At 40.7% G+C, this 134,461-nt stretch overlaps 1 protein-coding gene and 1 pseudogene across 3 annotated transcripts; one reads left to right on the top strand and one right to left on the bottom strand.

The window, feature by feature from the left end:
• Positions 1-19,278: 19,278 nt before the first annotated feature.
• Positions 19,279-98,935, top strand: Htr7 (5-hydroxytryptamine receptor 7). Of its 3 annotated transcripts, none has more exons than XM_060388563.1 (4): positions 19,279-20,454; positions 87,518-88,273; positions 93,036-93,132; positions 97,045-98,935. In XM_060388563.1, the coding sequence occupies exons 1-4, from the start codon at positions 19,907-19,909 to the stop codon at positions 97,054-97,056; spliced, it is 1,413 nt and encodes a 470-aa protein (XP_060244546.1). In that variant the 5' UTR covers positions 19,279-19,906; the 3' UTR covers positions 97,057-98,935. The 3 variants fall into 3 exon arrangements, with proteins under 3 accessions (XP_060244546.1, XP_021486936.1, XP_060244547.1); XM_060388564.1 differs by lacking the exon at positions 19,279-20,454 and adding an exon at positions 21,012-21,078; XM_021631261.2 differs by lacking the exon at positions 93,036-93,132 and having other exon boundaries at positions 19,285-20,454; positions 97,045-98,931.
• Positions 98,936-116,839: 17,904 nt separating this feature from the next.
• LOC132651961 (small nucleolar RNA SNORA17) lies at positions 116,840-116,964 on the bottom strand (annotated as a pseudogene).
• Between the last annotated feature and the right edge of the window lie 17,497 nt (positions 116,965-134,461).

Raw genomic sequence — 134,461 nt, 5'->3', positions numbered from 1 at the left:
GGATAAAGCAGCATGGAGGTCAGCCACCTGGTGACTAGTGTCCATAAGCTGGGAAAGGGAACTTTAGAAAAAGTACTAAGAGACACAGAGCACTGGTTAGTGAGTTTCAAGGCTCTGGCCAGTGTAGGAATGGTTAGTCGTTTGGGAGTTAGGCCTTAGAAAGGCAGGAAGATCCAGTCGAACATCAGGGATCTCAGCTAATAGAAACTGCTCTAGGGGGTGAAAAAGTTGCAAGAAAAGGCACATTAAATGGTGAACCTGCCTTCCCCAGGGTAGTCCCCTAGCCAGGTTCCTGATTTGGCAGATTTTGATTGACCCTTAAGAGAGGAGCCCAGGGCATATCTCCACCTAGAGGCAGACTTTGTTCTTCGTGGGGCTTCCTTCCTTTCTCATATTTTCCTTCCCAGGCCCTCATAATTTCCCATGTTACTATCCTGCCTTAGCCTCACATTAAAGGTGAAAACTAGTTGTTGTCCAAAGACAGGTGAGCTCAGAACTCAGGAAGAGCTGGAATTTCAATTTGAGTCCACAGAGGGAAAAGCTAATGTCCTCACTCACGGTAGTCAGACTGGAGGAATTTTCTACAGGGTGAGGGAACTCAGTTTGCATAAGCTTCACCTTCCACAGACTGGATAAAGCCAGACCTCAAGGAAGGCAATCTGCTTTACTCAGTCTTCTTACTAAGATGCAAACCCCATGGCAAAGCACACTTACAACATAAACTAGAATGCTGCCCTCCCCATCCACAGGTCAGTCAAACTGACCAAACCAAAGCAAAACTGAAGAGAACCAGCAAAGCAATGCTGCTCTACATCCCATAAAATCAGTCGCTCAGATAAACCTTTTCGTGGTGGGTAACTTTACATTAGGTGTTTCTTAAAGACAGAGAAGGCCATAAGCAAACTAGCATTTATAAATGTAATACTTAGAAACTCTGTTGCTTAGTATGTTGTAGTGTGGCTTAGACCTCAAAGGATAGGGCCCATAAAAAAAAAAAAAAGAAACCTAATTTATTTCTGGCATTTTTCATTTGTAGCTGAGCATGAGTGTATAGATGCCTAAAGTTACTTGTGTCACTGAGAATTTTACTTTGTGTTTAAATTATGTGTATGAGTATGCATCTGTGCAAGTATGTGTCATTGCCTGAGGAGGCCAGAGGTGTCAGATCCCCTGGACTTGCAGTTATAGCTATTTTGAGCCATCCAACATGGGTGATTTGAATCAAAGATAGGTCCTCTATAAGAGTAGTAAGTGCTCTTAACTGCTGAGCCATCTCTCTTCAGCCCACGTTGTGGAAATTTTGACAAGACTAAAAGCCTTTCAGAAATGGTGCTCCTCAGAGGTACAATCTTAGAAGTAGCTTATTTTTGTGTAGGGAGAAGAGTTTCGAGAATTTGAAAGTAGACTCCTCAGAACTGGTAACCATGACAACAGATGGGTTTCCTGCAGGGGTCAGTATTCACTTTAGACTCATGGAACACAAGCACAATATGATGTGGCTTCATTAAAGTACAAAATTTAAGTCAATTATTATACCATTGACCGAGAGCCACTTTGGGCTCTAAATTTTAAAGCCGTACAAATAATAGCTAAGGCATTAAGCATAACCCCCGCACAGAGTTTATGCTCCAAATAACTATAGTGAATGTTGAGTGATGTTGGAACTGTCAAAAGAACTTTACTTGTAAATGTCGTCAAGGATACAATCCCCATTTTAGCGTATCAGTGAAGAATGGGTCAAAAACTGGGTTTTGAGGTTGATGACACTGAGGCCCCTTTAAAAACTCCAAGTACTCTACCTTTCAAGGAAACATAATTTGCTCATATGCAGTAAAATTATGTCTTTGGAAAACTCATTAGACTAGCAGTAACTTAACCTATTTTCTTAACTGTAACTCATTTTTACATAGGAAAATAGGCTCACTTCCATTGCAATGCATCTTGGGAGTGATATTGCTAGATATGGAGGTTTGGTGGGTATTTGCCAGGAGTTCTAGGTTTTTGTGTCCCAGAACAAGGAATTGAACAGGCATAAAGTTATGTCAACAGGGACAGGGTATTAAGGAAAGATTCATGTCCAAGGGACTTGAGCAAAGAGGAAGTTCAGGAGCTCAGACAGCACTTGTGCACAGAATCATGGTTTATATGTCTCATAATCTGTGCTTTAAGGGTCGTTTGCCAGGACTTTCTGGCACACGCTCTGCCTGCCTCCCTGCATCCATGTGTCATTAGCTTCTTAAGTCTCCACATAGAGGCATACGGTTTTGGTGTTATAATGAATCATAAGCCACCTTCAGATACTCTGGAATGCCAGCTTTCACAAAGTCTGTCAGAGGTAGAAGAATGATGAACGTTTTCATTAGGCTAACACTACCCTGGTACTAACGCCAGACAAATTCCTCACAATAAACAGTACTAAAGAGTAGCACCTCCTACAAGTATGGATGTGATAATACTCCACAAATCTAAATGTAACAGCATATTAAAAGCATCGTATGCTAATGGCCAAGAGGGATTTACCTCAGGAGTGAAAGGATGGTTCAAAAAAGAAAATCAATGAATGCAATATTGCACATCAACAAAAATCACACGATCATCTCAATGTCAAAAGGCATAATCTTAATTTTTTTCAGGGTTTTCCACTTTCATTTTTCTTATACAGCGTTTCACTGTTTGAGTAATTTTTGTCATAGCAAAAATTTTATAATCCAAATTATATTTCCTTGCTCAGTTATCAGTTCTGTTGCTCAAAAGAGAACTGACCTCCCAAGCTATTCCACAGTAAAGAATTACACAATTAAAGAAAGGAATATTTTGCATTTTTGTACTCTGCTGAACATTTCCTCCCAGGTCTGTAAAACATTAATTTTCGTGTGTGTCTTTTGCTATTTTAAAATCAAGTAGTGTAGAATTAGCATTGTTTGCTAGACCTGGCATTTGCTCTATGAGATTCAGTGTTGTTGTTGTTGTTGTTTTTTTCTTGAATTGGGTTGCAAGACAATAGGCTTATTGTCTTATATTTTTGTCATATCCCCTTCGTTATGATTAGCTTCTGACCCCTCCGTGCATAAATATTTCCATACCATAAGTCATAATTTTGATGATAAAATTATTTAGCGGAAATAAGAACACTAAGGAGTTTATTGACCTGTGTTTAGTTAGGGTTGCTATTGCTGTGACAAAAGACCATGACCACAGCCCTTGGGGAGGAAAGGGTTTATTTTGCTCACAGTTTCATGTAACAGTTCCTTCTCAAAGTCAATGAGGACAGGAACTCAAGCACAGCAGGAACCTGGAAGCAGAAGCTATTACAGAGGACACGGAGGACGGTTGCTACTGGCTTGCTCAGCCTGCATTAAAAAAATGATTAATTATTTTTTATTAATTACAGTTTATATGTATCACTTTGTATCCCAGCTGTAGCCCCCTCTCTGAATTTCTCCCATTCCTACCTTCCCTCCCTCATCTCCTTCCATGCCCCCTCCAAGTCCACTGATAGGGGAGGTTCTCCTCCTTTTCCCTCTGACCCTAGCCTATCACATCTCCTCAGGACTGGCAGCATTGTCTTCCTCTGTGGCCTGGTAAAGCTCTTCTCCCCTCAGGAGGAGGTGATCAAAGAGCCAGCCACTGAGTTCATGTTAGAGACAGTCCCTGTTCCCATTACTAGGGTACCCACTTGGAGAACGAGCTGCCATGGGCTACATCTGAGCAGGGATTCTAGGTTATCTCCATGCATGGCTCGTGGTTGGAGTATCAGTCTCAGAAGAGACCCCCTAGGCCCAAATTTCTTGGTTCTGTTGCTCTTCTTGTGGAGCTTCTGTCCCCTCCAGGTCTTTCTATCTCCCCCTTCTTTCATAAGATTCCCTGCACTCTGCCCAAAGTTTAGCTATGAGTCTCAGTATCTGCTTTGATACCCTGCTAGAAGAGTCTTTCAGAGGCCAACTGTGGTAGGCTCCTGTCCTGGTTCCCTGTTTTCTCCCTCTTCCAATGTTCATTCCATTTGCCTTTCTGAGTGATGGTTGGTCATCTTACCCAGGGTCCTCCTTCTTGCTTAGCTTCTTTAGGTGTACAGATTTTAGTATGTTTATCCTATATTGTATGTCTAATACCCACTTATAAGTGAGTATATATCATGTGTGTCTTTCTGCTTCTGGGATACCTCACTCAGGATGATCTTTTCTAGTTCCCACCATTTGCCTGCAAATTTCATGATTTCCTTGTTTTTAATTGCTGAGTAGTATTCCATTGTGTAAATGTACCACAATTTCTGTATCCATTCCTCAGCTGAGGGACATCTGGGTTGTTTCTGGATTCTGGCTATTACAAATAAAGCTGCTACAAACATGGTTGAGCAAATGTCTTTATTGTATACTTGAGCATCTTTTGGATATATGCCTAGGAGTGGTATAACTGGATCTTGAGGAAGCACTATTCCTAATTGTCTGAGAAAGCTCCAGATTGATTTCCAAAGTGGTTGACAAGTTTATATTCCCACCAGCAGTGGAGGAGGGTTCCCCTTTCATCACATCCTCTCCAGCATGTATTGTCACTTGAGTTTTTATCTTAGCCATTCTGATGGGTAGAAGGTGAAATCTCAGGGTCATTTTGATTTGCATTTTCCTGATGACTAAGGTCATTGAACATTTCTTTAAGTGTTTCTCTACCATTTGATATTCCTCTATAGAGAATTCTCTGTTTAGCTCTGTATCCCAGTTTTTAATTGGAATACCTGATTTGTTACTTTTTAACTTCTTGAGTTTTTTATCTATACTGGATATTAACCCTCTGTCTGATAAAGGGTTGGTGAAGATCCTTTTCCAGTCTGCAGGCTGCCATTTTGTTCTGATGACAGTGTCTTTTGTTTTAGAGAAGCTTTTAAGTTTCATGAGGTTCCATTTATTGATTGTTGCTCTTAGAGCCTGTGCTGTTGGTGTTCTGTTCAGGAAGTTGTCTCTCGTGCCAATGAGTTCAAGGCTTTTTCCATTTTTTCTTCTAACAGTTTTAGTGTGTCTGGTTTTATGTTGAGGTCTTTGATCCACTTGGACTTTAGTTTTGTGCAGGGTGATAAATATGGATCTATTTGCATTTTTTTCTACTTGGAGATATCCAGTTAGACTAGCACCATTTGTTGAAGATGCTGTCTTTTTTTCCATTGTATAGTTTGGGCATCTTTGTAAAAACCAAGTATCCATAGGTGTGTGGATTTATTTCTGGGTCTTCAGTTTGATTCCATTGATCCATCATTCTGTTTCTATGCCAGTACCATGCATATATTCCATTTACCAAAATTAAATCAAAATCAGGTAAATATATAAAACAGTCCTATATTTCCCAAGGAAATAGAAACAGTTATCAAAAGTCTCCCTCTAAAAAAAAGCCCAGGGCCAGTGCAGAATTCTATCAGATCTTCAGAGAAGAGCTAACTCCAATTCTTTTCAAACTTGCATAATAGAAACAGAAGGAACATTATCAAACTCATTCTATAAATCCACAGTCACCTTGATACCTAAACCGCACAAAGACACAACAAAAAAAGGAGAAGTTCAGACCTATCTCTCTTATGAACATTGATGCAAAAATACTCAATAAAATACTTGCAAACAGAACCCAAGAACACATAAAAGATATCATCCACCATGACCAAGTAGGCTTCACCCCAGGCATGCAGGGGTGGTTCAATATACAGAAATCCATCAATGTGATCCACCATATAAACAAACTGAAAGAGGAAAATCACATGATCATCTTTTTAGATGCAGAAAAGCATTTGACAAAATCCAACACCCATTCATATTTAAAGTCTTGGAGAGATCAGGGTTACAAGGCACATACCCAAACATAGTGAAGACAATATGTAGCAAGCCTATAGCCAACATCAAACTAAATGGAGAGAAACTTGAATCTATCCCACTGAAATCAGGGACAACGCAAGGCTGCCCACTCTCTCCGTATCTCTTCAACATAGTACTTGAAGTCCTAGCTAGAATAACAAGACAACTAAAGGAGATCAAGGGGATACAAATCGGAAAGGAAGAAGTCAAAGTATCAATATTTATAGATGATATGATATGATAGTATACATGAGTGACCCCAAAAATTCTTCCAGAGAACTCCTTCAGCTGATAGACAACCTGCTTCCTTATAGATCTGGACTACGGGCTCAGGGCTGGCAATACTCACTATGGGCTGGGCCCTTCCTCACTGATCACTAATCAAGAAAATGTCTTAATTAAAAATTAATTAAGAAAATGTCCTAAACCAGATCTTACAAGTACATTTCCTTAGCTGAGACTTCTTCCTTTCTGATAGCTTTGGCTGTATCAACTTGACACAGACTAGCCGGTACAATCTGACAAAGCCCATCTTTTAAGAAAGCGCAGCTGGCGTCACGCTCAAATGCAAAATACTGAAATGTTGACCCCTGTCCTTCCCTTGGAAAAAGTGGCAGGATGAGGATGCAAATTTTGCCACTGCTATTCAATATTTCACTGTAACCTTATGAACACAAGAAAACGGAGTTAAAGGCATCCATATTCCTAGGTGATTTTTATCTTATCTATATGTAAAATTCTTATGAGGCCACACACTGAAGTTTCTAGCGTTATAAGAAAGCAAAGCTCTGGCATTTGAGATCAATATTAAAATTAGTTTTATTTTTATGCACCCACAACAGTTAATTCAAAAATGAAAAATTTAAAAAAACACAGTATTATCAAAAAAGTAAAATAATTAGGAATAAGGAATAAATGTAACTGAGGTATTGCCAGACTTTAATACAAAATTAGGGGAGTATTAAAAAAATTAGGTAAGACCTAAATAAATGAAAGATGTTTATAAAGACTTTCTCTTTCTCTCAAAGGCCCCATTCTGCTCTGTCTGGTCTGATGCTCCATCTCTTTTAATGCTCTCATATCATGTCCTTCCTCTGTGTTCACAAGGTTCTCTCTCTCTCTTCCTCCCTCCCTTCTCCTCCCCTCTCTCTATTTTTCTCTCCACATAATGATCTTTCTGAAAGGCAATTTCATGTCACCCACTTTCTAAAACCAACTAACCTATTTTGTCACTAGAAAATTTTTGGGGTCCCACCTGGGCTGCCATATGTTTCCTAGGAAACTGGGGTCCTCTCAGGGTTCTTTGTCTCATTAAAAATGATTTAATTACAAACTCAGAAGTAAGCTTGGAGACAACTTTATTAGACTTTAAAAGAAAAACCACAGGGCAGGCAAGCTGTCAATTTTGGTAATTGTCCAGAGAGAGATAGAGAAAGGTAGAAAGAGCCTTGCCATTTGTAAGCAGTCACATGGCAGGGAGGAGGGCTTCAGGGACACGGTGAAAGCATACTGAGGCTGTGTCCAGAACTCAAAAGCAAAAGATTAAAAAGAGAAAAAGGAAAAGTAATTCAGAAAAGTGGCCAGGGTTAACTCGGCTGCATGGCTCTGGTTACATAGTGATTGTATCAGGGGCAGGATTTCTAGGAAGGAAAAGTACATCATCTCATTAAAAGGATCATTATTTCTCTCACGTCATTAGCGTGGCTCCTGGTGAATGCAGGAAAAATAACTGAAGTTGTTTCTATTGAGTATATTATCATAAAGATGCAAAAAAGTAATAAAAACAATTTTATTTTTTACCTATGTGTGTCCATACATGTGTGTACTTATACCATGGTGTGTGTGTGTAGAGGTCAGAAGGCAACTTGCAGGATTCTATTCTCTTCTTCCACTATGCAGTTCCTGGGGATGGAGCTTAGGCTGTCAGGTTTGTAGGCCAGTACCTTTACCCACTGAGACATCTCTACAGTCCCTCGAAGCATTCTTGTTTCACAGAAGTAGGAAAGCCAAGCTTAAAATTCATATTACATTGCAAATAGAAAACCTTGACGGAGCAGGGTGTATTGGAGGACACACACTTACAAAAAAAAAAAAAAAAACCAAAACAGTGTGGCAAATTGTAGAATGGAGAGAGCTGAGAGTATGAGAGCAAAGGCTTGTGTATTTTCAACTGGGTGCTAAGACCATTTCATAGGAAAAGAAAAATCTTTTCAACAAATGATGCTGACACACTGAATACTCAGATGTACATGAATGAGTTTCATTCATATTGTACATAGAAAGTAACTTGAAATGAGTCAAACACCCAAACATAAAGTTCTTAGGAAGAAACATGGGTGCAGATATTCATGGAGTCAGGTTAGAAGATACTGAATTTTAAAGAGATGCATTCATTTATTTCATGGGTCTGAGTGTTTTGCCTACATGTGTGTATGTACACCATGTGTGTTTCTGGCATCTGTAGTCAGTAGAAGGTATTGGGTGCCCTGGAACTGGAGTTATGGATGGTTTGAGCTGCCATGTAGGAGCTGGGAACTGAACCCCGTCCTCCATAACAGCAACAAGTACTCTTTTATTTTAAGGCTTCTGTTTATCTTTTTATTGTTTTATTCTATTTTAAGATTATAATTTAATTACAACATTTCTCCTTCAAAATTCTTCCACGCACCCCTTTTCCACTAATCGTTAGTGCATGCATATATGTATATACATATGTATTCCTAATATAACCTTCTTGTCCGTATAATGTTATTTGTGTGTGTGTTTTCAGGGCTGACCGTTTGGTACTGGACAATCAATTAGTGTGTTCTTCCCTGGGGAGGACCATTTCTCCTGCTCCCAGCTTTCCTCAGTAAGAACAACAAGTGTTCTTAGTTGCTGAATTATCTCTTCTGATAGTTTTCTTAAACAGGGCATCAAAATCCCAAGGGAGAGAGGAAAAAAAATAACAAATTGATTCTTCTCAAAACTAAGAATTTTCTGAGATTAACAGGGTTTATGTATCTTGGGGTGTCCTAGAAATCCTTATGTCTCCCAAAGCCTATGTGTCAAATATGTGTCATGATGCCAGGCTAAAAGCAAAAACTTTGTATGTTAAAATACATTATTGAGAAAGTGAAAAGTATTACTCAAATAATTGGAAAAAAGTTGGAAATCATATATCTAAGTTGGGTCTTACATCTAGAATGTGTAAAGAATTACAAATCAACATCAAAACATTAACAGCCCCAATTTTTCCTCAGGCCTAATGTATCTAGCTTTATTAAAGACACTTTCCATAAACAATCATGGTATTTCAGACAGGACACGGGCAGACAATCATTAACAGTATACAAGAACTTCCAAACTCCCTTCTTGTATAGACTATGAAAATCAGAAAGCCACTATAAAACCTAATGAAATCTTCATTCAATGCTTTGAAAAAGGGGAAGCAGCTTGGAGTGAGGGTTGAAATTTCACATTAAGGATGCTGTCTAACAACTTTTCACAAGCCAACCCTGGCTTTCAGGAAATGAAAAAAAAAATAGCATTTTTTTAAATCAATCTGAAGATTCACAATTTTTTATAAAAGGAACCACCACACTTCTGATGACGCTTAATGATGTCACTGCAAAGTCCAGATCACCCAATAGACTGGAAACCCCCTTTTTGGGTTAGGGTTCCAATAGGTCTCTGGTTTTAAGGGAGTCAAGTTGATGTTGGTGGTACAGGGGAGGAAGGATACAAAAATGAATTTAGAGTTTTCCCATACCACAAGGCATTTTGTGCCATGGTGACCACATATGTCAACACCAGGACATCCATTCTGGGAGCCAACAGGAGTCTTTGAAAATTACCAGGAAAAAAAAATGTTTTCTATCATCAATCCAGCTTGGGAGAGATTTTGTTAATGACATATGTTCTTTTCCCCAAAACAATGAAGTGTGTGCTAACATCAGAGCTTAAAAAAAAAAAAAAAAAAGTAAAACAAAATTCTGCATTTTTATAAAACTTGATAAAAAATAGTATTTCAAACTGTTCGGTCAACCAGAAGCACGCAGTTCTCAGAAATGCAATGCACGTCAAGTGGCATCTCCAGCACCTTCAGCTTTCTGCGCCTGGTCTGTTTGGGAGTCTCTGTTTTCCGCCGGGTTATTCGGGTTATTCGTATCCTTGCCAGCACATCATCAGCTTTCCCTTTCTTCCCCCTGGGCTACCTCCTTTCCCTTCTCTGCAGGGGCCTTTTTAGTCTTGGGCTCTGGCTTTGCCGGAGCAGGTTCTGCAGACAACCTTGCAGCTCTTCCCCGTGGCCGTCCTTCACCTTGGCTTTACCTCCTTTTGCCCTTCTTTTGGACAGGCGGGGGAGGGGAACGTTGGCGGTGCATGCAGGGATACGGCAGCAGCGCACAGGTTTGGTCTGTCCGGGGAGCCACTCTCGCTGCTTCTTCACACTGTTCCAACAACCCAAATTTAAAAGGGCAGATGGACTTAGATTTAGGTCTCTCTCCCTGTAGACAAACAGTGGGACAGGATGTTCTCACTACCATTGATCATTAGATAACTTTACGTGATGCCATAATGAAATACCATTTCATAGTTACTGGGATGTCTCTAATTAAATAAAGCAAAATCAAGAAAGTAAAAAGAGCTGATGACGGTATGACAAATTGTAAGCTTCATAATTCCTCGTGAGAAGGTAATATGATGTAGCTCACCTGGAAAACGTTTTGAAGCATTTTCAACCTTTACACAAAGAGGTATGTGGTCCAAACAGTTCTGCTCATAAATATGCAAGGTAACCAAAAAGACAAGTTCATTCAAAATGTTATATACAAGTTTTTATAATAACACTTCCTTAATAGTCAAAAGGTGGAAACTTTCTAAATGTTTATTAGCTGATAGAAAGCTGAGTGAAATTTGGGTTTCCTATTCCTTGAGAAATTACTTAGGAGTAGAAATACTGCAAGTCTCACCATGGGAGTGCACTGAAAATATTTTTTGCATTAAAAACAAACAAACAAAACCAAACAGACATTAACGGGCACAAACTGCATCATACTATTTATATGAAATGCTCCAAACCAAACAGAAAAATCTGTAGAGACAGAAAGCTGGTTAGTGATTGCTAGGCACTGAGGCAGAGGAACAGGAGAGGGACCCCTTGACAGGCATGCCATTTCTCTTTAGCGTGTTGAAAACTAAACCTGGTGATGTAATCATCTAGAGGTTTGTACAACTTGATGAATGTATTAAAAATCACCGGATTCCACACTTTCAAATACATGATATTCAGTTATGTGAATTTCATGTCAATAGAAAATCATAAGCTTGTAGACTGTCAGGAGCATTTGGCAGTACCTGTGTGAAAAGGGCCTTTGCAAAGATGGAGTATTTAAAATCTCATTACAGAGCATCATTAAGAAATGAACATATTTCATTGCTTTGATGATAGGAGATCACCAGTTTTGAACACCAATTAAGCAAAATGTCAGCCCTCAGAATGAATGACATTCTTTTCAGTAGTAAACCTGTATTACAAAAAAAAAAAAAAATTTACAATGTACTATTCCTGTAGTTTGAATTTCAGTTAAAATTTGTGGAAATGTTTTTCTCCTTAGCCACTTAAATGCCAAAAGAGGCATGATTTTGCAATTTGATCTGAAAAGCCTAAAATATTAGCATTCTGCCTCATAGTATATATGAATATATCTATGTAGATATATTTACATCTATGTGTGTATATGGTATATATGTGTGTATATGTATATATACCATATATATGATTATAAAACCCATTGTATAAAAGAACTACTCATTTCAGAAGTATTTATATTTCCTCACAATCTTTTTTGATTAAAACTAAATATTATTTCCAGTTATAGGCTTCAATGCAGGATTCTGTATAATAATGCAAATTAGTACAAACTAATGATAATTATGGTAATGACAGTGATAAAATAAAAAGCCCTGTGTGCTTCATTTTGTCTTAGGATAAGATAGTATCAATTTTCCACTCTAAGCTAAAGAAATACTGAATTTCTTTTACAAATAAGCTAATGTTTTATTCCTCACTTCATACATTTTCAGTTGAAGTGTAATCTATAGCATGAGCCTTATCTGTTACACAAAAGACATCTGGGGCCAGGTAATCGTGTTACAGGGTTTGTCTTGAGCTTGTGTGATATTCTGAAGCTCCTCTCCCTGGTGGGCAGTGTCAGATGCTCGGAGCGTCTCTCTGGTGTTAGCAATGAAAGATGTTTCCAGACACTGCTGCAAGAGTCCCAGAGGGCAGAATTCTGGACCACTAACCTAACAAGAAACAACTATAGGACCAGTGTCTCCCCCTCCTCCTCCTCCTCCCTCCCATCCCCTCTGCCTGCTCCACCACCCCTTTTCCTATTATTATGTGTTGAGGCTAAAACCCAGAGCCCTGTAAATACAAAGCATAGGCTGTTCCATGGAACTACACCTCACTGTGAATAAAAATTCATGAAAAGAAACCGTGTCTGGTTATGAATAAAATACTCCTGGAAGAAGTCTGTGTCTGCGGAGACTGAGGGACCAATTGGATTTTCAGTACTGTGAAGACGTTAGAATGTTGCAGGTTCAGAGGCAAATTACCTTGATCTGGGCTAGTTTTAGTCTTTCAGAACAGCCATTCCTTGCCCTGCTCTGTATTGGAAGTAACGTCTTGTGACAATAGATAAAATTCTTTTAGAATCTATTGACTTAACAGCACACTACCAAAGAATGTCATCAAGCAGCATCTTAGTTCTACTTGGTACCTCCCCTGCATCTCACCGTACTCACCAATCTACTTTAAATTCACCTCGATTTATGGCTCTCTTTGTTCTGTGAAACCATAACAACTACACGAAACTGCTTCCATGTTCGAACATGGAACTTTGGGGTAACCTAAATCTGTTTCCCCAGACCATGGTCACTCAAAATGGGTCCAGAATAAACTATCTCTTATTCCCTGAAGATGAGAACTGTGGATTTTGAGTCCGTACCAGCTTGCCGATTTTCATCTCAAGTATGATTTTTGAAAAATACAGGAGACTTAACATGTCAAAAAGCTTTAGAAAATATACAGTTAGAAGCATCCCAAGTCTTCAGTAAAGACTCCCTTTAACATTTCTCTTTATCACACATTCCTATAGCTTTTGCTTGAAGTGCTGGCTCCCACATTTTGGAATAAAACTACCAAAAATGTTTCCTGCCATTGTCTTTTTTCCTATTCTTGAATCCATTCCCATCTGTTTTTGTTCTGACCACCTCACTGAGATAGTGTTCTTGCCTTTCTTAACCTTTTCCCTCTTTGTTGTGGTTTGAATGACAGTGGTTCCCATGGGCTCATATTTTTGAATACTTGGTTGGCTAGCTGGTGGAACTGTTTGGGAGGGATTAGGAGCTGTCACTTTGTTGAAGAAGGCAGGTTTAGTGGTGAATTTGAGGTTTCAAAACACTGGTGTTATTCCCAGTCTCTTTGTGTCTTTCTGTCTGTCTCTCTCTGTGTGCATCTTTGCTCCCCATGTCTCTCTGTCTCCCTTTCTCTGTCTCCTCTTTCCTTCTCCTCCCTCCTCTCTCTGTCCCATAGCTGTGGATCATGATGTGAACTCACAGCCATTTCTTTCTCTGCCACCATGGACTCGAATCTTCTGGAACAGTAAGCAAAATTAAATACTTTCTTTTATAAGTTGCCTTGGTCATAGTGTTTTACCACAGCAATAGAAAAGTGACTAAGATGTGCTTCTTTGAAGCATATTCTTTGTTCTGTTTTAGTTGTTCACTCTCTGTTGGTTCTCCATATGCTCTGACCTCTCCCAAGTCTGTTTCAGCTTCTTTTCCTTTCCCGTATCTCAGGACCTTGGAGCATTCTCAGGCTGCTTCTCTAAATTTTCTCTTGATGTATTTTCCCTTGAACCTTTGCCTGCTTACTTGACATCTGCATTTGAATATCCTCCAAGATAATATCAAATTAAATTTGTTGTATGGCTAATTTTATCTATTACTTTAAAACTTAGGAGCCTAATTTCTGTTTTTATTAGATTTCTTTAGAACTATGGAATATGTTCTTTAGCATTTTTTTTTTCTTCAGTGGCTTTCCTTAGACATTCTCTTTGTAGAAGTTTGTTGACTAAAATCCCCACTAGAGGGTGTGCATGTATTACTTATATGTTAAAAAAAAGGCCTAGTAAGGGAAAATACTGAACAATTAATAAAATAAGCGCCTTTGAATGTAGCTGTTCTCTGACTTTCCCTCTCTCCTTCCCTCTTCTTCTCTTTCTTTCTTTCTTTCTTTCTTTCTTTCTTTCTTTCTTTCTTCCCATCTAGCCTGAAACTTGCTGTGTAGGCCAGACTGCTCTTGAACTCATGATGATCCACTTTGTGTCCTGAGTATTAGTGTTACAGGCATGTGTCACCATGCCCACCGGTTTCTTGATTTTCTAGTCTTCTTGCTTGAAAGAGGTTTGTTTGTTTGAGACGCAGTCTTACTATGTAGCTCTGACTGGCCTGGAACTCACTATATAGACCAGGCTTGACTAGAACTCACAGAGATATCAAAGGTATGCTTGTCTCTGGCTTCACAGGGCTGGAATTAAAGGTATGTGTCACCATGCTTGGTAGAAGAAAAAAAATTAACGGTTACAAATGTAAACTCTCTTTTGTATAGAGAATGATCAGTCTTTCAACAGAAGGAAGAAAATACATATTGAATGTTTGAAGATCCAATGCAAATGAAAGTAGCATGATTACAGGCATATGTCTGCACTACAATTCTTCCGATTTCTGTGGGGACCAGGCATGCATGTCACGCAAAGACATGCATCCAGGTAAAGTACTCATGCACATAACGATAGAAATGCATACAAACATAAGATATAACGCTATAGTAAGTACTAACAAAGATCCAAAGGAAGCTCCCTAAGGGCCTAAGGGGAAAATGAGAGTAACTATGGCGACAAGGACTGTCACAGAGAAGAGAACATTTGTGTATTCCAGACTAACTGGCTTCATCACGAGGCCTCAGAATGTCTTTGCTGGCAGATGTGTGTTCTGTCTCTAGAACATGTTCTGTTAAGTGGTACTGCTGCAGAGCTCTTCTAGTGGCCACAGGGTAGGATTAGATATTTACCTCCAGTAATCCCAGACAGGTTTAACCTCTCCAATATGAAAATCTGAAACCCAAAATGTTTCAAAAGCTGGAACTTTTTGAATGCCTGTATGACAAAAATTTCACAGCCAAGATGCAGGTGCACTGAACGCATCACATAGAATTCCCTTTAGGCTTTGAAGCTAATATGAAACATGAGGGAGTTTCATGTACAGACTTAGGCCCCATCCCTAAGATATCTCAATATGCATAGACAAATAATCAAATAATCTGAACTCTTTGTGGTTCAGATTATCCCAGATTATCTGCCCCCTTTAGCATTGAACACAGTGCTTACGAATAGGGAACTGATACATGATTATAGAAATATTAAAAGAATGTGCCAGGAATGGCTTCTCTTTATACATACAGAAATACAAAATCCAGAAAAACGTCTAAAATGAGAAGTTTTTGAGTCTCTGCGAAATAAAGAGATACCCAGCTTATACTATACCTATTTCACCTTTTCTTATTAATTCTGGGGCCAAAGGACACCCATATTATTAATTCATTTGAGTTGAGCAATGGGATATTAAAATGAAAGGCTGAAAAATTTGGAGAAGGGAAGGAGTAGCCTTATACCAAAGAAGCCTGCTGCTTGAGTCTGGGAAATCACTGGCACCCCAGCAGGCAGTCATGAGCATGCTAGACTGAGTGATGGGTTGCCATGAGCCCTTTGGCAGAGGGAGCTTTACCTTTTGTTCCTTAAGTAAGCCGAGATTGCCGGAATGTTCTGGTTTATGGAAAAACAAATGGTCCTAAGCTTATGTCCTAAGTACGGCCATGTGGGACACGTGTTCAGATGAGACAGCTGAGTACCTCGAGGGAGGAAGGACACATAGAAAAGATGAGAATTCATGCTGCAGAGCTAAGGGTACATAGGAAAGATGAGAATTCACATTTCAGAGCAATGTTCTTCTGCACTCTCCCAGAGCAGTTTGGAAAGCAGGAGACTGCCAGCTGGAAACATCAGAAAGCTGTTTTCCCAGGTGCCTTCGTGGACAATTTCATGAGAATGATTTTTATAGGCAATGAGTTTGCTTGAGGATTTGTATCTTTTAAAGTTGTGGTTTCCCTTAATGAAAGGAATAAAAAGGGATAAAGACTGAAGATGTGATTTGATTTAGATGCCAACATTTCACTTATTATCTCTAGTAGAAGTGACAGAGTGAGGAGGGGGGAGGAGACAGGTAGGAAGCAACACCTTGGTTCACATGTTAAACAGACCCAGGGACTGAAAGGATGGCAGCAAATTCAGACAAGTGCCTCTGTATTTTGTGAATATTTTGTGAATCCAGATCTTCAATTTTCTTCGTAAGAAAAGCATTGAGAAACAGATGCAAGATTTTAGCATTTTTATTAGGATACAATTATTTGTCCGTGAAGGCTGGAGGAAAACTGCAAGAATTCCAGATTGTTCTGTCAGAATTTCAGAATAATACAATGATAGATGAAACTTAAAGTCAACATACACAAGGTAATGCTGAAGAAGGCAAAGGTTTTCAATGACCATGTTTATGCATTGTGACAGCTTATAAATTAAAAATCTAGCAAATCTTAGGAAACAGACTCCACCACGAGTAGGGATAATATAATAGAGGTGACTGTTCTCTAAAAGGGCGAGTTTGGACCACATGCTATATTGACAAAAGGAAAGGCATTTTGAAAAAAAAAATCATGTTCCATGATTTCTTAGAGTGTCTGTATGTCATGTAATTTAAAAGTTGTTATAGACTAAACAGGTCTTATTTATTTTTTTCTTCCTCAAATTCTCATGCTGAAATCCTGCTACCCAGTGTGGTGGCACTAAGGAGACCCTCTGGGAGGTGGTTAGGTCACAGCAGCAGAGTCTTAATAGGATTAATGTCCTCATATAAGAGATGCCAAAAGGCCCTCTCATCCTCACTACAGTATGAGGACAGAGCGAGAAGGCTGCCTGTGAACCATGCCTCTGAGTCTGCTAGCCTTTGGTTTTTATCCCTGGATATCCAGAGCTGTGAGAAATCACCCCCCTCTCCCATAAAGTTAGTGTTACTATTTATTTATTTATTTATTTGTTATATCAGCTTGAATGAACTAACACAAAACAAAGGCAAGAACCAGAAGCGACTCGCAAATATTACTGAACCAGGCAAGTGTGTAACTGGAAAAATAAATTGACTATCCATTTCCAGTATAAAAAGTAGCAATCACCAAAGCTTTGTATAATTCACCATTCACCATTCTAAAATATAATTTAAATCATTAAACTATAACTTGAATAATTGTGTGTATGGGGGGAATGGGGAGTAAAGAAGGAACAAAAATAACAGAAAAAAAGAAATGAGTTAAAATCAAAAAAAGCAAAGGTGTCTTGTGAGATGAACCACTGTGAGGGATTTTTTTTTTTTTTCAGAAGCCCAAGGACAGGTCTAAACGTCCAAAGGAAAGATAGACACATTTCAATGTAGTCATACATAATCCTGGACAAACTTGAACTTTCCCCAGCCCCTGTTTTCTCCTCTGTATAGACGGGTGAGCAAATGGTCCCAAAGTTGCCTTCTAGGTACAAATTATTATTTTTGTTTGAGATTAAATATAGCACTACATGAAGTTGAAGAAACTTCATTCTCCTTTAATGTTAGATAATACTGTTTTGTGCTCTAGAGGAATTTTAGTCCAGCAGCAAGGCTGCTTTGATCACATCCAGAGACCTAGGTCAGTGTAATCCTGCTGAAATGCAGACACACCCTTAATCCCAAATGATGAAAGTAAGATTAGTTTGTAGAACTAAGCAGCTGTGTTTGAAAGTGATGTCTAATTGAGAGGCAGGCGAAGTGAGGAATCAGAGAAAGAACTCTCAGCTCACAAGAACAGAGAGGAAAGAGGTGACTTAAAAGATCAGCACAGAGAGATAGAGAGAGGATGGGGAGAGGAGACAGTTTTACCTGGACAGTTATGGAGAGAGAGAGAGAGAGCAAGCTAGACACAGGTGAAGACAGAATGAGCCAGAGAATAAGAAGCCAGAAGATTAGAACATATCTCCAGTTAGCTTGAGGCCAAGCAGAGCAATTCAGTCCGAAGCTGAGAGAAGCCAGTTTGAATCAGTCGGCTTGGCGCTGAGTTTCAGCCAGAGCAGCTGAGTTGAACCAGCCAGCCAGAATTCAGAAAGAACTAAAAAAGGGTGAGCTTATTCAGCAGTTAAGTCTCAGAGGCTGAAAACATTCTAGGCCTAGATTAGATTGTATGGAGGCTAGCAGCTTCCAGGACTGGGTCTAGGGTGGCAGATGAGGCAGTAAGCCTCCGAGAGGACAATCACATCAAGTGAATATAAGATAGGGTGATACTTTTACATTGCATCCTAGACAGACAGCCTTGGACTGTGGACCCTAGCAAAGGTGCTGTGTGCATTGGGCTGCCGTTTAGAGCATATGTTTTTCTCTTTAATTTCTTTCAGTTTACAGGGCAAGATTGTAGACCCGGCAATTAGCCAAGCCTGAGTTTGAATATAGTAATTACTTAATCAGGGGATTGCGATAGTAACTCTCCTCTTATCTGCCAAAATAGCGCTATTACCTTGAAAAATGAGAGTATTATTCAGTACTCAGATCAATATATTTAGAGGTTTTTCTTATTATTATATTGTAAATCACCGGGGCTTAACTAAAGAAGAAAAGGTATTTGAATTTTTTTTTTTTTTTTTTTTTTTTTTTTTTTTTTTTTTTTTGAGCCTTGAACTATAGAAATCACCGTGGCTTCCAATAAAACTTTCAAACAGATGGAATGAAGCAAAGCCTCGTGGGTAATAAAAACCAATCACCCTGACAGAGTTTGAATACCAGAGGGGGTTTTAGGCCATAGACACCTCCAGGATTACCTCCGCAGAACATTATAGCTGATCATTCTTTGCGTGTGTATGCAAGACATCTAGGGTGTGACGGGAAATTCAAGCCACATGTCGATATTGTGTATTTGGAAATTAGTATAAAGGCATGTTTTCAAGCAGAGGCCTGTCTCTAGGTTGGGTAGAGTTGAAGCCCCCAGGAAGCTGGTGCCCAGTGCCAGCCTGCTCAGGCACTGCTCTCCCCCTTCCCCCTTTTCTTCTCTTTCTGTTTTCCTTTTCATCAGAGCTCCTACACCCACCCCATCTGGCTGCTGGCTGCTTCTTCTTTTCCATCTTCATTTTCTCTCATAAGTGGTCAAAATGGGAAACGGAAGTATCAATTTGATGCGTGGCGTGGTGCTCAAAAGGTTATTTAATTTTTTTTTTTTTTTTTTAATGAAAGGATCTTAAAAATTTCTCCAACGAGGTTCTTCACCGGCTCACGCACTGACCCCCGAGTCTTATCGCAAAGCAAACAGCTCCCACCAGCTTGTCATCCGCTTCAGGGCTGAGGCCAGGGGGTCTGCGGCAGGGCGAGCCGGGGCTGGGCGTCCGCCCGGTGCAGCGCGGCGGGGCTGCCCGGCGGGGGAAGCCCGTCCCGGAGCGCGCGGGGCGCCGGTGGCGGCCGGAGGCGGCGGCTGGGACGCCGCGCGGCTGCCGCAGGGGAGCGGCGGCGGCGGCGGGCGCGAGGGGCGGGGCGCACTCCGCAACTTCGGCCGCGGCCGCCCGGCGCTCTCGGCCCCGGCGCGCGCCGCTGCGGGGCTGCGGGGGCTGCGGTGCGGCCAGCCCGGCCCGACCCGGGGCCGCCACCCCGCGCCCGCCGCGCGTCCGTCGGGGACCTCGGGCGCCTCCCGCGGGGAGTCCTCGCCCACGCGTCACCCGCCGCGGCCGGGGGGACCCTGGGACGTGCGGGGGTCGCGAGGCCGAGCCGGGCGCCCCCCAGTGGCCGGCGCCGGCCCCCATGGCTGGGCCGCGCGGAGCCGAGCGGGCAAGGTGAATCCAGCCCCGGGGCGGGCAGCCGGGCAGCCGGAGCGCTTGGCGGGGGCGCCGGCTCCATGGGCAGCGGCGCTGGGCACGATGATGGACGTTAACAGCAGCGGCCGCCCCGACCTCTACGGCCATCTCCGCTCGCTCATCCTGCCGGAGGTGGGGCGCGGGCTGCAGGACCTGAGCCCCGACGGTGGCGCCCGCCCGGTAGTGAGCTCCTGGATGCCGCACCTGCTGAGCGGCTTCCCGGAGGTGACGGCTAGCCCCGCGCCCACCTGGGACGCGCCCCCGGACAATGTCTCCGGCTGCTGGGAGCAGATCAACTATGGCAGAGTCGAGAAAGTTGTGATCGGCTCCATCCTGACGCTCATCACGCTGCTGACGATCGCGGGCAACTGCCTGGTGGTGATTTCGGTGTGCTTCGTCAAGAAGCTCCGCCAGCCCTCCAACTACCTGATTGTGTCCCTGGCGCTGGCTGACCTCTCGGTGGCCGTGGCGGTCATGCCTTTTGTTAGTGTCACCGACCTCATCGGGGGCAAGTGGATCTTTGGCCACTTCTTCTGCAACGTCTTCATCGCCATGGATGTCATGTGCTGCACGGCCTCTATCATGACCCTGTGCGTGATCAGCATCGACAGGTAAGGGCCGGTCAGCCCCGTCCCAGGCTCCGCTTGGGGATGTGCTGGGCTCTGAGCCCGCGCCAGCCTTTCCTGGGAGGATCGAGCCAGACTTCGCCGCGGGATGAAGGGCTGAGCTTAAAATACAACCCCACACCCATCACCCCTACACCAATCAAGCAACTTCAAGCTCAGGCTAAGCATACCTTTAAAAAGAAACCTGGAAATATTTCTGGTGTAGTGTAGCGATGGTTCTAAGACCAGAGTTTTTTAAGCACTAGCAATTCCACCAGGGGGTCCCGTTGCTTGTATTTTGTTTTCTTGGGTATTTTTTTTTGGGGGGGGGGGGGAGAAATTGGTTTGATGCTCTCTAGCTTGACAAGCCATTGCTGTGACCCATAAAATCATTTCTCTCTTTAAGAAATCAGTCAGGAGGGAAAAAGGCATCGTGCTCCCCAGATTTTAGGAGCTACTCTGAAGGATGAAGAAAGGCCCTTGAATGGTCCTAGTGTTGGGCTCTTAAATCCTGCACTCTTACGAATGCTAATTCTGAATCTTGTTCTCGTGGAAGTCTGGTTTCAGTGTTTGGCCATGCTGTTGGTCTCCTGCAAGCTTACCGACTGGAGCCTTACTCCTGTCTGAAAGGTTGGTTCTAGTCTTTCGTCATATTCCTTGGGAATCTAGGAATATATTCTCGAGAACTCCCAGTGGAGTAACTGAAGCACCAGAGGTTGGGAAAGAGAGAGAAAGAGAGAGAGAGAGAGAGAGAGAATGCTGCTTTAGCTCTCGTGGTGGAGTAGGAGAATCCCCGGAGTTTCTTCAGACTCTAAGAACACAGAAATCTGAGGTGGAGCAGGTCTTTGGCCTTAGGCCTATGCAAATGACAACTTGAAGTATGGTTTCAATACTCCTTGGCTACAGAACAATTCTGTTTCATTGGAAACTAAAATATTAAGCCTTAACATACACACTTGGAATTCTGCTGTGATTTCAAACCAGCACAGGACTATATACCCTGTTGTGTTTAATGATACTGAGACATAGTTGCTCATTTTCTTAGCGGACCCGCAGAACCTTTAAATGTGGAGCCCTTTTAGCATGGGGAGAATAAGTGAGGCTTCTGCATTTAAAATGACAGTGCCTCAGAGGGCACCCTGGCGCGTAACTGAGATTTCCTCCGGTTTTTTCTCCTTGAAAACATTGCTGTGTGTGCTTTGTTATGTTAGAAATGTTCTACTTCGCTGCTTGACCAGACTTTATAATTACTAAATAAAGGGGACAATAGGAAAGGAAATGCTTGTCAAGAAAAAGAAACATTGTAGTTGTATTTAGGTGGTGATTTTGATTTTTTTTTTTTTTTTGAAAAAAGGATCCTGCCACTTTATGTGTCATGACAGGAGCTTCTGAAAGCAAACACGGAATTATTTTAAGTGTGGAGCATGAACTGCCTATGTGAGAATATTGGCACCAAACTTGGCAGCTGAAGTTCTGAATTACTGTAGTTAAAAAAAAAAATGACAAAAAACATATGTATTTACAGTCTGGCTGTGACAACAGGAATTTGGAGAGTGCTCTCAGTATACATAATAAGTGTATCCATGAGTTACATGCGTAGACACCAAATGCTCAGCCAACCAGAACAGTTCTTCCATGAATGGAGACCTTGTAAGCGGACCCGAGTGTAATAAAACAAATATCAATTCATGCTGCAAGCGATGCCTTTATAACCCCTTCTTCATCTCAGAATTGGGAAAAATGATAAACAGCATACTGTGCTAACTTGTCAGCCTGTGCCCCCGTTGCTGCGGGCACATCCAGGGTTGGCTGAGCTCACCCTGCAGTTCCTACAGGGCATCCTTCATTCCATGTGCACATGCAATTTAGTCCCAGGAGGGATGCCCTGAATGCAGTTTAGAGGTTAATTCATCTTGGCGAGATTCTCAGGTTTTCACTAACTCTATCCTTGTGATTGTTAGAAATCATGGCAACGCAGGCACATCTTGTATCTTTGGTTTCTCCCAAGAATTGACCCATTGGTAATTTTTCCCTAAATGGAATTTTATATCTGCATACTATTTCTTTTTATAAAATAAAGAGTTGATAAAATTGGCAGAAGTATTGATTTTTTTTTTTTCTCAGAAGAATCTCCAAAGCTAGAAGTTGGAAGAAGATGCATTTATCAGTAAGGTGAATTAGTTCGGGGAAAAGTAGTTTCTTCAGCTCTACTGTAGAACATGCCAGGTAACACAAAATGAAGCATCAAAACAATTTATTCTTCTTCCGTTCCCTGAGTAACTGAAGCAGGTGGCATTGCTCTTTGTGCCAGACAACCAGGGATGGGTAACACTGGTCTTTTTAGCTCTCACCACACTAACCTTGCCAAAGTGAAACCTGATATTTTTCTTCACCATGTCCTATAACGGTGGTCTCTTCTCCCTGTTGTTTCTGATGCAAAAGCATTTTGTATTCCATAGGCCTCAATATTCCCATCCTGCACTTCTTTCAGAGAATGACTCACGTTCATAAAAAAAAAAAAGTAGCAACCATTAAATTAGAAAACTCTTTTTCCATCCCCTTCCTCTCAGAGACTTGGATTTGGATCAGTGCATCTACTTTGGTCTGTTTGGCTTTTCTTCTCTACTAGGGCAATTTCAGTCTTCCATTTTTAAGAACTCCCCGTTTTGGGACTTATTTCGTTCTCTGGGTTTTATACCGCTTTCTGGTTACACTGAAAGAACAGTATTCACAGTTTTTTTCTTCTCTACTGTTCGTTACATGAGTTCTAGATCACCAAGGCTGCTGTAATATTCAAATTCAGCCTTCTAGTTTCATTTGTCCACCCCCATTTATTTCCTATGAAGAACCTAGACTGGTCATTATTATTATTATTATTATTAACATAGATTTATTTTAAAAAGTGATAAAGAACTCCTGAAAATGAGATTCCAGGGAAGAAACACTCTAATCTTTGAAAAAAATATAATCTTAGTTAAGATAAAGTTGGACATAATAAAATACATGTTTTTTTTTTTCCTCCTGTTGAAACAAAGTTTTACTATGTAGCTCAGGCTGGACTTGAACTCATAATCCTTCTGCCTTCACTTTCCAAATGCTGAGTTACATCCATGAACTGACAATTGGCTAAGCGTAAATATCCAACCCAACCCACGTGATCAACAGTACAGGAAAGACACAGTTTTGCCGTCCTGCAAAGCTCCCTGTGCCTTTCTCGGAAAGTCTCCTTTATAAAGTCACAGCCAAGGGTGGCCTCAGAGTTACTGTGTAGTCCCAGAGTGGCCTGGATATCCTGACCCCCCGCTTCTGCCTTCCAAGTGCCCAGACTGTGGATTGTGCCAACACACCCAGCTTCAAATTACTTAACATAAAGAGCTTTAAAACATGCAGGATAGACTTCATTTGTTGCTTTTGGACCTTTATACAAGAAATATAAACCTTAAAAAGGTAGCTGGGTGGTAGTGGGGCATGTCTTTAGTCCCAGTTCTCGGCAGGCAGAGGGAGGAGGATCTCTGAGAATTCAGGGCCAGCTTGGTCTACAGTTCCAGGAGAGCTAGGGCTAAACAAAGAAACTCTGTTTTGAAAAAGCTGAAAAAAAAAGATACAGAAGTTTAAAATAGTACAGAGGCTTGATGCACATCCAGCTCAGGAGAGAGGTTATCTCTGGTAGGTGCCATTCAGAATCAGTATCCATCAGTTTTATTAAGATTTTGAAAAATGTTTTGGAGGTAGACACAATCTTATTTGTATAGCTTCTCATACATCTGAAATGTATTTTAAAATTTACCTTTTGAAATACCTATAGAGCAGTGTACAACCTATGTGTAGAGCTTGGTAATTTACTGAGTCAAATTATAGTCAACAGTATAAGAAATTTTACGGTCTTCATGGTCAGCAGTATGAAAAACACAACAGCGTCAACCTCACAAAAGTCTCCCCCTTCCCTTTTTTCTTCACAAAGTGCATTGTAACCTCTATTATGCACTCAGGAGAGAATAAATGAAGAGTAAATTGTTTTGTCGTTTTCATAAGGAAGCCAATGACATCATCATAACATGGTTTTGCTTGACTAGAACTTTTAAAATGGTAGAACTGGAGTTGTATAGTATATGCTCTTTTGTTGTTGGTTTTTGTTTGTGACATGTATGAGTATATAGCTTCAGCTGGCCCAGTCCTCCTGCTCCAGTTTCCCCAGTGCTGGGATGATAGGCTTGTCTTTCATGCCCAGCTCCAGCACACATTCCTTTTGTCTCCTTCTTCTGCTCATCATTATGTCCATAAGATTAATCCATAGTTTTTAGCCTATTAGTGATTCATTTATTTTTATTTCTGAGTTGTTTCTTGTTGTACAATGATGCACTCATTTGTTATTAGTGTATATATATATATGTTATATATAAATTAAATTTCTAGTTTGTGCTATTATGTATGAAGTTGCTCTAAATGATGATTTTCATCAAGTCACTTTGTGAACCTTGTGTTAGTTTCTTTTCTATTGCCAGGGTAAAACACCATGACCAAGGAAACCCATAGAAGGAAGGGCTTATTTGGGCTCATGGTTTCAGAAGGCTAAGAGCCCATCACTGTCATGGCAAGGAAGCATGGAAGCAGGCAGGCATAGTGGCTGAAGCAGCAAGCTGAGGTCTCCCTTCCTGAACCACGAACAGGAAGCAGAGAAAGCAAACCTGGAATAATGAGAGTCTTTAAGTTCTCAAAGCCCACCTCCAGTAGTAGACTTCTTCCAACAAAGCTACACCTTCCAAGCCTCCCCAAACAGTGCTACCAGCAGGGGACCAATAATTCATCTGCTCAAGTCTATGTATCAAAGGATGAGCTATAGATAACTTTTTATTATTGTGACAAAATACCTGGTAGCAAGTAACTTAAGGTCGAATAGGTTTGTTTTGGCTTATAGCTTGAGGGTGTCGCTCATCACAGAGCGGAAGGCATGGGGATGTAAAGCAACTATTTACATCATTTTCACAGTCAGGAAGTACTTTCCCTTTGTAATTCAGTCCAGGACACCAGTTCATGATACAGTGTTGCCCACATTGATGGTGGGTCTTCCCTTTTCAGTTACACCTTTCTGGAAATATTTTCACAGACACACGCAGAGGTGATGCTGAATTCAATCAAGTTGGCAATGAAGATAACCATAAAAAACTCCTTTCTAATTCATCATCCAAGCATATAACTTAAATTATAACATTCTACTACTAAAGCCTGACTTTCATCTTAATACAAACTGCATTTAATCCATCTCTAAAAAAGTCTTCATAGACTTAACAGTTCTAACACTGTTCAGAAGTCCAAAGTGTGTTCTGAAACTCAAAGGAATGGCTTAACTATGATGGCCTATAAACAACAACCAGCACTGCAAAAGCCTCAACCACCACTGCATCTGCTTTCAGTATACAGTGTCAGAGAGTGAACATTCACATGCCAAAAAGGAGGAATGGGAAGATAGTAAGGACCAGAATCAGAACAAGGATCAGATCAAAGCAAGACTGAAACCATTCAGGGCAAACACCCAACCCTGTAGCTCCATATCTACCATTTGGGACTCATGACAGAATCACCTGGGCTCAAACTGCCTTGGTTCTGCTATACAGGTTTTCAGTTTGGGTCTGGGGAGAGGAGGGCAGGCCCCCTCTGTGATTTTTAGCTTTCCTTGGTTGATGTCCCATGTCTCTGGCATCTCTAAAGCTCTGGAATCTCTCTTTCAACTTTAGCTTCACATTCCTAGCTTAATGAAATTGTCTCCTAGGCTTTCTTGTGTGGAATCCAGCTTTACTACACATTGCCTGGCCTCATTTGCTTTCTAGAACCTTAGCGAAAGCCCATGAGATTCCATTCCCTCCTATATCTCTCATGCCTGAAAAATCAGTATCATGGATAAGACAGTCCCTCTTGAGATGTAGCTTGGACCCCTGGGATTTTAACTGCAGCACTCCTTGCATGCTTTTGAGGCTGACCCTGGAGAAACATCTCGGTAGATGGCCATTTTGGAACAGAAAATCCCTTCTCTGTCCAGTCTCTGACCTTTTACATGTATTTTCACTATTACAATGCATTATTCAACGGATGGGGTCTTGCCCGCAGAGCACTTTTCTATCATCCTAGTGCGGAGTGAGAGTTTTCCCACTGTGGAGCTAACCACTTCAACAATTACAGCTTATTTTCAGCACCCTCCCTTTTCTCTACTTTCAGCTCTCTGATGCCTCTTTCCTCACCAGACTGCACACACATTTTTCATATATTTCTGCTTCATTTGTTGTCTCTCACTGCAGAGCCTGGATAAGGGCAGTAACTGATAACCATGTATCAGTCTGTTAGTTATCCTATCTTGAATTTCCTCTCACAAACCAATTAGTCGATTATTTAAAAACGCATCCTCATTCACATTCTCGTACAAGGGCAGAATGCCACCAGATTCTCTGCAACATGAATGACCTCCAGCCTAGGTCCTGATAGAATCCTTGTTCCACTCTGAAACCTCATGAACGGAAGCATCCGCTATCCACAGTTCTCTTAGCATTCTGGTCTTCCAGACTTTTCCTGGAATGGTTCACTGAGCTCTATTTACAGCATCTAAATAGAGGGCTTCTGTAGCTTGAAGCTCCATACTCTTCCATTCTCCTCTGCAGATGAGTTCTAAGTGCCTAGGTCAAATTTATCATGGCAACAGTTGCACTCTTGCTACCAACTTTTTTGTTGCTGTGATCAAATTACCACCCCCCCCCCCAATTTTTTTTAAAGGAGAATTGCTTTATTTTCAGACAAAGTCTTTCATTAAACCAGGAGCCCACCAACTGGCTGGCCAGCAAGCCCAGGGGATCCACTTTCCCCTGCTTCCTTAGCATTAGGATTACAGACACAGGCTATTACACCTGGCTTAAAAAACAAAAAACAAAAAAAAAAAAAAAAAACAAAAAACAAAAACAAAACAAAACAAAAAAACCCTAGGTCCTGGGGGTCTGAACTCAGATCCTCAGATTTGTTTAAAAAGCATCTGACCAAGCCATCTCCCAAGTCCTGAGCATGGGTTTAGTTTGGGGGGATAAAATTCACTGCAGAGTGAAAATCATGTTCAGTGTCATGATGCAGCTGATGGTCTATGTTCAGTCAGGAAACAGAGGTGAACACTGGTCACTCAGCTTACCCTTTAGTCTCTTCCTTCCCTTCCTTCTTCCCTCCCTCCCTCCCTCCCTCCCTCCCTCCCTCCCTCCCTCCCTCCCTTCCTTCCTTCCTTCCTTCCTTTTTTTTTCTTCTCTGTGTAGACTTGGCTGTCCTGGACTCACTTTGTAAATTAGGCTGGCCTTGAACGCAAAAGCAATCCACCTGCCTCTGCCTCCCTGAGTCCTGGGACTACAGGTATGCACCCTGCTTACGTTTTTTAAATTTTATTTTTATTTTCTATTAAGTCCAGCATACTAGCTCATGATATGATGCTGATTGGACTCAGGGGATCTTTCCTTTTCAGCGAAACTTTTCCAGAAACACCTTCTTGACACAACCAGAGAATGGTTCCATGGTGATTTTAAATCCAATCAAGTTGACAGTGAAGGCGGGCTATCACAAGCTGTCCCCCAAAGCTGCTGAAGTGCCAGGACTGGCAGATGCCCCTTTCTAGGATGCAGCTTTCCCAGGATTTCAGCTCAGAGATTTGGGTGTTCTCAGTGACTTCTCCCGCTGGCTGGCTTATATTTTAGTCTCTTGAGAACTGCAAGACTGTCAAAACTCCCACTGAAAACTTTTAGAATGGGAGCTTTCCGGCTTCTTAGCCTCTCGCTCCAGAAAGCTTCCTTGGCTCCAGAATTCAGCAAATGTCTTGAGTGGAATGCCAGATTAGTGCTCGCCTGGTTTTCTGGTCCTCCCTTCCCTTCCCACTGGGATCTTGGCCTCTCAAGTCTCTAATTTTTGTCTCTCTGGTCCCAGAAGATTGACAAAAGCTCTCCTGGTGTTTTTGACTCTTAAAAGCATCTCACTGTGTAGGCTCTTTCCTGGATTCTCGGCCCTTCAGGCCTGACCCAGTTTTGGCTAATGAGCCAAAGGGATTTTAGCCTACCTTCCTGTCTTCTGTAGTGTTTTTAGTCCTGGAGACCTAGTGTTGTAACAGCTCAGTGATACCTACAAGAAGGGATGTGTATGCTTTGTGTTATAGCAAGCTTTTTAAAGTTGCTTTAAGTGGAAACATTGGTCAGAAACATCTGAAAACCTCATTACAGCTAGAAGTGAATATGTGCCTGAAATAGTTCAAACATACAAATATAGAAATGGCATCATGTAAATTTCTTGCTTAAAACCCATCATTGGCTTTTCATTTCATTTAGAATGAAATTAAAACTCTTTTAGCATATCTACAAGGACCTTGAATTGTCCCTGTCTCACTCCTCAACATTCTGTGGAATATTATGTCTTACTCTCTACATTCTGGTCATATTGATCTTTTGTTTGTTTGTTTTCTTTTCTCCACAATACCAAAGGCTTTCCTATATCAGCCCTACTCCATGACAAGCCATTAAGTAATATCCAAGTCATGTTGCATAACAACATTTAAAATGTTTTTAACTTTTATTTTTATTTTCTGTAAGTGTGTGTTCTGCCTATGTGTATGCCTGTACATAGTACGTGTGTTGAATAACTTGGGACTGCAGCTGTGAGATACCATGTGGCTGCTTGGAACTGAACCTGGGTCTTCTGGAAAAGCAACCAATGCCCTTAGTCCTTGAGCCATCTCTCCATCCCCCCGTAACAACATTTCAGTCAGAGATGGACTGCATATGCAATTTTAGTCTCGTAAAATTATAACATCACTTAGTTATAATTTGGGCGAATAATGTGTTTTCCATAATGATAAAATTGACAGATAATGTGTTCCTCAGAATGTATCTCCAATCTCTGCTGTTAAGCCATGCTTGCCTGCGTTTGTTAAACTGATTTCATATTTGAGGTTCTGTTCACTAATGGGTGATTTCATTTTGCTCTGCTTTTTTATTAGTGAGGTAGGATCTTGCAACACAGCTTGGTCTGCGTTTGAACTGGTGATCCACATGCTTCAGCCCTTCAAGTGCTGAGACCGCATGCATGTCCTACCGTGTTGCACAATAGTTAACTTGGATATTAAGTTAGAAAGCTTAAAAGTGTTCACCCTTCCAGATGATCAATAATTAAAATGTCTGAAAAAAAAATACTGAATGTTGGCAAGAATGAGGGGCAAAGAGAACTTTCATATGTTAGCAGTGTAGTGGTGGACTGGTGAGTCATGGAGCATGTTTTCCTGTTGTCCTGTGTTTCTGGCAGCACAGGTACTCCACGCCTCTGTTACTTCACTGCAAGCGCATATGAGAGAGACTTGTCTATCAAAAGCATTCTATAAAAATGTTGATAGTACTCGCCAACCTAAAACTCCTGAGCTTGAGATGAACAGTACACATATGTGTCAATGATAGAATGAGCAAATAAATTGTGATTCGTGTATTTGGATAAATTGACTATAAATCAGAACCGCTTAGAGAGCTTTACTAGAGCACACAGTGCCAATTAAATAAAATCTTAGGCGTCTTATGATTTTAACAATTAATACTGTAGGGTCCCATATATAATGATGACCAGAAGGAGAAGAGAACAAAAGAATATGTGATTCCATGCACAAGAAAAGTAAGAAATAGACAACATTGTGTAGGGCTGTGTATTACTGGTAAGTTAAACAAGGAGGGATGGTGGCTAAGGAGAACAAGAATAATTATCCTTTCTAGCTGGGAAAGAGATTAGGATCCAAGTGACATGCTTCTGGGATACTGCAGTGCTCTCTTTCTTGACAGGCGTTGTAATTAGAGCTTGAATTTATTGTTAAAGCATCCATATATATTTTAGGCATTTTTCCTAGCACAAACACATCACTTTTGTAGCAAAAGAAACAAAAGTGTTTATTTGATGACAGCTTGTGAAGTACATTTGGCTCTCTTTCCAATACATGATTAGTCTGAGCAGATGCAGTGATTGTTTAAGTACCATCAGCAGTCTCGTGAGTCCAGCTCCGCATGTGGGGGCGGGGGGGTCATCCTTGGGTTGTTCACAGTTACAGGAAGTCATCTGGTGCTTTTCCAAGAGCCACCGTGTTTAGTTCTGACTGGTGTCTGGCTCAAGTCTTGTTTCCTTGCCAGGTACTATGACTCATTGCCTTCGATGATCTGAGTTCTGCTGTTGGCTTTTGTTCTGCTGTGATCAGCAGTGCAGGGGCATTCTGGCCTCTCCAGATCGCCTTCCTCTTCGAAGGAAGTTCTCAACTATCATTAATTCGCAGCTTGTACATACATTTTAAGAACTGTCGGAACTTTCTTGCTTTGAGAGAGAAGAGACAGAATCCTCTGTTCTTTTGGGAGGTAACACTTCCCACAAGCAGCTTTAATTTTCTTTGCATGTTAGCCAACAGGATTGCTTTTTTTGTTCAGAGACCACTTCCACATTCCAAATCTCCTCACACACTCCCTGCAGCATTATGAAGTGATTGTTCTTAGCCCCACGTGCTGTTAGAGGAATCAAGGGATCAGAGATCACAGGTGACTAGTCTAACTATATATGGTTTATACAGATAGAATAATGCTTCAAACCAGTTCAAGCAATGCGTATTTATATGTTTGTATACATTTTATATATAAACATGTTATATATATATATATAAACATATGTATTTGTGGAAAATAATAGAAAAAATTATTTGTGGAATATAATAGAAGTTGCTATATGGGCCAGTGGTATGGGTAAATCTTGTCTTAGATCACAGTCAAATGTAGAATTAGACTGGTGATGAAAATACCAGAAAGTATCGCAGGCAAAAGAAAAGCACTCATGAATGGAGGTTGTTACTTAGCATGTGAGTGAACTCAGAGGAGGAGCAGGGAGGGCTTCCAAGCAAAGAGATATCAGGGAAGATGCTTAAGTCAGTAAGACTTTACCCCTTGTTGCTGATTCTGCCTGTGCCCTCCCCAGTCTCTTTTCTCTCCTTCCTCTTTAGTTATAGAAATACTCCACCCAACCCAAGCTCCGACTTCCTAGAATAAAGACTATTTCCTAGCTTCTCTCAATAGGAAGTAGGTGTGGTCACTTTAATTAAGTCTGGCCCAAGAGATGCTAAGAGAAGTATTAATATTTTGGCTTTCTTATAACTTCCCCCCCACCTCTTTCTGTCTTCTCTCCCTTCTTGTTGCCTAGAATAGGAAGCCAGTGACAAGAGGTCTGGTTGTTTTTGTCCATGGCCATGCTTTAGAAGGAGGAGGAGAATGAAGGAAGAGTGTCTTGGCTCCCAGATTAAGAAATACTGGAGTCCTTGAATTCTTCCTAATAATCAGTTGCCACTGTGCTGTCTATTATGTGGTTTAACTTATTTTGAACCACTAAATCTAACTACCAATTTCTTCCCCAAATTGATCATCTTTTTTACAAATGTTTTCACATTTCTTCACATCTCAGTGTAGATGTGACATCTTACTTTGTAAATATTTCAGATATAACCTACCATTTTGTGAGTGTTTCTTATGTTACTTAAGTTTATAGACACATAACAATAACCAATAATACCTCATTGAATATTCTTAGCATACTTGCAAAGTGTATTTATTGAGTATACCTTTATTATATATTTATTTTATTATATATTTATAATGTATTATATATTTATTGAGCATATTTATTGAGTGTATCTTCTGAATAAAAATGAACATGACATATAGGACCACTCTCAAGACTAATCTGTAGGTGAGGGTGCTGAGGACACTCAGACACATTGCATATAGCAAGAACTGTCTGAATCCAAAGGTCATTTGATTCTTTAACATCAGATGTATCTATTGCCTACTATGTGACATGTTAGGCATCCCTGGAATCCCCAGAGTTAGATCATTCTGCACTTTTTCTGTCTTGCAGTCACTTCAGTTTGTAATTAAAGCTGTGATGAATTCATGATTCATGGGCTTATCTGTCCAATCTACATGGCAGGAGCTGGGGTAGTCTGGCTAGAAATTGCGTTTCTAGTTCCCAGCAGAATCTCTGGGAGATAGCGAGCGCTCAGTTGTCTTTGTGGGTTGACTGAAGAAAAGAGGGAAGGAGGCCATGAAGAAGGAAGAAATGGTATTGCTGATTTCTGAATCCACGTATCTGGGCCTAACTCCTTGTCCTATAGAACATTCCCCTTGGTGAAAGTGGAGTTTACTTGGGAAAGCAAATTAGGATGAAAGAGATTGTGTGGTGAGAACAGAGAAAAGTGTAGGCAGCAACAATGCCAAAGAATGGTCCTCCCCAAGGCATTGTAAGCTGTGAGTCACTTATGGCTGTCTGCACCTGTGGAACACAGACATTGACAAGTTGCCAGTAATGTGAAAGGCTCAGCAGCTGAAAGCCAGGGATGACTTTTACCATCATTGCTGCAGATCAGGATAAAAATGCAAACAGAATTAAATGAAAACTGCAAAGCTTTTTCTTTCAGAGAATCAACACATTTTCAACTAAGCTCACAAATCTCACAAAGAAAGTAATAGGTGTTAGGTGAGGGCAGTAGGTGAGGGGAATGCCTGGGCAGAGAGAGCATCTGGGAGGAGAAATACCATTTATTGTGTGTGTACTCTATACCAGGACCATTGACAGGAGATTTACATGATTCATTTTATGTAATCCCATTTAATGATTCTGATTCTTTTTATAAGGAACTCAAACTCTTCTAAGGTGAGGGAGAGAAGTTCAATATCTAACCATCATGGGTGAATATTTTTTCCCTAGGGATACACAGAAAGAAAGAAGCAATTGTAAGGTGTCTGTGTGTGTCTGTGCTCTGACATCTGGTCTTTTGAGCTTGCTGCAGGTCCTTTGGTATTGGCATTGTGAGCATGATATGTTAAGCCGTCAACAACAGAGCATTTTCTCCTCCCTTTCAGACAAGATGATGAAGATATTAAGGACAACCATAATGATAATATTAGCATAATTTCTTAATGTTATATCTGAAATCCTTTGGGCCAGCTGGATGTATTTCAGAGTTCTGAAGTTTTTTGGAGTTTAGAAATGCAATTCAGTGAATGTGTATTACAAAGCGGCTGTGACAGTTAATTATGAGTCATCTTGATTATATTAAGAGATATCCACGTAAATGCTAAAAGATTTTTTCTGGGAATGTTTTTTTTTTTTTTTTCATTTGTTGGAGAAAACTAAAGTCTGAAAAATTAGTAATATCAGTTCATGTTATATATTGCAGCCACGAAGGCTAACTGGCAACTTAGCTGGAAAAAATTTTTCTTTTCCGAGTAACACCTTTGTACAAATTCCTAGACCCTGTAAACATACGACTGTGTGTCGTAAAAGGGTCAGGGTAGTGAAGGTAGCAGGTGGAATCAAGATTTCCAGCCAGTTGCCCTGAAGGTCGAGAAATTCTCTTGGATTGCCTGGTCACACCAATATAATCATAAGGTTCTTTAAATAGGAAAGAGGAGGGAAGAGAGGGAAGAAAACGAGGTGAGGCGATGGGGTAGCAGTTGTAGCAGTATTCAGTGGGAGGGGGACCCAAGCCGCCACCGCTAGCCTTGAAGGCGGAAGGGACCACATGCCAAGGGAGGGGAGTAACTTCCGGAAGTCAGACAAGATGGAGAGGAAGTGGGTTCTTCCTGAGTCTTGAAAGGACTGCAGCCATCTCAGTGTTAGCCAAGGAAGGGACATTTCACACTTATAACCCAAATGACTATTGAACAATAATTCCTTGTTGCCGTTGGGTGCTAAGTTTGCGGCAGTGGGGAATCGGATACAATCAGTGTAAAAGAAAGATCTGATTTCGGGGCTTTTGGGTGTCAGGTTCCTAGATAAGAATCAATTGTGGGGATGAAATTAGTTTTAACTCGCAGTTAACATGCTGCTGCACTGACTTAACCCTTTCAGGAGCCCCGTGTGAAGGGGCTTTCATTAGTTCCATCTTACGGTAGAGAAATCCAGGTCTAGAGGTTAGCAAACATTCCTAAGGTCACACAACTAGTGAAGGCAAGCCTGGGACTTGAAGCCGTTGGTGTTTTGGGTCGGTGAGGGGGTGTCAATACTAGGGATTTAATCTAGGCTCTTGTGCATATGAGTCTGAATTATATGCCTGGTCCTTTGGTAAGATACAAGATACTTATCTATAAAATTGGTAATACTAAAGCTTCATTTTGTAGGTTTTGATAAACTGGGTGGCATGTGGAAAATCGTTTACACAGTTTGAGTCAGTCAGCTTGGAGAAGAGTTTAGGCCAGAATGGTTAAGTTGAACCAGCCAGCCAGAGTTCAGAAAGAGCAAGAAAGGCTTTAGAATGGCTCTCATCTCAAACACTCATCTGAGGAAATAAAAACAACATTTATACACACACACACACACACACATACACATACACACACACACAGATACACACATAGAGACAGAGGCAGACAAACAGACACACACACACAGAAAAATGAGGTGGGGAGGGCCCAGAAGACCGGAAGGAAAGTTGCAAGATTGAATAAGAAAGCTAGAGGGGCTATATTTAATAAGCAAATCTTTCTCCCTTGCTTACTAGGCATTCGAAGATACAAAGCTGAATAGAGACACAGACCCCATATTCCAATGCTATCTAGCAGAGAGTTTCAGGATTATTTTGTTCACATATTAGAAACTTAGGAGCTTGAAAAACATTCATATTATAGTACCATTAATTCCTGTGCGGTATGACTTTTCTTGAAGGAGTTATGAATAATTTAGCTTCTAGTTGCAAACAACTGGGATTTTTTAACTCTATCAATAAAATCCAGGTATCAATAAAAGCTGGGGGGTTCACTGAAAGGCTTTTTCAGTGGTTCAGGAAAGAGATATTTGTAGTTTGAAATGCATTTGGGATAGCAAAAATGCAGACAAGTAGGGATATCCCAGATGTATCTTTAATTGCCATGGTAGGTCTTGCTGATGGGTTGGATATGAGAGCTCATTATTCTTGTGATTTTAGTTCAAGAAATTCAAGAGACAGTGATGCTGCTGATTGTGATGTGACAGCAGTAGATTCAGTGATCAAAGAAAAAGTTGTATTTTAAATGATAAATTTGTATGAGCAGACATTTGAATGTACAACCCTAGAATTCTAGGCTAGTGACAAACAGAGATTTGGGTACTGTGCTGGCTAGTTTTAAAATGCCTCAACCATATTCACCTGTGGGCAAGCCTATGGTTCATTGTCTTGATTGATGATACAGGTGGGAGAGTCCAGTTCACTATGGGTGATGCTACTACATACGGGCTGTTTTTCCTAGGGGCTGTAAGAAGGCAGGTTAAGCAAGCTGTGGGGAGCAATTCAGGAAGCAGCATTCCTTCATAACCTCTGCACAGTTCCTGTCTCCAGGTTCCTGCCTTGAGTTCCTGCTCTGACTTCTATGAATGAGAGAAGTCAAGCTATCTTTGTATAGATACAAGCTATACAAAGAAACAACCCCTTTCTGCCTCAAATTGCTTATTGTCATGGTGTTTTATCACAGCAATAGAGACCTTACTACGATAGGTGTCACAGTAGTGATTTTAGATAGACACAGAGAGAGAGAGAGAGAGAGAGAGACAGACAGACAGACAGACACACACACACACATACACACAGATAACAGTCATAATATCAAGCCTCTGGGAGATAAAGTCGTTTGAAGCCAAGAGAAAAGGAGCCAGCAAAGTTTAGGAAGGGATGGTCAGTAGGATATGAGAAATGCCTGGGTTGTACTGTGGAAATTAAAGGGAGGATATTTTGGTAAAGATGGAATGTAATCAGTTCACACACTTGGAGGTCACTGGTGATCTTGACAAGGGTAGTTTTGGGGAAGTGGTGGCAGTGGGGTCCAGGAGATGCAGGTGACTGAGAATGGAGGAAAGAAGTAGAAAGAACCATTAGCAACAGCATTTCCAAGAAGTTTATCCATCAGTCACGCATCGAGGAACCCAAATTCCAACTCTGTGTCTGCTGCAAATTGCTTAGGCCCATGTCTTGAGTTCCATTGGCACAGGTAAGGACTTCAACATTATTCATTTCTACCTCCCAAGTCTCACTGAGTTCTGTGCACACAGTAGGTACTCAGTCATTTTAGTTGAATGAATGGATGACTTTAGGAGTATCTGGAATAGAAATACCTTAGACTTGAGACAAATATATTCCTGAATGAAAAAATGAGTCTGATGAATCAGGTTGTAGAGTAGGGAAGCTGCCTGTAGGAACACTCAGAGATGGGAGATGTCCAGACCAAGGTTCCTGGAGCAATGGGTATGACCCAAGCCTGGAGTCTCAGGTAAAAGAGCTCTGTTGAGTTGGGAGGCCGTAGACTCTTCTAACCTTGACTGATTCCCCAATTGTAACTGTATATGTCATCCTTTAATTTTAAACCCCATTTTCCACAATTATATCTCCATAAAAGTAGTGTGACTTACTGAGATAATATCAATAAGGAGGTTAGCCAAGCATCTGACTCTTAAGAAACATCCACTCATGATCAACATTGCACTAAGGACTTAGGTTCTCCAGTCAGGACATCTGGGATTAGACAGTTGCCTGAATCCGAGGACTCAGTGATGCCCTTGTTGTCCCTTTTACTGTAAAAGGGATATACAAACAACGAGAGCAACAGAGCCAAAAAAAATCTGGGCATAGGGGTCTTTTCTGAGACTGATACTCTAAACAAGGACCATGCATGGAGATAACCTAGAACCCCTGCACAGATGTAGCCCATGGCAGCTCAGTCTCCAAGTATGTATCCTAGTAAGGGGAATAAGGGCTGTCTCTAACATGAACTCAGTGGATGGCTCTTTGATCACCTCCCCTTGAAGGGGGAACAGCCTCTACCAGGCCACAGAGGAAGACAATACAGCCAGTCCTGATGAGACCTGATAGGCTAGGGTCAGAGGGAAGGGGAGGAGGACCTCCTCTATCAGTGGGCTTGGGGAGGGGCATGGGAGGAGATGAGGGAGGGAAGATGGGATTTGAGGGAATGATGGAGGGGGCTGCAGCCAGGATACAAAGTGAATAAACTGTAATGAATAAAAACATTTAAATACATTTAAAAAGATTTATCTAAATGAAAAGCCTTCCGGGGTAGTAGTTGTTGGGATGCTGTCCTGGGATGGGTGTTTCTCCCAGGCTTTCCTATGGTTAGTACAGCAAGCTTCATTTTCTACCATCCTTCTTCCTTTTTTATCAAGTGGTAAGACCCTTGGTGGCATTTTTTTTTCCTAGCTCCTACTGGCATTTGGAAGGTATTTGATACACACTCGCTGGATTTGTGAATGATTATATAAGTAAAAAGTCAAGTAAGCTGATAGTGACTATTTAATAAACTTTTGAGTGTGAAACAGGTAGCCAGGGGTAAATGAAAAGACGTGGAAGGCACACCATCGATGATGACCCAGTTCGGACTTGTTGGTCCTGTTTTCTTCCCTCCCTCACAGCTGCCAGCAGCATTTGTCTGTGACTTTGAAAGCACAGTTGTGCTTCATATGATTTATGAAGACACTGCTGATTTTATTCCCAAGACATTCTGTCAGCAAGGTCTTCCTGTAAGGGCAGTCATCGTAATGGGGTTTCACCTGCATATCTCATTACAGGAACATCCCCAGAAGCCTTCCTGGTTAGCTTCTAAGCCTCAGAGACACAGCTGGACAGTGGAAATAGTACAGCAGGAACCATAGCATAGATCTTTCCAATATGTCTTCACAACATGGGAAATCAAATGGTGAACTCATTTTATCTTCAGAACCTTCCTAAACACATTGCTCACTTGGCTGAACTGCAGACTTTATTATTATTATTATTATTATTATTATTATTATTATTATTATTATTTTAATATGTGCGCTAGCTCCTGTCTCCTCCTCTGACAAATTTCTTGGAGATTGGTCTGTTTCTCTTCAAATGTCTCACTTGTATACAGGCTTGTGATATGCTGTGAAAATGGTCTTAAGTTCTTTCTATCCAGTATGGACAGCCCTTTAAAAGTATGACTTTGTTGCCTTCCCGAGTGGGTTGTAGGCTCGGCCTTAGAAACTGCTTTAGCTAATAGAATTTTCACAAACATGATGTGATTTGAAAAAGATGCCCATTTCTCCAGTTGCTGCTTTGGGGACTCTGTGAATCTAGTTACCTTGGGAAAAACCCCAGGTTGGATAAGAGACCCATAGCTTGCCTTTTTTTTTTTTTTTGGATGCTTGTTGCCCATTACATGAATGAGGTTATCATAAATTATTCAGACACCAGAAGATCTACCACCTGACCACAGACATGTAAGAAAACCCAGCTGAGATGAATCAGACCTGCCTGGACCAAAACAGTGAGCTGAATAAATAGCGGGTGTTGAAGCCACAAATTTTACAATGGTTTCTTACTCTGCAAGAGCTAATTAATGAATTTACTCTCCTGTCTCCTGAATTTATGTTCCCATATTGATTTGTTCATATTATGGCACAATGCCCGTTATACAATCCAGATGGGTAAGTTTAGAGTGTGTGTCTCTAGAAGACCTGGGGTACTCCAATGACTGGAGCAGTGCCTGCAGGAGAAAAAACAAACAAACAAACAAACAAAAATAAATAAACAGACTAAAACAAAACAGGCCTATGTAAGTCCAAGTCCTATGCCAGGCACAAACATGCACTCTAGAAATGTAAATAAATATAGGCAAATAAAAACCGGATAAATACTTTTTTAATTAAATGCTTTTGCATTTGCTGTTTGCTGATTTGCTGGTTACCTGGACTTCTGGATTTCTGGATGAATGATATTGGTATTGCCTCCCAAAGAGTCCTACGACCCTACCCAGCGGGAAGTAGCAAGAGAACTTCGCCCCCTGTCCCCTCTAACCTTCTTTGCCTCCTACATGGTGTTGAGGGGTTGAAAGGGAGGTAGGAGCATTTAATTACCCTGTATAAATTAGATTTGTTAAAAAATCAAGGTCAACAGGGCATATTATCATTTTGTATTTTCACATTCTCTTTTGCAGTTATTGTGCCTTTGTTCATCCTTACAACTTCTAAGTGTACCCCACAGATGAAAACAAATCCCCCAAGTTAAAAAAAATTGGATTATATAGCCATAAAAGATATCAGCCAAAATAAAGCCTTTTAGTAAAAGCCAAAGTTTCCTTTTTCTAATTTACATTTTCAAATGGTGTTATAGGATGATTGATATTTTTAGATATTTTCTTTTCAATGCAAAACACTTGCACTTGCAAAATGAACAATTTTCCTATTGAAAGTTATTAATTTCATCTTGTCTAAGGTGATAACTTTTCAAACAAATTCATTTAATGTGTTGCTTCACTACAAATTGTGGATCAGTTGGTAGCAATTTGGAAACCCCGGAAGTCAAGTGAAAAAGCTTCCAAAGTCAGAACTGAGGCAAAGGAAGGCAAAGGCAACTCAGGTCAAGGCTATTAACGAATTTCCAAGAATTACTTGTTAAATAAATGCCCAACATGGGATTAATAATAAACAATAGCATTTATTAGCCAAATCCTGTGCTGCATAATGAACACTTATTTAATCTTTATAACAGCTCCACATGGTAGATTCTAATCTTGCCATTATACAGATGAGGAAAGTCTTAGCGAGTTTAATCAGGGTACACAGGATAACTTAGGTTATGGAACCAAACACTGATGTGTCTGATTTTAGATCTGGTATCTTAATCCTTGAGTTTCACAGGAAAGGGAATGCAAAATATCTACTCATGATGAATCATGTATTTTTCATGTTTTAAATTCTGTAGTCTCTTATTTTTTACACCTTGTTCAGTCGTGGGTCTCTGTGTTAATCTGTATCTACTTCAAAAAGAAGCTTTCCTAATGAGCTGCACTTATCTATGGGTATAACAATAAATACTTAAGAGTTGGCTTAATACTGTGTCTGTCTAGCAGAGTACTCGTAGCATGTCCTTTCCTAAGGCCCATGATTTGCCTAGCTTATATGTTCTTGGCTTTAATAGTGATGGTAGGTATGGCCCTACTTTTGAAGTGGGCCTTAAATCCAATCATAAAGTGATTGGTTGCTCTCACAATATTCCTGCCACTATTGTACTAGTGGTCATGTCTCTCCAGGGCAGTGATTATTGAAGTTGATGAAATTCACAGTTGGGTAAGAGTGATGATTACTTCCCCACCCCCTGGTATCATGCATTATACTTTCTAGCACCATGAAAGCTAGCCAGTACGGATGAGGTTTCCCAGTGAGTACCAGCTTGATTTCTTCATGTTGTATGACTCAAATATTTGGTATCTTCATCAACAGGGTCTTAACCATCATGTTCTGGAGAATAATCAAGAATACTGGCAATATCTTGTAATGTTTTGGGTTCTATGGGACCTCATTTGTCAACAGTGCTGTAAGAGGTAACACATTCCTCACATTGAACCTTTTATTTGTTAATCTATAGTGTTTACCAGGGGCTTTGTCGAACATTTTAAAAATGTTTCTCAACCATTTGTGTTTTGTCCCCTGAGTGCATTTTGTTTAGTTCCATATTCCATTTTAAACAGAATTGTTTGTTTTTTTGATCTTTAATCTCTTGAGTTTTTTGCATATTCTAGACACTGTCTGTCAGGTGTATAGCTTCTGGTCATGGTTTTTGTTCCCATTCTTTTGACATCTTCACTCAGATGTTGATATCTTTTGCTATACAGAAGCTTTTCAGTTTCATGAGATCTCACTTATTAATTGTTGGTCTTAATCCCTACTCTATCTTGGTCCTGTTTGAGAGTTCTTTCCTACCAACAAGTTCAAGACAATTCCCGACTTTCTCCTCAATGATATGCAAGATAGCAGTTCTTAAATTGAGATCTTTGGTTAGCACCAGAAGAGGAAATGGGGTCTTCATGGGAGGTGATTTGGACTTCTAAGACTACTCACAAATCAGTAGATGTTTAGAAGTTAAGAGAGAGTGGAGTCAGCTGGTGCGGTGGATCACACCTGTAATCTTAGCACTAGGGGAGGCAGAGGCAGGTGGATCTCTGTGAGTTTGAGGCCATCCTGGTCTGCAAAGTGAATACAGGACAGCCAAGGCTATACAGAGAAACCCTGTCTCGAAAAACGGGGAGAGAGAGAGAGAGAGAGAGAGAGAGAGAGAGACATAGATAGAGAGAGAGAGATTGGACCTTGTTCAAAGCAAAGGTCCCAATCTTGGCAGATTCTGCAGACATGAATTCTAGCACAGAGTTGATAAAGATGCAGAGAAGGTATAGAAGAAGGACCGGGAATTAAAATGATATTTTCCCCTTATGTTTAAATTATTTTTGTTGCTTAACAGATTTAGTAAGATATAATCTATGTGGCACAAAGTTTACTCATTTAAAGCATACTGTAACTCGATAGACTAGAGTGTGTGAGTGAGAATGCTGTATATCTACCAGTACAGTCTTTGACATTTCCAGCATTCCCCAAATGCCCAATCCATACCAACGTACGCTTGCTTTCTAGACTCAACTATGCATCTGCTTTATGTCTCTGTAGATTTGCCTTTTTCTGGAAATTTTGTGTAAATGGATCAATATAACATAGAATGTGTATGTTTGGCTTCACTCATTTGGCATTATATAGCTTTAGGTTCATCAGTATTGCAGTGTCCATTGATAGCTCCCTTTCTGCTGAATGGATTCTAGTGTATTGGTATACCCCATATGCATTATCCATTCAATATGTGGGAGACATTTGAAAGGCTACTCCTTCCACTGTAGTAAATACAGGCTGATTGCATTAATCCAAAACTTGAAAGTCAAGATTACTCCCAAATCTAAACATTTTTGAGCTCTGATATGTTGATAAATGAAAAATTCCATATGCAACACAAATGTCTGTTAGAACACCGCAGTAGATACATTTTACAAAATTGCCGTCTATGTATATTTGTAACGTCTATATCAAGCATAAACAGATTTTCATATTTAGGCTTGGATCCATTCTCCAAGACATGACATTAAGTGTTGCAAATGTGCTAAATATGAAAAAATATCTAAAATCTAGGTTTTCATCTGGTTCCACAGATTAAAAACAATTTAGTCTATCAGCCTTTCATGAAGACTTGCATATGGGCCTTTGGGTGTGCAGTGGTTTAATTTCTCTTAGGCAGAGACCTGTGAGTAGAAATGCTATTATCTATGTGTAACTTTGTAAGCCACCTACAAACCTTTTTCTGAGGCCATTGTATATGTCCAACATCAGTTCCTGGAACCTTCAGTCTTTTCTATTCACTTCATGGTGGATAATACTGATTGTCAGCTTAATAGCATCTAGAGTCATCAAAGAGACAAATTTCCCGGCAAGTCCAGGAGAGAGTTTCTAGACTGGGTTCATGGAGGTGGGAAGATCTAACCTATCTGTGGGTGGCATGAATCTATGGTCTGGAGTCCATACCAAGGTGAAAATGAGGGTGGGCACAACAGGCAAAACCACTAGGTGCTTGCCAGACGAGGCTGAGGACTTGAGTTCAATCCCCAGGATGCATGTGTGCTAGTTTTTTGTTTTTTTTCCCCCTTTTTCGTCATCTTGGAAGAGGAAATGTCGGTAGAGAAAATTCCCCCATCAGAGCAGCTGTAGGCAAGCCTGTGGGCATTTTTCTTGATGAATGACTCATGTGGAAGGTCCAAACATGGGCAGTGTCCTCTCTGGGCAAGTGGTCCTTGGTTGTTGTATAAGAGCAGGAGACTGAGCCAGCCATGGGGAGTAATTCAGTAAGCAGGATTCCTCCATGGTCTGCGGTTCAGTTCCTGTCTCCAGGAGTTCCCGCCCTGCTTCCCCTTCATGATGGGCTGTGACTGGGACCTGCACACTGAAGTAAACTCCTCTTCTAGTTGCTTTTAGTCATGGTGTTTAATCACAACAATAGAAAACTCAGTTAAGACACCATATGAAGGCGGAAGGAGTGAACACACTGCACAGAGTTTTTCTCTGACCACCACATGAATGCTGTGGCCCGGGTACCCCCTCCCATTAGACACAAACACATACAATAATCTAAAAGGAGAGAACGAGCTGAGCATCATCATTCATCTTTCTGTCTGACTGTGGATTCAGTGAGACTGTCTCAGTCTCTTGCCACTATGACTTCCCTATGATGAAGAATTTACTTGCCAACTGTGAAACAAAATAAATCCTTCCTTCTTCAAGGTGCTTTTCAGAGGTATTTTATCAAAATAATAAGAAGTAATAATGACTAATTAAAAATTGGTACTGAAAATATGTCCATAACTGCGATAAGCTTGGCCATGTGCTTCTTGAGTCATTGGAATTGTTTAGGGAGGGCGATTTGGAAGAGTTTGAAGCTTGAAGCTACAAGACCTTAGAATGTTGTAAGCAAATATTAATGGGACCTGATTAGCCTGGAGGGAACACAGAGGCTGGTACAACTGTGCCCTAAGGGGGACAGTCAATAAAAATATCAAGTTATTAATGAACTTGGCAGTATAGTACTAGTCTTACAGACATGATAGATGTGCGACTGAGAGGGTAAAGGAAGCTTGTTCCAAGGTTCCAGAAGGCCACTGAAAGCAAGCAGTATGCATCAGGGTTATATTCCCTGCAAGAAGGCCCTGAGAATTCAGTGTGTGAGGCTGTGAAGTTTCCATGGAGACCCCAGGATGTTAGAGATCATAGGATATCTGCCAAGAAAGCTGCAGGCACGGAGAGGAGGCATGCAAAAAGAGCCTGTGTGTGCTGAAAAGGTGGCAGTGCTGGTAGAGGGGGGCGGACAATTTGGAGCCCAGATGAGCTTTTATGAGCCCCAGATGCTGTACGTGGAGCTACAGGATTTGTGCTTGCCTTGCTGGGTGCCAGTCTTGCTTTGGCCCTATGCCGCAAATTTTTCCTTTGGGAATAGGAGTGTCTACTCCATGCTCTTTTATGTTGGAAGTATATAACTTGCTTTTTAAAATGTTCCTTAGGCTCACAGTTAAGAGAATGCCTCAGTTTCATAGTGACTCTGCATTTATACTTTTGAACACTGTGGAAACTGTGAAGATGAAGGAGGGCATTTGACGTTGGACTGAACACATTGTGCATTTTTGTGATGTTCACCACCTTATGGTGACAAGAAGTAGAAAGTAATAGCTTAAATGTGATTATGTTTGATTATGAGATCGACAGGGAGCAGACCTGTGACGGTTAATACAGATTGTCAATTTAATAGGATCTGTAGTCATGTAGAGGAAAATCTCTGTAAGAGATTATCTAGATGGAGTTAATTGGGCTGGGGAGATCTGGCTTAAGTGTGAGTGACACCATTTCATGGGGGTCCAGGACCGAGTAAATAAATGTAAGTGAATTGCGCTTCAGCGTTCATTGTTCTGTTTCCTGACTATGGGTTCTAGCTCTCTAATCCAGCAATCTAGCTCTCCAGATCCTGTTAGGGATCTATGAAGACAGGTATGGAGGATCAGTTTGTATTGAAGGATTTTTCTTTTTTTAATTTTTTAAAAATTTATTTATTTTATAAATTACAGTTTATTCACTTTGTATCCCAGTTGTAGCCCCCTCCCTTATCCCCGCTCAATCCCACCCTCCCTCATCTCCTTTCATGCCCCTCCCCAAGTCCACTGATAGAAGAGGTCCTCTTCCCCTTCCCTCTAACCCTAGCCTATCAGGTCTCATCAGGACTGGCTGCATTGTCTTCCTCTGTGGCCTGGTAGAGGCTGCTCCCCCTTCATGAGGAGGCGATCAAAGAGCCATTCCCTGAGTTCATGTCAGAGACAGTCCCTGTTCCCCTTACTAGGGTACCCACTTGGAAACTGAGGTGCCATGGGCTAAATCTGTGCAAGGGTTCTAGGTTATCTCCATGCATAGTCCTTGTTTGGAGTATCAGTCTCAGAAAAGACCCCTGAACCCAGATTTTTTTGGTTCTGTTGATTTCTGAAAGGTTTTTCTGAGACATTGAATCCAGTTCAGACTCTTAAGGGAATAATTTGGAAATCACTCAAAACATACCTATTTATAATTTTCACAGTCCAAGGGATCTCTCCATAGTCTTCTAAAAATCTCCTGGTGATTCAAGTGACATCAACTTTTGAGAAACTTCATGAAGGGCACACTGTTACTTTGAGTGTGATTGCACTTAGCTTGGAATGAACTGCAAATAAGAATTGCATTGTGTTAGCTTTTGTAAACACAATTCCTTCTTGAACAAAAGTAAAAGGAAGACAGTCTCATTTTTGGAACATTCTTTTAAACATGTAACCATGTTCAAGGACAATGACCCTTCCAGGTAAGGCTGATTCTTTTTTGTTTTTTCTCCTGTGGGAAAACCAAGGCATAGAGTTAGGGGACAGCTCACCCCATCATACATAAAAGGAGTCTCTCATTCTCAGAATATTAGGGTTCTTCCTGTGAAAGGCCTGAGAGCATGTATGTTCTGCAGTGAACCTCCCCAAACAGAAAGATTAAAAAAAGATCTGTCCAACTCAGCATGGTATACAGCCCTAGAGAACACTGAAACTCTTACTGGCAATTCTTCCAATAGTTCCTCATTTGGATTATGGTTATTTCTGGTATGATTCTAACAAGGTTGCTTATCTGGCTTCCCAGTTGTCAGGTTAGAAGTAGAATATCAGGAAAGGGAGAGGAGCAGCTCACAGCAGGCACCTTAACACATTAAAACAGCAGAGTCGGAGCTAGAGTCCCAGTGGAAAAAGGGAAATGTCTTCCTCCTCTGAAAAGATAGTGGGTTGAGCCAGTAAATCTCCACGTCCCTTACAGCTCTAAAATTCAGTGTGTTTAAGATAAAAGCTATAAAAAGCTGGAGAAAACCATTCAAGAAAGAAAAACCTAGAAATCTGGGCCTGGCATGGGGGAAATGTTCCAAGCTTCACTGCTCTTGAGGGCAGGGCTGAGCCCCACACAGCATGGTATGTGACTTTTGTGCTAATGATGCTGAGTCATTAGATGGGTTTGTTAATACAGATCCCCTTTCCAAAGGCTAGACAGCACACAAGTTACTTTAGGAAGAGTGCACTTAAAAACAATTCACCAAAATTTTTGTGGCTTAAACATCCTCTTCTTGTAAAAAAAAAAAAAAAAAAAAAATCTTTCAAAGGACTGTTTCCCTGATACATTCTTTATTGTATCTTTTTCTCTTTGACAATTCAAATAGTTGTGACCATATCTTGCATCTTTGTATTGTTTTATGTTAACTCAAAGCATTTGAGTTAAGTACACCCAGATTGTACTTTCTACTTTGACAAGATTTCTAGTCCTTCTTGTGTATCTTATTGAACTTGAACTCAACCTTTAAAAAAAGGGACTCAGCTGCTTTTTACTTGGTTTCTACCAAACATCCAAAAATGAATGGATCTTAGATAAATAACTGAGTCAGGGAATCAGTGAATGAGTGAACTGCAAAAGAAAGATGCCCTTCACCCGCTTTTAAGCCCCAAATACTTGTCTTTTTTTTTTTTTTCCTTTTTTTAATATCAGTACTTCCTCATTTACCCATTCCCATCACCACATCCTGCCTTTACCCACTGCACTCAGGCTTACTTTCTAATATTAAACTGCCTTTACCTTCCTTGGATTCTCTTCCATAGTCATTACTAAGGATTCTTTTAGTTTATTTAAAGTTCTATAAGTTGTGTTGTCACAGATTTTTTACATTTCAATATGTTATTCATCTTACCTTGACTTTAGCAAAATACTGGAGACAATCAAGTTAAAAAGAGGCAAGGCTGATTTTGGGTAATAGTTCTAAATGTTTTAATTTATGGTTGGTTGACTGCATTGCTTTTGGTTTCATGAATCATTGGGAGAATGAAAGCAGAGAAAGCTCTCACCTTGCAGCTAGAAGTGAGAAAAAGAGTTTAAGAGCCAGGGACCCACATATCCCTTTCAAGGACCCACCTGTGATGACTTACAAAGTCCACTAGACTACCTCTGGAAGGTTCTGCCTTCTCTTAGTAGCACCATATGCTGAGAACACAATCATTTAGCATACTGGCTTTTGGGTACAAAAGTAATAGTACCTACTACAGTTAGTTTTTCAATGGACAGAATGTAAATTCCATGATGGAAGAGGGTACATATTTTTTTTCTTGTGTTTTAGCATGGTGCGTGGATCACAACTGGCTCTTTGAAAATGAGAGATTAAGGAACTGGTCTGTAGGTAATTTTTATGACTGGACCCATCTAGGGCTACTTTAGATTTGATTATAGGGTAATATTAACTTTGTAGTTTTTTATTTACTTCTTTAATCTATGCATTGAAAAGGAACTTTAAATTCATTTTTAACTGTGGTAAAAACACAGTGTAAGATTTACCATTTTGAATATTTTTTGTTTTGTTTTTTTTTAAATAATTTTTTATTTTTATTTTTTAATACTAATCACAGGCTATTTGTATCCCAGCCATAGCTCCCTCCCTCATTCCCTTTCAATCTCACCCTCCCTCCTTCATCTCCTCCCTGCCCCCTTCCAAGTCCACTGATAGGGGAGGTACTCTTCCCCTTCCATCTGACGCTAGCTTATCAGGTATCTTCAGGACTGGCTGCAATGTCCTCCTCTGTGGCCTGGCAAGGCTGCTCCTCCCTCGGGGGGAGGGACATTTTGAATATTTTAAGCATATAATTTACAACTGTATTTAAACTGTGGAATAGACCTTTAGACCGTTTCAACGTAAAAGCCTAAAGCTCTGCATTTACTGAGTGATTCAGCACTTTGCTTTCCCCTTCCTAGCTCCTGGCAGCTGCTATTCTCTGACTTGGATTGTTTTAGGTACTTCATAAATGTAAACACATGTATTACTTGTCTTTTTGTTGGAGGATTATGTCACTTAACATATCATCCTCCAGGTTCTTCTGTGTCATAGCGTGTAACAGCACTCATTTCCATTAGGGATTAAATAAATGTTGCATTGTTGCTGTTTTAACTTTCTTTAACGATTTGTCGGTGCATGTACATAGGGATAGTTTTCACCTCTTGGCTCTTGTAATTAAAGTTGAAATGAAACCTATGCAAGTATGTCTTCAAGATCCTGTTTTTCTTTCTTTTGGATATCCCAGATGTGAGACTGGGAGATTACATGATACCACAACTTTAAATATCATGAAAAATGCCCACAGTGTTCCCCATAAGCTTCTGTTTCATTTGTATCTCCACTGGCAATGGACAGCTTGAGATTTCCCTGTATTTTTCTCCACTTTTAGTCTACTTTTTGTCATGTTGCTGATAGTAATGGGAATGAGAGGCACTGCATCCGCATTTCTCTATTATTGTGGTAGTGAATGTATTTTCTCATTTTTACTATGTTTGTGAGAGTGTATTTCTGTATGTATCCATGGGCGTGTGTGTGCGTTTAGAGGTAATAGATTGACATGTGTCTTCCTCTATCACTCTTCGTTTTATTTTTGAGTTGGAGTCTCCCATAGAACCTACAGCTTGCTGATTGGCTAGATTGGCTTGCCCAAGAGCCCCCAGGAATCTGTTTCTCCCCACCGGTGCTAGAATTTTTGCCATGCCTGTCACTGGACCAACTGAACCCTATCCCTGGCTACTGTGTATCTTCTTTGAAGACATGTCAGTTAGTTGTTTGCTCATATTTTTTTTAAATAAAGTTTTAAGAGTTCTTTATATATTTTGGGTATTAAGTTTCATCAGATGTATTATGCAAAAATATGTTTTTCCTCTATTTCCCCAACGACCATTTTATCCTCTTGATTGCTTTATTTGAGGCATAGATTTATAAAATATTATGTTGTTCCTTTTTTTTTTTGTTGCCTGTGCTTTTGGTTTCATAAATGAAGCCATTGTCATTGGGTTCACTGTGATGAATTTGTGCTTTTCTTAGGTATTAGGTTTTGAGATCATTTTGAATTGGTTTTTTTTTTTGCACATAATGTAACAAAAGGACCCTTTTTTTTTTTTTTTTTTTTGAGCCTTAGATAGTCAGTTTCCTCAGTTTCGGTTGTTGATGAGACTGTCCTTTCCATGGAATTTGTGGAACTCATTTGACTATTTGTGCCCAAGAGCTTGTTTCTAAGCTATGCATTTAATTCTGTTGGGCCACACGTCTGTCTTTATGCCAGAGATGTACTGTTTTGACTATGGCATTGAAACCAGGAAACATAGGTCATCCTGCTTTGTTCTTCTTCAATATCAATCTTTCTATTTGATATGCATACTAAGACTTGACAAGAATGCTACATTGCATTTTTCTATATCTGCAAAATATATCATTGAGATTTTGACAGACATTGCATATAATATGATTATTGCTTTTACAACATGGGATTTTAACAATATTAGTTTTTCTAGTACATGGGTATGGGGTGTTTATTTATTTATTTTTGTCATCTTTAATTTGTTTCAGTAGTGTTTTGTGGTTTGAAGTATACAAGTCTTTTCGCTCCTTGACTAAATTTAAAATGATTTCATTAGTTTTGATTGCCAATGTAAACAGAACAAGTTTTGAAATTTACTCCCAGATTGTTCATCAATAGTACTTAAAAATGGAGCTGATTTTTTTAAAGATTGATTTTGTATTCTGAAACTCTTTTTAATTTGTTCTCTGTAACAAGATTCGTTTTTCTAAAAAGGAAAACATTCAATCACTTCTGGATAGAAGATTACTTTATTTCTGAATACAGAGTTATACCTTTTCCTTTTCAGCTCAAAAACTGTTTACCCTAATTTCTCTGCCTAAGACAACAGAGGATTTTATGTTGAGTGGAGGTGGCTATACTAGGCATTCTTGCCATGTTTTAATCATAGGAAAAAAAACACAACTTGCAGTCTTTCAGTATTAATTGTTGTTATGATGTGAATGTACATGCCCTTACGGGCTCATGTGTTGAAGATGTTGGCCTCAGGTGTTGATGCCATTGAGAGGTGATTGTATCTTGAGGGTGTGAACTTTATCAGTGGTTAATCCTCCAATAAACCATAGCAAATGGATTATTAGGAGGTAGGAGCTAGCTGGAGGAGGTCACTGGTGTGTGTGTGTGTGTGTGTGTGTGTATACGTGTGCCTTTAAAGGTTGGTGTCTTGTTCCTGTGCCTTTAAATGTGGTATCTTGTTCCTGTGCTTTCTCTTGAAAAATCAGCCCATCAACCAATCTCTCTTTCTCTTCATCTGTCTCCTATCTCTTCTTCATGGTTGCCATAATGTCAGCAATTTTGCTCTTTTACACTCTTCTCCCATGACACTTTTTGTTTTACCACAGCTGAGAAACAACAGAATTGGCTTATGATGGGCTGAAACTATTAGCCAAAACCAAAATCTTTATTTTGGGTATTTTATCTCAGCATCAGGCAACTGATCGATTGACAAATGTGATAATATTTGTGATCTCTTAATATACAATGTTTATTATGTTGTGGTGGTTTTCTTTTATTTCCATGTGTGTGTGTCTGTATTTGTGTCTGTGTGTGCTTGTGTCTATGTGTGATCATGAAAAGTGTTGGATTTGTTTAAGAGCCTTTTTGTTTTTTGCATTAAGTAAGAAGATTGTGTTCTGGGACCTTCATTCTGTTAATGTGCTGTGTCATAGTGATTGATTTTCATAAATTGAACCATCCCTGCTTTCCAGGGATAAATATTACATATCATGTACAAACCTATTAATGTTAATTGAATTTAGTTTGTTAGTAATTTGTAGATATCATCCCATCAATATTCATGAAGAAATCTGGTAGTTTTCCTTCAGTATTTTTGCACTTGGTGTGTTTTGACAATATGTAAAGAAACATCAGTGAATCCATCTTGTCCCAGAACTTTTAAAAAATATTTTCTGTTTATTTCAGTATTTAGTTATCTATTTACAAGGTCTACTGATTTGGGAAAATTAATGTTTCTCACATACATTGCAATTTGGCTGAATTTTACATTCTATAACACCCAAAGTAAATATGGTGACCTGTGAAAGCTTTATTTTATCTTTGTTTGCCTGGTGTTTGTCCTTTGTCTTTTTAATGAGTTGCATTTTACTTCTAAATACCTGTGATCAACACACATATAAAAACAACTTAAAGGAGGGTTCAGTGCATGGTGACTGGGCTGTTGGCACTTGGGCAGACAGTCATGGCAACAGGACTGGGGAGAGGGAGTCTCTTTCTGGTATGGTGGAAGTAGGGGGCAAGGAAAGGGGTAGACTAGGGACCACTTAAAACCTCCAAAGGTGTGCACCCAGTAACCTACTTTTTCCAACTAGCCTTTCCTACTAAAGTTTCCAAAATTTTCCCTGAGCTGGGAACTAGTCCAGCACATGAGCCTGTGGTATTTGCTGGCGGCAGACTACTCTCTTGGGTGACACTGCAGTGAATGCTCTAGGTTTGGCCTTCTCTTTTCATGGGAGCTGCATGAGAAGGTTAGCCAGGTGCCATTTTGTGACATTTTCTAACACGAAAACAAACCCTTTCCTTTTAATTTTTATTTTAATTCGGCCTAGCTTTTCTATCTGTCAATCCCCCCCCCACCATGTTACTTTGATCATTGATTTCCCTGCTGAAAGGCACAGGAGACAACTTCCTGAACAGAACGCCAACAGCTCAGGCTCTAAGATCTACAGTTAATAAACGGGATCTCTTGAAACCGAAAAGCTTCTGTAAAGTGAAGGACACTATCAATATAATGAAACAGCAGTCTACAGATTGGGAAAATATCTTTACCAATCCTACATCTGGTAAAGGGTTAATATCCAGAATATATATATATATATATATATATATATATATATATATATATCTCAAGAAATTAAGCAACAACAATCCAAACAATACAATTTAAAAATTGGGATACAGAGAATTCTCAACAAAGAAACATTGAATGGTAGAGAAGCACTTAAAGACATGCTCAACATCAGGGAAATGAAAATCAAGGATGACTCTGAGATTCCATCTTACACTTGCCAGAATGGCCAAGATCAAAAAATCAAGTGAAAGCACATGATGGTGAGGATGTTGAGAATGGGGAACCCTCCTCCATTGCTGGTGGGAGGGCAAACTTGTATAACCACTTTAGAAATCAATCTGGTGCTTTCTTAGAAAACTGGAAATAGCCATACCTCAAGACACAGCTGTACCACTCCTGGGCATACACCTCAAAATGCTCCATCACAACAAGGACATTTGCTCAGCCATATTCATAGCAGCTTTACTCATCATAGCCAGAAACTGGAAACAACCTAGATGTCCCTCAACTGAAGAATGGATAAAGAAACTGTGGTACATTTATACAATGGAATACTACTCAGCCATTAAAAACAAGAAATCATGAAATCTTTGATTTCATGTGAATAGATGAGCTAGGGTGTTTGGATACAGGGGTTCCCCTATTTTGAGAAATAGGGGAGAGGGGGTATAGGAGGAAGGGTGGGACTGGGAAAAGAGGAGGGAGGGGACTATGAGATGTAAATTTAATTAATTAATTAAAGAAGAAAAGATCTTTACTGCCCCCTCTCTTCTTCAGAATAAACTTTGATGGCTTTTAAAGTTTTCTACTTCTGTATATGTCTTGTATTTTTTTCTCATGAAACGCTGACACAAATTAACTATTTTAGTAGAATTGTTTTCTCACACTCCTTTACCTACAAACCTTCACTGTAACATTTGTTTGCTTTGAAACAAATTTCTCATTATTTGGTATATACTGGCCCTGACATCCCCATGGAGCCTGAATGATGTTGGACTGTCAGCCTCCTGATTTCTGGGGTGATAGGCATGTGTGCTGCCATGTCTGTAATGCAGCCTCTGTGTGTTTTATTTTTGTATGTTTGGACTTTGTGTAAGATTTCATTTTCATGTAAATATTTTTTTTCCATATAACACAATCATACCAAATTATCCTTGGCACAAATTAACAACTCTTTGTGTCATGCCTTTGGTTTTGCTTTGTTTTTGTTTGTTAATGAAATGGTTTTTAATTCTTGCATTAAAATATTTATTTATTTTTATTTTTATGTGTATGAGTGTTTGGGATGCATGTATATGTAGAGGAATTTTAACCCAGCCACATAGCTGCTCTGACACGGTATCACATCCAAAGACCTGCTGGGTCTTTGTGTTCCAGTAGGAATGCAGACCCACTCTGGATTACAGTATGTGCTGGCTGGAATACAGACACTCCCTTAGTACACACTTTTAATCCCAAATGGTGAAGGTAAGGGTAGTTTATAAAAGGAAGAAGTTGATAGTGACATCTAATTGAGGGGCAGAAAAAGTGATGAATCAGAGAAAGATTTGACAGAATGTGTCAGAGATAGGGTACCCCCAACTCTCACAAGAACAGGACAGGAAAGAGAGGCTGCTTAAGAGCAGTGCCAGGAGAGAGAAGAAAGATTTTTACTGAGTTTTTCTTTTTCTTTTCTTTTTTTCAACCAGGACAGTTTTACAGAGATAGGTTACAGAGAAAACAATCTAGGCACAGGTGGAGACAGAACAGCCCAGAGATTGAGAAGGAGCCAGAAGATTAAAACATATTGGCAGAATTAGTTTGAGACCAGGCAGAGAGCAATTCAGTCAGAAGCAAGAGAATCCAGTTTGAATCAGTCGGCTTGGAGAGACGTTTAGGCCAGAACAGCTGAGTTGAACAGCGAGAGTTCAGAAAGAGTTAGAAAGGCTTGGGAACAGCTCAGTATGTATGTGCACTGTATACATACCTGGGGTCCAAAGGAGGCCAGAAGAGGGAGTTGATCTTCTGGAAACTGGAGTTAACGATGGCTGTGAGCTGCCATGTGTGTGCTGGGAGCTGAACTTGGACCCTCTCAAGGATCAGTACTTTCTTTTAACCAGTGAGTCATCGTTCTAGCCTGGAGTCCTGTTTTATAATTACAAGAAGTAGATTTCCTCCCATGTGAGAGAAGGGTTGGGCAGAGGCTGATGCACCAGGGTAAATGCAGTTGTCTTCTTGTTTTAGAGCTGGATGAGCCATGTATGGTGTTTTGCATCAAGAATTATGATCAGTTCATTCTTCTGTCACTGCAGAGAAATCAAGCACCCACTCCCCCCAAAAAAGGACAAAAAACAAAAACAGAAAACTGATTTTTTTTCCTTTATCTTCTCAATTAGACATCAATGTCTCCAAATCCGGAGGCTTGGTGTTGTCTTATTTTAATTCTCCACCATGTCTTGTATAGTTCCAGAAGCCAAGAAATGTGAAATTTTGAATAATAGAATCATGTTTGCTCCAGCCACTTACAGGAGCATATGGGATGAAGCCCTGCAAACAGAATTTTGTCTCATGTTCTCTTTAACTTCATCCTTTTAACAGTCTCCTAATCTTCCTGGGAGACGGAGGCTTTTAAAAACGAGGCATTTGAGCTGCATGACTTCTCTTTTCAAAGTTCTTTAGCGTCATATGTCTTTTTATATTATGCCAAAAACACACTTGGAGATTTCCCAGGTACATACCAGATAACTATAGGGAAGAGCTGTGGCTGGGTGATTCAGACTCAAAGACTCAAAACTCCTGATAATGGAGTAAAGTTCATGTTTGTGAGGTACTTCTAAGAAAGATCATCAGATCAGGGGTATTATTGAACTTCTTCTTATTGGGAATTACAGTGTTATCTTGAAGGAATGAAAAAATTAAAAGGGTTCAGGCATTGTGGTGCATACCTTTAATTCTAGCACTTGGGAGGCAGAGGCAGGTGAATCTCTGAGTTTAAGACCAGGCTGGTCTACAGAGAGAGATCCAGGACAGCCAGGGCTACACAGAGAACCCTGTCTCAAACAAAACAAAACAAAACAAAACAAAAGGAGATTTAAAAGGGAGAACCAAGAGTCAATAAAAAACAAAACAAAACAAAACAAAACGAAACAAAACAAAAGGAGATTTAAAAGGGAGAACCAAGAGTCAATAAAAAACAAAACAAAACAAAACAAAACGAAACAAAACAAAAGGAGATTTAAAAGGGAGAACCAAGAGTCAATAAAAAACAAAACAAAACAAAACAAAAGGAGATTTAAAAGGGAGAACCAAGAGTCAATAAAAAACAAAACAAAACAAAACAAAAAAACATGGCTCCTTGGTATCATTAGACATAGGCTGACAGGATCAAAACATAATGTTTGTTAGGATTTAGTGGCGGAATGCTTTGGAGGATTGGAGCCAAGGAATGCCAGAGCAGAGATCACACTTTGTAACAGGTCTCTCCGGAGAGTTTATTTTTGTTTATTTTCATTTTTTCTTTTCTTTTTCTTTTTTTTTTTTTGTGGGGGGTGGATGGAGATACAGAGGCTGCCTCTGAGACAGGGTGGGTGGAAGGGAAAAAGAGAACAGGAAGAGAAAGCACTTGCTTTATGTAAAGGCTCATAGTGTACATGCATAGGGAGAGTACATTGCGTTTTGCAGGCTGATGATGACGTGGCCTTTGTCGCTGGGTTACTGGAAGTGGGCTTAGGGGTGTGGTTTTCCAACAATGTGCATCTTTGTTTACGGTAAAGACTTGAGGGAAGTGTTTGTTTGTTTTTCTGGGCCCCCCTTAAATCTTCTTGTACTTTTGTCTCAATTTAGTATGTTTAAGTTGGGGAACACTCTTGCAGATATTAGAAGAGACAGGAGATGGAAGTATTTTATTACTTATTTACTTACATTTGGACACATGGAGGACACACATGGTGGCTAGGGAGTGCAGAGAGAGGGATGTGGGGGCCTGGGGGCAGACCATTATCCAGACGGGTTTTTGTGTAGGGAGCTTTCATTAGTGGGTAGAAAGGAAGCTGCTGTGATGGAGGCTTGTTTCTGGGGGGATGAGTGAAGGCTGTGAAGGCTGTAGAAGTCAACAGGGTCTGGTCTCTTAAGCAGGTTGTTAACTGCTGGGAAGTGGCTACATGTGAACTGACCGCAATGAGGAACTGGGAATGTAGTCCAGGGTAACTGGCTTCTGTTATGAGAAAGTCTGACATATGTTTCAATTGGTGGAGGGGGCAGAATTCTCTACAGTCGTTTCTCCTTTCAGCACACATAGGTAAAAGCATTCCCATGTATCTGGAGTACTCATCTGTCTTGAGCACACTTTGAATCTTCTCTGGGTCTTTAGTATTTTTCTCTTCCTCTTTTCCTGAGTTCTATTCAATGTTCAGTGTGCCACCCAAACACTAAGCTGTCTACATAACTTCCCTTTAATATTCAGGTTAGAATAGGTCATCCTCAAATCTATCTTCTTTTAACCCCTTTAGGCCTTATGTGTGTTTGTGTGTGTGTGTGTGTGTGTGTGTGTTTACCTATATTACAGGTGGTCACAAGAGGGCTTGAAGGACTTGGCATAAAACCTTCTAAGCCTCTGTTTTAAGTGAAACATCAGATAAGAAAGATTAAAATGCAAATGCATAGAATGATTAATGGAATTATTCCATTAGTACGTATTTATTACTTAAAATTTGTGGGTTCATTCTTACAGTAATTCAGAGGAGTAGCAAGCTGGTTTAATAAATGTCAGAGGCAATCTGTGAAAGACAGCTGCAGCCACATTCAGTTACGCGTCCAATGTGAGTTTTTCCTTCTCCTCCTCCTCTTCCTCCTCTCTTTTTCCTTAGCTGCATCTCTCCTCCTCTTTGCCTGACATCAAGAAGGCTACACAGATGAAAATGGCAGCCGTTTAAAAATTGCTTACTTAATTTAGCTGTTACAGTATTTTTACTATCATGTTCCCTAGCCAATACAGTAGACCCATGAGTAGGAAATCCTTGCTTAAAATTAACACCCTGGCAAGCAGGAGTGCATGCAGTTATTAACTGTTAAGTGTTCAGCTGAAAGAGTCAATTAATGTGTTCCTCAGCCAGTTTAATTTCTCACCATTTGGCTGAAAATACCACACGAACGTGTCTTGTCACTTAATTGAGTGGAACACACAAATGCCACAGGATTGAATTTGGTCGAACAATTTTATTCAAGTAGACACGTGTCCTTGAGTAACATTTTTTAAAAGTGGGGGAGGAGGCGAAGAAGGACCTGAACATTTTCTAATCGGTGTCCTCTTCCAACAAGTCCAAATATGTTTCTGGTGAAGCTTGATGTTGGAGCCGCCCCCCCTACCCCCGAACAAAAGCGTAGTTAACATATGCCACAGACAGAGACACTTGGGACCCGTGTGAAGAGATGAGAGTGAACAAGTGTGAGTGTGATGCTCCCTTTTACACGGGTTTAAGAAAGGAATGATGTAATAACAATGAAATTGGAATGCAGTGGCTGCAGGCGGCTGGCAGTGTTTAAATGCCATCTGTCTGGCATGACAGAGACTGGCCCGGGAAAGGTCCACAGTGTCTCAATCTTTCCTTTTTCCAGGTGTGACTGTGTATGCAAGGCTCTAGCAGACTATCTAAGTATGTGTATTGAGTCTTTACTCTTTAAAAATTAATGGGTGACCAAATTAGAAAAGAAGAAGAAAAGCAGTCGCAAATCTCCATTGAATGAGGGTTTCCCAAGTGCCGAACACAAAGGTGCTCATCACACCACAACACAGGTGTCATGAATATTGACAGGATCTGAATATTGCCTTTCCTACATTATGGAGAAAAAATGGAGACATCGGAGATTATGTTTCTGTTCAAGTTTGCTCAGCTTATACGTACATTAAATTGGTTTTGAATGTATGTGTGTATATATGTATAGATGTGTATGCACATGTGTGTATGTATATTTGCATGTGTATGTATGTTTATACATATGTGTTTATGTATGTGTGTGACTGTATTTGTGTGTATATGCATGTATGTGTGTGTGTGTGTGTGTGTGTGTGTGTGTTGTTGGGACTCAGATGCTGGAAAAGCAGCTGAGGTACCTTTTTAACCAAAGCAGACCTGGCTTCCAGGTTCTCCCAACATCCCTCAGCATCCCTACCTGTTACAGGGCATGGCTGGCATATTCAGCCCAGGGGCGGGGCTTCCCCTCCCCAGAGGCGCTTCACTATATAATCCAGACATTTTGTTTTCCGCCTTTCCCTCTCTCTCTTCTCTCTGTGTGTGCTTTCTCTCTCTTCTCTCTTTGGCCCCTGCCTCCCTCCTTTTCTGTCTTCCTCTGCATGGTGACTTCACTGACCACTCCTGTAAGGCCAGTGACCCCACTGAGAGCACATTTATCTCCCAATTTGGCTTGAATTGGTTCATTTTGTTGGCAGGAAAAATACCTATCCTGTATGTGTGTAGGTATGTGGATGTATGTGTGTGGTATGTGTATATGTGTATGTGTGTGCATGCATATATGTGTATATTTATATATGTGTATGTATATATGTGTAAGCATGTGTATGTGTGTGTATATGTGTGTATGTAATATGCATGTGTGTAGATGCGTGTGTTTGTGTGCATGCATGTGTGTATGTATGTGTGTGTATGTGTTTGAGTACGTATGTGTGCATGTGTGAAGGTCAGAAGACAACCCTGCGTGTCCTTTCTCAGGTGCCTCTTACCTTTCCTTTTTAATTCAAATTTTCATATAATATTTGATTTTGTTTTTCCCCTTCTACCAATTTCTTCCAAATCTTATCCAATTCCTACCCACCCTACTTCATGTTCTCTCTCCCCCTCTGTTTCTCTCTCTCAAAATAAAAACAAACAAAAACCAAAAATAAAAATCAACAGGCAAAAAAACCAAAGAAATCAAAACAACCAAACAACCTCCCACCCGCCCCCCCAAAAAAAACCTCAGCAAGCTCAGACCAAAGCAAAGCAAAGCAAAGCAAAGCAAAGCAAAGCAAAGCAAAGCAAAGCAAAGCAAACATGGAGATTATTTTGCCCTGGCTGGCTGCTCCTGGACATGAGGCCTGCTGTGGAGTGTGGTTGATACAAACATTTCCCTCTTTGGCAGCAGGTATGAGCTGCAGATAGATTCTTGGTCAGGCATGGGACCTGTGTCCATTTATACCTTTCGGTTCTGGGATTTTGGCTAGTTTGAGTCTTTGCTAGTCCTAGGCTCATGCCATTGCAATCTCTGTGAGGCCATATGTGTGTATCTGTCCTGTTGTGTCTGGAAGTCATCCGGCACCTCAGGCTCTTAAAATCATTCTGCCTCCTCTTCTGCCTAAAGCCCTGAGCCTTGAGGGGAGGACTATGATGAAGACATCCCGTTTAGGGCTGAGTGCTACGAGGTCTCTCACCTTCTGCACACCGTCCAGTTAGATACCATCTAGTGCAAGAGGTCTTTGTGGTGACAGCTGGGCAGGACACTGATCTGAGGCCCAGCCTCGAGTGGCCACAGGGTGGTTGGGCATGTTTCTGGTTGAGCATGGTTCTCTAGGTCATAAAGGAGTGGAGTTGGGCTAGAAGGAAAGGCTTGAAGGATGAAGGGAAAGAGCTCAGTCTTCTACTTTTTTAAAAAAATTCTTTATTAATTACACTTTATTCACTTCGTATCCCCCTGTGGTTCCCTCCCTCCTCCCATCCCAATCCCTCCCTTCCTCCACCCTCTGCATGCATGCCCCTCCCCAAGTCCACTGATAGGGGAGGTCTTCTTTTCCTTCCTTCTGATCCTAGTCAATTAGGTCTCATCAGGAATGGCTGCATTGTCTTCTTCTGTGGCCTGGTAATGCTGCTTCCCCCTCAGGGGGAGGTAATTAAAGAGCAGGCCAATCAGTTCATGTCAGAGACAGTCCCTGTTCCTATTACAATGGAACCCACTTGGATACTGAACTGCCATGGGCTACATCTGTGCAGGGGTCTTAGGTTATCTCCATGCATAGTCCTTGGTTGGAGTATCAGTCTCAGGAAAGACCCCTGTGCTCAGATTTTTTGGTTCTGTTGTTCTCCTGTGGAGTTCCTGTCCTCTCCAGATCTTACTGTTCCCCACTTTTTTCATAAGATTCCCTGCACTCTGCCCAAAGGTTGCCCATAAGTCTCAGCATCTGCATTGATAGTCTGAGGGCAGAGCCTTTCAAAGGTCCTTTGTGTCAGGCTCCTGACTTGTTCCCTCTTTTCTCCTTCTGGTGTCCATCCTCTTTGCCTTTCTGGATAGGAATTGAGCATTTTAGCAAGAGTCCTACCTCTTGATTAGACACATGCTGGAGAGGTTGTGGAGAAAAGGGAACTCTCTTCCACTGCTGGTGGGAAAGTAAACTTGTACAACCAGTCTGGAAAGCAATCTGGCGCTTCCTCAGACAACTAGGAATAGCGCTTCCTCAGGCCAATCAGTTCAATCCAATTTGGCTTGAATTGGTTCATTTTGTTGGCAGGAAAAATACCTATCCTGTATGTGTGTAGGTATGTGGATGTATGTGTGTGGTATGTGTACATGTGTATGGGAGTAGTATAGCCAATCCAGCTATACTACTAGGCATATACCCAAAAGAGGCTCAAGTACACAATAAGGACATTTGCTCAACCATGTTTGTAGCAGCCTTATTTGTAATAGCCAGAAGCTGGAAACAGCCCAGATGCCCCTCAGTGGAGGAATGTATGCACAAATTGTGGTACATCTACACAATGGAATATTACTCAGCAATAAAAAACAAGGAAACCATGAAATTTGCAGGTAAATGGTGGGATCTGGAAAAGATCATCCCGAGTGAACTATCCCAGAAGCAGAGGGATGCACACGGTGTATACTCACTCATATAGACATATAATAGAGGATAAACCTACTAAAATCTGTACACCTAAAGAAACTAATCAAGAGGGAGGACTCTTGCTAAAATGCTCAATCCCCATCCAGTCTTCTACTTTTGAGGCAGGCTTTTTCACTGCCCTGGTGTTCCTCCAGTGGCTGCCCAGGAAGTCCAGCTATCTCCATTTGCCCTTGGCTGAGCTTACAAGTCTATGCCACCATGTCTGGCTTTCAATTATTCTTTATGTGGCTTCTGGGGACTGAACTCTGGTCCTTATGCTTGTGTGAAACATTTTATCAACTGCATTCTCTCTCCAGCCCCATCTCTGGTTCTTTAATTTCCCAGGTCCATATTCTGGACCACTAGAGTATACCAACAAAACGCATTTATCCATACAATGTCTTCCCTACTGACTTATTTTCTTTTTTAGCTGTCGCTGCTTTTAGGCAATCATGCTGGGCTGATCTTTCTGTTTGGATTCTCATTTCCATGGAAATGTGATGATTCTTAATCGTCTCTTAACCTTCAGCAGTACATTTGCCATCAGGAACTGAAGAAACAGACCCTGTCTCAGGGCTCAGATTGATGTAGAATCTGATTTTGCCAGCCAGCCTTCCCACAATCCTTTCATTTCAGGCAGATGCACTGATGTGCATGCAGGCCTCCCTCCTGACAGTTTTATCTCTGGCAAAAGAGAAGAAAATAGTATTTAAAAACCAGAGCCCCGGCTATTTTTCTTTCTGCTTTACATTTCAATGACTGTTGATTTTGCGGCTTGGAAAGACTAGGCTTAAAGAGGATATAGGAGAAAAAAAAATCATGAAAGAGTGAAAGCACAGGCCAGGAGAATTGCTGTTTTTTTTTTTTTTTTTTTTTTTTTTTTTGTGTGTGTGTGTGTGTGTGTGTGCCATCTTACATTTTGTTGGAGGACAATGCAAAGCATAGCTTAGGAAAGAGAAAATGGTATTTGTGTCAGAGATCCTTGTTTACTTCTGGTCTCAGTAGTCACTTAGTGGACAGATGTGGTGGGAGACTCAAGAAAGGGGAAGGAAGAATTAGCATACTGGTACTGTTATGCTATTCAGGGTATTGTAGAGAGCTACATACTGGTGGGACAGCCTAGCTGGAGGTCAGGGTGCAGACTTAAAGGACTGCGCAGTGGAGGGGACACTTGACTAAGGTCCTGAAGGCTGACTAAGATTTTGCCAGATTTTGAAGCCAGATTTTAAGAGCTGCTGACTCTGTGGCTTGCCCCACACTCTGCTCCTGTCTTTCCTGCGTTTTCATGTGTCTTCCATTTCCTTTCTTTTTCTTTTTTATGTAAAAGAGGAAAAACATCAGAATATTAAAACAGTAATAAAAAACTCATATTTCTCCCGTTATTAATTTTTTGTTCTTTGAAAATTTCACGTAGGAATACAGTATTTTTTGGTCATATTCACCCCAGTCATGTCTTCCAGCTTCCATAAGAGAGCTAAGAAAGAAAGAAAGAAAGAAATGTAATCCCTGTTTTGTTTTTACTCCAAACAGAATAAGATACAGGCTTTGTTTAATTTTACACTAGTGCATCAGTATCACAACCTGTAAATATTTAATAAAAGAGAGCTTGGTTCATAGCAAAAAGAAGATCAGGAAGTTTTAGTGGATGCAGTCTGATTTCTGGTCTTTAAACGATGTGTTTTTTACTTGCTTTTCAAGTTATGTGTTGTTGCATGGAGTCTCACGCGGTAGCGTTTCCTGCGACGATCTCAAGTCTCTCGCCGGTTTCCTCACAGAGCTCTGCTTAAAACCTTCTGCCTCACTGATGCTTTCAAAGTCTTTAACACATCATCTGCTCGGGGTTTGAAGCATTGTTTACACACTAGGCAACCAGGCGTTTCACCTCTACCAAAAGGGTGCTGGTTAGAGCCTAAGCTAGTCTCTGGCTGGTGAGATGGCTCAGCAGGTACAAGTGCTTGCCACTCAACACCAACAACCTGAGTTTGATCCCCAAGATCCACAGAAAGGTGGAAGGAGAGAAACGACTCCACGGCGTGGTCCTGTCACGTGACTTCCAGACACGTGGCCGGCATATTCGAACCACTACCTTACTACTACTAAACAATTAGACATGGAAACAAACACATCTGTGTAATTGTTGTTGTTGTTGTTATTATTATTATTATTATTATTATTATTTACCTTTGGGTTAAGTATGAAGGGATTGTGAAAGCAACTGCCAGAGGCCTGTACTATCCACTAGATGGAGCTAATTCTTGCCGTTGCTGCTCCAGGGCCAGGTAGGTGGAATTCAATAAAAAACTACGAATTTAGAACACTCGTGAACCACGCTCCGTGGGAGCGCCAGAAGCAGGTTCTAAAGAGAAGCAATGAGAGAGCCTCTGGTGAGTAACGGATGACAGAGGGCCTCTCTGCGTCTTAGCTGAGCCTGTGAAAGGTGAAAGGTTGGCCTTAACGGGTGCCCAGAAACTTTCTAGCCTATTCACCGGATCTTAGATTTCCAAATATTCTGGTCATTCCGAAGAGGTATCATTGTCGTTCAGCAATGCCATTTTCACAAGAAGTCTTCCTGAGAAAATTCAGTAATGCTAGGGACAGTTTCTCTATGGATTCTGCTTTCTGGGCAGGTGCTCACCAAGGCCTTTTGTAGGGATGCCTTCCTGGGCTGGCTTTTGGGTGGCTGTTTCAACTTCTCCTGGGTACCTTTCTCTGCTGCCTTTTATGTACATCGAACAAACATCTTGAAGGCAAATGTCAAGGCTAGGACGATGAAAGGCTTAATTTGTCCCATCAAGTACAGCTGGGTGTGACACTTGCAATTTGTATTTTAATGTCCCGCTTATTCCAGAAAAGTGGTGTTTTATGAATTTCCTGTATTATTCATGAATTCCCAGGCTTTGTAGTTTAAAAATAAAAGTTCAGGTAACCACCAAGCAGAAGGGAAGTTAAACACTGTCAAGTTTTCTCATTTTTTCCAGGTCTCCTCACTTTTCCATCTGTTGAAGCATTTCGTAGCCCATCCCTATGTTCTGTATTCAGATGTCTGGACACACACACACACACACACACACACACATACACACACACACACACACACACACACACACACACACACACACACACACGATGCTAATTAATGCACCATAGCTGGTCTTATTGGCTTCAAGGTTGCAAGAGCATCCACTTGGTTAAAAAAAAAAAAATCACTGACCTGCATGGAGAAATATGGACAGATCTGCTGCAACAGGAAGTGCCTGGTGGGGAGGTGGATGTAGCCTTCTGGACAGAGGCCTATGTGAGGCCTCTTGGGATCTACAGTGTGCTAGAGGCTCCTGCTTGCTATTTTGATTGTTGAGGTGGGTGGAGTTTGTCATGCTGAATGAAGACAAGGCATTAATCTTCCTCTCTTCCAAATTGTGTGAACACAGGCTGGTTCAGGCCTCAGATAATCCTGAGCTTATGTATTGAAGAGATTCCCCTCTGTAGAAATGCCTGGGATGGGCACTATTCAAGATGGAAGCCAAATGGTGTGAAAGCACTTTGCAGAAAGACACCCTCTGATCCTGGCAGGCTTTCTAGCTAGGCTTACTTTGCAGCATAGTCTAGGCTCAGTTCTTTTCATTAGATGTATGGTGCAGTCTGAGGAGTATTAAGAAATGGGGTTGGAGGAGGGTCCTTGTGAGTCTTCTGCTGTTACTTGAGTGAAATGCTGTCACATGGGCCTGGTGGAAGTTCAGGGGTGCCATCCAGATAATGCTTGTTTTGTGCCAGGTACTGAGTCTTGTGTTGGATGGAGGTCTTGTGTGTGTGTGTGTGTGTGTGTGTGTGTGTGTGTGTGTTGGTTAGGGGTGGGATCAACAGACAGACAGATGGGAGGCACTGCAAATTAGCAACCAAAGTTACATCCAGGGTTTTAAAAGTTCCTAAATTCCATTGGCTTTTTACCTAGCAGGCAGAGTTCAAAATGTCTTCTTTTTCTTTTTCTTTTGAAGACAGGGTCTCACTATTCATAGTGGTTTGACTGAGATGTTCCTCTCAGGCTCAGATGTATAAACACTTGATGTCCAGTTGGTGGCACTGTTTGTGTGTGTTTAGAAAATGTGGACTTTCTGGAGAAGTATGTTACCGGGGGCCAGTTCAAAGGTTTCAAAAGCTATGTACCATTCCCCATCTACTTGCTCTACTTCCTGCTTGGGGTTGGAGACATGATCTCTGAGCTGTTCCGGTCACCTTGTTGCCACCCGCTGCCACATTTCCCTGCCATGAAGGACTCTTACTTCTGCAAATCCAAATAAACTTTTCCTTCTGTGAGAGTGCCTTGGTCATGCTGTTTGAGTACAGCAACAGAAAAGTAATACACTATGTGTGTCTCTTGGCTAGCCTGGAACTCCTTATATAAACTGTGAAGGCCTCAAATGTGCTACCATCTTCCTGCTTTTGACTTCCCAGTGCTCAGATTACAGGTACACTTGGCTTCTCTGTCACTATTTTGATTATGTAACTCCAATATTTACATTTGTTGGAGGGACCAACTATATCTTGTTTCTGATTGCCTCTAAGTGATGTCTATGGGACAAAGAGGTCTTGCTGCAGAGCTCAGTGTATTTCATTAAATAGTTAATACATGCAACTAGTATTTATTCACTTCCTATGTCATGATAGCCATTGTACTAGGACGTTGATTTTGTGCTGAGCAAGGGAAAAGCATGGATCTCATTTTAATGCACCTTACCTTATTATATATCCAAGTAAATAAGTAGGTACCGATCACACAGTATACTGAATGAGAAGATGTTCTTGTAATGCAGAACGGGACACTCACAGAGACTAGAGTGTCTTTCTGGAGAGAGCCAGTGTGATCTCAAATGGTTAGGACTTCGTCTGAAGAGCATCGTGAAGTGTTCCAGGTAGAGGAGCTGCCTGTGTAATGGTGGGAGCCAGAATTGTTTCCAGAGTAGCTGGTAACATGATACAGATAAATGGACTGGGAGCTGGGGCTGGTGGTGTCAAGTCGTGTGCAGCTGCTACACAGTGGTCTAGATGAAGGTGAGACTCACCAGTCTTGCTCGTGACTGAGCCTTTCAGAAAAGAACGTGGTCAAGGTTACCACTCAATAATCCTTGCTCCACACACACCTTGGCTTTCTGATCCTCCAGTTACGGGTGACTTTGTTGTAGATCATTTATTACATACAGGACTCCCTTTGTAGTGAGGTTGGGTGCATGCTTTTAAAAAAAATTAGGTGACCATATAATTATTTATTATGGTTGCCACCCATTGAGTATAAACTCCATGTCAAGCTCTGTACCAAGCATTTAAAAAACTGTATTACTTAAGTTCTGACCCAGCCTCATAGGGAGGTTCTGGTACTGTGTTTGTGTGGGTGAAGACTAGAGGCTCTGAGAGATGAGGTAATCTGCTTTTAGCTTTCAGTAGTGATGGGATTTACACCCAGGCTATGTGTTCCAGAGGCAGGTCACAGACTTCAAAAAATTTGAGGTTCAGAGAAAGAATAACATATAGGTATCGATCATGCAATGAAGGAATTATTAGTGGGGCATTTAAGATTAATTTGTGATTAATTTTAATATAATGAAAAGATAGAGATAGTTGTTGATATCCTTGGATTGCCTGGAATTGTGGTTGGACAGTGACATATGTTTGCAATGTTTGAGATTTATTTATTTTTATATATGTGTATATGTATGTGCACTGTGTGGTACACATGGAGGTCAGAATAGCAGGTTCGGTCTCTTGATACTGGAGTTAGAGATGGTTGTGAACCACCATGTGGGTTCTGGGAACTTAACCTGGGTCCTCTGTAAGAGCAACAAGAACTCTCAACCGCTGAGCCACCTCTGCAGTCCATGTGTATGTGTATGTTATGGTCACAGCATCTAGTCAATATAACTTAGCAAGAACATAATTAGTGCTACTCTTTTTTTGAATTATTTTATCATTCCTTGCCAAGAATTAAATTTACTTGAACACTTGCTTGAAGCCACAGAATAAAAATAATAAATATAGTAACCTTTCTCCTAGGGGCAGAGCCGCCTAAAACAATTCACAGTAAAGAGCCATATTCTAATAGAGCAGAAGAGAAAAGCATTGTGGAGGTGCATTATATTGAGTCAGGGCTCCAAAGTGTGGCAGGAGCAACATAGTGACTGAAACGGCTGACAAAGAGGGGCAACAGGAAGCCATTCTAGTAATGAAGTATGTGAAATGCTGGGTACGTTTCTCCATGAAGTTAAGATCTAATGACCAGGAACTGAAAGGGAAAGAGGAAGAGGTTCCAGCCCCACATCTTCTTTGAGGGCAGGCTCTCAGTGGCTGAAAACTTCCCAGTATTTCCCACCTCTTACCATCACCTTCCCATGGTATGAAGGGTTGAGGACCAAACATGGGTCCTTGGGCCACCATTTATCCAATCTATAGCAGCAATTATCCCCTTTTATACTTTTTAAACATATACTGTGTTCCATGAGCACATAATGAGGAGTTACTTTATTATAACTACGTTACGAAAGTGCCATCATTAACCTTATGCAAAAATGGGGCAATGAAGCTTTAGAGAAATTAAATGATTCTCAATAGCTTAGGAATTAAAAGTCATGTCCAAACCAAGTCTGCCTGACTTTCAAACTCATGTTCCTGTACTACATTTCTTTTGGAAGCTTCTCAGTGCCCTTTTTGAGAAGCAGATACAACAGCGTGGTATCCAGAGGATGGCAGGGCAAACCAAAGGGATACCTGCATACCCATGTTCATTGCATCACTATTCACAATAACCATGATAGAGAATCATCTTAGATGCCCACCAGAGGATGAATGGATAAAAAAAATTGTATATATAGTCACAAGGAATATTTTTTTTAACCATAATTAAATCATGCATACATTTTAAATTGAGAGAACCCAAACACAGAAAGATGAGTGATGTGTTTTCTTTGCTTTATGGAAGTTAAAAACAACAAAAGTTGACTTTAAAGTAGAATAAAGATTGCTAAAGGTACATAATGTATCTTTGAACTGGATAGAATATTTGTGAAATAAAATGCAGGTAGAGGTAAGGAATGGCATGGTTGGGGCAATTGCAGGGGTCAGATGGGGGCAGGCCTTGTCTGTCTTTTGCTCTTTTGTCTATAACACAAAACATCAAGTACTCCTCACTCCAGTGTAACTTCTTAGCTGATTCTGAAGTGCAGAGAGTTTCATTCTGGCATTCCTGATGTTAGCCCTCACCATCTGTTTATTCTAACTTCCTTCTCCAGCGTTTTATCCTCCAGAGGAAGAAAAGCTTGAAAATTCTTTTAAAAGGTCAGGGAGTGCTCCTGTTTCTCCAGGGAGTGCTCCTGGGATTTTATAGGAAAACACAAGCATGGAGCAATGGCCTCCCATCCTTCCTCTCTCTGGGTCCTTGACCAGTTTGCCTGCTAGAATCAGGGCACCAGTTCTCCCTTTTCAACATGGTTGACTGCTGCCTTCTAATACACAGTGCAGAAACTAGGGGAACCTGATCTTCCCTGTTGATAGTTGAGATTAAACACAAGCTCAGGGATCACACAGAGCAAGGCAAAAGTCCGGGTACTTGTGACACTTTAGATGAGAAATGTCCCCCACAGTCTCAGACATTTGTATATTTGGCCTCCAGTTGGTGGCACTGTGGGAGGTTTTGGAGGTGTGGCCTTGTTGGAGTAAGCGTGTCCCTGTAGGTGGGCTTTGAGGGTTTGAAGACTTGAGCCATTTCTAGGTGAGTCTCCCAGAGGTTCAAGGTATGAGCTCTCAGTTTGTTGTTCCATGGGACGGAAGCTGCCATGCTTCCGTCCCATGACAGACTATTATCCCTCAGGAATGGGAAGCCGAACAAACCCTTTCTTCTATAAGTTGTCCTGGTTGTGTTGTTTTAGTACAGCAAAAGAAAAACAAGTAATATAGTGCTCAAGGCTGAACAGAGAATGTTTTGAAGTTGTGTTTGGAGGGATATAGAATCAAAGCTGAAAAATGAATTTGAGGCTAAGCTGGGAGAAGCAGCAGGTAAAAGAGCCACATGAGAGAAGGTACATGGCTGTAGAGCTATGTTTAGATAATGTAACAGATAGGAAAGCCCGAGATGAGAGACCACAAGAGTATCTGGGAAGAGGGTGGCATTCACTGCAGAGGTAGCGGTGAGTGCCCAGTGCATGCTTCTGTGGAAACCATACTGTATCAAAGGAGCCATGTTTGAAGAATCAAAGCAAAGGGAGTTTTCCTTCATTCCGCAGTAGAGTCTATGTTACAAGGCAGTCAAGAGTCTGTATGTAGGAAGGGGTCTGCTCTGCTAGGCTGAAATGTCCAAGATGCAGCGTCTCATGTCATCCCCTCTGTCCCTTGGGAGGGATGGATCAGCCTATAGAAACCAACGTTAGTGAGACTAGACTAAGAAAGAACTGCTGGGAATTTATCTTTACAAATGCACATAGAGGGATCTCCAACATTGGCTGAGGAGGAAGAAATGAAGAGGCATGTGTTGATTTGGGTGCTGAGCGGGGAGTGGCACTGTTATTGCTTGATTCAAGTTGTGTTCTCTTACTAAATATGTCTCACTTCCCTTCTTCCACAAGACACAGAAACCCAGGAGTCAAATTTTGCTTCCCCTCAACTGAGCTCTAACTGTCTTTATACTCAACTCCCGGATGCCTTTTTCAATTCTTCTTTTTTTTTTTTTTCTTAGCAGAATCCTGGTTTTTCTCAGAATGTCACTGGTTTCCAGGCTGACTAGTTTACAGTTCTGACCAATGGGATAAAAATGACAGTTCTAGGGGCCAGCCATTGGAAAGCTGAGCTGTCGTTTTTCTTGCCTTGGCCTGACTTCTTATCTGTAACAATGGCTGTGGGCACTCTCTGTAGAAGCTGTGCTAAGACCACAGGTGTATCTGTTTTTTTTTTTTTTTTTTTTTAAGACTAAGGAGGGCCTTAAGGCCCCAGCGGCTTTGTAGATTCATAGACTGTGTCTCTGCTGGCTATCCCTGACAGTAGGTAAAGCTGTTATCAGCTCAACACATCCCATACTGTCATGCCCGAAAGAATTCTGCAAAAGATTTGCTTTAATTTGCCATGTCATCACAAATTTTTGTCTTACCTCAGCTAAGCAAGACTTTTAAGTAATTAGATTTTCTTTCCTTTACACCTCTGTTCATGGGTGGTTATTAGAAACCAGCACTGCTGAGGCTGTGCAACTCCTGGAATCACCAAAGGAGTTCTATCATCGTCAGGAGAAGATACTTATTTAGGTGGAAATGTACTCAATATAGCTTAGAAAGATTTTTTTTTTTTTTTTTTTTTTTTACAAAATGGAACAAACCCTAATCTTAGAATTCAGTTAATAAGACTTATTTACTAAATATTCTGATTCGTCAATATTTTCACATCTGCTACTATAATTAAATGTTTATTTTGTAAGACAAGTTTTCATATATATCTCCGGCCAGCCCCAAGTTCTTTACATAGCTCAGGCTAGTCCTGAACTCCATATCATCCTGCTTCAGTCTCTAGAAGGCTATACCACCACACTCAGACAACACACACACACATATGTATATAATATATAATGTATAATATATAGACAGATAGATAGCCTCTCTATGTAGACTGTTCTGGAACTTTCTATGTAGACCAGGCTGGCCTCCAATTCACAGAGATCCATCTGCCTCTGTCTCCTGAGTGCTGGGATTAATTTAAAGTCACACACCTTCATACTTGGCTTTATATTGGGTTTTTAAAAGTAAAAATAAAACTCATGGTCTTTCAGTCTCACCTCTATGTGAAATTATTTGTATGAATAAGTTAAATTTACTATACAGGAAACATTTAATCTGGATTGAGATATGCCTAATGAAGATATCTACTTGTCAAAGGATGTAGAAGTAAGGTTCTTGGTTTTTCAAATAAATATACCTGAACTAGAGTTAGCTAATATATAGAGCTATAACTTAGTGGCAGCATGCATTCCTAACATACTAAAGGACATAGATTCAGTTCTGAGAACACCAAGAAGAAAAAAAAATTCCAAATCAATGGAAATGGTTATTATCCACCTATGAATACATTCAAATCCAAGCACTTCAAAGTGAAAAGTTAGAGGCAGCAACAGAATGATAAAGGCAGTCTCCACCCAAGAGAGAGCTGAGTTCTTCCGGATATTAAAATTAGCCATCTTAAAACAATTAAAACAGTTCTTCAAATTAAGCAGCAGTCACCATGGTCACGAAATAGTACTAGGAATATATTAGAAAGAACCAGAAGCAGCTGGAAACCGTCACCTCAAACAGTCATACCCGATACGGTAGCCAAGGGTTGTATATGGAGTACTAGAAATGAGGCTTGCGAGAATTATGGCAAGCTGCCGAAATGCAAACTAGATTTCAAAGACTTCGTGCAAACAGTGAAATGCCCCACTCGCTTTTATATTGATTATACCTGCAAGTTGTATTTAGGATATATTGCGCGAAATATGCAATACAATGTGGTCAGCCTTGAGATCATACACATACAAACTGCAATACATGGACTCAGCAGAGTGTATGTATATGTTTATGCACATATACGTAACAATAGTAATCAAAATAAAAGAGGCCATTAATTTGAGACGGAATGAAGAGGGACACATGGGAAAAGTTGGAAGTAGGGGACCTGAGAGATTATGAGGGAAGGAAAAGGAGAGGTAATAAGGTTCTATTTTACTTTTTCAAAATTAAAAAAAAACATATGATATTAAATAATAAATAAAAATGTGTGTGTGTGTAATAGGGAGAGAGAGAGAGTATGTGTGTGGGTGCGCATGTGTGAGCATGCATGTGGAAGTTTAAGGACAACCTTGGTCTACGTCTTCAGGAGCCACTCACCTTGGTTTGAGATATAAGTGCTGGCCGCTACGCCTGATCAATTTTTATGAGGATTCTAGGAGCCAAACTCAGCTGCTTCTGCTTGACAGACAAGCACTTTATTTATTTATTTATTTATTTATTTTTGCCTGAGCTATCTGCCTACTCCTCACCTGTTTGTCATTTTTTTTTTTTTTAAAGTAGAAAGTGTGAAATGCATACTTGGTCACATTTGTGGCTCACGTTATATTTCTCTTGAACAGTCACATACTTGCAGCAGATTGTCAGAGCTTCTGTTTGAAAGTCAGCGAAGAGGGTTTTACCCTTTCATATTAAAAAGAGAGAAAGAAAGAAATGAAGGAAGAAAGGAAAAAAAAAGGAGGAGGAGAAAGAGAAGGAGGATAAGAAGAAGGAGAAGGAGGAGAAAGAAGAAGACAGAGAAGGAGACGGCGAAGGTAAAACAGCCATGAGAGATTCTAGGAAAACGTGCTTCCTGGGGTTTTTCTCTCCAGAGCAACCTGGGCGAACATCACTGAAGTTAAGCCAGGCAGCTGCCCTTGCCCAGCAACTCTTCTCATCAGAACTGAAGGTTTCCTGATACCCACCTCTCAGATTTAGTTGTCACTCCTTGAGCTATTCTTGACTGGCATTTCTCTTTCCTGCCCATCCGTGCTAGCTACTGAGCTGCCACGGCCCTGTTTTGTTCTTGGGGTGAGCCCCTGAACTAAGGATTCTCTCGCCCTGCGTCTTCCCTAGGCTGCCGCTCGTTTTAGGATTTTCTCAGGCACCTCTGTCGGCTCGCCCACCACCCCCTCTACACGCTGAAAGAACCAGCGGTGACAATTTGCTTCCTTGCTTTTGCTACTGTTCTGTCTCATTGCCTAGACCAGTAGAAAACCACGGTAGACTCTTAACATATATGAAGAAATGCAGCAATTTTAAGTGTGACAACTGAGAAAGGGAAATATGTATATGAATTATATCAATATGATCTATTTGTGAGGAATACATTTTTTTTTCTTTTAACAGCATGTATGATTTTTCTTCGTGTTTCAAAAAAAAAAAAAAAAATCTTATTTGGTTCCGGTGTTGTTTTCCTACATGTCTCACTCAATCCCTGGGATTTGTTCCAATTTTTTGCCTGCCAATAGTTTAAGAATAGACGCAGGAAGTATTTTGTGCCATTTTAGGCTGGGAGTACAAGGTGGTTTACAAACAGTACTGTATTGTTTAATTTGCTCAAAGAAGAGGTTAGATGTCTCTCTCTCACACACGCACCACACGCAAGCACATGCCACACATACGAATGCACGCAGTGTGAAGTGATAGACCTGTGACCTCACTTGACTGTAATAATAATTTTACAATATACACTTATACTTTAAAAGGTGACACCATTAAAGTAGAAGCAGTCCCATAAATTAACACATTGAAAATAAGGACTGCCAACATAGCAAAGAGTGTATGAGGGTCCCTTTTAATTGTCAACTTGACATAGTCTAGATTTGCTAAGCAAAGGAATCTCAGTGAGAGAGTCTAGATTAGGCTGGCTCAGGGCGTGTCTGTGGGAAATCATCCTGATTATATTAACAGATGTGGGAAAACCCACCTACCGCACCCTAGGAAGGGGATTCTGAGCTGCAGAAAAATGGTGATGTGAGCTCCACCTTAGCATGCCTACATTCATTCTGTAGTTTCCATGGCCTCTCTGGTTTTAAATTCTTAATTTTGACTCATCATTTTGCAGATGAATTTTATTCCTCTGCTCCAGAGGGCTTATGGGCATTATATTCCTTTCAGTCTTTAATGTTTGAGGATGTCCACTTGTTAACTTTGTAGTTTTAGATAATAGGCCCAATGTTATTCATGTTTTTACAGAATTGGATCTTTAAAATTTAGTTTTCTATTATTTCTAGTACAAGATGGAGCTGTTGAGAACTAGTCTGATGTTTTTCTACCTTGAAAAACATGTTTGAGTATTTCTTGTTAATTTGTTTTTCATACCAAATACCTCTAGAGATCTTTCTCATTTCTTAAAGCTCAGGTACTTTTCAGGAGAGATAGCGTAGATAATTATTTTGTATATTTTTTTGTAACTGTGTGCTACGTCCTTTGATCTTAAAATTCAGCTTTTTCACTGGAAAATACATCTGTCTACCTTACTTGTGTTTATCTACACACTTTTTGTTGCATTTTCTTGAGTTCATTCTTTTTTCAGGAACATGAGTCACCTTTCTTATCTTTATGCTTGTCCCTTATCTATCATCTTCTCTCTGATTGCTTGAATAAATTCTTCTGTACATGTTGTTCACGATTGCCTCAAGCCTTTACTTTACACAATGGTTTGCTTTTAGCTCTTTCTGTTCTATCCCGGCTGCTTCTAACTCATCATTAGACCTGCACTGGTGGCATTTTGGCCTCAATTTATTTTTCAAAATCAACAATTTCTTTTTCCATCTCAACTCTGCTCTGTTAAAGTCTTTAAGCCTCTGCTTCAGTGATTACAGGCACTTGCTATGGTTCCTTACAGCGAAAAGTACTTGTGAGAAAACTACTTCTGCTCCAAAGTGTGTTTTCTTTTTGAGTTGATTCTCCTGGGAGTCTCACACATACTCTTTCCTGGTTCCTGTTATTGTTGTAATTATTATACTAGATTGTATTGTAACATGTACAGAAATCTTTGCTGTAAGAATTTTTTTTTTATATTTTGCTCATTCCTTATGTAGTCATTATTTTTACTTAGCATTAGTTTTCACATAGTGTGGTTGAATGCTTCTTTATTCTCTTCCTCATTTAATATCACTTATTTCTGCCCATTGCAGCCGGTACGTACTGTCTGTACTTTTTGATGCCTGAGTAGGGCCGGAGAAGGGACAAGAGTGGAGCCTGCTACAAGTGAAGTTCTTATTATGTGTTTTCATGAAATGTCCTGGCCCGCCACATATTCCTTTAGGCAAAAGATGTTCCTATTTCCCGGAACTTGGCGTATCTCCCTGTGTACTCCTGAGAGGGACAAGGGCTATGTCCTCAACTCTGCTGAGCTATGTCAGGACTTCTGTCCTCCATTGGTTTTCACTTCTTTTCTGTTTGAAGACTTCTTGTGACTACTTTGATTCTCTGTAGACACTCTTTTAACACTTAAATAAGTTTGAGCTTTTAGACACACACATGATGTGATAGGGGAGAGGAGAAAGGAAAGGAGGGAGGCAAAACAGAAGGGAAGGAGGGAAAGAAAGAGGGAGGGAGGGAGAGATAGAATATTACATTATCACAGTGTGAGTGGAGGTCAGGGAATAACTTTGCAAAAGGAGTTGTCTCCTTCTGCCTTCCTGTGGTTCTGGAGATTGGATCCAGGTCACTAAATTTGTGTAGCCAGTGCCTTTATCTGTCTTGTCACCTTGCTGCCCCCATTTTTTCTCTTTTACCTTTCTTTTCTTTTCTTCCTTCCTTCTCCTCTCCTCTCCCCTCTTCTCCCACTCCTCTCCCCTCCCCCCTCCTTCCCTCCTCTTCTCTCTCTCTCTCTCTCTCTCTCTCTCTCTCTGTCTGTCTTTTTGAGGTAGGGTTTCTTTGTATAACCTTGGTTGTCCTGGAACTAGCTCTGTAGACCAGGATGGCATCGAACTCACGGAAATCCACAAGACTGCCTCCTGAGTGCTGGGATTAACGGCGTGTACCACCAATGCCCAGCTAAAATTTAATGATGTATTTATTTTTCTTTCATTTCACATGCATTGGTGTTTTGACTGCAAGTATGTCAGAATAAGGGTACTGATACTCTGGAACTGAAGCTACAGACAGTTGTGAGCTGCCCTATGGGTGCTGGGAATTGAACCCAGGACTTTGGAAGAGCAGCTGGTGCTCTTGACCACAGAACCATCTCTCCAGCCCTCTCGTCACTATTAAGCAAATTTTAAGGAATTTACTCACTTCTTTTATCAATACCGTTTCTCTGGGTAAGTTTGGGTTAAAAGCCATGCTGCCATAACCCAGAATTGTTTTCTTTCCCAAAACTTCTAGATTTTAAGCAAAGTTCTTTTCATTTGTCTGTTTTGTTATTTGTTGTAAGTGTTTTGACTTTCTAATTTTTTTCCCGAGACATAAAAGATTAAATTTTTGAGTTGGGAAAATTCAATTTATTGTAAGCAGTAACACAGTTGAAATGATTAACATAATTCAAGGTTGCTATTAATCTTCTACACTACTATTCATTTTCATGACTTTCTTCAGTGACCTCAAAGTCCTTTGAAAGCTATCATATAAATAAAGAAAGAGCAATATAGAACTGGCTAAAAATACAGCAAAACAAAAACAAAAACAAAAGCCCAACAACTTCCTCAGGTAAAGTGCAGTTGGAATCAATCCTTGTGTCTTATTGAGTAGGTAGTGAGTTGGTTTTGGTTTAAGTCCATCAAAAGAAAACTGTGTCCTTAGCTTCTGTCATCTTATGAGGTGGAAGTTCAAGGTGGCTTCCAACCATCTCCTTCCAAAGCCCACATGCTTGGTATAATTCCTTTCCTTCGAGTGTTGCTGGACGTGATCCAAACAGATGAGCCCCCTTTCAAGGAAGATCTAAGACCAGAGAGATTCAGAGTTCTCATGAGGCCTTGGAGAGGTATCTTTCCTGAGCTCTGCAGCTGCAAGGAGGTTAACTGCCAACAACCGTGTGTACTTGGCAGAGGACACAGCTTTGTAGCGCTTCAGCCCTGGCCAACGTGATTGAGCCTGGTAAGACCATGGGTAGAGAACTCAGCTGACCTAGATCCTTTCAGAGCTGTGAGATACACTGGCAGCGTCTAAGCCACTGAATAGTGATGACGGGTTCTGCAGCAAAGTGTTTGTAGACTTAAGTGATTTGTTTTATTTTAATTTCATCTGAGTATCTCTGAAAATCTCTTATTTCTTGTTCTATAATAATTTATTTTTCTCAGAAAGGAAGACTATTATTCTATTTCCATACTTGCTTGGATTTTGTCAATTTTTTTTTCTTCAGCTTGCTTCTCTTCCTTAATATTTGTAACTGAGGGAAAAGATTAGAGTGTTTACTGCTCTAAATCATAAATGCAACTTGGAAACATGGGTAAAATGGCTTAAAAAGAATAGTGGAATATCATTCTATAATTGTTTTATAGAACAGATCAACATGTAGTTTAATGTCAAATGGTAGGTTTAGTGTACTTTTAAGTTGATTTTAAAAAATTAATTAAACCTTTAATTAAAAATAAGACTATATATATACATTGAGAACATTGCACAAATCATAGCTGAGCATCCTATTTAATTTTAAAAAACTGAACAAATGTGTATATTATTTCCAGATAAAAAGATAGGACTTTCCAGAACTCCTACTTCTTAATCTACCCCCTACCTGTTCACGAGCTCCTTTTCTCCAATTGATTCTGTTGACATCGCCTTAGACTAGCTTTGCCCGCTTTTAAAGTATATGCTTTATTTTATTTGGGCTGCTGTTGCTCAGCATTGTTTGTGGGAGGCAAATGTTGATGGCTAAGCTGTAGGTGGACCGTCCTCGTTGTTTCACGGACTCCCATCCTGTCAGTATGCTGCAAGCCGTAGCCCCACTGTACTTGTGGAAGTGGTTCACTTCAATGTTGTAGAACAAGATAGCCTCGTATGGGCCAGTTGCCGATCGTGCTTCTGTAAATATTCTTGTGCCTGCAGCTGAAAGTTTGGGTAAGTGTCATTCCTTATCCAGAAAGATTACTGGATCATAGAATGTATATTATTAAGTTTTATAGGTAGTATAATCAGATTTGGCCCACCAACAGTTTCTCAAAGTTACTGCATCAAGCGATCCTCCTTTCTGTGGAAGATGAGAACTGTAATTGCTTCATAACAGAACATTATGGACTTTAGCCATCGTCGTTGTCATCATCATCATCATCATCATCATCTTTAGTTCTTCTAAAAGGCAAGACATCTTATGGTCCATCTATGCGTGTTTCTCCCTTGCTATGTGATGGTGAACATCTTTCCATATAATTATTGAACACTATTACTTCTCCAACTTTATGCCGTGATTCATATTAGTTATGAGATCAATTTTGCGCATTAAGATCAGCATTTAAGTACTGAGGATGTTGCTCGATGGTGGAGCACTTGCTCTCACGTACAAGACTCTTGGCTTGATTCCAGCACTGCAAAGAGAAGAAAAAGAACCAGTTTCTACATAGTATGAACTAGGGGCTGGGAGATGCCTCAGTTGGTAAAGAACCTGGTGTGTAGACAATGAGGACCTGATCTCCAGCACCCATGTAACAAAGTCAAGCATAGGTCTATAACCCTAGTGCTGCTGAGGCTCAGAGAGGCAGATCTCTAGAGTCTGCTGATCAGCAGTCAAGTCATTTGGTGAATGCCAGGTTCAATGAGAGATCCTGTCTCAAAAAGACAAGGTGGACGATTATCAAAGAGACACCTGAACTGCATACACACACACACACACACACACACACACACACACGCACGCACGCACACACACGCACTAAAAAGTCTGTAATAGTATAGAGTGGAACAGAAGAGAGGAGATAGTAATGATAATGATAGGTGTTTTTGGAGAATTTGATTTCAGTTTCATGTGTACATGTATACATACCACTTTTAATTTATATATGGAAATGTGTTTGTTATATCTCTTACTATGAACTGTGTCAGCGGTTTTACAAAACCCTGTGTGTGATACACACTCAGAGCCCCTCTACCCGAGTAAGACATAAAAGCTAAGACTGTTTCATTTAGTGCTGTCCTTGCACAGAGGCAACTGAGACTAGGAACAATGATTTCATCAGGCCGTACTGAGAGTTAAGATGGAATGTAGGAAGAAAACAGAGGTACAGTGCCTGTGAACCCCCAGAGGGAGACTCCCCAGCAGTGTCTGCAATGGAGACTCCATGTAGCCAAGTCCAAGTACACAGATGCTCCTGGACCTTCGAACTTCTTGGGAGGAGAAAGGTGGCTTTAGAACCCCACACTCAGAAGCTGCTTGAGATGTTGACCAGTTTGGGGAACCTCGACAGTGGCTGGGGTTTCCTTCCCACAAGGGAGAAAGTCTGTGGAAGAGGCTTTCTGAGCGTGTGAACTTACTTTAGAACAGTTCCACTCATTGCTTTTACTCTTTGATATTGTTCCGCAGCAGTGAAATGCAGGAGAAGCAGTTTAATTAAGGGCCATTATCTACATTTCTATACAGCTAGAGCAGGAGGCAAGCAGTGGAGTTAGCTTGTTCCCAATCCCTCTCCATGTGGATTATAGTTTTTTAATCCTCTGGTTTTTTTTCATTCTCCTACTTCAGTTGAACCCCTGTTGTTAGTTGCTTACATTTCTCAATTGTATATTACTTTGGCATCTTTGTCTCTGAGATGTACTGTATTTTATTTAACATTCGTATGCATTTTGAAGTTTACTTCTGAAGGTTTCACAAGTACTGTGCGTCCTAATTAAATGTTAGTGTGATAAATATTAACTGTGTATAATTAAGGAGCATTCAGAATTAATCTATGATTTTTTTCTATTTTTTATTCTCCATGTTGAGAGTAAAATTTATCCCATACAAGCTTTGGGGAGAATGAATGTATAATTTGAATAAATACTTCCCTGAATAGCAATATTACTTTATATAGTTAATTATAAGACTCCAAATACTCATGAGTTCCACTGTGCAAATCTGTGAATGTAATAAAGTACTTTTGACATGCTAATCAAATAAACCAATATAAGATTTAATTATCCACCTTTAAAGGATTTTATGTACTAGACTGTCTCTGTTGTTAGACTCCTTCAAGTAATTTAGGGATGTTAGAATCATCTTAAATATTTTATTTTGTTATTAAAGTGAAAAATAGCGTTTTTATATGCTCACTTTAAAAAGCCTTCAGGGGTAAACACTATAAAGAAAAATTTAAAACCATCAGAACCTGTACAACTCATATAAAACTCCTATTGACAATTTGCTGTGCATTGGTGTGGCTGTATATGCACATAAATAAACATAGACCTAACTGTACATAAAAGGCCAATGTGTGGTATAGTAATCTGTTACTCATTATTGAGGGCTGGGTGCTGTTCTTCATCCACTCTCCTCTTTTGTCTCCATGTTATCGAATATATACCTGCACAATGCCTTGGGATCACTGATGACATCACATCTGGCATGTGAAAGACACTACTTTATCTAATCTTTTGTCAAGGTGTTACTTGGTACCACGCCCCCCCCCCCCATCATTTGTTAGCATAAAGTAGCCATTCTGGTTTTGCACGACCACCTCAAGACAAATTCCTCACAGACTGGTGTCTGAGCCACAGTGTGAATGCACTTCAGTCGACAAGCTGCCTTCTGCCTTTCTGTGCGGAACAGTGGTTCCCACTCCCTCGGTGTTCTGCATGAGTTCTGTCTTCCTTATGCCTTGGGAAAAAAATATCAGAGTATATGCTGCCACGTGCCAAAATTTGCTTCTCTTTGATTACAAATAAAAGTTTACATACGTGAAAGTGTTTGTCGGCCACTAGTATCTTCCTCTTTGGTCAACTGCTTCAATAGTTTATTGTCTTTTGTTGTTTCTGTTCACCAGCGAGAGTTCTGTGAATAGTGAGATATTGCCATTTGAATTCAAAATTTCTTATTTGACTGTTACTTGTTTTCAAACCTATTTTTGTTTCTGTGAGAATTTCACACTATGTATTTCGATTTTATTCACCCTCAACTTCTCCCCTTATCCCTTCCAGTATTGATCCCCATTAATTCCTACTCTCAAACTTTCTGTCCCCTTAAAAATAACCCGTCAACTCCAGTCTGTGCTGTCCATGTTCTTGAGTGTCAGGCTTTCCAGTGGAACATGCTCAACATACCAGGAGCTCTATCCTTACAGGAAACTAGCTCCCCCTCCCAAGCCAGTAACTGCCCATTGCTCTTTAGTTAGGGGTGGGGCCTCATGAAACTTCCTACTTCACTCTTGAATGTTGACTGGATTAACCTTGTTCAGGTCTTATGCAGGCAACAAGAGCTGCTGTGACCTCACAGGTAGTGGCCCCGACATGTCCAGAATGCACTTGTTTGTTCTGGTTCTTCTTGGGCGCTGGCTCTTAAAACCTATCCATCCCTTCTTCCATGATGGTCCTTCAGCTTTGGTGAAGGGAATGGTATGACCGTCCCCTTTGTGGCTGGACACTCTGCAGTCACTTGCACCTTGGCCAGTTCTGGGTTAACTGCTGCCCACTGCATAAAGAAAGACCTCTGATGAGGTCCAAGAGATGTGCCAACTCTGGTTCAGAACTGCTGTATCCCCTGGGCCTGCAGCAAGTCCTAGAGCTGCTGGGAGATGTTTGTTGTTTGACGTTTCGTTGTTCCTGTAGTGATTTTAAAATTTAAATAAAAGCCACTTGTTAATTTCCCAGGTTTATTTTTATTCATTTGTAGTTGTGTGATGTGGGTGTGTGTGTGTGTGTATTGCACATGTGCATGCAGGTGCCCACAGAGGCCAGAAGAGGGCGTGCTATCCCCCAGAAGTGGGTTATAGGTGGTTGTGAGCCAGTTGACATGACCAAATTTGATCCTAGGAACCAAATTTTGATCCTCTATGGGAGCAGCTACTGCTCTTAGTTGTGGAGTTATCTCTCCAGCCATCATCATCACTGTTTTGTTAATTTTTATTTTAAATAAAAAAGTAAAAAAAATCATAAAAGCATTATTTACAGTCCAAGATTTTGTATTTTAGGCGAGGTTACTCCATCATGCAGTGTGAAGGAATTCATATACTTTCTCATTGTGGTCCTACAGTTTAATTTTTGACACGATAATATTTGACCTACCTGGGATTTATATTTAATAAGGTGAAAGAAGCAAGTGTTGCCTCTACCCTGCTTGCTAGTAAGTTATCAGAATGCGTGGATGCTTAACCTTTTATTACTGATTTAAAATGGCTCCTTTTACATTGCCCTCCCTCCTCCCACTATGTATTTGAACCAATTTATGAGACACATCACACCTGCTCTTAGCCAAAAAGTCCTGGAAGCGGTGATGCACAGGACCTACTGTGTTGTAGTTCTTAGTTTCTATGGAGTCGGGGATTGAGTCCAGGACCCTGTGCGTGCATGCTCGGTGAGAACTCCACCCTTGAGCCATGGCTCAGTACTTTGCCCGCGTTACTTTTGCCTAAGAACAATTTATTTCTGCGGCTCTTATACTGGCTTCAACGAGAAAACTATCACTGTGCTATTCCTTTTTAGAGTATGTGTTCATTTTCACACACTGACTCAAACTGTGAAGTCATTCGGCTAAATTAACACAAGTCCTGGAATGTGTTCAAATGGGGCTGTATGATACTTATGAGTTTGTTAAAGGAAAATTGGTACTTTCATAGCACCAGATATTCTCATCAAAGGGAAAAGTATTTTCTTTATGGAGTTAAGTATTCTTTTATGGATTTCAATAGCATTCTGGGTTTGTTCATGTAGATCTTGACCATTTTTAATGCTGCTTACTAATATTTAAAATCTTTGATTGTTAAAGACTTAACCGTCTTCATAATGTTTGTGCTTTAATCACCCAAACATAAAAGCTGTTGATTCTTGTTTGTTTATTTCATATGCAGACACTTCAAGGTACACTCGGGGAGTGCATACGTTATCTTTCGATTGATTCTAAGTTTCTACGGTTTCACCAAGTGGAATCCAGGGGGAAATTAAAAAAAACAAAACAAAACAAAAAAACAAAACAAAACACAAATTTTTTTATTGTAGGGTGTGGCTTAAGAGCGTAAGAGAAGGCAGTCAAATGACAGTGTTGCCGGAACATAATTTGTAAACCGAGGGCAGAGTAACTATGGTCCGGCTTCCATCCCCCCCGAACACGGTAGTCAAGAGGCTAACGCGTCTGAGTAGGTGTCCTTAGGAGATTGCGTAGTGTGCTGAGGTATCACTTAGGACTTCATTAGTTAATTTCGGATGACAAATATTTGTGAATCCTGTATTATTTGTGTAGACAGGAGAAAGGCTGAGTTTTCAGCTATGCTTTAGGTATAGTGCCTTGCCCCAGCAAGGGTGATGTGAAGAAAACAGAGGTACACTTGAATTGCCTTAAAGTAGATGGTTAAGAATTTGTGAATTCCGGGATTGCTAACTTTCAGTTTTGCAGCCATTCACATAAAATATAGCTTCTTGCCCAGAGCAATTCTACTGCCTCCTCGGAATACACACCTCTTACCCACCAACTTTCAAACCCCTCGCCCCATAAGTAGATGTAAGGTGGCGTGTCGCTGCCACCTGCTGGTCACCTGGGGAACTATGTGAGCTAACCTTGGATCTTTGACCCTTTTTTAAAATTTATTTTTATTTTTAAAAATTAATTTATTTTTTATTGATTACAGTTTATTCACGTTGTATCCCAGCTGCAGTCCTCTCCCTCACTCCCTCTCAATCTCCCTCTGTCAACTCCTCCCATGCCCCTCCCCAGGTCCACTGATAGCTCTGGCTCTTGGTGAACCCCTGCTTTGAGATTGTACTGGCTGGTTAAATTAAAGCCAGGCCCATATATACATTTTAGTAGAGCAACTACATTATGCTTTATGGCAAGATCAGCTTAATCTTGAGGCTCCCATCAGTGCCAAGGTCTTTTTTGGGGGCATCGGTTTTTTTATTTAAAACATTTCCCCAGAATTTGTTTCCGTAGCTGCGGCTGAGATAATGCCACATAAAACAAATTCTACTTCATATTTCCTTTCCTCTTTTTAGTTTCCTTTCCCACTTATTCTTTCTTTCTGGTTCTTTCCCCTTTCTTCTCCGCATTTATTCCTCTTGCCTTTTATTTATTTTTTCAGAGTAAAGCATTTTATTAGAGCTCTTTATTTTCCTTTACAGCTATTGTATAGTTTTTTTTATATAATCTAAATGCAAAAACAAACTAGAACCAGAAACATTTTCTACAGAGACTATCTAATAGGTAAGTACACGTGTATAAAACTACACACAAGCACAATAGGAATATGAATACATAACAGAGATATTTTTTAAAAAATCCTTTTCTCACAAAACTGCTTGGGAATTTTCTGTTTGCTAATTACAGCCCTCAAGTGTTAATTAGGAATGATATGCCTGCAACCGACACACTGTCATAATGGATCAGAAACACAAACACACTGTGTTTTGATCATTTCACTCTCTGCTCCAGCTCCTTCCAGATCTACTTCCTCTCTCTCCCCACTCAACTCTGTGCTCCCTTTTTTGTTTAACGCATGGAGTCCAAATTGTGCTGCCTCTACATTCTGCTATGTGTGGCCTTCCCCTGGGTCATGGCTGATCCACTTGTGGATATACTGGAAAACTGGCTCTCCCCGTCTCCGCATCTGTCAATTGCCACTGGCCCCTTTGCTAGGGGTGGGGCTAAGTGAGCACCTCCCACCTCCACAGTGGGGAATCTGCCTGGCTGGAGCTTGCCCAGCTCGCGTGCGTGCTGTCACAACTGTTGTAAATTCATTATGTGCAACATCCTTCCTGTTCCGGAAGATACCGTTTCCTTGTGTCATCAGCCACCAACAGCTTTTCAAATTCTTATGCTGCCTATTCTGTAATGATTTCTGATCCATGAGAAAAGACATTGCAATATAGATGTCTCATAGGGACTTGGGTTTCTCTGTCAGTCACCACCTACTGCAGAAAGAAGCATCTGTGATGAGGGCTGAGTGATGCACTGACCTATGGGCATATGTATAAATCATTTGGAGTCAGTTTAATATTATGCCAATTAGCAGAGTAATGGTAATAGTCTCTTCACTACAGGTTCCTGGCCCTAATAACAATGCCAGGTTATGTCAACTTGTGGAGATGGCACTGAATACAATTAGGTGGTTGGTTACATTCATGCCAACATATGTTTTTCTAGGCTGGTCATTAATATTTAAACATTAAATTAAATTAAATACTTAAATTTAATATTTAAAGTTTACAGATGGGTAAGACTGATGACTATTTGTCCCTCTGCTGGTGTTCCTAAGACCTTCTAACACTATTAAAGCTAGCTAGAAGGAATGACACATTCAGAGGAGTACCTTGATTGATTTATCCACACTGTCATTATTCTTGATTTCTTAGGAAACCATCCTTTGCCTTAAAAATTTTTGTATTGATTCTTTGTGAATTTCATATCACTCTCCTCTACTGCCCTGGCTAGCTCACACAATGGCTCAGCTGACAAGGGTCAGGGTCAGCTCCCTTGCCTGCATGCCACCGGGCCAGCTCTCCTGGGCCTTCGCTCTACTGTGCTGCCCAGGCTAGGGGCAGCTCTACTGTGCTGCCCAGGCTAGGGGTGATGCCAAATCTCTCGAGTGTAGTGGCCAGCAAGGGGTGGGAATAGCTCAGCACAAGTGCCTCAGATAGCAGTCCAGATCGGGGACCTTTGCATGGCCTTTGGTGGTAACATGGGCCAGGGACATCAACACAGACCTCTGCTTTGATAGGACCATGGACCCAAACATGGCTCTCGGCAACAGCATGACCCTCAGACATCCCCATGGTTTCCAGGGGCAGCCCAGACCATGGACATTCACTTGGCCTTTGGTGGTACCTTGGCACACAGACATTGACTCAGACCCCAGCTGCAGCAGGACCGTGGACCTGGCCCTTGGCAGCAGCTTGAGCCAGGACCTCACCGCGGCCTAAGATGGTTATGCAGGCTCCTCACGTCTGCCTATTCCTCACCACCGTTGAGTCTCCAGTTCCACCTTCCCATACTGCATATGAACCCTTTGGCTTTGCTTTCTCTCCCTTCTCTGCACCATGTACGTCTTTCCCACCTCTCCTACCAAATATTTGCCAATCTTAGTGGCTTCTGCAGCAGGCACTTGAATCTCTTTCTTTGGGTCATGCTGGCCTGCGAGTGTCTGGGGAGGGTGCTTCTCCTCTGTCTTTTTTTTTTTTTTTTTTTCTTCTTCTAGGTGACAAAGCATGGTCCTAACTTCAGCTGATAAGCCCATGGTTATGGGTAATTCTTACCATGAATGGGGAAGGCAAAGCTTGTGAAATGAGTAAACAATTCGATGAACACCTATGTCCCTTTCTACTTACAGTGGCTGTGTCCCTTCTCTCTGCCCTTTAGGATTTCACTTTGTGCTGCTTTCAAAGATTCTTGTCTCTTTGATTTATTGCTGTATCCTCAATATTTAAGAAATTTCTGGCATGTAGAAATAGCTCCATTAATATGATAAACCTTTGTGTTGTGATAACTCCATTGGTAGTTACAGTCAGCCACAGCTTACATGCCGAGTGGTTAGGCCTATGATGGATGATTCTATCTGTCCTGAACACAGCCTTGTCCTTCTGACAAGATTCTCAATACACTACAGGAACTATCTACGTAGTGTTTATATCCTACTAGATCTTATATCATCTAAACATGATTTAAGTCAGTGTGTGTGTGTGTGTGTGTGTGTGTGTGTGTAGGTTATGTGACATTCAAATAAAGAATTTGAACACTTCTGGTGTTTGGAGACCTTAGAGCCAATTTCAGAAATGCTTGTCCTTGTTGAAGGAATAAAGAGAAAGATATTCATGGTGAATAAATAAATCTGACTTGTTCATTTTTACTGCATCCCTCCTTTGTAAACGACATAGCAATGCTAATATTCATCAAAAAAGAGCATGGCTTTGAACTTCTGTGGGATAACTTAAGCATTAGGGGTGTTAGCTTTTAAAAATTGCTTACTGAGGACTTCCAGAAAAAGAGCTGTTGGTTGGTAAGCTAGAAACTCTTGCTTTCTTATGTGCTTCAGTGGTGTATCTTCTGTATGCATAACAGAAAGCAAACCCCACCAGAATGACAAGCTATTCTCAAGGCCATTAAATATACAGAGAGAAATTCCAAATGAACAAATATTAAGCCTTTAGCCAAACATCTCACCGCGTATGTTTTTGTCTGTCTGACAGCCCTGTCCTTTTGGCGTTGTTAATCCCTGATAAAAGGAAGGCAGGCCTATTCGTTATGTCTTTGGAAGCACGCACAGGGAAGACGCTGGCTTCGCCTCCTGTTCATGAGAACTGTCTCTTGTGTTCCATCTCAGAACTGGAGCACAAGCCAAGCTGCTTTTCACTTCAAAGAATGTTCTTCTGGTGTTGCTGTTTTGGAAGAATTTTATGGCAATAAAAAAAACAAAAACAAAAACAAAAAATCAAAAACACTTTCTACTTCCGTATCCAAATTCTAAGAGTCCTTAAATCTGCCCACAACTCTGTGATCTTAGGGGCGGTGTACCTCCTCGCCACAGCAAAAGGGGCATTGGAAGGCACTAAAAGCTATCCAGAATTAAGACTGTGGAGATGAGTGAGGGTATAAGAGCAAGCTGACCAATCCATGAGGAGTGCCGTCTTGTCCCTGGCTGGTATTAACGGTGATGTTCATGGGGAAAGAGCAGGCAATTCATCTTTGCCTCCTTGGCTGCCTAGACTGTGAGAATCTACAAGGTGTAAGTAAAAACATGGGCAAACTTCGTCATCCGGCCCTTGACACTTGGCAGTGCTTCGGTATGACTGTACGACATGGAATAAAACAGGTCAGCTAGCAGAGCCTCACTTTACCTTCCTGCAAAATGGAAGTAACAGTTCTGCTGGGCTGTTGTGAGGGTTGCTACTAGGGCCTGGCTGGTAGCCCTCCATGGGTAGCCAGTGATGCTTGTATTCAGTTCTTATCTTTCCGTCTCTCCACTAGGTACCTTGGGATCACGAGGCCCCTCACGTACCCTGTGAGGCAGAATGGGAAATGCATGGCCAAAATGATTCTGTCGGTCTGGCTTCTCTCCGCCTCCATCACCTTACCTCCGCTCTTTGGATGGGCCCAGAATGTGAACGATGACAAAGTGTGCTTGATCAGCCAGGATTTTGGCTACACGATCTACTCCACCGCAGTGGCGTTTTACATCCCCATGTCGGTCATGCTGTTCATGTACTATCAGATTTACAAGGCCGCCAGGAAGAGCGCGGCCAAACACAAGTTCCCGGGTTTCCCGCGCGTGCAGCCCGAGAGCGTCATCTCCCTGAACGGTGTGGTGAAGCTCCAGAAGGAGGTGGAAGAGTGTGCGAACCTTTCAAGACTGCTCAAACACGAAAGGAAAAACATCTCCATCTTCAAGAGGGAACAGAAAGCAGCCACCACCTTGGGGATCATCGTGGGTGCCTTCACCGTGTGCTGGCTGCCGTTTTTCCTCCTGTCCACGGCCAGGCCCTTCATCTGCGGCACCTCGTGCAGCTGCATCCCGCTGTGGGTGGAGAGGACATGTCTGTGGCTGGGCTATGCAAACTCTCTCATTAACCCTTTCATATATGCCTTCTTCAACCGGGACCTGAGGACCACTTACCGCAGCCTGCTCCAGTGTCAGTACCGGAATATCAACCGGAAGCTCTCTGCCGCGGGCATGCACGAGGCCCTGAAACTTGCCGAGAGGCCCGAGAGAGCGGAGTTTGTGCTGTAAGGTCATTTATCACTACCATATCCATTTAACTATCCCCCACGCCCCCTCTCACGGCGCTTCTTGAATGCTGGGTAAAGCCTCCCCAATCAGGGGGCTGGCTTATTTTTAGCAGACATCAGGTGTGAATTTAGAATACTTTCCATTCACTCAGGATAAGGTTAAAAAAAAAAAAAAAAACGCCCCAAGACAGGTAGATATTTGACTGGCAAGAGGTGACTGGTCTGCTGGTTAGTTTCAGTTCATGTAACTGGTGACCCGGAAGGTAATATTCTCCGTTTCTTTCATCACCAATAACATCCCAACTATGTCTGTCGGTGTATCTGCATTCCTATGACAATGCCATTTACAATGCTTTTGTACTTCCATGTGGTGAAGCGTTTTGGGTGACCTCACAGTTCCCAGAGAGATGCCTCTTTTGAAGAAGGAAACAGATGTGATTTTTCCGATACGGAACTGCATCCAACTAGGAGATGACACACTAGGAAAAGGCGCTAACAGCCACTGAGCTATAAGAAGTGCTTCCTGTCTTTGTAGCCAAGAGCTGATTCCTGCTGAAGCTGTCCAGTTTTTGACACTGTCTGGGACAAGTTCCTGACACTCCGGGGAACAATGGGAGTAGAGATCTGAAAACATACTACAAAGGGCTGATGGTGATAAGGACTTGGGAGTTTCACAATTAACTTACGAATTAATAAATTTGGCATTGTTACAGAGGGGGGAGGCAAGATGGTAGGGTGCTGAACAGGGAAAATGCAGACCTTTAAAAAAAGATTTATTTATTTATTATGTGTACAGGATTCGTAGACAGTATTCTGCCTGGGTGTATGCCTGCAGGCCAGAAGAGGGCCCCATATCTCATTCTAGATGGTTGTGAGTCACCATGTGGTTGCTGGGAAATGAACTCAGGACGTCTGAGATAGCATCCAGAGCTCTTAAACTCTGAGCCATCTCTCCAGCCCCCAGACTATTTTTTTTTTTAAAGAAAAAAAATTATGTAGAGGAGATTTGACAATTGAGAGAAAAGAAACTTGGGATAAGATCATAGAAGATCCTGGTGGAGGAGATACTCCTGTGGACTGAGAAATGGGAATAGGAAAGAATAAGAGCAGAGAAGGTAGAGAGGGTTGTACTTGGAGGGACCTTCTCTGTCTTCTTGCCTGGGAGAGTGACGTGACATGTCCTACACTTGTATCACAACTAAGTCTAGATAGCACAAAACCTCAATCCCAGACCCGCAGTGTCTTCCAAATGCTAGTATGTGTTTGTCTTAGGATGGAAAGTTGTTAGAGAAAAGCTATTCTTGTTCTTGAGCTGGCTGTAGTAGTCTGTGTTGTACATATGAAATGGTTCACAATACAAAAGGCAGCATTTAAAAAGTAGCATGTGAGATCAGGCTCTGGAATACTCACTACGAGCCACCCCCAGAGACTTTCAAAATCTGTGTGATCCCTCTGAATGAATATCCACCCCACTCCCCTGACTTCAATATTCTTAGGGGAGGAGGTATGCCTTAGATTTGTGTTTGCATAACCTACTCCAGTGCCTGGCAGTTATAGAATATCAACGGCCGTATCTGCTCTTCAACCCAGTTTTCAGGGGATTAACTTGTGGCTCAAGGGTAATGGATGTATGATAATTTGCTTATGATCACATAGATGTGGAATGAATCATGTCAGTGCATACAGCCTTAATCTCTTTGTCAGCTGCGTTGTCTGAGACAGTGAAGAGCTTCTGCATGCTGGAGCTAGGAACAGCAGATAACAGATTGCTGTGAGGACAGCTAGGATGCCGTCCTGACTCCGGGTGAGATGAGTTTGTTAGATACACTGTATGGTGGGAGGGTCACATCCTCCCAGAATCCTAGTAATTTCTCAGATGCGGGAAACGAAGGTGGGCCACTCAGAAGAGTTCTCAGGCTTGGATTGGGTGGTTTTAAGGTGAACTGATGACCGCTATAGATTTCTTGACAAAATAGTTTTGCATTAGTGAGTAGGAGAGAGCGAGGGATTTGATGGGTAACCTATTATGGTCAGGAGTAACACAGTGCGGAATGTGTTTGAGGGAAGTCTTTGGGAATGGTGAGAAAGGCAGACAACAGTGCGAGGCTGGTGGCAGGAGGTCCCATTCGGTAGATGTCCTGATCATCTACTTACAGGCCTCTGAGAGACTGAGGATAATTTTACTGATTAGTGTAGGTAATAAATTCACTGATAATTAAGGCATAAGAATGGTAATTAAAAAAAGTGTGACACAAACAGGTTTTCTGTTTGAAATAATAATAGCCCACACTGACTGAGGATTCATTCTCAGCCACTACACTGGGAACACCAAATCTTCAAAATTGTATGATGGAATAGTTTTCTCCATTTCCACTTTGAAGATATAAAACAAGAGCTTGGCGAGATCAAGTCGTTTCCCCATGGTCCTTCAGAGGAGATTGATAGAGTTGGATTTCAGCCCAGGAAGCCCGTGTGCACAAGTGCTTTTAGTTTCATGCTACTGTACCCTTTGTAAAAAATAAATCAGTCAGATAAAGCACGAGGATGCTTGCCTGTCCTCAGCTAGTGTGGAGGCTTGGGTGTTGTTTCTTGTTAATCCCAGACAAGGGCCAGCCAACCTATGTGGTGAGGAATCAAACAGCAGTGTTTTGAGCTTTGAAAACCATAAGGTTCTATTGAAACTACTCCCCTCCGCCATTGTCATCCACTTAAGTAAACAGGAGGACACGGGTATGTACCAACAAAACTTAATTTACAGAAGGGATGGCCAGCTGGATTTGGCTCACAGGAAATAGTCTGTTGTCCCTTGATTTAAGAAAGAATTACTATGCCTAATTACATCTCTCTCAGTTTGAATTTATAACCATGTAGGATATGCAAATCAGTTAAGACTGTGGGCCTAAAAATATCAAACAACTTTAGAATGTCTTTACTTTGAGTACTATTGTGTAGAGATCACACAGCCGCTATTTTTGAACTCTAAACTGGGCAGTTTTGTTGTTAGCACCAATGTTAGAAGATTCATTTTCAGTTTTTTTTTTTTGTATGACTGTCACCCACTATGGAGGGTACATAAAACATGACATCATTCTTGCTGCTGTGCATGTATTTTTATATAAAAAGTATTTATGTAACCTTTTGTGATCTGAACGTTTGTCTTTTCCCCAAATTTATGTGTTGAAATACAGACTCTACTGCAGCAATGGGGACTCTGTGGGGTGACTGATTCATGAAGGCAGAGCTGTCATAAGTAGGATGAAAGTCCTTCTAAAAGGAAACAGAGGGAGCTGGCTTATAAGGGAGACAGAGCCTCACCAGACACCAAATTCAGTTAGTTATGGACTTTCTGGTCTCTATAAATGAAGAATACGCTCATAAACTACCACTTTATGATATTTCATTATAATAGCCTGAATCCATCATAGCACATGAACACTCAGCCTTGGTTTTTAACGATGAAAGTCACAGGTAGGAAACCATCTTAGTCAAAGGAGAAGGGAATGTAGCCAGTGCTTACACCAATCAGAGAAGACTTCCTGGAAGGCGCATTTTTGAGGCTAGTCAAAGTATTTATAACCGTGAACAGCAGGGTCATTCCAGATAAAATATATAGGGCCACCAAGGTAGGAGCTTATGCAAAGATCAGACCTAGACTCTAGAGGGAGGAAACAGTTAGAGATCAGAGTAGAAATGACGTAAAAAGTGTTACTAATGATGTACCCCAGCCCCAAGAATTTGGGCTTTAGGGATAGGCAACAGATTCTCAATTCAGAGGAATTTTTGCCTCCTCTTCTGGAGATGGTTGGTGATGTCTGGAGATACTTTTGGTTGTCCTAACTGGAGTGTGTCTGGCTGTAAACTGCCATCTACGAGGTGTAGGTCAGAGAGGCTGTCAGCTACTCTACACTGCATACAATTGCCTCCCACAGAAAAGACTTACCCAACCTGTAAGGTGAGAGGTTCAGAGACTTCTGTAGATGGGAGTAAGTCCTCTATATCTTCTGTAGCCAGTGGATAGGGCCATCAGAGTAGAGGCCACTGACAGGTTGTAGAGTTCCCTCGTTGGTATTTCCAGAAACACTGGGGGGCTTTCTGTGGATGAGACACAGCACCAAGCACGGCGGGGGTGGAAAGGGGATTGTGAACAGTCTTTAACTTTGGAAGTTCACCCTCGTGTGGGTTTAGGTGCTGCTGAGGTCAGTGACACTTGATTTTAAAAGACATTTTCAACCAGAGTGAGAACCTATGTGGTCCACACTGCACAGTTACATCTAGGCAAACACTAACTGGAAAGCTGCTAACTAGTTTGACTTGACATATGGTGCTTTGAAGCCTTGTTTTTCTGACTTGTTCTTTGCTATTATTGGGTTGGGTGACACATGGGGTTATACTCTACACAGTCTGAATGAAAATGTAATCAGTCACCGTGGTCTCTAAAGGAGAAGAGACAACCAATCCACAGCTCAGAGCAAAGGAGCAATACTTCTTAGAGCCCTCCTCCTTTCCCAGACTCCCTCACCCATCTAGTGGCCACCCTAAGGACTCTGGGAAACTAGAAAATAGTTTCTCCAGCCTGTTTCTTCCCATCCAGCTGTTTGAGTTTGAGTCTGTATTACTTTTGCTTCTTGCTTGGCCTTCTTGACTCCATTATTTTTTCTCCTACACATACTCAGTTTCCTTCTTTTTCTGTGTGAACGGTCTAGATTGTATGTTGTCACTTTCGAATATTTACCCAATTTCTTCCTATTTTCTTAATCAGCATAACCAGAGCCTTAGGAGTCCAGCAGGCACTCGAGAATTTTCCTTGGGGTAACGGAATGAACACAGGGATAAAAGCTGTGAATACTGTTGCACTGGTAATTTTAACTCACTACTATCAATTTTAATCTTTTCACTATTTCCCCGAGTCTTTGAATAAAGGTAATAACAGAAATGAAGCAATGTGACATAAGTAAGGATTCTTTCTTTCTCTTTAATTGAATGATTTTACTCATGGACTTGAACTGCCACAAAATGCTTTTAAGTATTGTGTCGCGAGGACTTGTTCTTTGACATCCTTTATGGACAGCCCTGAGAAGTACTTTCTAAAATACTTTGCTCTAAAAGAATATCATGGGATTGTTTTGAAGCAGCTCTTCCTTTCCGTCTCCCCTCTTCTCCTTGGTGGCTGTATTGTCTTTCTCTTCAAAGAACCTCTTATAATCCCCGTCAATTGCAGTGGTTCTCAGCAGTGACTCATCGCAGAATAACCTTGGGTTTCTGCCATGAATTCTGTCAATTTGCTGCTCCGGGCTTTAGGCTGCAGCTTTGGAATTCAACCTGATTGCATGCTTTCTTTGTGGAAAGGGGTAATTTAAAAGAAATGAAGTGAAGTACATCCCAGGGGAAATCGGGGAAAAAAAAAATCAAGGCCCCTGCAACCCTGAGTGTCTGTGATGGGTCCGTACCTTAATGCCAAAAGCAAACAAAGAGTTTGCTCTTCCCTGGGCATTTTAAAGGCCTTTCAGCGATATTTTCTTCACCATTAATTGCCCCAAGTTCAAGTTCAATGCTTTGTCCATATTAAATCAACTAGTAATAACATTAGCTTCTATGCTCCATGCTTTACAGTTATGCAGTTTCACCTTGAGGTATCTTAAAGTAGGAGAAGCGTTGTTCTATTCAGTGTTGTATTCAGTGTTGAGGATCAAAACCAGGGGACTCACACATGCTACAAACTTGTCCACTGAGCCCCAGCCCTTGCCCAGCCCTCTTTTAGCCCTTTCTTTTGTTTTCATTTTTCCCTTAATTGGTATTAAATACAGGTAGCTTAATGCAAATTCTAAGAGAGGAGAAAAGTACATAATAAAAATAAAGTTTGGGGATGTTCTTACAAAGATAATTTACATGGTGAAATCATGAAAGCAGTGATATCAAGGTAGCATTTTTTTAATAAGAAGAGATGTGGGGGGGGGCACAGGATAGGAGTTGTTCAGTGCTGAGGGACAGTCCGGTCCAGCAACAGCTGTGGATGGAGGTGGGCAAGGGATCTGGACCATGGCCTCAGTGATGCCAGGAAGTTGGGTAGGTTGGGGTCAGCCCAGGGAGTCAGGTGGGTTTTTGACAGAAGTGACACTAGGCTGTGGGGGGCATGATGGAAGGAGAGCCTGCCAGTGTCGGAAGGGTATGTGCTAGACAGCCAGCGTAGGTGTGAGGCCTCTGCCTGGGGGAGGGGGAGGAGAACTGCACCAGGAAGGTGTCATTGACAGTCGAGAGGCTGATGGTACCCAACAAGTCTGGAACCAGGAATCCTTACATCATCACTGTGGCTAACAGGTGGGGGATAAGGAAGATGGACTCTGGAGCTGGTGCTGGACTGGGGAGAAATTAAGCAGAGCTTAGGAACTTAGGTGGGAGCAAAACTGAGATAAAGGATACTGGGTGTGCTACTTTCACTAGGTGTGAAGAACCAAAGGTCCAGGCTAGAAGTGTTTCTGGAGCATCATTAGTTGAGGATATAGCTTATTCCCAGTCTTGACTCCAAGAAACCCGTGAAACTGGGACTCAGTTGAAGTACAGCAATTGTTCCCGGGTACTGTTGTATGAGGTTGAGGGTCAATGCCAGAGACTGTGTCTTATGGAGTATGGAGTCTATTGCAGGAAAATTCAGGCATTGCTGCACTAAGATGAAGGACTGGCCTGAGAGGAGAACTGCAGATAAATGGATTGAGACCTAGGGCCACTTTAAGTGTGGCAGGGAGGCCAAGTAAGAAACATAGCTCCGGACCTGTGACTGCCTAGCACAGTGCCTAAACACTGCACGTGTATTAAGTCAAGGCCTGAGAAAGTATGGCAGTGTGGGAGCTGGATCTGTGCCAGGAGAATGGATACATTCTCAGCCTTTGGCTTAAACTTCTCTATGGCCCGGACACTTTTGTGAGTCAAGAACACAGGCCTTGAGGGTAGCAGGATTCCAGTTTCTGTGTAAGGTCAGTTATTAGGCCACATCTTTTTAGCTTGGAAAGGAGTGATAGTTCTCAGTGGAAGTAATACAGTCGAGAGAGAGAGAAGAGAGAGAGAGAGAGAGAGAGAGAGAGAGAGAGAGAACGTACTCTGAACTTCGATCATGCCCTCCTTATTTTTTCTTAAACCATCGTCCCCTTCTGACAAATGCATTCTTCTTTTTAAGTCTCCCACCCACCCACTTTCATTTTTGGTGTGTGTGTGTGTGTGTGTGTGTGTGTGTGTGTGTGTGTGATCCACTACATTTAGTATTGCTTTTTTGAGCATGAGTAAGGGGTTGCTTACTTGAGAAAGGGCATCTTTCCGGTGGCTGTACAACTGAGGAATATGACAGCTCCCCCCAGAAACCATTGAACCTCACGACCTCCCTCTAATGGGAAACTGATGGTCCCAGTCCTGTGCAGATGAATACCACTTGTATGAGTTCACAAATGTAGTGTCTGTGCTGTGTCCTGAGGCTAGCCCTTTCCCATCTTTCTGCTATATATCCCCCTTCTCCCTCTTCTTCCATTCTTAGCCAGAATGACATAGGTGTGTCACTTAGGGCCGAGCATTTTAGTGATCAGCTATTCCCAGTGCTTTGAGTGATTATGAGTCTCTGCTTAACCACTGTCCACCAAAAACAAAAGCTTCTCTGACCCAGGCTGAGAGTAGCATGTATATATATTGGTGTAAACATAAATATTTAAAAGAAAGTTTGAAACCATGTCCATTTACCAGGATAATAATAGCAGCTAGATCCTATGACTTCCCAAGCTATCAGTCTTTGATCAGGTCTATCATATGGGGTATGCATTCCCTCATATAGCGCAAATCCAACCAGAAGGTGGTTGGTTATCCCTACAACCATCATGCCACTATTACAGAACTGGCACATTTGTTTGGTAGGTAGTTCCTGTAGAATGAAGGGTTCATAACTAAGTAAGACTGTTGATGACTTTTCTGTATCAGAAGACTTGCGTAGTATCTCTGGCAGTAAGAAAGCTAGCCATCAGCAGGAAGTTTTCAGGTCAGTTTCAGTTTGATTTGAGCAAAGTATGTGTGGTGTCTTCAACCCAGCCTTATCATTTAGTTTTGAAAAGCAACCACATAAATGACAGTAGTCTATATTGTTTTGGGATCTCTTAAGCCTCTCTGACCAAAACCTCACAGGGATGTATCCTATACCAGGTACTGGGATTTTTATTTAACAACTTACAGCTTCTTGGAACAGCTTTTTCCAACCATGCAGGGTACCTTTCTTCAAAATCTTTTTTAAAATTGTATTTTAGTTTAGCTTACAAAATAGGTTTTCTTTTTGGCTCTTTCACACATCTTTAGTTTGCTCTTAGCTTCCCTTCATCCCTTCCCCTTCCCCCTTGCTTAACTCTTTCCAGCCCCGATATTGCCACCTCTATTTTCATACTGGCATTATTATTTCAACTGTCATTATTTTCAAGTAGGGAAAAGGTTTTGCTATTTTGTAGAGATTTTAAGATTTTTTGAAAGCAAAACCATTTGGATACATCTGTATTGTAATGGATTCCTAAATGAGTTATTTGGGGCTCATTCTCAAATATATTTCAGGATCGGTAACTTACAGAGCTTTTGACATTTATAAAAAGAGACATATTACAATTTCTTCCGCATTAGAGATGATCATGAAACCTTGCAAGTTACCAATGATTGAAATCACCGACTGCCGAAAAAATAAAAATTCACCTACTACAAAATGAAAATGCACGCTTATGGTCCGGCTAATTTTCTTGTCTTTCTCTCTTTTATAGACAAAACTCTGACAACTGTAGAAAAAAAGTCCATGATACATGACACAGAGTGGAACAGTGGAGATGAAACAATGCAAAAAAGGTGGAAACAACGAAGTCATTGACTGCAAAATGGAACATAGCTTCTGTCTTCTTAGCTGGAATGTAACGAGGGATGATCTGTTGTACAAAGTGTGTCTTGGGGGAGATGGCAACCCCTCTCCTTTTTCCCGTGGATCAGTGATATTGTGTTTAAATGAAAATAGTTCTCAGTGTCAGCCAGCCAGTCATCTCAGCGGTAAGCACACTACAGAGCTGGGTTCCGGGAGGGAAGCAGTTCCAGGTGCTTTCCACAAGTCCACATCCATGTGAGTGGGGGGAAGATCCTAACGCACAATTCCCATGCTTCCAGTCTAGGCTTTGTGGTAACTCTTCAGGAACCATTTCATGAGACAGAGTGCATCTTGTGGTATGACGGAAGGGTGTCTTTCCGAGCAAACTGCAGCCAAGCATAATGTTGAATGTGTTGCATGTCCATGTTAGGAAACCGAAACCAGTCATCAGCTAACACATGATTCCCCAGAGCAGTGTTTGTTCAAAGCTTCTGTTGAATACTTTGGCTTTTCTGCAGGGTCCCTGCGACCTCCCACCAGTGTGCGTCCACTGTTAAACCCCTTATCATTATGGTGTATCTCAGGAACAGATCTCAGGATGGAGAGAGGCAGAAAACCTGAATAGAGCTTTTGCTTGCACTCACACTCCTGAAGGCTCCTGAGAGAGGAGGGTAACCGGAGAAGAGTGACCACCACCTAACTGCACTGTATATTAACATGATTCTTGGCATGTTGTTTACTGTCATCTTCTGCAAGAGCGCGAGGAGGCCACGGGGCTGGTCCATAACTGTGTACTATGAGGAAGGAGTTGCGGTGCTTCCGGAGACAGCCTACACATGTTCATCCAACTGGACTGTTTGAATTGTGTGAATTGGAGGTCACCTGGACCCCCGTTGTGAACACTCTAGAACACCATTCTGTTCCATGTAAAGAATTTGTCTCCATGTTCTCTGTATCTTGAATCAAATGTGTGCCTGATGAATTCTGTCCTCTAAACTCCTCCCCCCCCCCCAATAAAAACGGTCGACATTAAGGACAGGTCAGGAAGCAGAAAAGGTTCCTTTGTGGATGGTATCTTTTAAATGATACTGTGTTGTAGTCTGGGTGAAGGAGATGGAAAGTCATAGACCAGAAGAATACCCATGTCACAAAGGGGGGGCATGAATGCAAACTTTTATTTGATAAAAGAGAACTGAAAGAGAACACTATTTTCCTACAAGTAAGAAGACTTCCTCTCACAGGATCAAATGGAGTTCCAACATGGATTATGGACTTCTTTCCAATGTCACTGATGTTTATTGTGAGACACAGGGAAGGGCCCCTTTGCTGTGAAGGGGAGGTAGGCACTGCCCTTTCAGACAAAGTGTGTACAAATTCCTGAGCCACAGATTTGCTAAAGTGACCGTATATACTCAGATTCATAATTTAAATAATGATTATGTCAGATACATGTTGTTAAATTTGAAAATGTTTTATTACATTACATCAAAATAAAGGTTATTTGTAGCTGGAATAAAGCAACTTAAGTAACTGTTCTTAATAAGAGGTCTGATGTCATCCATGGTGCGCTCTGAAGGATGGCAGGGGGTGAACTCTGGGCTTGCGCTTGCTAAAACCCTAACAGGTAGCTCGGGAGTGGCGGTGCACCCCTGTAGTGCGAACACACAGGAAGCAGAGGCAGGAGGATCTCAAGTTGAAGGCAGTCAGAGTTTATATCTGGAGACACTCTCAAAAAAAAAAAAATCCTAGAAAGTCATTGAGACAGCTATGTACTAAATTATACTCCAAAGTAGAAATTCATCCATTAGGTAATTTTTATATTTTAAATCAATGAGTGTTGGTTTCTTGAATTAATAAATACAGGTCTCTTGCTCCAGTTGGGATTGGCAGTGCCGAGAGGGCAGGGATGGGAGTGGTGTAGTCTTTACCTTAAGGAACTTGCCACCAGGATCCTAGCGGCCATACGTCAGATCATCAGTGCAGAACGGAGCACTGTGGCTGGTTGCTGGAAGTGATGGTTTTCTTTCTTGCAGCATAAGGCAGGACCTTATGGCTCGTTAGCTGGATTGATTCAGACTTTGTATTTGTTTAATTTTTTTTTTATTGTTACCTTTACCACTCAAACCAACTTCTTTATCCCTCCTGATCTTAATGCCTGAATGTCGCACTCTGCCCCGTTGTAGCTGCCGTGTCTGGACACCTTGTGTGCATCGCATTTTATATGCATGGCAGGCAAATGGAAGGAAAAGGTAGCAACTGAAAGGGAGAAAATGTCCAACAATTAATCTTTCCCAAAGTATATAATTTTTTTCTCTGTCAAAGGCACAACTTTTGTTTTAACTAGGAAGTGAGAGAAATTATTGAGGTAAACATTTTCCATATAGTTTATGACTTTTAGAGCAAGAATGAGTGTGATGATGAATCTCTTTTCTCACTTCAAGGGATCGGCTGTCACCTTCTGGCAAGGCTGAGCACTGGGAAGCCACACTTGGGAAGTGTAGCACTTGTAAGAGGTGCTGGATCACTCTTGCCTCTCTGTTTAGCTTTATTCAGTAAATATAAAAACTGTGGTACTCAGGGCTCTCCTGGGCTCATTGGAAGCTGGGTTATACATATCTCTCCAAGCACGTACGTACATGATGTCTTGTAAATGAGAGGTCTGTGTATGTATTTTATAATCATATTTTATATAATTAATTGTATTAGACTGATTGTGGGTATGAGCTCAACAATGAGTTAAAATTTGGGTCTTTTGTTTTTTCCAAATAGTTGTACAAATATAATAATTGTTTGAATTTCGATCTGGGAGATGGTAGAAAATTTCCTTTCAGCATTTTAATTATCATCCAAGTTCTCAATCAAATGACTATAAATGCTTGCAAGCCTTGAATTATTTCAGTCAATGACTTTTCTCTCTCTCTCTCTCCTGCAGTCAATGACAAGCTCTCTCTCTCCTGCCCAGGATGTTCTTCCTACTTTCCATTATTCACTTGGCATGCGTCTTCACCGTTGTTTTCACCACCTGTGTGGTAGTTTGAATGAAAATGGCTTCTATAGGCCCATAGAGAGCAGCACCATTAGAAGGTGCGGACTTGCTGCAGTAAGCGGGTCACTGGGGGTAGTCCTTGAGATTTCAAATGCTCAAGATAGGTCCAGTGTCTTTTTTCCTTCCTGCTGCCCGCTGATCCAGATGCAGAACTCTCAGCTACCTCTCCAGCACCATACCTGCCTTCTTCCTGCCCTGACGATCGTACATTAAATCTCTGAACTGTAAGCCAGCCTCAATTAAATGTTTTCCTTTATAAGAGTTGGCGTGGTCATGGTGTCTTTTCAAAGCAACAGAACGCTGACTAAGACAATCAGTATGCCCTTTTTGTTGAGCAACATGCTGGGAACAGATATGTGGCAGGTGTGTCACACATGTTTCTTAATGGGAAGGGAGATGTGAAGGAAGAAGGGGAGGAGGAAAGGAAGGAGGGGCAGATCAGAGTTGATTTGGCACTTTCAAACATTTTCACAGTAACAAGTGAGGAGACTTTCGGTGTTGTGGCTTGCGCGGTGAGGAGAGAGGGGAAACTGTGGTTCTCCTCTGTGCACCACTCAGGGCATGCCTCCACTGCCCAGGGCCGCCTGTTGTGCACGACTTACTCATATCAAGAGAGCGACCTTTTCTCAGTTTTCTGCGCTGGTGGAGCAGAGCTGTGCACGTGTTGAAACTTGGTTATCTACAGCTAGCCAGATGGTCGTTAATCGTACACAAAGAAGCCATTTGGAAACTTCCAATGGGTCAGCACATTTTGAAAACACCCCAGTAATGCAAACTGTGGTGCCATTACTTACTCTACACTTAAAGTGAGAAATGACTTGTTTCGATATTGTGTGTAAACATTCAGCCTTTGAGGACCAACTCAGGGTTCTAGTTCCCACAGACTGGAGTTTATTTGAATGGGTGGCTCTTTAAACCGGTATTGTCTACACTTTATTGCTTGTTTATTTCTCTCTTTGTTTTTCATTCTTTCTTGTGGTGCTAGGGATTGGATTCAGCACTTTTTACATACTAGAAAAGCGTGGTACATTCCCTGCACCTCCATCCCTTAAAACAATTTCTGTGACTGAAGAGACAGCTCAGTGTTTGAGAGACCTTACTGCTCTTGGGGAGGACCCAGGTTCCATTCCCAGCACCTGTGCGATGGCTTACAACATTAACTACAGTTCTGGGGGTCTGGTGCCCCCTTCTAATCTTCGAGGGCACCATGAATGTGGTGCACACACATGCATGTACATACGTGCATACACACGCACAAACACATTCATACAAAAACTCACACTTACAGATAAAATAAAAGCAAACAAATCTTTGAAAAGAATATCATAATGCAAATAACATGGAAAAACAGGGATAAAGTTGCAGTTGGGTTACAACTTTTAAAATGTGCTGCGTAGCATAAGCCAACAGATATGATGTGATCATCTACAAAACCATAAAGGAAAGATGTAGCATGCCTAGTGAGAACTGGAAGGAGAGCGGTTGTCAGGTGTCGGAAGTAGGTTTGGAGGTCAAAGTCATGCTATCCAGGGATCACACCTGTGCTTTGGAGGGGACCAGTGGGTGGTAACTAAATATCCGCGGTTTATCCTTGATGTGTGTTATGAAATACTTTTGATACCCAATTACCCTTCTTAATTATGTCTTGATTAGGCTATTATTAAAATACAGTTTATTCCATGAACCCACACAGTTTCACAGTAAGAGAGGAAGCCAGCTGTAGATCTAAATGTCCTGGGTTATTCATCAGAGTGAATGATGCTGCGGTAGAAAAAGGAGATCTTACTAGAGCTACAGAGAATTGCAGAGTTGGACACTCTCCTGGCTGTCCAAACCTGTACTCTGCTGCATCGCTCTTCAAGAGCTGTGTTTTGTCTGAATTTGTTCAAAGGTGAATGGCATATATGAACACATTGCAAACTGTCTTTGATGAAGTAAGTGTCATATAGCTTTGTGGTTGACGAATAAAACTGAATTATAAAAAAATAGTAAGAGCTGGAGAGGACAGGGTCTCCACAAGGAGAGCAACAGAACAAGAAAATTTGAACACAGGGAACTTCCCAGAGACTCATACTCCAACCAAGGACTATTCATGGAGATAACCCAGAACCCCTGCACAGATGTAGCCCAGGGCAGTTCAGAGTTCAATTGGGTTACATAGTAATGTGAAGAGGGACTGCCTCTGACATAATCTGATTGGCCTGCTCTTTGATCACCTCCCCCTGGGGGGGGAGCAGCCTTACCAGGCCACAGTAGAGGACAATGCAGCCACTTTTGATGTGAACTGACAGACTAAGATCAGAAAGGAGAGGAGAACCTCCCCTATTAGTGGACTTGGGGAGTGGCATGCAAGCAGAGGGAGGAGGGAGGGTGGGATTGGGAGGGGAGGAGGGAGGGGCTTATGGGGGGATGCAGAATGAATAAAGTGTAATTGATGAAAAATTAAAAAAAAAGATTCTATTTGAAATGGTTGTGTATTTGAAATCTATGAAACCATTTCATGTATATTGAATAAACTGTTGCTGAATAGAAATAAAAAAAAAACAAACTGAAGTTAAAAGAAGCATTTAATGTAAAGATATGATTTTTAAAGTTAGGTTCAACAGAGAAACAAAGATACATTTCAGCAGCTTTGAGCAGAACAAACTATGTATAGTTTGTGTGTATATATATATACACAAACTGACCATTGTTTTCACTGAAAGTAAGAAATGACTGAACTGGGATATCCTAGAAGATAATCCATTACTGTAGTGCAGTCATAGGTTTTACAGGACACTAAGTTGACCAAGCATTTTGGGATGAGGTCATCCTAACATGAAAGGCTCAGCCCAGCAGTATGGACCTAACTCCAACCATGTTGGAAGCATTATTGAGCTCTCTATGGACGTTATCTTGTAGACTTTTTTCCAAAGTGTCATGGATTCGCTGGTTTAAAGAAACCCTGAGGTTTCTTTAAAGTGAGGTCTTATTGGAATGATTCTATTGTGGAGTGTTAAATCTCATGTGGCTAGAAAATATGGGATGCCCTGTGTTTTTGGTCAGAGGGATGAGGAACAAATAGTTTGACATTAGGGAAGGGGGAGCTATGTAGGAAAGGAAAGCATTAGTTGGGCTCCAGGTGGATGCCAGGGCAACAACTTCTTTAAACACAATGGGAAAATCTGGCAAATTTCCACATTGAAAGATTACTTGCATTAAGTAGTTAATATTGACACTGGTTATGGAGTTAGTTAAAGATCAAGGCATTATATGCTCGTTTCCATAGCAAAGCAACTGGTCAATGTTTGTCATTGGAACAATTAGTTCTTTGTGAAATAGGCATTGGATATCAACCATGGAGTGTGGAATGGTGAGATTGTGCAAGGTGTACACTCTTAGTTTTATGTGTATTTATTGTACATTTTATGACAATGACGAATAGAAGCTCTGAGTTAGGTGTTTATTACTCATCAGTTATTCTAATAACTCTCACAAGAATTCTAAGAGGCTATTGTTGTCATGAGTATTAGGGATGAGGAAACTGAGAGTAAAGGAGCCCGAGGACATTAACTTGTATTTAAAAACACTGATCTCTCAGCTGGTGGATACTTTTCATTATGTATTCTCTTCTATGCCACAAAATGCATTTTGGTTACCGAGGGTTTGCCAAACTTCCATTCCTGTGCTAAATGCCTGAGAGATACAACCTAATAGAAGAAAAGACGTGTTTGCCTCCTAGTTGCAGACACTTCAGCCTGTGGTCTACTTGTACCACTATTTTAGGCCCAAGGTGAGGCTGAACATCATGGTAAAGAGGGCATGAGAGGGCAGAGATGCTTGCCTATGGCTGCCAAGAGAATGAGAGTGCAAGAGCAAGAGAGGTAGAGAATGAGAAAGCAAGGGAGACAGAGAGAGATAACAGCCTATACCTGTATGATTATCAGCCCACTCTCTTTATTTCCTTTTATTCCCTGAGCCTGCAGTCTATTGGATGGTAAAAAAAAAATCTACATTTGCAACAGTTATTCCCGAAAGTTCATCTTTGCTTTACGGATCTCCTAGTTTTCTTTTAATCCAATCAGTTGAACAGTTACACTGATTTTGTGAGCCTGAAGATTTGCAGGTGGACTCCAAGGGAGTCCAAGGGAAGCTACTTCCAAGCCTCCAAATTCCTCTTCCCTTGTGAGGTGCCGCTGCACTTCCTCGTTCAGGGTTATATCCCTGATCACTTTAAGGAAAGAAGATTATGCCTGCTGTTTCCTCATCCCAGTCATCCCCAGTCTTCCCCAGTCTTCTGTCTCTCTCTGTCCAGGACCCTGGTGTCCCAGTGTCTTCTTTTAGTTAAGTTTCTATTGCAGCCTGCTTGCAATGCTTCATCTTATGTGCCAGTCTGGATAGTCTGGACATAGCATACCCAGATGTTTGACTAAACATTATTTTGTGAGGACTGTGCTTGTGAGGCTCTTTTCCAAGGCTAGATCTGAATGGTATGTTACATCTGAGTGGGCTTCAGCCTAGGCATGGAAGGACTAACTAACCAGAAAAGGAAAGGAAAAGGAATCTGCTGTCTTGACTTTGTAACTAGGATATTCTTTATCCCTGCTTCATGCTTTTAGACTCTACTGAACTAAACCACTCACTTCCCTGGCTCTGCATGCTGCAGACAGATCACAGGAATTCCAATCTCTGTATCATCACGTGGGTAAAATTAGAATAAATTTCTCAACCCCCCCTCACTCTTTCTCACTCTTCTCCATAGACCTGCCTCCCTGTTGGCTCTGTTCCCTTGAAGAACCTTAGCTTGCAGGTGCTATAATGTGTTACTGTCTATGTTTTCCTCATCAAAACTGACCTGTCCTGTGCTCCCTTCTCTCATCTTCAGACAGTGCCCTCTTCTTACAAGGCACAAAATTACAATGTGGTAAGCAATTTCCTAAATCAGTATTGGAAACCGAAGACCTCTGATGGAAATTTCGGATAGTGTGACATTGGGCTGTTGACTGGGGTTCTATAAGCATTGCAGGTTGTTCATCCACAGATTCTACCATGGATCCTTGAAGCTCAAAGTGTGTTCTTATCTAAATCATCTGTGCGACTCGAGCCAGGTCATTAGTGCAGAGAACTGGGGGAATTCTCTAGCTTTTTAGAACAAAAAAATGAATAAGGATAATTAGATAATAGCTAAGTCTTGTCAGGGTAATTTGGCCAGCTGCCCACAACTCCTGGCATTTGTGGAGTGCTGAGTCTGTGAGGCAGCTTGGGCTATGCTCCTAGCCCAGGACAGCAATTCTAGCAGTTCTAGTTAAGAAAGCTCAAAGCGATCTTATTATTCTATCAACTTCCTCATGAACAGCTTTGTTTGAAATGTTTGACTGTATTTTGGAATTGGAGATAAAATTAACACCTGAGACTATTTCTAGGTGTGTGAATCAGAGATAACTCTTTGTGTTTCCTGTTCTCTAGGTCCCTAAAAATTAAATTGCAGCAAGCCTTTAAATAATGGCAAAAATAATAGATTTACTCAATTGAATAAGTTTAAGCAAAATTTGGCTTGATGCCCATTCATCCATTTGGATCATTTAAAACACAGATTTTTTTTTTTGATGAATTAATTAAGAAAAACATAACGTGGATTCTATTGGGCCTTGGGTTTTAAGCAAAACTGCCACTAGAAAGAGAGAAATTAATTTATTTCCATTTCATCATAGAAAATGTGTATGTGTATCTTGTTGATGAAGACAATGGGGAAAACAGGTTTCTTTATTTAAAATTATTTTTTTATATTAATTACAGTTTATTCACTTTGTATCCCAGCTGGAGCTCCCTCCCTCGTTCTCTCCCAATCATACCTTTCCTCCCTACCTCATCTCCTCCCATGACCCTCTCCAAGTCCACTGATAGGGCTGTCTTCCTCCCCTTCTATCTGACCCTAGGACTGGCTGCATTGTCTTCCTCTGTGGCCTGGTAAGGCTGTGCCCCCCTCAGGGTGATGTGAACAAAGAGCCAGCCACTGAGTTCATGTCAGAGACAGTCCCTGTTCTTACTAGAGAACCCACTTGGATACTGAGCTGCCATGGACTACATCTGTGCAGGGGTTCTAGGGTTTTATTTCCATGCATGGTCCTTGGTTGGAGAATCAGTCTCAGAAAACACCCTTGGGCACAGATTTTTTGGTTCTGTTGCTCTCCTTGTGGAGCTCCTGTCTCCTCCAGGTCTTTCTATCTTGCCCTTCTTTCATATGATTCCCTGCACTCTGCCCAAAGTTTAGCTATGAGCCTCGACATCTGCTTTGATACCCTGCTGGGTAGAGTCTTTCAGAGGCCCTCTGTGGTAGGCTCGTGTCCTGTTCCCTATGAAACAGGTTTTATAAAGGGAGATCATAACCAGAATTTCAGAATGCTGTTATTTGACAAGAACTTTTGAAAAGAGTGAGGCAGAGCTTTTAAATTTGAAATTTCGATCACATGGAAGAGGATACCCCGTAATAAAACCCACTCGTTCATCATGTCTCATTAACTTTTTAAAAGAGAAGTCTAGAAGCTGAGGGTCTTTCTTTGTAACTTTTGTTAGAGATAGGTGGCTTAGCAAAGTTGCCTCTTCCCTTTGGGCTTCAGCTGCTCCCCCTGCAGCTGAAATGATGGAAATGAGGAAATGATGCTCTCCACTCCTCCCAGGGATGCTGAGTGGATACAGGAGTACGGATACCTGTGGAGGTCTGAGAACAGAGCCTCATGCGCTGCTGCTCACTTGGCGTCCTCTACCTGTGCACATATTCTTCTCTTCAATCTTACTTTCCTCCTTCCTTCCCAGAGAGGCAGGGTTTCCAAGATCTCTGTATATTGGGAGACACAGGTCAGGTTCATCCATTTTAATTCCACCATGTTATTTGCTTAATTGAATATATTGCAATTTTGCCTTTGCTCTCATGGACAGTTCATTTACTACCAGTTTCTTGTAATATAAAGAATTTTGCTGTAAGCATTTATGTATGTGCCACTCTGCATATATTAATATAAGTGAGTGCTGCTTCTATACAGGACTTGCCAATGATTTTCACGTCTCTTCTATATCACCTCATCCCATGATGTGACTTCCTTAAAAGCTGAAGAAATTAACATACTTACCTACTTTATGTAGACCTGCTGGGAAGCTTTGCTTCAGGGCACTGGTCTTCAAATTAAAGTATGTATATTTACATGCACATGCACACTTGAACACTTACCAGTACACACCCAAACACGAAGAGTTTGAATATGGATAATTTAAAGCAATCTGTTTCCAAGTTCTAAGCCTGATGTGCCTGAGAAGCACATGTAGCGTTTAAGTGGAATAAGATAGAAAAGACCAATTATTAGACACTGATTTATTGGTTTATTTAATGTTTCGCTTAAAGCAGCTTATTGCCAAGCACGAATTCATCTTGCTACCTGGAACAGAATGACCCAGAGAAATTGCTAAAGCAATAGGTCGTTGCCCTTAGCAACCTGAGCATAAGAGCTTACACCTGTCAACTGTCACACCACAGACGTTTGAAAAGCAAAAAGCTAACTGCCAAATCTGCTTCTGGGAAGTCCCTCTTGCTTGTCCGCCCACCCCACCTTGTGGTTTTGTGGGGCTCTGGGACTCTGCTGGATAACGTTGAAGTCAGTCTTCTCTGGATAGCCAATCATCTGTGCTTGGTCTGTGATGATAGACTCCTTTTTCTCAGCGGGGTCTGAAATGTCTCCCCATCTGGGTCTTGTTCCAGGTCTTGTAAAGAGGTCACATTGCCCTCCGGGCAGATTGCATGCCAAACCCTTCCCCTGATAAGGAAACTGCTCTAACAAGCATCTAGGAATTCCTAGAAATGCCCCGTCCTACTAAGAACTGGAGCCTACTCTTATTTAGTAGGTTCTTGTCTTGCCTCACTTGCACTATTTTCAGGTTCAAGTAGAAAAACATATGCAGATATCCATGTATACTTCCTGCAGGTCAACATCACACCTTTGAATAAAAGAAATATATTGGAAATAAGCTCATGTTTTATATTTTCTTGAGTATTTTTTTCAGGTTTGTAAAAGAAACGTTTCTTTTATATTGAGAAAAGATTATTGGACACTATAAATTCACATGTTTTTTTAAAAAAATTTGGATTCAGATCTTTTGTTCTTGGTTACTCATCAACCCTTTTTGTTTTTATTTGTTCATGATTACCATGCACTTATTTGACTTCTATAAACATGTGTATATAGCAGATTTTGCTACTTAAAAAATCCCATTAATACACTAAGGGTAAGGCTTGCATACTAGCTGCTTTCCCTTTATCTGCCATTAATTTGTAGTGAACTCTGTTTCATTTCAGAAATAAACAGTAATTATCGCCGAGTCTATAACCTGAATAAAAATACCAGTTGACTATTACTTTTATTAAAATATCAATTTATTATAAAATTATATATTTAATAATTACTTGTTATACTTTGCAATGCATTTTCCTCTAATAAACTGATTTAGTAGTAATTAATATAACATGATCAGTGACCGTTTTATTTACTAAGTAAAATTAATAATTTTAAATAGAGAAAATCAATTTTAACAATTTTAGTTACAAGAAGACAAATTTTATAAATTTCAGTACATGCAGATTTTTATATCAGAGATATAATAGAGTAATAAATAAAAGCATTCAAATATAAACACATTAAGATAGTTAAAATAGAACATTGAAGAGATGCTTTAGGGTTTTTAAAATAAATTGTAAATAGTCAGCCCTGAAAGCATATACAAATAATCTTATACGGACCATTTAGAAACGCACACACACACACACACACACACACACACACACTACCTCCACCACCACCAACAACAATGAAAGACGAGGCCGTGAATTTGAAAGAGATCAAGGAGAGGTATGTGGGAGGGCTTAGGGAGGAAAAGTAAGGGGGAAATGATGTAATTATATTAAAATCTCAGAAATAAATAAATCTCAGACACAGTTGTTTTTTTAAGCCACAAGAAGATGGCAATAGTCTCCTGAGACAATTGGCTGAGAAAGTCTCTGTCAATAGTGAACATACTCAGGCCTCTTTCTCTCATCTTTGTCTCCTGAACAAGGCAGTGTGGTGTGAATTCACATGGCACTTGCACTGGTGTAGGCGTTGCAAGTGATCTAGGCCTTATTTGAAGTGCATGGGAAAATGTGTACAGGTTATATGAAAACACTATACCATTTAGAGAGCCTGAGCATCTGCAAATTTTGATGACCCTAGGTATCCCTGGAAGCAGTCTTCTAAGAATGTTGAGACATGATTGTTCTAGAATAATTAAAAATTACATGTTTTCACCTACTTCTATTTATAACTTGTTTGAAAAATTGCAAAAAGCTACGTAGTTTCTGACATGTGCAAGAAGGCTTAGATGCCTAACAGTTTCACAGCATGCCAAAGTGAAACTGCTGGGCGGGCTATGCCTGTCCTTACGTAGACTGTACAAATTCTAAGTGACTCTTCCGTTTCCCACACCCACAACCGTGTGTGACAGAGTTCTCCATTTTCTCACATACTTTCTATTGTCGGCTTTTATGATTTTGCTCTCCTAAAGAGCCTACGATGCTGCTATCTGGTGGGTTTAAATTTGTGTTTCCTTAGTGGCTGAGGAGGTTGAATGTTTTGTGTATTTGTAGTCCATCTTTATTTTCTCTTCTGAAAGCTGTCTGCTCACTGCTCTGTCAGTGTTTCTGTTGATTAATATTGATCTATACTTGTGCTGTAGGGTTCTAATTCTTAGAGTAGCATGTTGACATTTGCAGCTTCTTTGCAGGATATTTTTCTTTTGCTGTTTCTTCTAATTCTCAATCTAGTTCTCAGCTGAAGTTATTTCCTTTGACCAAGTGTTCCCACATGGGATCTCTGGCCAGGCTCTTACCTATAGAAGCTAACTGCTGACTTTTCTGTTATGGCTATTTTTGCAAAACTGTGTTTGAGTCTTTGTTTCTCCCCTAACCCAGCTATTAAATAAAAAATGAGACTCTATTGTATTATTTTAACAAGGTTCACAGCATAAGAACTGAGCAGTTATTAATCTATTCTTAACCCTGTAAGCTAATTTGGCTTCCTGCCAGCATGTATCCCAGAGATACTTGTACTTTGTAGCTCTCTTTGTTGAGCTCTCTCTCCTGGTCCCTCCTAGATACCTGCTCTGGCTGAATCTCCCACTTCCTCCTCTAATTCCTCCTCCCCTGGCTGGCAGGAAGTCCAGCCCTATTCTCTGCCCTGCTCAACAATTGTCTGTAAGCTGCTTTATTGACACAACAGGGGACAATTGGGGAGCAGTGTTTGTACAACATTGAGACAGATTTTCAAAACAAGGATTGCAATCACATATGGGGGGGGTACAAAATCAGCATTTGAATTACACAATAACCTTATGCCTATGCTTTTCTTTCTCTGAAAGGCATGGCACTATTCATAGACTTCTGACTACAGAACGAGAACTGTATACATCTACATCACAAGATAGGAGCAAGTCAACGCGAGTGAATAAAAACATAAAATAAAAGCAGCTTTCTACCTTTAAAAAACCTGGGATAACATTGATTATTCAATTAAATTTGCCTCTTCGAAATTTGAAATAATTGAGGAAGATCCCTTCTTGAGGTATTCCTCAAGATTAATCAAAATGCAAATAACCCTGGACGATGGAGATGGTTGAATGCTGAACCACTGAGACAGGAGGAGTGGTTATAGAATGCATTGAACATCATGCAACATAGCAAAAAAGGCCCCAGGTTTGCTCCTGTCATTCTTAGATCCCTCTTCTTGGTTTCTGGATATCAAACTAGGTACAAACTTTGCAATTGCTTTCACAGATAAAAGGATTTCTGTTCCATGAGTGATTTGTTTTAAAGTATGAAAATGTCAAAGGTCATTTTATGAGTTACCATTCTTGCTGCTGTAAATATACTTGATAAGAAGCACACTGAGAAGAGGAAGGTTTATTTTTGCTGGACACTCTGAGGGGATGTTGTCCATCATGGCTTACAACATGTGGCCATAGAAGCATGAGATGACTGGGCTCATTGTGTAATGAGAAAGCAGACAGATGCGTGCCAGTGCTCAGCTCGCTGTCTCCTTCTTACTGAATCTAGGACCACAGCCCATGAGATAATGTCATCACATTGGAGAGTGGGTTTTTCTTTTTCTCTGAAGCCTTTCTGTAAACTCTCATAGACATAGCTAAAGGTTGTTTTTATGTGATTCTATATCCAACCAAACTGATGATGAAGATCAAGCACCACAGTCCCTCCAGGTGAAAACTTCCAGTCCCAAAAGGTTTTCCTCTCTCAGCTCAGTCCTAACAGAAGGTTGTAACTCAGAGACCTTCTGCAGAAAGAAAGGGGAGGGGAGGTCACTTGCTTCACACATCCCAGCCCAGTTATTATTATTATTATTATTTGCTTGGAAAAGTGGAGTGGGCAAGAGCAAAACGAGAAAGACAGGCAGAAGAGGACAAGGATGTTTTTTCATCTAGCTCGTGTCATTTATGCTTTTTGTTTGTAGTACTATGCTAACACCTCCATCTCTGAATTTTAATAGTGCCAGTGAAGCTTACAAGTACTTTCACCTGGTGTGACAGCAATTCTCAAGCATTCTATCTGTTACTATTGTCAGAGAATTTCACTCTGCTTATATTGGGGTTCATCAGCCTAAGTGGAGACAACTCATCAAGAAGACTTGGGTGAAATAAACCACAATATGAAGAAAAATCAGAAAATACAGGTAAGAATAAAGCATGGTAAATCAAGCCACATGATCCCTCCAAAAGTTTACAACTCCCTAGTAAATGAAGGCAAAGATGATTGAGATGCTAGAAAAATATTTCAGAGGCCCAGAGAGCTGACTCAGTGGTTAAGAGCACATTCTATTCTTCCTGAGGACCTAATTCACTTCCCAGCACCTACATTAGGTAGCTTGCAACTGCCTGTAACACCAGCTCCAGGGGCATCTGACATCTTGGATCTCTGTGGGCACTTGAATTTATGTGCACATACCCTCTCATACATATAATTAAGAATAATAAAAATGAATATTAAGAAGAAAAAATATTTCCGAATCCTATCTCTAGATCACATAGAGGACTGAAACAGTAGATGTGTGAAGAAAATCCACACAGCACCCAAATGAAAACATTAGCAAAGAGGATGAGAAGGTTAGTGATGTGAAAGAGGAAGTGAAATCCATGGAAGAATAATTCAGCAAAGAAGTTGAGATTATGCACAAGGACCAAGCAGAAATGCTGAAGTGAATGAATTATAAAAACACCCTACAGTGCATCATAAGAGGAAACAGGAGGAAAGGTGGTTGGTTAGTGACGGAATATGAGGCAGAAGTTATATTTTTATATCAAGAAAGAAAAAGAAAAGAACAAACAATTTTCAACCAGCCAGAGAATAAAAACAGTAAAATTGCAGGAATGAATAACTTTTTACCAATAATAACTTGAAATATGAATAGCCTCATTCACTATTAAAATGATGCAGATAGCTGACTGGATTAAAAACATTGCAGCTCAGGCTCCAAGTTGGTTCCCTAGTAAGGGGAACAGGGACTGTCCCTGACATGAACTCAGTGGCTGGCTCTTTGATCACCACCTCTTGAGGGGGTGGGCAGCCTTATCAGGCCCCAGAGGAAGACTATGCAGCCATTCCTGATGAGACCTGATAGGCTAGGGTCAGATGGAAGGGAGAAGAACCTGATGAGACCTGATAGGCTAGGGTCAGATAGGGGAGGGGCATGGAAGGAGAAGAAGGTTAAGGAGGAGATGGGGAGGGGGCTACAGATGGGATACAAAGTGAATAAATTGTAATACATTTAAGAATAAATTTAAAAAAAGAATAAATTTTAAAAAAGTAGGTCAGTTGTATGTTGTCTACACAATGCCCACAGAAAGAGGAAAAGGATAGAAGATAGTTTATCAAGGAGTTTATAGCTGAAACAAGCTGACATAGTTCTTCTGATACTTGATCTAATACATGTCAAACCAAACTTAAAAGAGATAAAGAAGTCCCCTATAAAAAGAACGTTAATATATATATATGTATATATATATATATGACAATTGTACATGTGTATGTACTGAATCATGAGGTGCTAATTTCATAAAACGAATAATATGACCACAGATTGTCAGATCTTGGTATGACAATGGTGACTTAGGTAGCCAATTTTCATCTTTACACCGTCCACTTAAACTAACAAACCACAAACAATATTCATCATTTGTATCATAGATCAAATGGTTTATTTATTAGATATCTGCAGAATGTGCTACAGAATATTCTAATCAACAGATACGAAGTACAAATTCTTCCCTTGACTCCTTTCTAGACTATATGTTAGACCACAACAAACGTCTTCACAAATATAAAAGAATCAAAATAACGTCTTAATTTTATCAGATTATACCAGCATAAAGTGACTCCCAAGTTAAAGCAAAAGACACAAATACTTGCAAATGGAATTTAAGGTTTATACATAATTAATTAAAAAATGTACATTATAACCAAGTTGGCTTCATTCTAGGGACAAAACTTTGCTTCAACCTATGCAAATCAGAACATGAAATATAACAATAAGTACATGATCGTCTTGGCAGAAGTCAGAAATTGGCACCTAGAGATATAATCATTCCAACCCCAATGCCTAGATGCCAGTGTAAGAACAGAAGCCACACAGTCAAGGCAATATGTCACCGACAGAGCCCAGATATCCCACTACAAAAAGCCCTGAATATTACAACACAGTAGAAGCACAAAAAAGACCTTAAAGCCAATTTTATAAAGATGGTAGAGGTCCTTAAAGAGGAAATTAATACATTTTTTAAGGAAACCAAGGAAAAAACAAACAGAAAAATTGGAGGAAACGAATAAATCCCTTAAAGAAAATTAAGCCAAGAAAAACCAAACCAAACCAAAACCAAAACAAACAAACAAACAAACAAACAAACAACAACAGTTGAAGGGAATGAATAAAACTGTTCAAGACCTGAAAATGGAAAAAGAAGCTATAAAGAAAATTCAAACTAACCAGGTGTGGTGGCGCAGGCCTTTAATCCCAGCACTTGGAAAGGCAGAGGCACATGGATCTCTGTGAGTTTGAGGCCAGCCTGCTGTACAAAGTGAGTCCAGGATAGCCAAGGCAACACAGAAAAACCCTGTCTCGAAAAAGAAAAAGAAAATAACAACCTCAAACTGAGGAAATTCTGGAAATGGAAAATCTAGGTAAGTGGACCTAACTACAGATTCAAGCATCACCAACAGAATGCAAGAGATGGAAGAGAAAATCTCAGATATTGAAGGTACAATAATAGGAATAAATACAGCAGTCAAAAAATATTAAGGAAAACTCCCTGACACAAAACATTCAAGAAATCTGGGACAATAGAAAAAGAATTCCAACTTAAAGGCCCAAACTAGAGAATTAGAACACTTTTCTTTTTAATGTTTTATTTGTTTGTTTGTTTGTTTGTTTGTTTATTTCAATTTATTCACTTTGTATCCCTGCTGTAGCACCCTCCCCTGTTTCTATGCAGTCCCATTTACTCTCCCCCTTTTTATCCTCCTATGCCCCTCCCCTAGTCCACTGATAAGGAAGGTCCTCCTCCCCTACTATCTGAGCCTAGCCTATCAGGTCTCTTCAAGACTGGCTGCATCCACTTCCTCTGTGGCCTGGCAAGGCTAACCTCTCCCCTGAGGGGAAGGGGAAGACCAAAGAGCTAACTGGCCACTGAGTTTATGTCAGAGACAGCCCCTGTTCTCCTTACTAGGGAAGTCACTTGGAAACTGATTTTTTTTTTTTTTTTTTTTTTTTGGTTCTGTTGGTCTCCTTGTGGAACTCCTGCCCTATCCAGGTCTTTCTATCTCCCCTTTCTTCCATAAAATTCCCTGCTCTCTGCCCAAAGTTTGGCTGAGTCTCAGCATCTGCTTTTTGATATCCTACTGAGTAGATTCTTTCAGAGGCCCTCTGTGGTAGGCTCCTGTTCCGCAATCATCATTCAGAAGGACAAAAAGTATAAACATTGGAAGCAGAGAAGACATGAAACATTAGCCATTTTTTAATGTACTTCAGCATTCCACAATAAAAAGACACAGACTAACAAAATGGATGCAAAAACAGATCTATCCTACTGCATGCAAGAAACATACCTCAACATCAAAGACAGATATTAAACTCAGAGTAAAGAGTTGGGAAAAGATTTTCCCAAACAAATGGACCCAAGTAGTAAGCTGGAGTAGCCTTCTAAAAAAGCAGATTTCAAACCAAAATTAGTCAAAAGAGATGAGAAACGATACTTCATACTCATGAAACAAAAAGTCCACTATGATGATCTTTCAGTTTTTAACATATATTCTCCGGACACAAAGGCACCCTCATTTGTTAAAGAAACATTGTTAAAGCTTAAATCACACACCAGCCCTCACACATTGATAATAGGAGGCTTCAATACCACATTCTCAACAATGGGCCAGTCATCCAGACAAAAACTAAACACAGAATTAATGGAACTAACATATTATGAACCAAATGAACCTAATAGATACCTACAAAACATTTCACCCAAACACAAAAGAATATACCTTCTTCTGAGCACATTATAAAATTTTCTCCACATCTCTAGTCAGTAGGAAGCAGGTGAGGGACAGAGCCAGGGTGCCTGCTCACCCATGCTCTTGCCACCAGGGTCAGCTCTACTGTGCTGCCCAGACAAGGTGCAAGGCCCACTCTCCTGAGTGCTGCAGATGGTGAGGACCAGGGCCAGATCTTTTGCTCTCATGACCCAGAGCCAGCTCTCCCATCTACCACAGGTAGTTAGGGGTGATGGGGAGGAGCTTATCGCTCCCTCTTCCACACCAACTCACAGGAAATGAGGGTGGTAGGGCCATCTTTCCCATGCTATTACCTTGGGGAGTCATCTCACCTGCCACTCCTGCAAAGTGTGGCCTGCTCTCCTGAGTACTGCCACTGGCTAGGGGCAGGGTGAGCTTTCCTGTTCTCCTGCTCTTAGGGCTGCCTCTCCTCTGGTGCCCAGGTGAGAGCTGAAGCCAGTCTGTATGTCCCTCAGATATCCCAGGCAGCAGCCCAGACCAGAGATTCCTACCTGGCCTTTGGTGGGAACAGACTTATGCAGCTGCAGGGCCACAGACACAGAGATGGTTCCTCATGGCAGCACAAGCCAAATCCCCATCATGGTCCCAGGTGGCATCACTGGCTACTCACATCAGGCTGTTCCTCACTGCCCTGGAGTCTCCAGTTCTGCCTCTCTTCTCTTTCTCTTTCTCTTCCATGTCTTTGCCACTTACTTGCTCTATTAGTGGCATCCAGGGTTTCTGAGTGTCTGGAGTCATCTCAGGAGTGCTATGCTCCACTCCTGTATTATGTCACCAGGCAGGGTCATCGTGGGCAGGGCTCCTCTCCCCAGGCCATGTGGTGCCAGCCTGTTGGTCATCTCAGACTCACTCCTCACTTGCCCAATCACACACCCAGTTGGCTCCTAGTGAGGGTTGTCTGTTTCTGGCTTACTCCTACCCAGGAACCTGTGCAGGCCTGCCTGGCAGGATGGTCATCCTAGGCTATCTCGCTGTCTAGACTCCCTGGCTCCAGACTGGTGCTCATCTCAGACTCACTTTTTTTCAGGGAATGTTAGGTTATTAATCTTTCAGATGTTCATAGGACAGGTCACTGGGCATAGAATAGCCTCTCTCCTCTCTGTCACCTACTGATGCACATGGGACACAGAAGCCGCACCTGATATCTTGCTACTTTGCTGAAAGTGTTTATCAGCTGTAGGGGCTTCTAGTGTCAGTTTGTGTACTATCATATAGTTTGCAAATAAAGACACTCTGACTTCTCCCTTTCCAATTTGTATCCCCTGATCTCCTTCAGTTGTCTTATTGCTACTCTATTGAATAGAAATGAAGAGAGCAGACAACCTTGTCTTGTTCCTTATTTTAGTGGAATTGATTTTGAATTTCTCTCTGTTTACGTTGATGGACTCGTTTTAAATTGCCTAGGTATGCCCTTTGTATCCCTGATGTCTCTATAATATTTATCATGAAAGGGTGTTGGATTTTGTCAAAGATCTTTCTCCATCTAATGAGATGATCATGTAGTTTTTGTCTTTCAATTTGTTTTTATGGTGGATTGCATTTATCAATTTACATAGGTTGAGCCATCCCTGCAATTCTAGGATGAAGCCTACATGACCATGATGGATGATCTTTGTGATGTGCTCAAGGATTTGGTTAGCAAGTATTTTACTGAGAACTTTTGCATCTATGTTCATAAGGAAAATTGGTCTGTAATTCTCTTTCTTTGTTGTGTCTTTATGTAATTTGGGTAACAGGGTAACTCTGACTTCAGAAACCAAACTGGGCAATGTTCCTTCTGTTTCTATTTTGTGAAATAATTTGAGGGGCATTGGTAATTGTTATCTCTTCTTTGAAAGTCTGGTAGAATTCTGTGCTAAAACCATCTTGCCCTGGGCTTTTTAAAAGAACTTTAAATTTTTTTAAATTACATATGTTAAGTATAATTAAATTATGCTCATAATTTAATTAAAATATAATTGCATATGTTATATATAATTAAAATATATGTTACCATAAAGATTCCTTGCATATACATTATTACTCCAGTTCAGTTCAGTGTTTTTAATCAGATTCCTGAGTGGGAAAATGAATGGGTCTCTGTGTCTATATATGTTTCTTTTGTCTTTTCTTGGGCTCTTTTCCTTCTGTTTTGTCCTATTCTTCTGTGTTAGTTTCTGTTTTGTCTTTTATTTTGTTATTTTCCCTTAGAAGCCTGTTTATTTTCTAATAGAGACTGAAATGAGGTGGATCCAGATGGCAGGAGATGTGAGAAATACTAGCATGCATAGAGGGAGGAGCAATCAGAATCAGGGTATAATATATGAGAAAAAAAATCCATTTTCAATAAAAGGAAGAAAAACAACCCCCCTAAACAAAACAAAATAACACTTTAGGAGACACTCAGTGTGTATGCATAATGCCTATTGCAGAAGCTAAAAATTACTTTTTATTTACATTTTTAATACTTAGTTTTTACATTTTTACTTAATAAAATTAATTACCATTTCATGGCTTTTCTGTTTTATGACATTTACTAGTAACATATTATGATACAATATGTAAATTAAACAGTTACTATTGTTACAATTAGTTATTGGACTGACTCTCATATGTGTGGAGTCATATGACATTCTATGTAATCCTGACTCTATGACCATAACAAGGGAAGAGTCAGGACTGAGCTATTATTCTTTTTTACCTTTCTATAGATTAGAAAAATTGTCATTTATTTTTAAGTTTTTAGCTAACTCATGGATAAAGCAGTTATTCCCTGAAGATCATTTGTAACTGACCCATTAGGACTTTCATTAAAAAAAAATGCAACATTGGCTTACCAAGCATAATGTGAGCTTTCACATATTCTTGCACCCAAAGCCACATATTTTATGTTACACGATGCCTTAAATGTTGCTTTTTGGGGAGAATTTTCTTTCTTCCTGCTTGGACAGACTCTTCTGTCCAACAGAAAGCTTTGGAGAGCCTTTCAAATGTTACCCCTGGCACAGCATCTCTTTCAGGCAGGATAGTCTTAGCTGCCACGCTCAGAAACCCACCTTGAGCTAACTTAAACAACCAGATATGAAATTTGCTGGAAGAATATTGGAGTCTTTTCATTTCCTGGATCCCACTCTCTACAGGCAGCTGACCACTTCAACTTTAATCTTATTAGGTGCTATTTAAAAATTAATTGCTTTCGGTATCTTTTGTTTTGATCTTTTTAGTGGAGTACATTTTGCATTTGGTTAAGTACATGCATCTTATGGACAGCTTGAAGTTTTACGTGTGAGCATGCCCAATATTGAACACTTCTGGCACCCCAACAGATCCCTTACATATCTGCCGCTTGATAACCCCCAATGATACCGCCATCCACATCCTTGTTTACATTGGTTAGGTTGGTCTATTTTAGAACTCCACAGAAAAGGAATCACATAATATGCTCTTTATTTACACCTGGCTTCTTTCACATAGCGCCTGTTTGGTATTTATCCATGCTGTGGGATGTATCACTAGGTTTGCTTTTTCAAAATGTATTCCATGTACAGCTACACTGTAGTCTGTCCATTTGAAGACTGTGACTCCATATATGTACCTTTTTGTGAATATAAACAGTTATTTCTTGTGGGAGTGTACCTAGGAGCAGTTTTGCTGGACCAATAAACTAACATGCATATTTAGCTTTAGGGAATTACACCTAATAGATCAATTATGTCCCAAGGAGCAATGCATCAGTGTCTTCCCCAAATCTTTTTTTCTTTTCTATTTGTCTTCAAAATTAGGCCATCTGATACTGCCAATTTGATGTTAATGAGTCGCTCTTTAAAACCTCTGAATAATAAATAACTCCTGTGGAATGAGAAGCTTCCATTGTGATTCTTGCAGAAGTTGAAGTGGTCAGCTGCCTGTAGAGAGTGGGATGCAGGAACTGAAAGGACTCTAATATTTTTCCAGCAAATTTCACAGCTGTTTGTTTAAGTTAGCTCAGGGTGGGTTTCTGAGCGTGGCAGCTAAGACTGTCCTGCCTGAAAGAGACCCTGTGCTGGGGGCGACACTTGAAAGGAGCTCCAAAGCTCTCTGTTTCTAATGTTTCGAAGTGCATAATTCTGAGTGAATATGCTGCTTCATTAGCCACCCTGTATAACGCTTCCCACTTCTCTGCCTTCTAATTGTGACATGGAGAGTGGTGTGTGCCTCACACATTCCACAGGTGTGAAACTGGGATTCTTAGGAACCTTGCCCGAGTGGTAAATGAAGCAGGGTTTTCTTTTCTTAATTAAAATTTATATTGTGTATACGTGTGTGCAGAGGTGATAGGACAGCTTTCAGGAGTTGGTTCTGTCCTCCAAGGGATCCAGCTGAGGCTGCTATGTTTGCATGGCAAGCACCTTTACCCTCTAAAGCCACCTCGCTTGCTCTTGGTAGAGTTTTCTAGATCTGCCTGGAATCCTGAAATCTGCATGAGATTTGCCAGAGAAGTTCATGCTAAAGGGAGGTGAACCTCTTTTGGCAAACACAGCATGAGAGCCAGTCTTTTGGAGGAAATGTGGATATTTATGTGAAACAAGGTAAATAAATATCAGTTACTACAAATGTGGAGTCACAGAATCCATATAGAACAATGGTTCTCAACCTGTGGATCATGACCCCTTTGGGACCCAAATGACTTTTACAGAGGTCACTGATCTGAAATCTTGAATGTTAGATATTTACATTATGATTCATAACTGTAGCAACATTACAGTTATGAAATAATTTTACGGTTGGGGGAGCACCATAACATGAGGAACTGTATTAAAGTGTCGTCATAGTATTAGGGAGGTTGAGATCCAGTGACCTAAAACTTCTTAATGATTTGCAGCAGAAGAGAGAGGATCCTGATAAGGTGCATAAACTCTCTCAGAATGAGGGGCTCATGTTGCAAGGATCATTTTCAATCTATGTTTCTCCTGAACATATCTCAATATCCAAGAAAATCGGTACAGAAAATTGACTTGGCAATCATTCCTCAAATTATGCTTTGATTTTAAATGATAACTGAATTTCTGTAAAGCTATTCCTACAACAAATCATAGCCTGTATGTTCTTTTCCAGCCACTTGCAAAAAAAAAAAATCAGTTATTTGTTAGAAAAAAAAAACAAGAAAAATTTTTCTTTTCTCGTTGCTGCTTGCACAGGCTATGTTGGTTTTCAATTCCATAAATGTCTGGCTGCATTGCAATTGCTACAACCGTTCAGACTGCAAGATGACTGGGACAGTCTGGTTCTCTCCCAGCCTTAAAATGCAGTGTGGCTAAGGTTGAGCTCGCCGCAAAGATGTTAAGTAAATAAATTCACCTGTGTAAGTTTAAAATTGCATGAAACCCAGGTTTCCCAGTGTTCAAGGGCCCACCTTTACCTTTTGACACTGAGCCTTGCAAGACAGAGGGAGTCCTGATTATTATTATTATTCTATCGTTCCCGGGTTGCTGAGATACCCCAGCGAGGTCACTCCTATTATTCTAGTCCTTTTGTCCCTACCTCAGCCAGTTCCGGCTGCTTCCATACCCCTTCGTGGGTCCCCATTGATGGATGGTAACTGGTTTGCCCTCTGGCTGCTCCTTTTGTTTTGCTGCATAACAAGGGTAGATCTGGGCCAAATAACTTCAAACCAACATCACTGAAGCTGTGTTTATAGCACAAGTGAATTATAAATAGAACATATTACAGTCGCTCCCTGCTCTGCGGGGTCAAGTAGTCTCTTATTAGCCAGGGCTTTGTTTATAAATGTAGAACAGACCCAGAGAGGAACACGCAGGGGCCTGGGACTGGGCATCTGACCAGCTGTCACCTCCTGACCTCAGAAGAAGGCAGGGAGGGGCATGTTTCAGCTACCTGGAGGGGAGAGAGTTCTGGAGCTGGCTGTCTGAGTCAGGCAGGTGTTAGTGTTCTTCTCCTTCTTCCTGTCATCTCCTACGTTTGCTCACCAGTCCAACCCACTCTGAAGCCAGCACGCGCAAGGAGATTGTCCACACAGCGGTGGTGGGCATCTCAAGGAGAGGTGGCTATGGAATGGCAAGTGAGGACCTCTCCGGTATAGTCACTAAGAAGGAAAAAAAAATTGTGCTGATAAAACGGGAGGTGATGTCCTTTTATCACTAAGAATTTTTATTTTGAACGTATTGAAAGAGCATTGTTAAGCAGATAAGAATTCAATTATTTTTCTTATCAGATAGTACCTTCCTGGATAAAAAAATGACTTTACATGTCGGTGCTAAACAATGGTGTAATCTTTTACAAAACAGACTGTGGCAGATTCCCCTCTACCCCTGCTAGCAAAAATGACTGGAATGCAGCTTCCAGAACCGTATTCACTCGGCATTAACAGGGGAAGCCTTATTGCTTCTCTTCTGAATCTCAGGGTGCTTCGGGGTTTGCCTGTAAGCAAAAGAGGGCAGCAGGAGGGTGCTGCGCGGCTTCTGAAGACAGATCTGAGGAGAGGAGGCAGCTGGATGCTGCAAAGCTGAAAGCGTGTCAGAGCCCTGAGCCTCCATGGTAACATTCACAGGCCCCACAGCCGCCACGCTGTGAAGAAACCAGGCTGGCTGGGCTCCCGGAGAGTCACGTGGAAAAGCCCCGAGACCACGTGGAAGATTCTGGTTTCTAGCCTCTCCTGTTTCCTCCAACTTCCTGTTTATTCTGGTGTCAGCCACGGTGGGACAAGGGAATGGTATTTCAAGAGACTTCCTTGTAGTCTCTTCCTTCCCATCATGGCTCAGAAATAGAGGAGAAAGGATCACTGTCATTTTAAGTCGTGGAGGTTTGAGATAATTTGTTACAAGAGTAATCGAAGCAGTTTTAAATGCCAGTTCAGTCCTACAAATGTCCCCCAAACACATAGGATTCATTGACATGACACAAGCACGGATAACCATGAACACGTCTGCAAATGCGCAATGGCCTCCTGTGCAGCAGCCACGGGAGATGCCACCAATTTTAAGGTCTGTGTTGATGAAACAAATGAAGAAAAACAAACATGTATCACGTAGGACTCATGAAATATGGCAGTATGGACGCAGTAGGAGAGCCAAAGAGAATGGAAGAGTGAACGAACTTGGCTAGTGAGACTCTTCATTTTGAAAAAGCTTGATAGTTTGTAGTTAAAATGACACAAATCTACTAAGTGCAGCAACAACACAGAAACAAAGCAAAACAAAACGAAATGCAAAAGGCAATAAAACCACTGAAATTTCAGCAGCCAGAAATAAATGCCTAGATATTTTAGTGCACATGGATACATACAGACACAGTACATGTAACGATTTAGCTGATATTACCCTAGACTAGATTATTCATACAGATATAGGGATATTATATATACACCACCTCATTTATTTAACTAACCATTTAGTGATGGGCATTTTCTGTTATTTCAATTTTATGAGTAAAGCAATGGGTTATATTTGCACGTGTTTCTTCTCCACTGTGTAATTGCCTTTTTTTGTGTGTATATGTGTGTGGAGAATTTCTATGTATATGAGATTGTTGGTTTGAATGGGGTTTATTTATAACTGATGCTAAGATATTGTATTCGTAATCATGGCATGGATTGAAAAAAGCACCTCCCTGGAAAGTCTATGTTTCTTTATCCTCTTCATCAGCTGTTGGCGAGCAATTCTTCCCCTTTGGTCCTGTTGAGGTTTTGCCATTTATGTGATGACTTTATGGTTTTAGAAGATTTTCTTTTCATTGTTTGTGTTTGTAGCTCAGCAAATGGCGAAACTGAACCTCTTTGTCTGTTTGAACTTTTGTGAATTGACTCTTGATTGTTTTTGGCCGTCTTTCTTTTCATAAGTAGTTTGTGGGAACACTTTGTGTAATAGCAGCAAATTTTTATGCATTGTTTGTCTTGCTATTTTTTCCTGTCTTTCAAACGCTATCATTGTGGCATTTTGGTTTTGTTGCCCAGAAATTCTGTGTGAATTGATTTTACACTATACTTCCTGGCTTTGGTGACAGACAAAATTCTTGTTCCAATTTGCTGTTTTAAAAGCATTCACCCATATTTCTTTTTTGCATTTATTATACTGATAATTTATGAAATTTAACTTCTGTAATGAGGACTGTTGCCCATACCATTTTGTAAAAAAAAAAAAATCACTCTTTCCCAGTTATTGGAAATGATACATTTATCATGTACTAAATTCTCCTTATATTTTCATTGAGATTCTTTGGAAAACTGCTTCAGTTTGTTTTTTTTTTCCTCTATGCTAACACAGTTCATGCTACTGTTCCCATTACTGCAAAATACCAGGAGTCACTTTCTAAAAATGAAAGTGCATTTTCCCTTTCTGCTCCTCGACTGATCTTTGTTATGTTCTTTACAGAAGAATCTTAAAGCAATTGTTCAGTTCTGAAATAGAGGAGGTGGTGTAGTGGGTAAGAGCTCTTTCTGTGCAAGCATGAACACGTGAATTTGAGTCTGCAGAACACAAGTAAACATAAAATCCCAGCGCTGGAGTGGTGGGGACTGGAGCATTGCTGGGGCTTGGTTACTGACAGTCTCGCCCCGGGTTCGGTCAGAGACCCTGTCTGAAATGAATGAGCTGGAGAATGACGGTTCAGGGAATCAGATGTTCTCTCTGGCCTCCGTGCACACATGGTCATGTGCACCCGTATACCCAAATATTCACATAGCACACACATATATATACCACACATGTACACACACACATACACATTTCACACGTACATTCATGCAAATTAAAAAAAAATCAAAATAATCCCATAGTGATTTTTTAAAGGATTTATTGTCTATGTTCCAGAGAACTGAATTCTTTACAGCATTACATCTGGGCGTCTTTTCATTTAGTCAATTAATTTTTATTTCTCTGTATGCTTTCTTATAATTTCCAGTGATATAAATTTCTTTCCAGTGTTTCTATCTGTTGTTTGTGTTACCCATTGCTACTATGAATGTCATCATTCGCTATCTGGTTACACTGACATGTGTAGAGAGTAATTGTGTTTTTGTGCACTTTGAAACTGATCATCTTTTTTTTCTTTATTTTTTAAAATTTGTTTTATCAATTACGGTTTGTTCACTTTGTATCCGAACTGTAACCCCCTCCCTAATCTCCTCCCAATCCCACTCTCCCTCCCTCATCTTCTCTCATGCTCCTCCCCAAGTCCGCTGATAGGGGAGATCCTCCTCCCCTTCCCTCTGATCCTAGTCTATCAGTTCTCATCAGGAGTGGCTGCATTGTCTTCTTCTGTGACCTGGTAGGGCTGCACCCCCTCAGGGGTTGGTGATCAAAGAGCCAGCCACTGAGTTCATGTCAGAGACAGTCTCTCTTCCCATTACTAGGGAACCCACTTGGAGACTGAGCGGCCATGGGCTACATCTGTGCAGGCATTTTAGGTAATCTCCATGAATGGTCATTGGTTGGAGTATCAGTCTCAGAAAGGACCTTTGTGTCCAGATTTTTTTCTCTCCTTGTAGAGCTCTTGTCTCTCTTCTTTCATAAGATTCCCTGTACTTTGCCCAAAGTTTGGCTAAGAGTCTCAGCCTCTGCAGGGTAGAGCCTTTCAGAGTCTCTTTGTGGTAAGCTCCTGTCCTGTTTCCTGTTTTCTTCCTCTTTTGATGTCCATCTCATTTGCCTTTCTGAATGAGGATTGAGCATCTTACCCAGGGTCCTCCTTTTTTGCTTAACTTCTTCAGGTGTACAGGTTTTAGTAAATTTATCCTATATTATATGTCTAATATCCACTTATAAGTGAATATATACCACGTGTGTCTTTCTGCTTCTGGGACACCTTACTCAGGATGATCTTTTCCAGTTCCCACCATTTGCCTGCAAATTTCATGATTTCCTTGTTTTTAATTGCTGAGTAGTATTCTATTGTGTAAATGCACCACAATTTCTGTATCCATTCCTCAACTGAGGGACATCTGGGTTGTTTCTGGATTCTGGCTATTACAAATAAAGCTGCTACAAACATGGTTGAGCAAATGTCCTTGTTGTGTACTTGAGCATATTTTGGATATATGTCTAGGAGTGTTATAGCTGGATCTTGAGGTAGCACTATTCCTAATTTTCTGAGAAAGCAACAGATTGATTTCCAAAGTGGTTGTAGAAGTTTACATACCCACCAGCAATGGAGGAGGGTTCCCCTTTCTCCACATCCTCTCCAGCATGTGTGGTCTCTTGAGTTTTTGATCTTAGCTATTCTGATGGGTGTAAGGTGAAATCTCATGGTTGTTTTGATGTGCATTTCCCTGATAGCTAAGAATATTAAGCATTTCTTTAAGTGTTTCTCTGCCATTCGATATTCCTCTATTGAGAATTCTCTGTTTAGCTCTGTTACTGCCCGCAGCAACACCTGACTACTGCCTGAGTGAGGGCTGGGGAAAAGAAGACAGGGTGACATAAAAAGGACACCAAGTCAAGGTTTCTGATCAAGTTGCCATTTAATTCACTCAAGGTTACACAAAGTTTGCTATCTGATTCCCAGGTAGCACTGAGTTTGTTATCTAGTTCTCAGGAGCAAAGCACCCTGCTGGAAAAGTTGCCAAGGTCAGTTTCCCAGACTCTTCCAAGGTCAGTCTCTGAGAAACTGAACCTTAGATTAGACCCATGTCTGCCAAGGCCAGGAGGCAAAACTCCATTTACCAGACTCCTTCATAGCTCTGCACCCCATTTTTTAAATTGGATTACTTGATTTGTTGTTTAACTTCTTGAATTCTTTATATATTCTGGATATTAGCCTTTTGTCAGATATAGGATTGATGAAGATCCTTTCCCAATCTGTAGGCTGTCATTTTGTTCTGAAAACAGTGTCTTTTACTTTATAGAAGCTTTTCAGAAACTGATCATCTTAATGCTTTTTAAAAACTACTTCCAAGACTTTTCCATTTTCCTCCTGGGGTTTTCAGAAATTAGAAAAAATGTAAATTAGAAAAAAAAATCATGTAAAGTTTTATTGTCTGGAAATAATGATATTTTTGCATCCACCCACAAGTATGTATAGCTCATTTAATTTTCTTAATTGTTTGCATTGGCTTGAATGCTCAGAACCATGTTAGATGATTGCAACTGTCTTCTTTTGGACTTTAATGGAAATATTTTCATTATTTCTCCACTAAGTGTCATGCTGGATTTAGGTTTGCAAAGAATTTTATAATACTATTCAATCATGTGCTCATCCAAATTTATTTCACAGTTTGATTTTGAAAATCAAAATAGATTTGGAGCAACAGTAAATGGAAAGTTAAGCCAAGTATATTATATTATTTACTAATATGGAATTAATATTTTTAAGATTTATTTATTTTTATTTATTATAATTTATTCACGTAATTTCCCAGATGTAGCCCCTTCCCTCTTCTCCTCCCATTCACCTCCCCAAGGCCACTGATAAGAGAGGTCCTCCTCTCCTTCTATCTGACCCTAGCCTATCAGGTCTCATCAGGAGTGGCTTCTTTGTCTTCCTCTGTGGCTTGGTAAGGCTGCTTCCCTTCAGGGGGAGGTGATCAAAGAGTCAGCCACTGAGTTCATATGGAATTATTCTTAAAGTATAAAATGACATATATTTACAATCTAATATCCTCTGGGGGAATTTAATTCTACTTTCTAATGCTCTGGGATTTTTGGGTGAGATTGGTCAATTGCTTTTTGTTTGATATGATTTGTAATTGTGCCGTGTTGTTTATAGCGTGCATTTGGTTTCCACTTTTTCTATAAACTGTTCCAGGTCTTAGTGAAGAACCTTATTAAGGTACATGAATAGTGTTTACTTATAACTAAAATGATTCTGCCAGTTTTTTGGGGTTTTTTTGACAAGTAGTTTGTCAAAAGCCCATCATTTACTTACAGTTTTATGTCACAACAAGAGGCTTTCAACATCATGTTATACTTAAAGTTTATTCAAATGAGCTAATGCTTGAAATACCAGCACTTGGGAGGCTGAAGCAAGAGGACTGGTATGATTTTGAACCCAACCTGGGCCTATCTCAAATACAACAAAATTTCCGAGAGGGCTCCACTTATATTTGTGTATTTTTCATTAAAGTTTTCTACTCTTGAATAACCTCAGGTGCATGTTCTTTGAATTGTCATCACTGGGTTCTCACAAGGGACTGGTTGGTACCAAATGGCGAATCTTTCTGTAATATGACACAAGTTTTGCTGGTAACCTGAACATATTTGCTTATGTATTTCAGATGATTCTAGGGTTAGCTGCAGTACCTAAAACAGCATAAATGCCCTGTGAACGTGTGTTCGCTGTGCTGTGCTTTGTCATTGCCATGTGCATGTGTATTTGCTGTGTCACACTTTGTTGTTTGGGGTGTAATGACACAGGAAAACAAGTACCACTACAAGACATTTCCAGAGTATCTGTAACTTCAGATATGGAACTTGCAGATGTGGAGAGCCGACTGCATATTCTATTTTGGTTTTAAGTATTAATTATAATGGTAATTTTTTTATTTTGCTAAAGAGAGTTTGTTTGTTTTTTTTTCCTCAAACAGTAAAATAAATCAAACATCAGCAAGAAAACACTTGGTGGTGTTGGCCCCCTTAGGTAAAATATAAAGCATGGCAGCAACTACAATTGCGTAGCTGAGGATATTGCTATGTCAGAGTTACTGGAGGCTCACAGGCTCAGAGAACTTTCTTACCTTCATGATCTTGGTATCCCATGTTTTCTTTCTTTTCCTTACCCATGAAGATGAAAAATGAGCGAATCATCTCCGGAAAAGTATCAGTATGTGACCCACAGGCAATATCATAAAGTTCTGACTTGTGATTTACAAAGCTCAGAGACAGTGTGGTACAAAGAAGAGACCCTCACAGGAGGGGTGGCAGGCCGGGGGCCTTCTCTGTAACCCAGATCCGAGTTGCTTAGGACTGAAACCAAAGAGCAGAAGGCTACAGCAAAGATAGTCCTCTTCCTGAGGCTGGAACAGTTGTCTCTGGAAAGCTCACTCTGGGAGGAATTTCCTCCTGCATGACTGGCTTCATCCCTGTGAATGTAACATTAATCCCAGGATAGGACTAATGCTTTCTTCTGTTGGCTACTTTACACATGGGGAAATTTTTGTTTTTCAAAGCTGAAACGAATGCTTATCATATTAGGAGATTTTGTATGGATATTTAAATGCTGAAATGCATAATTACTACAACAACGTTTTAAAGGATACATTTGATGTAGGCCTGTGGTATAAGAAATGAGTAAAAAACCAGCAGAGACCTTATTGTACAGATCAATTTATCTTAATGTAGTTGTGTAAGGCATCTCCACAAGTGGTGCTGTGAGCAGAGAGGCATAGACTAATTACAGTAAAAATCAAATAAAACTTCAGCATAATTTATGTTCTGTATTAACAGGGACTTTTGGCAATAAAGAGAAAAATATATTGTGTGACTAACATATGTGTGCAGTTCCCGGGCATGACAGAAAACTGAGCAGCTCTTGTGGAGAATGTGTCCACGTTATGGGAACAAGTGAGGGACCTTTATAGGACATGACCATCAGGGTAAGTTAACTCTAACTTCCACCTTCAGTCAGACACTTCATTCAAATTCAAGTTTCACATAACTAGGAGTGATATTCCAAGTTAGTTACATCTGTGTCCCATGTTTACTCTTTACCCCAATCAAAAATATACCAGGATTCTGTAGAACAGGGAACAACAGAAGCTGCCTGTTTTGAGGCTACAATGAACTATGTATTTGATTTCTCTAGCAGCTAGGTAGGTAGCTTTTGACTCCTTCCTGGGCAGTATAATGGAGCAAAACTAATGTTTACTACCTTGTGTGTGTGTCTGTGTGTGTGTACAGCATGTTTATAACTCCTACAGAAGCCATCTCTGTGTTTTTATCTCCAGATGGTACTAGCTTCAAAGATCCCATGGCCATTGTCACATGAGTTCTATTACAGCACACAGACAGGAGAAGAGATACAAGCTTTAATGATTTGAAGTTGTTGAGATTTAGCGGTTTCTTTGAAGAATATTTGGAGCAAAATTTCTCAATAAAATGCTTGAAAACAAAATACAAGAACACAGCAGAAAGGTCATCCACTCTGAACAAATAGACCTCACCTCAGATATATAGGTATGGCTCAACATATGTAAATTGATAAATGTAACCAATATCTAAACAAACTGAAAGAAAATACGGGATCATCTCATTAGATGGAGAACAAAACCCAACATCCCTTCATGATAAAAATCTTGGAGACAATAGGGATATAAAGGACATACCTAAACATGATAAAGGCAGTTTACAGAAAGCCCATAGCCAACATCAACTTAAATGGAGAGAAACTCAAATCAATTTCACTAAAATCAGGAACAATAAAAAATTGTCCACTTTCTCCATACCCTTTTCATTCTTGAAGTACTAGCTAGAGCAATAAGACAACTGAAGGAGATCAAGGAGTTGCAAATTTGAAAAGAAGAAGTCAAAGTATCTTTATTTGCAAATAATATATTAGTATACACACTGAACCTAAAAATTCCACCAGGAAACTCCTAGAGCTGGTAAACACTTTCAGCAAAAGTAGGAAGATACAAAATTAACATACAAAAGTCAGTAGTTTTCCTATATAAAAATGACAGATGAACTGAGAAAGAAATCAGAAAAACAACACCTTTCACAAGAGCTTCAAATAATATATAATATCAGGGGTTTACTCTCACCAAATGAGTGAAAAGCTTGTGTGATAAAAATTTTAAGACACCAAAGAAAGAAATGAAAGAATTTAGAAGCTGGAAAGATCTTCCATCTTCATGGATCAGTAGGTTTAATAGAGCAAAAAGGACCAACCTACCAAAAGCAATCTACAGATTCATTCGAGTACTCATCAGCATTCCGACACAGTTCCTCACAGAGATTGAAAGGACAATTTCCATCTTCACGTGGGAACACAAAAACCAAGGCTACCTCAACCAGTCCTGAATAATTAAAGAACTGCTGGGAGCATCACCATTATTGACCTCAAACGGTACCACAGAGCTACAGTGATAAAAACAGCGTGGTAATGGCACAAGACAAACACACTGAGTGCCTCAGAATCTGCATGCAGCGATTTCAAGCTGGTGAAGGGCTTACCCACGCAGCATATTTGTCCTGTCTTATTCTCTCCCACAGCTGTTCTCACATCAGATTCTCTGAAGTTCTCAGAGCCCCTCTCCTCTAGTCCTAGCTCCAACGCCTCTTGTTCTACCTCAGCTTCTTTCTTTCAAAGAATTAGCAGGCAAATTTCCAGAGAGTGGGAGAAAGACAAAAACTAAACAAATATCAGAGGAAGGGAAGGGGAAAGTCTGGGAAATTTCATACATTAATAATGATAATATAATATTTGTGGCAGTTGAAACTCAAAAGACATTTGATTGCTAAACTATCTAAAACCGGTTAAATTTTCTTGGCTGTTATTGGCTATATGCATAAAACTGATTTAATTTCTATGATCCTAGAGCATATAGCCTAACAGGAATATTGTTATTGCCAGCAATAAAAAATGCAATAGTAAATAATACAGTAAATAATGCAAAACGAAAAACGACTCCATAGTTTTGTTTCTTGGTTGTGAGCTCTAGCGCTTAACCGCTGACTCATCTCTCCAGTATGTATGCCACAGTTTTGAACGGGGAGCTTAGCTTTAAGCAAGAAATAGTATGATGGAATAATTGTAGTTTTTATGTGTATACATTATTGTAAGTGTATGGATGAATGGTAAAAATAATTATCTCTGGATATTGACAACACATAAGATTTATTTCCTTTTTTATTTTTTATTTTATTTTTTTTTTATTAATTACACCTTACTCACTTTGTATTCTCCCCCCCCCCCGTGGTTCCCTCCCTCCTCCCATCCCAATCCCTCCCTTCCTCCACCCTCTGCATGGATGCTCCTCCGCAAGTTCACTGATAGAGGAGGTCTTCTTTTCCTTCCTTCTGATTCTACTCAATTAGGTCTCATTAGGAGTGGCTTCATTGTCTTCTTCTGTAGCCTGGTAATGCTGCTCCCCCCTCAGAGGGAGGTAATTAAAGAGCTGGCCAATCAGTTCATGTCAGAGACAGTCCCTGTTCCTATCACAATGGAACCCACTTGGATACTGAACTGCCATGGGCTACATCTATGCAGGGGTCTTAGCTTTCCTTTTTGACTTTTCTGTGTTTGAAGATGTTAGTAAGGGTTGGTGACAGGTCATCCCGCTGGGAGCTAGTGAGGGCCTGAGTGAATGTGTGTGGTTGACTTGGTTATGGTCCTGTCAAGGATTCCAATGCTTTAGATCTATGGGAGTAGCAAAACCTTCCCTAAGTGAGGCTCAGAGGAATGGCAGTGCCTTCCTTAGATCTGAGTGTAAATGTGGACAGTGTGTAGAGAAAACGTCCACAGGAGCTTTTTCTTCCTACAGCCTGAAGGCTGCCCCCTTGCAGAGAATGCTCCTACCACGTTCAATTAAGCCTGCCTCCTTATTCAGCTGTGTATACTAACCTTGTCTCCTTGTTTACTTATGTGTAATAATCGCACCTGCTTGTCCAGCTTTATGCGACAACCCTGCCTTCCTGTTCAGCTGTATATAATAAGCACACGGAGCTTCTGTGGTGTTGCAGCTTCTCTGCCATAGAGCACAGAGCCCTCACAACTCTTTACTGTCAGTTATATCTGTCATTTCTTCGTTTCATTCGCTGCCTCAGTTAGGCCAATCCCGGAAGCCATAAAAGGCGTGGCATATTCCCTTTCTTTATTATTTTTCACACTTGGAGAACAATTTCCTCACTTGGTCCATCTCTCTCTCGTACAGTCTTGTGGACCCTAATTTTGCTTATCCCTAATTAATGTTCTACCCCAATATACTTTCTTTTTTGCACATCTAACTAATTGAAGTTTCCCAGCAGCCTGTCTTATTCCTACAGTGCAGCTCACCTAGGTTTGTATTTACTGTGTCACCAGACTCCAGTGACATGGAGCCAACATGCTCTTCAGAACAGAAGCATTGAAATTTCTCTGCAATGACACCGAAGCAAGCTCACTTGCTTAAACATGGAGATGAATGCTATTTGGTGATTTTGTTAAAATTTATTTAGCAAGCTTGATGTGCTATTTTTCCTATACAGAGATCTATAGAATATTAAAATGAAGTTTATGTTGTGCTTAAAGAAAATGATTTTTGTTCATAAAAATAGAAAGCCATTAAAGGCTAACTCTGTGATACATCCTTCCCACAAAACTTCTACAAGTGAGAAGAGTGAGCAAATTATCATAGGTGATTTCAATTTAGGTTATTAAAACATTTCCATAGACATAGAAGTCAGAGTTGATTAAACTTTAAACTTAATTGATTGAAGTATTTATTATATAATGATTAAAAAGTACAGGAAAATACTTTAGCTGATTGGATAATTATGAATAAATAAACAGGGAAGGATATAACCTAGAAAATTTGCTTCAATTATTTTAGTGATTGCTATGTGGAAGAGATTGGGAAATCGTAATTGCCTTGGTATTGTATCCAATTGCCAAGACTGAAGCTTTGAAGATGAATAATTTCATGATGTATATGTGGTCATGAATTTAGATATGTCTTAATTGTTTTTGAGATATTGTTTAAGGATACAATTATGAAGATTCAATAGAAAATATGGTAATTTGAATGTTATTGGCAAAGCGTCTCTAGCTTATTTTCTTAGATAAATTTTTAGTGATGACTCCTAGCAAAGGTGTAATTGCATGTCTATATCAGTCCATGTTCTGTTACTATTACAAAATGATTGAAGCAGGACAGTCTTATGGAGAAAATAATTTTATTGAGCGCTGTATTTCAGGAGGTTCAATGCCTGATGTTCAGGTCTGGTGCAGACTCCAGGGTTGATAACAGCACAACAATGGAAAAACGAGTGACAGAAAAAAAAAATCACATCTCCAGAAAGGAAGCCAGAGAAAGGGGGAGGGACTCACAGTTGTTTTCCCTTTGTAAGGACTCTCTAAAGAACTAACAAAGGGTCTACAAGGTCTACCTGAATTCCCTCTAAGATTAGCACCCTCAGTGATGGGGAGCCCTTCACATAGCTCTACCACTAAGAAGGCCCACTGCACTTCCCAATATTGCCACCCGAAAGAGTAAGTCTCACACATATCCTCAAAGGGCGTGTTCAAACCATACATAACCTGCATCCACATTCTGACAAACCTCAGGAGGAAACACATCTTGTTTCTTTTGGTTCACTTGATCCCAGCTTGTTTCTTTTCCCCTCGCAGAAAGGAATTTGTCAGGTTAGTACTGGATTTGGGAGGCTGGTGGAGAACATGGCACTTCTTGAGTACTGACTGGGCTGTTGCCATGTATAATTTTCACAAGAGCCGCATGAACTTACTGGTTAGCAGAGTCCTACCTTACACAGATGTCAAGATCAAGTGTCAGTATATAAAGAGAAAATTATTTCCAGTATGAACTGCTCTTGAAAATCCTTGAAAATCCCTACAAGATAAACGTTTTCACATACTCAACTAATTAATTATAAACAGCAAGTACCATGATGAGCAGAACAAAGAGTTTATACACAAATGAAGAAGCTCAAGGATTAAAGTTGGAGAAAGAGAAAGCACACGGATGCTAAACTTTCTGTACTATAAGAAAATGCCTGACACAAGCAACTGAAAGGAGGAGCAAGTTTGTTT

This window comes from Meriones unguiculatus, chromosome 1 (genome assembly GCF_030254825.1).
Source record: "Meriones unguiculatus strain TT.TT164.6M chromosome 1, Bangor_MerUng_6.1, whole genome shotgun sequence".
Classification (NCBI taxonomy): Eukaryota; Metazoa; Chordata; class Mammalia; order Rodentia; family Muridae; genus Meriones; species Meriones unguiculatus.
The sequence above is the reverse complement of the archived record's forward strand: the minus strand, read 5'-3'. Positions and strand labels throughout refer to the sequence as shown.

Coding starts and splice junctions, on each gene's coding strand:
- Htr7 (XM_060388563.1), top strand. CDS start 19,907: ATGATGGACGTTAACAGCAGCGGCCGCCCCGACCTCTACGGCCATCTC. Junction 20,455..87,517: donor TGCGTGATCAGCATCGACAG/GTAAGGGCCGGT, acceptor TCTCTCCACTAG/GTACCTTGGGATCACGAGGC. Junction 88,274..93,035: donor GAGAGAGCGGAGTTTGTGCT/GTAAGGTCATTT, acceptor TTTCTTAATCAG/CATAACCAGAGCCTTAGGAG.